At 36.2% G+C, this 120,115-nt stretch overlaps 6 protein-coding genes, 1 non-coding gene and 1 pseudogene across 15 annotated transcripts; 4 read left to right on the top strand and 4 right to left on the bottom strand.

Moving 5' to 3' along the window:
• The first annotated feature begins 4,211 nt into the window (after positions 1-4,211).
• LOC126697136 (uncharacterized) lies at positions 4,212-7,795 on the top strand. Its single transcript, XM_050394001.1, has 3 exons — positions 4,212-4,358; positions 5,658-5,865; positions 6,333-7,795. Exons 2-3 carry the CDS (start codon positions 5,666-5,668, stop codon positions 6,802-6,804), a joined length of 672 nt encoding a protein of 223 aa, XP_050249958.1. The 5' UTR covers positions 4,212-4,358; positions 5,658-5,665; the 3' UTR covers positions 6,805-7,795.
• Positions 7,796-8,247: 452 nt separating this feature from the next.
• LOC126697132 (uncharacterized) lies at positions 8,248-13,915 on the bottom strand. Its single transcript, XM_050393994.1, has 3 exons — positions 12,122-13,915; positions 11,231-11,420; positions 8,248-8,673 (listed from the first exon to the last, which is right to left on the bottom strand). Exons 1-3 carry the CDS (start codon positions 13,790-13,792, stop codon positions 8,546-8,548), a joined length of 1,989 nt encoding a protein of 662 aa, XP_050249951.1. The 5' UTR covers positions 13,793-13,915; the 3' UTR covers positions 8,248-8,545.
• A 281-nt stretch (positions 13,916-14,196) lies between these two features.
• LOC126697130 (putative disease resistance protein RGA3) lies at positions 14,197-60,641 on the bottom strand. Of its 6 annotated transcripts, none has more exons than XM_050393993.1 (4): positions 58,903-60,641; positions 20,270-23,093; positions 19,520-19,603; positions 14,197-14,396 (listed from the first exon to the last, which is right to left on the bottom strand). In XM_050393993.1, exons 1-3 carry the CDS (start codon positions 58,977-58,979, stop codon positions 19,571-19,573), a joined length of 2,934 nt encoding a protein of 977 aa, XP_050249950.1. In that variant the 5' UTR covers positions 58,980-60,641; the 3' UTR covers positions 14,197-14,396; positions 19,520-19,570. The 6 variants fall into 6 exon arrangements, with proteins under 6 accessions (XP_050249950.1, XP_050249948.1, XP_050249946.1 ...); XM_050393991.1 differs by having other exon boundaries at positions 14,197-14,496; positions 20,270-22,402; positions 58,212-60,637; XM_050393989.1 differs by having other exon boundaries at positions 20,270-22,402; positions 58,212-60,636.
• Positions 36,703-44,151, top strand: LOC126697135 (arginase 1, mitochondrial-like). 2 transcript variants are annotated; one of them, XM_050393999.1, is made up of 7 exons: positions 36,703-36,877; positions 38,030-38,169; positions 38,335-38,494; positions 39,411-39,544; positions 40,494-40,703; positions 42,336-42,446; positions 43,611-44,151. In XM_050393999.1, the coding sequence occupies exons 1-7, from the start codon at positions 36,703-36,705 to the stop codon at positions 43,872-43,874; spliced, it is 1,194 nt and encodes a 397-aa protein (XP_050249956.1). In that variant the 3' UTR covers positions 43,875-44,151. The 2 variants fall into 2 exon arrangements, with proteins under 2 accessions (XP_050249956.1, XP_050249957.1); XM_050394000.1 differs by having other exon boundaries at positions 42,336-42,443; positions 43,609-43,964.
• On the top strand, positions 36,742-88,025 carry LOC126697134 (arginase 1, mitochondrial). 3 transcript variants are annotated; one of them, XM_050393996.1, is made up of 8 exons: positions 36,742-36,847; positions 81,196-81,231; positions 82,399-82,541; positions 82,707-82,866; positions 83,205-83,338; positions 84,296-84,505; positions 86,170-86,280; positions 87,480-88,025. In XM_050393996.1, exons 3-8 carry the CDS (start codon positions 82,401-82,403, stop codon positions 87,741-87,743), a joined length of 1,020 nt encoding a protein of 339 aa, XP_050249953.1. In that variant the 5' UTR covers positions 36,742-36,847; positions 81,196-81,231; positions 82,399-82,400; the 3' UTR covers positions 87,744-88,025. The 3 variants fall into 3 exon arrangements, with proteins under 3 accessions (XP_050249953.1, XP_050249954.1, XP_050249955.1); XM_050393998.1 differs by having other exon boundaries at positions 36,749-36,813; positions 81,160-81,231; XM_050393997.1 differs by lacking the exon at positions 81,196-81,231 and having other exon boundaries at positions 36,744-36,877.
• Positions 48,975-58,788, bottom strand: LOC126697133 (uncharacterized; annotated as a pseudogene).
• Positions 88,026-91,627: 3,602 nt separating the features above from the next.
• LOC126697986 (U5 spliceosomal RNA) lies at positions 91,628-91,745 on the bottom strand. The gene has a single exon (XR_007646352.1). It is a non-coding gene; the product is annotated as a U5 spliceosomal RNA (small nuclear RNA).
• Positions 91,746-93,749: 2,004 nt separating this feature from the next.
• LOC126697123 (probable tRNA N6-adenosine threonylcarbamoyltransferase, mitochondrial) lies at positions 93,750-101,879 on the top strand. The gene is made up of 13 exons (XM_050393974.1): positions 93,750-94,031; positions 94,165-94,209; positions 95,750-95,824; positions 96,093-96,189; positions 97,151-97,241; positions 97,629-97,678; positions 98,389-98,579; positions 98,669-98,754; positions 99,674-99,749; positions 99,857-99,940; positions 100,044-100,158; positions 100,672-100,760; positions 101,362-101,879. Exons 1-13 carry the CDS (start codon positions 93,792-93,794, stop codon positions 101,494-101,496), a joined length of 1,374 nt encoding a protein of 457 aa, XP_050249931.1. The 5' UTR covers positions 93,750-93,791; the 3' UTR covers positions 101,497-101,879.
• Positions 101,880-120,115: the final 18,236 nt, after the last annotated feature.

Genomic DNA, 120,115 nt, shown 5'->3' with positions numbered 1-120,115 from the left:
AAATAGTAGTAGAAATAAACTAAATTGTAAAATAAGTTAACAAAAAATAAGCTAGACAAGCGAACACTAAGAGGATATTGTTTACAATGGGTGCTTTTTTATTTTTTTAATAAAAAATAAACAAAAGCACATTTGCTAGCCAATAATGCTAGTTCATCTTGTTAGGATGCTCCTTCAAACTCAAATCATTAAGCTAAACAAACGAAGTATTAGGAACAGTTTAAAACTTACTGATGTTGAAATTGTTTACGAGGAGCCCAAATTTTCAATGGACAAACTTTAGTTGCAATCTTGATTGTAGTTAATGACTGCAATTTCATTTAATATATTTTTATTAGATGTTAATTTTGAGAAATTCACCGTTAGATTATATTTTATCTTTGTTGAAGGGGAAATTGATGCCTCTATCTAAGACGTTGGGAAATCAAGCCGAAACTCGACTATGGGCTCTTGAGATAATACCCAAAGGCTTTCGATGCGATGACAAAGCCTATCCAAACAAGAAACAAAGGTTGCACTTGACAAAACAGCAACAAAAGGCCAATGAAAAACACGTTACAATACTTAATTAGTACATTAGTAGTCCTGGTCTGATAGTTCAAGTGAAATAAGATCTTCAGCGGTAAAGGTAAAATTACACTTAGTCTAGAAAAAACAGATTTAAACAGTCCAATGGTTAATGATTAAATAAGTTTAGAAATATGTTAACTTCTGGGGGTCCTTGCATGTCTTGATCAGGAGAATTCATTATACTTTCAGCCATCATTACATAAATGTGAGGAAAAGTTCAATTGATACATATACATTATATCTTTCAACCGTAAAATAAAAAGTAAAAATTAAAGGTTCCATGGGAAGAGATAGTTTCCAAAATATTATGGCCTTCATCATAATAATACTAAATAAGGATTAAAGGCTTCATTGTTACAAATAAAAGAGGAAAAATAAGATGGAATGAAGGGAGAGAGAGATCCCAGCAAGTATTAAACTAAGATTTTGGTGAGTGTGTGTTCATAAGACATGAATGAGACAATATGGGTTATTTTGAGTGAGTGGGATGAGATTAACTCTGAGATTAAGGCTTTTTGTGAGTAATGGGCTGTTTGTGAGTAGTAGGAGGCATTTATGAGTTGTAATTGTGTAAAAGAGAGAAAAGAATGTCTGAGGTTAGATGAATATGGGCTGAAGGAGATGAGTAGTGAGCTCAAAGAGAGCTAAACTACTAGCAAAATGGCAAATAGACCAGGGGTCTCAGACAGAGTAGCTGTCTTTGTGGGCTGAGGTGCTTATACTTTTATAGTGGAGTTTAGAGAAGCATTAATGAACAATCATCCAAAAAAACGTAGGTTTCATTCAGGGGAGTAAGTCAGCTGAATTAATAACCTGGATTTGACCTAAAAATGAGATATTTGCTTTTGGAGTTGTTTTGCTTCTTTGGGCAAGGTATTATTTAGAGTAATCTTTCATTAAATGCTAAGATTACTAAGATTGTGTTCAGCCAATGGGATTAAGGCAAGTATTAAGGAAGAATCCTAGTGCTGCAACTGAGATTTGGACCCTAAAAAGTAGGATTCAACACCCTAAGTCAAGTGTCAAAGTTTAAGTCAATTTCAAAGGGTTTCGCTAGAGATCCTTTTATGCCCTCCAAACCACATGTTCCCAACTTTTCCCCTTTTGGATTCATAGGCTTGGCATATAAATCACATCTTGAACATTTTTAATATTTATAATATCAATTTATTGAAGTTTGGATAATTTGGTTTCAGCTCCTCTTCCGTTGGAGGTGCAATTTTAAGAAAGATGATGGAGCCCCTTCATCATTTTTACTTCAGCTGATATGACAGCCATTGGGCACTGTTCACGTCAGGTAAAGAGTGGCTGAAAAACTGATGGGACAGGCCCTAGTTCATCCTCAAAGGCTTGGTCCTCTTGTAGGGGGCTTTAGTTGTTTCTTTGGTTAGGGATGAACAAGGGCTAGTTGCCCACTTTCAAGCCTCTTGCTGGTACCTTTTTGGGCTAGAATTTTGCTTCATTTCAGCACCTTTAGTTAGGCCACATGACCCTTTCTTTACTTGGGCTTTTATAAGATGATCGCTATGGGTTTTGAGAGTAGATAATTCATAGATTCCATAAGTTTGTAATATTATAGTAATAGGTTTAAGAATCTAAAGTATTGTTCATTATTGGACTTCTAGGTGAAATAATTATGATATAATATTTTGCCAAGTATTGATAACCTTGGGCTTTCAATAAATAGTGCCAACGTAAGTTGGGCTTTTGATATTGCTAATGAGAATTGGGCTTTTAATGTTGCCAATGAAAATTGGGTTTTGATATCGTTAATGAGAATTGGGCTTTGATGTTGCCAATGAGAATTATGCTTTGATATCGCCAATGAGAATTGGGTTTTAATGTTGCCAATGAGAATTGGGCTTTGATATTGCCAATGTGAATTGGGTTTTGGATAAATAAATCGCCATGGTTTCAAACCATGGGCTTTGATTATGGATTTGAATTCCATTTATAAAATTGTTTTGCCATGAATTTGAGTCATGGGCTTTTCAGATATTGTCAAGTATAAGTATTCTTGGGTTTTAAATAGAATAAGATGTGTGTATTAGATTCATAGGGCCGATTTTGGGTTTAGCTAAATAATGATAATAAAATTGGATAAAATATGAGTTTTTGGGCTTTTTGTGATATTTTATATCATGACCCAATTTAGATAATGAAATATGAAATATTTGGGAAAACCCAATAACTTATTAGTGGTATAAATAGGTGGTACTCAAATAAAATTAGGTGTAAAAAAAAGTACCCTAACAATCTTTATATTCATCGTACTTGCAAAATTTTCAAAAAATTAAAAATAAATAACTATATTATCAATTAAGTGCTTAAATTTCAATTTATTGTACTATAAAAATATGTATAAAAAATAATGTAGGGATGAAATTCCCAAAATCAACAAATGGGCCTGTGGACCCACGCAAAGCCCAGCCATGACCCAACGGGGAATAGGAGCCCGAGTGACTTCCGGCCCAACCCTGTTGAGCCCGGTTTGATCCAAAAGACGTTCGAGGAGGAATGCCTCCTTGGACACGCGAACTTGGGCCCAACGTGTGTCCCCTCCACAATGAAGAACCCATCCAGGTGAACGTGGGTAGGAGAGTGAGCCTCACACAGTAGGAAATAAGAAAATGTAAGGCATCAGGGAGAAACCACAACTGCCGCATTAAATGTAAGAAAACTACTTTTTCAGCCGCATTAATGTGGAGAAGACAGGCGAACAGTATTACATTGGCCAGTGCAACTCACAGAAGGATAAGGAAGATGTCCGATGGGACAGGCACTCAAGTGAAGGTCCGGATGGCTAACAAGTGTAAGGTTCTTATCAATTCAAGGAGGCTATATAAGGGAAGGAGATCCCCTTGAAGTGGGGATCGGGGAATTAAGAAGAAAGAGAGAGAGAAAGGTTAAAGAACTCTTTAGTCTGTAAACGGAGCAAGAGGTGCACGTATACGTCTCCTCGGACCGATATCTTATCAAACGTAAGCGGAATATTCTCACGTTCAATGTATTGCATGGCGTACATCTAACTGACGTTCACTTCGTCTAGTCCTAGCTCTGTAATCCACTCTCTACAAATTCATTGTCTGGGGACTTTTGGGCCAGAACCACCTGCTTGCTGGGCCTGGGCCCCAAAAACCGCCCCTACAAATAAGTTTATAGATCAAATAATAAATAACATCCAATTGACACAAAATTTGACATACTTGTTAAGAACATAATAAACACTCAATTCAAAAGTCAAACTTTCAAAATATATAATCATGTTAAATTTTTTTGTGAGAATTGTAGTCACTAGCTACAATTAAATTTGTCTGTTTCAAAGACCCATAAGAACCCAAGCAGGCTTTCAAAGTCAATAATAAAATTAAGTATAATTCTTAAGTGTACCTTAAGTCTCTCAATTAAATTTAAATAAAATGATTCCTATTTGATTATTATTTTAGTTTTATTTTCTTATAATTAATTATTATTTTAGTTAGTGTTAGATAAGATAAGCTACAACATTTGAGGAACCCTACCCAAGTAAAATGTATTGTCCCTAAACCTAAGTCCCATATTGTATAACTGTACAAGGTAAGTAAACGGTATGTCGTTCAAACGCATAATACAAATATTTCTATTCTCCATGACCATGACAACTCCAAAACGCTTCTGAAAGCCAAGTAATAAGAAAAAACGAAAAACAACCAAAAATAAATAAACAGAGAGAAAGAAGAAACGCAAAGCTGAAGCTCTTCACTGTTAAAATCTGAGTCAGAGTTCGATATACGCAGAGTTTTTCTATTGTAAGTGATTTATTTATTTATCTTTTACATTCTGGTTTTTGCAAATCGAATTGGCTGTAATATACCCAATGTTTTTTCAATGAAAGTTCCACATTTGGCAATCTTTAAGTGGAATTCATTTTTCAGAATGATTTTCAAGAAAACCCAAGAGCTTTTTTTTGTTGAATGAGTCTCTTTATTGGGGTTATTTACTTTTGCTTCTATTTTTTTTTTTTGTTTATGGTTATCATGGGTTAATTTTTTCTAGCTTACTGTGCAAAACCCAGAAAGGAATAGATGTGAACATGTCCCAGAATTCAAAACCGTTAGAGAAATTTACAAGTGGGGATTAAAAAAAAATCAGTGAAACCAGTGGAAAAAAGCAGCTCAACTTTACTTATGTTAGAATTTAAAGAAAGGAAGAACCATGAGACTTTGAGAGTAAAAAGAATGAGAAAGAATACAATAATGTGTGTGCGTGTGTAACATGAGACTTGGAAACTACTAGACCAACCCCTTGATATTGGTATTCTTGTGTGTGTGATTTGAATTTCTTTTGTGGGGTGGGGATATGTGAATGCATAAGGCCTCCCAATCTCCTGTAACATACAAAAGGACGAAGTTTTAGCAGAGAAATAACAATATAGATTTCAAAAAATTTTGTTGGAGGTAATAATTTGTTGAAAGGAAATATGTGAATTTGTGTTGCAATTGTATTTTTAATAATTAAAATCTGTGAGTGTGAAAGTGGTAACACAATACCGCTGCTGTTTTGACAAAAAGGAAACCCAATACAGACCTACCCCATTATAAGATAGATGAGCTCCACATTGGAGGTTATAATTTGTTGAAAGGAAGAATGTGAATTTTGAGTGGCAGTTGTATTTGTAATAAAATCTGTGAGTTTGAAAGCGGTAACACAATGACTATATGGTATCAAAGAGTTACAGTGAAGGTTGTAACTTGTGTTAGCCATTTATTCATCAGGGCTCAAGCTTTTTATATTAATGTTGCTGATCAGGGTGCATAACATTGTTCTTTCTGTAAATACCATTCTTTGCTTTGCTATGATTATATTGTTGGCATGTTATGTAATAGGTGTTTGCATAAATAGAGGACTATCCTTTGCACATATGCAATGAGTGTCAACACTTTGTTTGACATTAATGAAAATTAACAAAAGTTTGAAATAAAATCAGAATAGTTATTCCATATATAGATGTCAAGTTTTCAACTTCTCCAATGTTTTCTAGGTGCCTGCAGTTATATTACTGATTTTCTCAGTGTCTTCTCTATTACCTAATAAACAGTTACTTGCAGGTTATTTCATGTTAATGGCAATTACGTTCACATTGCCTTACTGTCAAAGAAATGCTATGCTTCCATTATCTTCAACACAAATTGTTAGGTCAAGAGTTGACATTGCGTGCATTACATCAAGTTTTCATCAAACTAATGTATTTAGCCAGAAACTCTGCTCTGAGTGCAGTTTCCTTCATGTAGCCCGACTATCTTTAGTCAATTTCAAGTAAGTCTTTACGGCAATTGATGCTCAAATTTAATGCATTAGTATTTTGTGCTGCTAGGATTTGGTGGGATATTTCATGGAGTACTTATATGTCACGTAATATGCTCATTGAAAGATAGTGTAGCATAATGCTATTATACTTCAAAATTGGTGGAATGTTGTATGCATACTAGGCAATTGCTTTGTTTGCTTCAGAATCTAGTTATTTCTCATATACTTGTTGGTTTGGTTTTCTCAACTGACTGCTATATCAAATCCATATTTCCATGTCAAAAATTCTTAGTTCAGTAAAACTATCTATTTTTTTTTCTACTTCTTCTCTCTCACTCGGGTCCTGTTTGTTTTTAAAATTGATAGCATGGTCATGATTCTGCAAGGGAGAAGCTCTTTTTCACTACATGACAGATATTGCAAATTAATTAAAATGTCTCTGTGCGTAACTTTAGCTTTCTGTTTGAACTGTTCAGAAGGATGACTTGGTCCATTAGGAGCAATGTGGATAGCAGCGGATTTGATCCTTCTCCCGCAAATAGCCCCAATGGAAGAACACGTTTAATAAGGGCATTTCAAGCTATTCGCACCAAGGTAAGTGCAAAAATTCAGGAGATACGGAAAGATCTTCCAATGAAATTCTTCTTTTTCTTGGTGGGGTTTTACTGTGCAACTGCCTTTGCTACTGTTATTGGGCAAACAGGTGATTGGGACATTCTATCTGCTGCCTTGGCGGTGGTTGTTGTTGAGGGCATTGGAGCCCTCATGTACAGGGCTTCTCTTCCTTTAGCGAACAAGATGAAAAGCCTGATTACCATGTTTAACTATTGGAAGACTGGGCTTTCCTTAGGTCTCTTCTTGGATTCATTTAAATATGGAATGGATGACTTTTTTGGGTCAGTTAACCCCTTTAATTTTGAAATAGATTTGTTCCACATAATCTTGTAACACTTGGCTCTTCAAATACGTATTTTCTGGCTAAGCATAGTGAAATGATTGGAAAGCATGAGTCAGGACCTGAGTAATATTGCAAACTGAAAGCCATGGAAAGAAAATGAGGGTCATACACATACATATTGCTCATGAGTTGAGGCAGTAAGGATAGGCCTGATGGCATTGAATTTAAATGTGGCATACAATGGGGGAATGGAGATCTTGCAACTAATCTATGAAGAGGGAACTAAACTAAGTTGAGCCTGTGCTTAGGAGTCTGCTCCCTTTTGCCGGCCTTTATGTTCATTTCTGTTGCATTTTTTCTGGGAGTACAAACATTGCTTGGCATCGGTGGAATTCTACAGCTATATGTATCCATTCTGCTGCAACATTGATTATCACATTGCTTTGCTTGGCATGAAACATCTTTCATACAAACATTTGGGTGGGCTGTTGCAGAAATTGTAAGTTTCTAAAATTGATCAAGCTATATGTCCGCCCAGCTCATGATGTTAAATCTCATGATTGACAATATCCATGATGTGATCCGGAAGAACCTGAGATGAGGCGGTGTATTTGTTTGTCCTGGTTTTGTTTTTTAGGGCACTGGCCTTTAGTTGCTACATTACACACACTGACAACTTACAAGAGTTATTAGTTAGAAATGCATATTTGCTCAGTTTAACCCTCAAAAGAAGAACAGATGTCACAGGCCTACAATAATGTATACCACAAGATGTTTGCCGAGGTGGACCCAGTTGAGATCGAGGCCTTATCTTAGCATTGGTGCATATAGAATATCTGAAGTCAAGAATCAAGGCTGCCTCCCAGAAATTTTAGACTTGAAATCAAGAATCTTGAAAATCTGGCTGTTTTCCTCTAACTCCATTTTGTCCTTGGACAAACAGATTTGTGACAAGGTTGTTTTTGGTTTAGTCTTATGCTTGAGCTGTATTGAATCTTGGTTTGATGACATAGTTTTGATGTTGATGAGGATTACTGTTTATTTTAATCTGAATATTTTTTTCCTAACATTGTACATTCTCTCTCTCTCTCTCATGTATGTGTGCACATTTCCTGTGCAGCATCTAGTATTTAAACTTAGGCACCCCCCTACAGAACTATTTAAACCTTGAATCAAATAATAAGTGGAATCCAACACCTTTGTCCATCATCTAGAACTGAGCTTTTCTTTGTATCGTGGGCTCATATCAGTGTTCTTTTTTATTTAAGAAGAAGAAGAAACATATCAGTTTGTAAGTAATGTATGAATTTTCAGGTGCCTATCAGTGAGCATAGTCAATGGAGCAAATGATAGTAAGTGGGCACAGTGTTGGTTTTAATCTGCGCTCTCGTATCACATTCCTCTCATGTTTAAACTCAAACCCAAGTTGCATTCTGTATGCCATCTACAAATTCCATATCTGAATCAACAAATAGCTAGGGTTTTGTTTCCAATTGTCATCAAACAAAAAAGTGAAATGACATTAGCAACATAATTACATTATCAATATTATTTTCAAGTTTAACCTGAATAAGAACAGGGAGGATAGAGCTGATTCAACTTTACATCAAATACATGAAAGACTAAAACAATTTACAGGCATGGTCTCGTACAAAAACCTTAGACAAATGTGAAGTTCTCTATCAAAGTAAAACCTATTTGGCAGGGAATTATTTATTTATATCAATTATAAGGAATGTGCAAGGGTTAAAAAGTCTTGATTGTGATCCAAGCATAAAGGAAAGCCTGCGATCATGTATCAATACTAGGGCCTGGATATGCTGGTAGGCTCATAATCCGCTTGTCCAGGACAGGAGCTCCAACAGTGAAATGATACAGACTCTGAAAGTTTGATCCTTTCAACTTGAGGATCTCATGCACTGCAAAATAAACCAAACAAAAAAAAAAGTTTTTATGATTACAATTCTAGGACCTGTAATATACAAGAGATCATACAGTGAGAGTCCTGTGACAAACAATAACAAGTGGAACTTTTTTAACTTTATATGAGCAAGAATTGGGTCCAATGCCCTCGTACACTGGATCCATTCGTTGAGACGGGGACTTGTGACAAGTGTTTGACATGTGTCCATATCCCAACAGGTCCAGCTCTCCTACTTTGGTTTAAAACAATTTTTTTTTTATAGGTAGATAGTGGGGAGGGGCGACGTGGGGTTCGAACCACAGACACCACAAAGGATACCGACTGGGCTATCACTTGAACCACATGTTTAAAACATAATTTTTCTAGACTAGCATGACAATTATGGAGTTAACTTAAGAACATTTTTCAGATCTTCTAAAATTTTAAATAAATTTCTGTGTAATATTGGTTTTTAACACTCAACTTGAAAGAAATTACACCAGGAAGTATATAATTATTGCAATGGCAATCCAAAAATGGTTCTACTTAGCTCAGATTCTCACTTTTTTTTTGGAGGTTTTTCTCATGCTGCCATTCTTTCTCAAAATTCTCACCAACTTTGATAATTATTTCATCATTTTCCATATTCCTTGAACATCATTTTCATTTCTTAGTTATAATTTCTTGAGGGGAACAAATCTTATGCTTTCTCAACTTTAGGCTCAGTACCCTTTACAGAACTCATAACACTAAATGAAGACAAGCCAAAGCCTTTTACTTCTACAGTTCTTCAAGGTTTATAATCCTGTGCCACCTGCTCGTCCATGAAAATTGTCTCTAGTTCCTATTTGGAATTCCGTAGAGTTATCATGTGGTGTTGGTGTCTCTAAAGGAACATGCAACTTTTCTTAACTCCACAACCTCACCTTCCATCTTACTCTTACAAGGAAAAAAGTGCCATTTGAGATGGAGTTCATTGGCTCAATAGATGTACATACATAAACATGATAACTATAAATGTCTTGAAAGACTTTTGAGTAAAACCAATCTCTCTGTATAATATGAAGCCAACTTAGTTTTAGGTCATTTTTTGTTGCTGTTGTTTGTTGTCGTTTCTGTTGTTGGTAAGTAAAAAAAATTATTTCAAAGATAAGAATGACAGCCATTCGGCTGATATGTGACTGGATAACTGGCCACCAGTATGTTCATCTTTATAAATGTAATATCACATAATACCTAGAATAGATTCATAGTAATCATTAGGAAATGTAGATTTTGAGATTATCATGACTCTTACGTAGACAATAACAGTTACTCTTATACAGGCATGGCCTCCGGCTTTTAGAATTTAAGACTCTGGTTGAAGTAAGCAACAAACAGTTGGGAGTCATTTTTCAGCATGGTCGTTGTGAAAGCCATCTCTTGCACACTTTGGAATAACTCATATGAGAGAAAGACTGTTTAGAACTTGGAAGAAAAATACATGGAGGTAGATTGCTCTGGGACCTGAAATTGCTAATTCACAAAGTCCATATTCCAAAGAATGCTTCCAGGTTCAACTACTTTGAGTCAGGATTTTATAAATCCCAAGTTGTCTTTACACCAGTCATATGAAATTTCAACACATCACCTATGGTGAACCAAAAAATTTCATCTTTTCCTGGTGCAGTCTTTCATTGTGCTAATTTTTCAACCATTTCTTTAATTAGTCCTCACCACATGAACCAGATTCTTGGTTTTCTCACTTGATTTTGGTATTATGAAGTCCTGAGTGATTCAAGGGGGTGTTTCTTTTACCTGGCAAAGCATTTGGGGACCTATGGTGCCTCATAAGGTTGCTATTTCACATGGACATCAACACTGGGTACGATCTCGATACTGATTGTGGATTGGTGTTGCATGTGTGAGAATAGTGGAGAGACTGTGGAGCATCTCTTGTGTTTGCTCTATTTGGAGTATCTTGGATTATACCAAAGATGACGGTTCAAATGCTACCTTTTTGGCAAGGAAGGTTCCATAATCAAAGGGGTGTAAGAGTTGAGTTTGGGGAGCTGCTCCTTTATGTATTTTGTGGACTGTATGGCAAGAAAGGAATAGCAAGAACTTTGATAGTGTTGAACGTCCTATTCACGTCATTGCTGTCCTTATTACAGTCTTTGTACGATTGGATGAATGCCATAGGCAGCGTCCTTATTGTAGCATTCTTTGATTTTCTATATTCCTAGAATTTTAGATTGCAATTGGTTAGGACTAGTTGGTACACACCCAGTGGAATCCACTAGTTCTTTTTTAATAAATTAATTTTATTCATCAAAAGAATCTAGGCATTACTTGATATTTTCTTCCATGTTAAATTGAACATGACTGATTTGTTTTTCAACATCTTCTCAGTCAATGTGGAAAAGCATTTGCCTTAATTCCCACTAGAACTTAGATTTTGGTATAATCAGTCTAAATGTGTAACATTTATCTGTTTTCTGCAAAAATCTTTGCATGAATTCTCAATTACTATGAACAGTTGCAACTAAATTGAGAACCCTCTGCCAAAATAACAGTGAGGAAAAGAAGCTTACCGGGATCATCAAAGTAACAGCCAATTCCAGTTGCAGAGATGCCGACAGCATGAGCTTCAAGGTACAACACCTGTCCAAGAACTCCAGTCTCCCAAAATAATCGAGGATACATCCATGTATTCTTCTCACGCAATGTACTCTCAAAACGAGCCACCATACCAAGACTAAAGCAGCCATGACTAGCAATTTCCTGCATATAGGTACATTATTTTTTAGCTATTGGCAAACATGCAAAAAGGCAAATCTCATTGTCAATTCTACTTCCATTAAGAAATGAGGTTATTCTTCTGCACATAAATGGGAGAATTGAATAACTGATAGGTAAAGGAACAAATAATAATTCAAATTACTCTCTGGTCCATTGAATTCAGATAAAATTTAAACAGTTTTTCATGATATCATTCAAAAACAATCAGTCAAAAATTTCAAGACAAATACTCAAAAAATTAATGTTTCTGCTCAAAGGGTGTAGCACATCTTCTAATCCATAAGAAAATTTTCTAGTTGTTTTCAAATTATTCATGGATTTTTTTTCTTTTTGCCAGGAGAAAATATTGGCAAATTAGTTATGGGGAAAAAGATTCATGTTGATTAGTGTCTTGTAAAGAGCTTTGGTCATTTTGCACGATGCTTCAAAATACAAAATCCAAAAGCAACTACCTTTTTTATTCACTAAAAGGAAAATAAAGAGTATATGAAAGTCCATATCCAATTTCATGTTCATTTCTAAGATCCATACTTTAGTAGTAGCTCCTTCAACTTCATATTCATGACATAGATAAAGTATTGAACATCTATACCCCTTTTACACATGTTTATATTCTAATCTCTGAACAACTCTAATGATAAATTAAACATTCAAAATGATAAAACCATTAAAATGTGACACACCTGATGGCACGATAATTTTTCAGAGAGCCTGTAATACAAAGAATCCTTCAGAGATCCTGAAGATGTATCAAGTCCATACAGAGGGAGATCATCAGGGCACCCATCTGGTTTTGCCCACGCAAAATTAGAACTCGTAGAGTTCTTTAGCTCATGAAAGTGGTCCTCATTCCTCACCAGGAAATACAACCCTGCCGGCAACCCTGTCACCCTATGAACAAACAAAACAGCATGCACCTCAGCATCCCAAGGAAGCGCCCGGAACGGCAATGCCAGCTGTCTTCTTTGCTTCCCTCCACTTCCACAACCCGAAGGAAGGCAATGTAACAGTATCTGATAAAAAGTATCTCTGTGAATTGCAGTAACTCCATCCATATCCACCGCACTTCTACGCTTCCTAACAACTTCCCTAACCGTAAAACCTTTATAAGAACCTTCATTACGAACCCCACTACTCTTAAATGGATCAATTTCAAGCCTATCTCCTATCACTAACGGCTTTTTCACCGCCTCAGCAGTTCGATAAATTATATCCCAACAAACATGCTGTTTACTAAGCAAATTAGGCTTCCCCTTCCACTCCAATTTAGAAAACTCCGAAATTGCAGAACTCAATTCTTTATAATTCACATCAAATTTTTTACCAATTCCATTAGGAAAAACTAATAGCAAGCAATCAGGGTGCTCAAATTCAATCTCCGGAAACTTACCCTTAACAGGCCTAGAGGGGAATTTGAATTCCGGGAAAACTTCAAGCCCGAAAAGCTTCTTCAATTCCACATATCCTAGACCATCCAAAAGCTTCACATCCCAACCAAGGCCCGCTGCAGCCATTGTCACTGCGGCAATAGCATGGCCAACATCATGATTACAGTACCGAAAGGCGCGCTCACCATACTTCCAAGCCTCTCTCCAGAAAATGGAGGAGAGCCCCACTAGAAAAGAGTTCTCAGGAAAGAAATTGGGGAAAAACCCAGATGGGATTTCGGCTCTAAGCTCCAAAGAATGCTCTTTTGGAGCGTAATGCGCAACAAAAGGAGAATTAGACAAGGACTCAATTGGTGGAGCAATAATATAAGCTTCCGTGGGGTGCAAGTTACCACTACTGGGATTCACCCTGAGAGACCAGGTGGAGTATCCAGTGGATTTCCAAGCTGAGAGAGCGAGAGAGTCATAGAAGAATTGAGAAATGGTGGAATGGGAAATGGGTTTTGGAGGAGGGAGAGAAAGGAAGAGAGAGGAATATAGAGGGGCATATGCATCATCGGGGTTTTGCTGTAAAGCTTGGTTTTTTTGGGGTTCGGTTTGAGTTGGGAAGTGAAGGAGAGGGAGGAGAGGAGCAGAGAGGTATCGGCGAAAAGGGTTGGGCTGGTTAGCCCAGTCGAGGCCGTGTGGTCCTCGTGCGTACTTGTCGAAGTTGTGCTTGGTTTGGTTGTGGTATTTGAGGACTTGTATAAGGTTTTCGTTGTGTAAGTCTTCTTTGGGTTGTGAAGAAGAAGAAGAAGAAGAAGAAGAAGAGGTGGAAATTGACATGGTAATGATGGAGGTGGGGATTAAAGTTTTGGTGATGAGGAATTTGAGTGTGGAGGTTGTTGAGGGAAAGAAATGGCAGAAGTGAGAGTTCTGTGAGGTTCGAGAGGGAGAGAATCTGGGACTTGAAAGAAGCGGTGGCATTGCAATGGCATCTATGAGTTTTAAACTTTTCCTTCTTTTACTTTTCTTGTTGTGGGGTTTAAAGGCAACATTTCTAGAATCTTGTTCTAGAGTCTGGAAATGGACCCAAAGTTTTGTGTTTTTTTGTGGATTCTTACAAATTTCCAACAACCTGGGAGGACTGTACTTTTTGTTGTTTTTGGGCTTTCATATTACAAAAGAGAGAAAGGATTGGGCCAGGTAGTGAGTGACAGAAAGAGTAAGGGAGGTCTCATAAAGTGGGCTACTATTGATGAGAGGAGAGGCCTTTTGGTAAACCACAATTTGAGACATGTTGGGCTTTCTTTCTTTTTTTTGGTAGAAAAAGGACTGCATTGCATTAACTTAAACTGGTAGAGTTAAGTTGCTCTCAAAAAAAAAACTGGTAGAGTTAAGGCATAGCCTCTCATATTACAACCCTATCGAATCAAAATACATAAGCATATTAATGTCTGAAGGTGGATCCACATAAATCACAAAATCCTGACTTTGGAAAGCTCCCTTTTTTGCTAGTTTGTATGCGCACTGGTTCGCCGCACAGATGCAGTGCCTAATCTTCATTTCTGGTATCTTCCCCATGAGTTGCCTGCAGTCCCAGATAAAAGAGTAGTGAGCATTGTTACCACACAAGTTGCAAGCCAACCATTCCATCACAACTTTTGGGCTTCTGTACCTATTTAAAAAAACTATAACGACCACCGTTATCTATATCATATCATATACTATATAATAAAAGTTGGGGTCAGTTAGAAATTGTGGTTATGCCAAGTGACTTTACAAAATGCATATACTATTTTTTTTTCTTATATTCTTCTCCTATAATTTCTAAGTTGATAAAAATCTTAATTTGATTACAATTCAAATTCTTCATCTAATCCTTTTATTGTTAATATAATTAACTACACAAAAAAGTTTTTACACTATTAGTATTTTACTAGCAGTAGGTTTCTCTTGACTTCTAAATTCTTTATTTCAATACCTTCTCTTTATTTTATTATTTTTAAATTAATTAAAAATATTAATCTTATTATGATTTAAAATTCTACATTAGTTAATCCTCTTTCAAGTTGATATATCATCTAATTTTTGGAGATGAGACACTCACGCCAATATATAAATCCCCAAGACATAGCTAGTATGTATTTCTCTTTTTTTTTTTAGATAAACTTTTTTAGGGGTTTTACTTATTTTCTTCTGTTTGTCAATCTTCTTGCGGTTTTTAATTATAAAATTCAAACCGTTTGAAAACATAGTTAATTGAAGTTCTAAATATGCAGTTGCAGGTTGGATGAACCATTTTCTATACCTATTAATGCTACGAGTATGTCTTATCAACAGAAATAGATTAATTTATTAGAGTATTCCCAACAATGAATTTCTCAATTATTTCTAAATACTTTGTTAAATGATTATTGCAACATTACATGGTTATTTTGATATTTGTTAAATGCTTGTTGTTATCGACCTCACATGAATAAGTAAAGAATTATTTAGATTAAATTCTTCACAGTTTACATATTTATTGCTAATATATCCATACATCTTAAGTTTAATTAAAAACTAGTCGTTAACCCGTGCGATGCACGGGAAAGCTATTAAGTATGACTTATTATTTTATATGAATGTTTTACAAATATAACTTTTGTAACCTCTTTGGTCACATATTAAGATTCCAATCTTAAAAATTCGATATGAAACATTAAATTACTAACTTTCTTTTTGTTTTAGCATTAATGTTTTCTTGGAAAATATCAATCAAACAAAAAATTAAAAATTAAAAATAGTTTCCAATAATCCAATAAATTTGGTGAAGTAAGTTTTTTTTTTTTTTGAAAATACCAAGTATTTTAACACACACACGGGAAGAGAGGAAGAGGTCTTAAAGCAACTTATAGTGGTGTATATTCAAAATTACTTAACTCTTGGATACACAGCATAATAATCATATATCCAATAGTCATATATATTACTTATATATGACTATTATTAAGCCAAATGATATAGTTTAATGAATTTTATTTATTACAATATTTCAAAAAAGAAAATCAGAATGCTTATTGAGGAAAAAATAATTCACATTTTTGGTTTTCTTGCAAAATAAACAAATATATTAGTATATTTATAATTTTATAAATCATGAAATTTCTCCACTCCCAAGTCCAGTAAACTACCCACGTGATACCACATTCCAATGCTTTTGCCTTTTTATATTTCCAAGTCTCATTTAGTCATCTCACTATACCAGTTTGAAAACTCTACAGACTTACAAAGTACAGATACAAGCCTTCAAGAACCAAGAGGAATGCTTCTTTGTCCATCCCAACCCATGGCTGAATTCTTTCTTCTACTTTTTTTTTTCCTCACAAATCATTTAGTAGGAAATCTGAAGTTTTATGTTTGATCATTGATGTGAGGAAAAATAAACACGGAACAAAATTAAGAACATTGATTTGAAAACACAAAGTGTCTCGCTACTGCCACTACGACATCAAGGTAGAGTTGAGGAAGAAGGAGACAGTAGAGTTTGTGGAGCAAAGGAGTTGAACTTTCTTTTTAAAACAAATTGGAGGAAGTTGATATAGAGAATCGCGTTTGAAGGAAGAGAAGGGTAGAGAAGAGAGAGTAGAGAAGATTTTCAGAATTGAGGAAAAAAATTTCGGGTTTTAGCTTTCTTTTTTTTACTAAAATTTTTGGGTTAGATTTTTTTTTTTTTTTTTTTGGGTATGGTGGGTATGGTAGGTTTTGATTCTTGGAGATCTCTGTTGGTTTGTGGGTATGGTGGGTTTTGATTGAGGAATTTGTGGATATGGTGGGTATGGTGTCTTTGCTGTGGGTTTGAGGAAGGAGATCTAGTAAAAGGAGGAGCGTTAGGTTGGGGGAGCTGGTAAAAGAAGCTTAAGGTTTGCATTTTGGAGAAAGAGAAGGCAGAGCATATATCAGGGTCGGGTTTATGTTTTTTTTTTTTTTTTTTTTTTAATATTGTGCTAATGTGGAAATTTGTGGGAGTTTCATAGGTTTCGGTTATATATATATATATATATATATATATATTGATTATATGTTTTACACTTCTAGAGAGAGGGAGAGAGAGAGAGAGAGAGATTTAGGCATGCTGGACCTTGCCAAAAGTTATCACTTCTTAATTTTCATTATATCTAAATGTTAATGAAGTTATTTTCGATTAGAGATCTCCTTTTATATTAGTTACATAATTATCTACCATCTTCCATTAAATTAATTTTGGACTTATGTATGATTTTTTTAATAGAAAAACTTTACTTTATTTTTATTATCTATTTTGTTATTTACTTTTAATTAAATTAATAAAATATTTTCTTTAGTTTATACAAGATTCTTGATTAAGTTGTGCATCGCATGGACATAATGCTAGTATACTATAAAACTGAAACTTCTAACTTTTATTTGACTCTTTAAAAAAAAAAAAAAAAAAAAAAAAAAAAAAAAAAAAAAAACTTCCTGAGAGCTTTTCACATAAGGGGTCCGTTTGGATTGAGCTTATTGTTGCTGAAACTGAAAACTGAAAATACTGTAGCAAAATAATTTTTAAATATGTGAAAAGTACCGTGAGACCCATTTTTAATATTTTTTAATGCGTGAACAGTATTGCTACAGTACATGAACAGTACTGCTACAATGCAAAACAGTAATTTTTGTCCACCAAAGTCAACATATGCGGGCAAAAGAGAAAAAAAAAAAAGAAAAAAAAAAAAGAAAACGCAGTGATCAAAACGTGGACGCAGAAATCGTGGGATCCAAACGCCCTCAAGATTTGAAGCTCTCACAATTTTCCATATCAGCAATATTTAATTTAACTTCCTAAGAGCTTGCCACATAGGATTTAAAGTTTTCACAATTTTCCACATCAACAATATTTTAAAAAAAATTAATTAAAAATACTCACTTTCTCTCCAAAACAAAACTTGATAAACATCAGCATTGTTTTTAATAAAAAATAAAGTAAAACAGATTGACTCTCTTTCTCCCTTCCAAACAAATTATAACACGCTATTTAAAAAAAAAAAAAAAACTACAAAAAATCGGGGCTATCCCGACGTTTTTAAACCGCCAGGATAGCACCAAAAAGTGCCGCTACACAAAAACCCTAGAACCTGCACCTCTTATTACCTTCCTAAGACATAGTTCCTAAGACACAAAACTCTCTTTCTCTCTCTACGTTTGCGCCTCTTTCATGCTACCCAACTCTCGCCTCTAAATCTTGGTACATAACTTTTTTTTCTTCATCTAGGTTTTTACTTCGTAGAGAGCTATGTCTTATACCTATAACTTTTGCATGTATTTTTTCATGCCCTTTTAGTACGTGTTTGGATAGCACTGAAATGTGAGTTGCGTTTTCTCTTTTTTTTGGTCAGCTACAGCGGGGGACACCGGCTACTGTTCATGAACAGTAGCCGCACTTTTCTTACTTTTTAGTCCCTTTATCACATCAGTGGGTGACCCACAAATATCATTTTTCAGCAACTTTCTCATTAAAAATGAGTCCCACGACACTATTCACATATTTAAAAATTATTTTGCTACAGTGTTTTTAGTTTCAGTTTTCAGTTTCAACAAAAGTAAGCTCAATCCAAACAGATCCTTACTTATCATTGAGCATTCCTAAATTTGCACCTTTGCTTGATACAAGGATAAGGAGATAAATGGCTTCATACCCTTTTAGTTATTCGTTGAGCTGTGTTTTTATTATTGTTATTGTTTATTTCTTTATCTTTCACCTCTTGCCCAGGCCTTTGGAGACTCAATATGTGAAGATCAAGCAAGTACTCCCATGTAGTTTTTTCATATTATAAGGATTAAGAGAGGTTCTCGGCTCTTTGGGAATTCTTTACTCTGGCTTTCTTTCAGCATTTTATTATTTTCATTACTTATTATCATTACTTCAATTGTTTTGTTTATGATTTATTTTGTTCATTGTTTAGAGTTTAGACCCAGTAACACTTGAGATCTATCAACATATTGTGAAATTTCTATCCCTAAGGCTAGATGTAAGAGAGAGCTTGAGAGAGAAGGTAAACAACTTTGGCATAACATTTGGAGTCTTATTTCAAGTACACACAATATATTTTAATTATCATGGTTGTTTTAGAAATCTACTTTATATTGCTTGCATATTGATTTGATCCATTTTATCTTTGACTATTTCTTTGTAGATGCTTATAGGGAGCTCAATTAGTGGGAAATTCAAAAGGTGAGTTTGAAAAATCCTAGAGATCTTATGGTTATTAGGATCAATATGATTCTGGTAACCTCACTAATGATATAGTTTCATAATCAATTTGAGATTTTAGTAAATTATTTGAGTCTAGCACATTAGCATGGGTTTGTGATTTCTATAAAATAAAATTTATAATGTGGGGTGACACTTACTACGGTCTCTTGAAACTAAGAAGCTTGATCCTCTGCCATGTGGCGTCTAAAAGTAACAAACCTAAGTCAATACAGCTAACATGAAATGCATGTACACACACCTAGATGGTAAAGTGCAACCAATACATATTAGAGAATAAGAATTATAAAAAACGCATACCATATTATACTATTACCAACAAGTTGTGCAGATTAGCCACTAATAGTAATGAACATTGAAAAGCCTAATTTCCACAAGAACGGCCACATGAAGCCAAAAAAAAAATATATATAATAATATTTTTCTCAAAATTGATGACTTACTTGAACAAACTGACACCAACGACGAATGTGAAGAGAAGAGACCAATACGTTTCAACCAGGTAAATTCATTGTGGAACTAGAAGACTGCAACATGAATATACATTGCACAGGATCAGAAAAATAACGTTAAGCAAATCAGAAGCTTCCAAAAGAGCATTAATTTCACCAGTAGAAGAAACTAAATCATCATCAAAACGATCAAACATACTCATGATTATCAAGTTGGAAATTTTTGAACTTGTCTTGATTCAAATCCAAGTTTAGTGGAAAACATAAGTTGGCATTAACTGGGCCACAAGACAGTATAGTGCTTCAAAGTTTACATGGTTGAGAATTAGCAATTACAGAAGTATATATATCTGCTTCGAAACCAACAGGTTTATCTTTGTTGATTGTCGACACTAGACAGACAGCACTTCAATCAATTTACAGAGTCACTCAAAAAAATTGAGAAACTAAGATGTAAATGTTATCTTTATATGCAAATTAATGAGTGAAATTTGATGACATTTTCATTTCATCGGTCTAACTAAATTTTCAACCATTTCTAATTATTTGTTAAGTACATTAAATTAAATTGAACCCATCAGGCAATGGATACATGACAATTGACAACATAACCGAATCTAAGCAACAACATGCTATGCTACTTATCCAAATTATTCAGAAATTTAAAAATTTTCCAACCAAAAGTTATTCCTAACTTTGGAAAACAGCAGAAAAATCCCAAGGATAAGAAGAACAAGTTACCTCTGACTCTGAGTTAACTTCTCGACCATCTCTTTGCACATACTTCCCATCAATCTGGATGTTTGGAATGTGGGAAATCTTGGCCCAATCTTCTCCTGATCCTTTTTGGCAACGTTCACTCAAAATTGAACTGTGACGAACCTCCAGTATCTGTAATGGAGCCGTTCGAAGGAAGTCCGGCAGTGACTTTAACTTTGGGCTATAGAGAATTGTCAACTGTTTAAGGTGTGGCATTATAGTAATGCAACGTTTCTCCTCTTCTTCTTGTCCTCCACCTCCCCTCATTTCTCCAATCCCAATCCAATCTTCCCACTCGTTCAAATAATGAAACGAGAGAGATTTCAAATTCGGGAATATTTTTATTTTATCACATTTCTTGATTTCATTTTCTATTCCCAAAAACTCAATACCCACCTTTTTCAAGCTTATAAAGCAAGTTATTTTTAATGATTTGAGAGACGGAAGCTTCCCCAAAGGAGGCAAACAATCTAACTGTGTGAAGCATGTGAGAGTAAGCCTTTTCAAATTGATCAGGGGCATCGTCCAATTAGGAGACATCTTGGTGCCTTGATAATCATTAATGGATAAATTTACCAAGTCTCGAGGTGGCTCTAAGGCATTTAGAACTAATGCATCATTCTCTCCGCCAAAATGTAGATTCAAATCACGAAGGTGTTTCTTCTTCTTAAGTTGTGCATTCTCAGCCTCAGTTACATTTGCAACATTCCCCAACCCTCTTATTTCAAGAGTTCCTTGAAGGTAGTTCAAATTTTTTAATTCTTCAAGTTTACATCCTTTGTTGTCATCCTTACCACTTACAAAGAAATATCTTAATGTTCTAAGAGAAATCAATCTTCCAATTCCTCTTGGAAACTCTAACTGTCTATTTAAAGAAGATACACCCAAAATAAGATGTCTTAAATTAATTAGTTTACCCATCCCCTGCGGCATTTTCTTGAACCCATCACTCCGAATATTGACCTTCAACATTTGTAAATTGCATAGATTGCAGATGGTTTCAGGTAATTTGTCTCCATTGTAATTACCTAAATTGAGGTACCTCAAATGTATGAAATTTTGCACGGTATCTGGAAGTTCCTTTGACTTACCATCTAGACAATCCAAAGTTAACATTCGTAACCTTCTAAAATGTTGGAATAAATTAGATAGGTTATAATCACTTCGATATACAAAATTGAGGGTGCGCAAATTTTTCGCACTATAAATGGACACAAGATTTTGGTCCTCTCTTGTAATTTCTAAACGCAAATGGTGAGCATTTTTACAATCTAATCCCAACTCTTTGTCACTATTGATTGTGAAGCATTCATTTTTTGTCATTAACTGTGCAAAATCATGCACTATGTCATGCATTTTACACCTTATTATCTTGCCACCATAGTCTTTCACAAAATCTTGAAAGAAAGAGAGCATGGCCAAAGATTCAAAGTATTCTCTTGCTTTGATTTCCATCTCCATATCTTCTTTTGAATTGATATATCCTTGTGCCATCCACATAAAGACCAACTCATCACTAGAAAAGAAATAATCTTTTGGAAAGAAAGCACAATATGACAAACATCGTCTCAATGGAGAAGGCAAATCATAATAACTCAATAATAATGGTGCGAAAAGACCCCTCTCAACGTCTTCTAATTCCCACAAACTACTCCATAAAACCATCTCCCATTGTTCTCTGCCTCTCTTGAAGCGCATTAGACTCCCGAGAGTTTTTGCAGCGAGTGGCAAGCCTTTACACTTCTTTGATATTTGCATGCCAAGGTCTTCTAATTGCTTACATTCCTTAGAATTCTTATCAGAAAATGCTATTTTACTAAATACCAACCAACAATCTTCGTCAGACAATACCTCCAAATTGATCGTGCATGCACTACCCATCATCTTTGCAACTACGTTTTTTCGTGTGGTTACTAGAATTCTACTTCCCTGGGCACCATATTTGAGTGAAAGTTTAAATGGCTCCCATAATGTAGAGTCTTCAGTCCACACATTATCCAGGACAAGAAAGAACTTCTTTCCCATGATTAATTCACAAATCTTTTTTAGTAGACTTTGCAATTCAATAATGTTTGGGTCACCACCTCCTAAGGTTTCAATGATTGCTTTGGCAACCTTAGACTGATCAAAAGGTTTAGAAACACAAACCCACATTATGTTTTTCTCAAAGTGGTCTTGCACCTCAGGATCATTATAGGCTAATTGGGCAAGAGTGGTTTTTCCAATTCCACCCATGCCCACTAAAGAGATTACATAAGGGCTTCTTTCTTCTTCATTACCCTTGCCCAATAGAATGCTCACTAGATGACCCCTAACCTCATCACGGCCACATATTTCAGATATATCAACAAAGGCAGTAGTTTTTGGATGCTCAACTACTTCAAGGGTAGGGCCTCTAGTCAACTCAAACCCATACATCACTCTCTCTCTTACAACCTCATCTAATTTTCTATTCAGTTCTTTTATCTTGTGAGCAATGTCGTGACGCAAAACAAGTTTATGAACTTGATAACAACAAGTAGGAGAGGGGATGAAGGGGCATACCTTCTTCTTCTTTTTCTTCACAACAGGATCATTTTCAGCAGCAGTTTCTTCTTCTTCTTTTTCAATTTCTGATTTGATCATTGCAGTGTTCCACTCATCCAGCACGTTGTCCATCTCATAGGATACGTCCTTGAGCTTTTCTAACCAAAGCTTCACAGCATGCTCCTTCATTTGTCTCTTCTCAGCATCATCGAGTACCGCATACACAGTTCGTAAATTGCCTTCAAGCTTTCGGACTTCTTCATCAACGCCAACAACCAGCCTTAACTCTTGTTTCGCCTCTCGAGTAGTGATTGAAGCAAACTGCTCCAAGAGAAAAGAAATAAGAAATTCAGCCATACTCCGATCGGGAGTGAAATTGCGATTCACAATACAAGAATTGGAAGGTGGAGATAGGAAGAAAAGGGTGGTTCACAAAGTAGATACTGAAATTAATAGCAGCTGGTGTGCTTTGTTCTTCTTCTGTTCCCTTATATATTCGAGCTTTTCCCCATCGTCAATGGACTCATTACCCACCCTTATTCCTGATTGGTTGTGAAACTTACTGGGAAAGTATATAGGGACGACTTGTGGACTGGACCAACTGGTGGGATGTCCCACATACATATGTTTCAATGAGCAAATCTGGGGCCAAATCTGGTCAATGAAGTCCACGCGGTACATGATCAGTTCACACTGAATCTTCTCTTCAATCCACCAATGATAAAAATTAATTTCCCCACTATATTACAAAAAACAAAATTCCCCACTTTATTTTTTTTATGGGAAATTCACCACTTTATTAAATAGTCATGAACCTCTTTTATTTTGTATAAAAACAATGATGTCACAAAATAATTAGAGCCACCCACCTGGACCAACCAACGAGTAAAAAAGCAAACACATCTACCAAAAAAAAACCAGAGTAGTGGGTGAAATTTTATTGTTCGTGTTACCATTTAAATTTAAGTCAGAAAAAAAAAAAAAAAATAGGCTGTTCGTTTTTAAAGTTTACTAGAAAAATGTAAATGGGTGGTTAAGAAATTAATTCATAGAGTCCAAATTTTTTATCTTATTTTTTTTACTTTACAATTAAAATTTTATCATGTATTATCTTATTAATTAAATGTTAATTTTATTCCTTTAATATTTCAGTTATCCATAATAAATAAATAAATAAAAACCAAGTACACCCCATCACCTCCATAGGTCCACCTCATCACCTCCACAGGTCCACCTCCTATACCCTCACAGGCGTACCACCTACCTTCATTGGCGCCACTAGCAAGAGGCCTCCAACAAACTCCTCTATTCCATTTCATCCCTCTCAACTCATCCACTATCATCGGCATCTTTATATTGAAGGGTTATTAAGGATTTATTGTGACTATTCAAATCAACCTGCAATAATCTCATTTATTTTCAAATGGGTGTTGATGTTTTTGCTTTAAATAGATGTGATTGTTTTAAAAAAAAAGTTCGATTTGGATATTTGTTGTTTTGGTTGAAATTGGTGGTGGGTAAAAGGGAGATGTGTTCGTTGAGGAGGGTGACTGGCCATGACTGTGTTAATGGCGTTGGAAGCCTCTTGCTAGTGGCGCTTTGTGGTGAATACATATTTTTAAGCCATATCAAATGTTGTATATACAAAATGGATGTTTGAAGTGTAGCTATTGGAAATGGTTGCTGATATTTTAGTTCTTTTAACAGTGATGGTCTATGTGTTTGGTTTGATTGAACATGGATGGCCAAAGAGAATTTTGCAGTTTCTTTTCTAAAAATTGTTGAAACATAGTCATGTGGGTAATTTTGGAATAATCACTAGCAAAATTTTTTTATCTATGTTATTGAACTGTGTCGTTAATACAAAATTCTTTTCTTTTACTTCTTATAAAATGTTCATGATTCATAGTCATGTGGGTAATTTTGGAATAATTACTAGCAAAATTTTTTTATCTACGTTATTGAACTGTTTCGTTAATACAAAATTATTTTCTTTTACTTCTTATAAAATGTTCATGATTATTCTTTCAATGGATTTTATAAAGGCTAATGCACTAAAGTGATTTCATAAGTCATCTATTCAAGATGTCAACTGAGGTAAATATTTATTCACTGTCTCTTTTTTTTTAATTCTTTTAATTTTGACATATTATTAGTTGGTAAGTTTTTTCAATTTGTGGTGTTGATGTCAAGCTTATGATGAGTAGGAAGTAAATACAAACAATCAAGCCTAAATCTTGACATCTTAGATAATTTTCTTTTAGCCTTTTTTGCTTAATACAAATTAGATAGTTTAGATTTTTGCTGTTATTTTTTCTCAAAACTAATGAGCATATTTTTTTATGTTGTTTCTGTTCAGATATTTTGTATGCGAAAATTTGGACTTAACAAATTGTAATTGAGCTAAATGATTACATACACTTCCATTTAATTTAGGAGATACTATTGAACTAATTTATTCTTTTATTACGTTGTATTTAGTAGAATTTCACAGACAAAGATTGTGAATTAATATTGTATATGTAGTATCTAGCAGTGATTTTCAAAATTATATACATAATAGTAATGTAATAAGAAACTTGATGTAGCCAATATCATGAAAATTGAAAGGAAAAATTATTTTAGTATCTTCAAATATTCTGGTCGAACTAATATCCTATATGTTTAATAATCCAAGTTAAATCAATAGCACCACTACAATTCACCATTCTCGTGCATAAGCACAGGTTACATACTAGTTTTTTGTAAAGTCCGATCATCTCAGTCCTAATAAGACCTCTTTTCTTACAAATCTTCTAAATCATAATAAAACATGCCAATTCAAATTTTGGGTCATTTTGATTTTGGTGCCTTGAATTTTAAATTTTAAATTTTAATGTTTAGGCAAAACTTAAGTACAATATCTTAGGTAAAATACAATTAAGTTGGAAAAGATAGCAAAAAGCTATCTACACTCAAATTAGGAGTGAGTAAAAGGAACATGTCATAAGCTATCTACAATTCACCATTCCCGTGCATAAGCACGGGGTTACATACTAGTTTTTTGTAAAGTCCGATCATCTCGGTCCTAATAAGACCTCTTTTCTTACAAATCTTCTAAATCATAATAAAACATGCCAATTCAAATTTTGGGTTATTTTGATTTTGGTGCCTTGACTTTTAAATTTTAGATTTTAATGTTTAGGCAAAACTTAAGTACAATATCTTAGGAAAGATAGCAAAAAGCTATCTACACTCAAATTAGGAGTGAGTAAAAGGAACATGTCATCGGCACATTGGAAATAATTAAACACAACGGGATGATGTTTTATTGTTAAAGGTTTAAGTTTTTTTGTTTAAAGAGCTTGGTCAAAACACAAGGACAAGTGGTTGAGACACATAAAAATATAAGGAGATAAAGTGTCTCCTTGTCGAAGACCAAAAGTAGAGCAGAAAATAGAACCTATTTTTTCCATTCCATAAAATAAACAAAATAATAGTTGTAAGACAATTCATGATGAGTTCAATGAAATGAGCAGAAAATTTGTTTAAAAAAAAAAAAAAGAAGAAGAAGAATTCTCTATAAATGGTCATTCTAATTTATCGTATGCTTTATCAATTTTAGATGCAAAAGAGCCAAGATTAAATCCTGATTTGGCTGGATGAATAAAATGGTATCCATATGGTTTAATTTTTCCAACAAGGACTTTAGAGTTACTAATTGGTCAAAAATGAGTTTCTAGCTAGTTCATGTCCATGGGCATTATTTTTAGAAATAAGAATTGTAAGGACACAAAATCTGTAACAGCCCAGCGACGATGTTGGGCTCGTACACGGAAAGTCCCTCACAATAATATTTGTAGAGAGTGGGGTTAAAAAGCCAGCGTTGGATCACAGGATGGCATTTTGGGCCGGACTTTAGATGAACCAACATGAGATAAAGCTTTGGGCTGGATATTCAGGCCCTTCGATCTTGCATTGAGGAGGATCTGGCTCCTTGGATACTGTCCGAGGAGCGGTGGTGTTGTCCCCGATTGCCCGTCGGCGGGTTTTTTAGGTGATGTCCGGCGTATATTCTTCAGACATTCTCTTTCATCAAGTTCTTTTTCAGGAGCTCCATGGGAGACTCCTTTTCTTGGTCACATAACATTTTCTTTTATACTAGCCTACGTTTGTCGTCCTTCGTCCACGTGTAGGGTCGATCTTTCCAGGGCAGATATCTGTCCCATCAGTCTAATCCCTGAATTGTGGGAGATGGTCCATAAAGCCTAAAAATCCGGCTCTGTCTGGGGCGATGTCATGTCAATGAAGGATATTTAAAGACTATTTCCATGAGATATTTTCTGATCTTTCAAGTCTGCCTGTATCCCATTCTTGTCAATGGGGTTCTGGGCTTTCCGAGGACTGAGCGGTCCTCGGACGTACCTTTGAACCACACCGGGCTCACTATTTTTGGGCTTGGGCCCTGGCCTCCTTTAGTTTGGTGACCTGTGGACTCCCCATAAGCGAGCGCACCGGGCCCATAGACTGTTGGGCCCCACAATAGCCCCTCAAAACCCTGCTGTCCAACGTCTTGGTTGGAAAGGTGGGTTTTGGTAATACCGAGCCTTGACTGCGGCTCATTTAATTCGGCCCTTGATCAACGTTGATGACTCTTCACCTCCACGAGGGATGCGCCGGTCTACGAGCCGTTTTTCCTGGATTTATGTACGTGGCCGTTATGCCGCGTGGTTATCTGCAACGTGCCTTTAATCTCTTACCATTTACGAGACCTTCCAGATGCAACGGTTACTGATGGTGTGGGAGAACGAAACGGCGCGTCATACTCTGGATTTCCTTGAGGATTTGAATGTGTCTCATACCCTCTTCTTCGTCCCCTATATAAAGAGAGAAGACAGAGGGTGACCCTTTCATATCCGAATCCCTCACGTTCTTCCCAGAATCCACTTCCTCCATCCGGTTACTCCCTATCCAATAATACTTATCTCATAATAATCCACCATGAACAAACCCTTCCTTTCCCAGAAACGCCATGTCCCAACAAAACTCGAGATGGCTCGGTCGGGGCAAGGGTGGCGGAGGCTTAAGATTTGCCTCCCCATTCTTCTAGCCAAAATCCGAAGCAGGGACTCGTCACACCCCATTCCTGGTGTGACTGAGTCGAAAACATCCCTTGTCATCTCCATCTGCTCTCTCATGAGCATACCTAATAAGGCTCCCCTTCTCCCTCTTTTGCTCCTTTTACTTTCTTTTCATTGCTTCCATCTTCTTCTCCTCCTTCCCGCTCATGTCTTCCATCTTCTTTTTCCCTTGCATTCTTCAGTGACAAGAGCTTGCTGAAGTGCTTCCATGTCTTCCAATTCTTCTTCCTTCTCCTTCATTATTTTTGTATAAGGATCTTCTCCTGATACGAGCAGTACTGAGGCATAGAGTTCAGAAAGACTTTGAAGGCGAATTCAGAAGACACCTGATGGTTTGCTTACTTGTGTTACGGATGTTGTTACTGTTTTAACAGTTCATTTTTTGTATAGGCTTGTTTTAGCCCTTCCTTGTACGTTGTAACAATTTTTCATATTAATAAAAGTTACTGTTACTCTATTTCGTATGTCTTGTTTATATATTTTAACAAATGTGAAAGCGCTGCTCGGCATAATAGTATAGCACTTCAATCGATAATAAATAAGGCCAAAGTAATCGTTGATAAAAAGATGCCACGATGACTTTAACAAAAATATTATTCAACATGGCAATCCGACCAGTAAGGAATGAGACTTATCTTAAAATTGGCCGTGATGTGTGTTAAATGCTTCGATAAGATGTAAGAAGTAGCTGTCCGAGGACGTGTTACCCACCGGATGAATGGCCTCTTTTGGTTGACGATCATTAGGTTGTTCTGCTGTTTTCATGATACGCGAGACTTAACCCTTTCCAGTATTGAAGCCGAGAAATTTCTTCATTCGGGCAGTTGATCTCCCAATGAGCCTGAGTCCGAGGACTTTGTAAAACCTGGGTTTTGTTCTAGACTTATGCGTTTCATCCTATGTACTTGACATTTTCCCTTTAGGCTTGAGTCCGAGACTTGGGTCTTTATCGGTACTAGGTTTTCTCTTTTTAGCTTGAGTCCGAGGATCATGCAAGCCTTAGGTTCTGTCCAAGACAGATGTCTGCATTAGTACTTGGTTTCCCTTTTAACTTGAGTTCGAGGACCATGCAAGCCTTAGGTTCTATCCAAGACCAATGTCTGCCTTTGTACTTGGTTTTCCCTTTTAGCTTGAGTCCGAGGACCATGCAAGCCTTAGGTTCTGTCCAAGACCAATGTCTGCCTTTGTACTTGGTTTTCCCTTTTAGCTTGAGTCCGAGGACCATGCAAGCCTTAGGTTCTGTCCAAGACCAATGTCTGTCTTAGTACTTGGTTTTCCCTTTTAGCTTGAGTCCGAGGACCATGCAAGCCTTAGGTTCTGTCCAAGACCAATGTCTGCATTAGTACTTGGTTTCCCCTTTTAGCTTGAGTCCGAGGACCATGCAAGTCTTAGGTTCTGTCCAAGACCAATGTCTGCCTTAGTACTTGGTTTTCCCTTTTAGCTTGAGTCCGAGGACCATGCAAGCCTTAGGTTCTGTCCAAGACCAATGTCTGCATTAGTACTTGGTTTCCCCTTTTAGCTTGAGTCCGAGGACCATGCAAGCCTTAGGTTCTGTCCAAGACCAATGTCTGCCTTAGTACTTGGTTTTCCCTTTTAGCTTGAGTCCGAGGACCATGCAAGCCTTAGGTTCTGTCCAAGACCAATGTCTGCATTAGTACTTGGTTTCCCCTTTTAGCTTGAGTCCGAGGACCATGCAAGCCTTAGGTTCTGTCCAAGACTTCGAGTTCGGATTTTCCCTTTCATTGAGTATTTCCCGAGGTGCCAAACAGGGTGTCCGTGGGCCTTCACGCAAAGCGGGCCTGGGTCGCGAATCCAATGAGCCCGCGTATTAAGAGATATTTCTGCAACCTCTGGCCATGCAGTACTTTTCTGACGCCCCAAAGATCGAGGCGCGCCTTAACGAGGCTCCCTCAGTCTTTTGGCTGCAGTTGACGTTGGAAGTTGAGCCAAGACCACTTTGTCTGTAGCGCTCCTTGGGACGCCGCGTGAGTTGACTGCCACTATCTTGTCTTTTCAAATAAATAGGAGGGAGAAAGGGTTGCTTCATATATACGCCCAGTCTTTTAGTTTTCTCCCACATCACGTTTCCATATCCGGAGTTCTCCCTTTTTTGCATAACATGTTGAAAGTGAGGGTTGGGAAGAAGGAAGTGTCTTCGCCGCAGAAGCGCCGTGCCTTCATGAAGCTTATAACAGTAAGGTATGGGCGCAGGAAGCACAAGTTCAGGAGAGTATTCCATCTCCACCGAGGGATAACGGCGTCTCTCCCTCTTTTAGCCAAAATCCGAAGCAGGCTCTGTTCATGCCAGCACTTTGGTATGGCAGAAGAAGGGTTTTCCTCCATCAGCGCCTCTGCTCTGCGGCAGGTGTATATTTAGAGAAAGCCCCATCACCTCCAACTCCCTGCACCTTTTCTTCAACGGTGTCAGGTTCAAGTTGGGTCTTTTTGGCTGCCTGAGTTATGGGCATGTAAGGGTGCGGGGGAAGAATAAGGTCTCGGAGCTGTAGCCAACCTTTCCTCCGACATACCTCTTCGGCTTTCTCCAGCTTTCTTGTATTTTTCTTTTTTTTTTCTTTTTTTTTTTGTGTAGTAAGCTCTGACGTAGGCCGACTCCAGCTTTTCATTTGTACACTGTACTATTTCTTCATCGTAATAAAAATGGAAATTTCTTTACTTGTTTTGAGCACTGTTTCTTTGACAACACTGTTTCTTGAATGGGTGTGCCCTATGTGTGCGTTTCTTCAAGAGTATTTAGAGCCGAATGGCTTGAAGCATAATTCAACTAACTCCAATTTATCGACAATACCAGGCATTACATCGATAATTCATAATAAATGAAACTTAAGAAAACTAACCGAGATATCAGTTGGATATTCTGTGATAAGCACGTGAATATCGTCCAAGGCTGATGATTTCTAAGCAATCCATCTAAGCAATCGACTAGGATATAGGGGGTTCCAGTGATGTCTTCATTGTACTTGGTTTCCCCATAGGCTTGGGTCCGAGGACCATGCAAGGCCTTGGTTCTGTCCATTACTTTTAAGATGTCTTCTTTGTACTTGGTTTCCCCATAGGCTTGGGTCCGAGGACCATGCAAGGCCTTGGTTCTGTCCATTACTTTTAAGATGTCATCTTTGTACTTGGTTTCCCCATAGGCTTGGGTCCGAGGACCATGCAAGGCCTTGGTTCTGTCCATTACTTTTAAGATGTCATCTTTGTACTTAGTTTCCCCATAGGCTTGGGTCCGAGGACCATGCAAGGCCTTGGTTCTGTCCATTACTTTTAAGATGTCATCTTTGTACTTGGTTTCCCCATAGGCTTGGGTCCGAGGACCATGCAAGGCCTTGGTTCTGTCCATTACTTTTAAGATGTCTTCTTTGTACTTGGTTTCCCCATAGGCTTGGGTCCGAGGACCATGCAAGGCCTTGGTTCTGTCCATTACTTGTAAGGTATCTTCTTTGTACTTGGTTTCCCCACAGGCTTGGGTCCGAGGACCATGCAAGGCCTTGGTTCTGTCCATTACTTTTAAGATGTCTTCTTTGTATTTGGTTTCCCCACAGGCTTGGGTCCGAGGACCATGCAAGGCCTTGGTTCTGTCCATTACTTTTAAGATGTCTTCTTTGTACTTGGTTTCCCCATAGGCTTGGGTCCGAGGACCATGCAAGGCCTTGGTTCTGTCCATTACTTTTAAGATGTCATCTTTGTACTTGGTTTCCCCATAGGCTTGGGTCCGAGGACCATGCAAGGCCTTGGTTCTGTCCATTACTTTTAAGATGTCTTCTTTGTACTTGGTTTCCCCATAGGCTTGGGTCCGAGGACCATGCAAGGCCTTGGTTCTGTCAATTACTTTTAAGATGTCTTCTTTGTACTTGGTTTCCCCATAGGCTTGGGTCCGAGGACCATGCAAGGCCTTGGTTCTGTCCATTACTTTTAAGATGTCATCTTTGGCGTCTTTTCTCTATATTGATTTATCTTTCGAAGGTCAGCCCCTAGGCCAGGGAGGGAGGAGCAGGTTCGAGGCCGCAAGCCCCTAGAGCTGTCCGCTCCGTTGGCAGTGTAAGGCGTAGCCCCCAGCAGAGGCTTATGGCGGAGCAGTAACTGTACGTCGCCGGAGATGGGAAAAACTCGTGAATCTCCGGTTATTGGAGAGCTGACTCATGCACCACCCGTGCCAACGCACAAGCCTTCCCACAGACGGCGCCAATTGTAAGGACACAAAATCTGTAACAGCCCAGCGACGATGTTGGGCTCGTACACGGAAAGTCCCTCACAATAATATTTGTAGAGAGTGGGGTTAAAAGGCCAGCGTTGGATCACAGGATGGCATTTTGGGCCGGACTTTAGATGAACCAACATGAGATAAAGCTTTGGGCTGGATATTCAGGCCCTTCGATCTTGCATTGAGGAGGATCTGGCTCCTCGGATACTGTCCGAGGAGCGGTGGTGTTGTCCCCGATTGCCCGTCGGCGGGTTTTTTAGGTGATGTCCGGCGTATATTCTTCAGACATTCTCTTTCATCAAGTTCTTTTTCAGGAGCTCCATGGGAGACTCCTTTTCTTGGTCACATAACATTTTCTTTTATACTAGCCTACGTTTGTCGTCCTTCGTCCACGTGTAGGGTCGATCTTTCCAGGGCAGATATCTGTCCCATCAGTCTAATCCCTGAATTGTGGGAGATGGTCCATAAAGCCTAAAAATCCGGCTCTGTTTGGGGCGATGTCATGTCAATGAAGGATATTTAAAGACTATTTCCGTGAGATATTTTCTGATCTTTCAAGTCTGCCTGTATCCCATTCTTGTCAATGGGGTTCTGGGCTTTCCGAGGACTGAGCGGTCCTCGGACGTACCTTTGAACCACACCGGGCTCACTATTTTTGGGCTTGGGCCCTGGCCTCCTTTAGTTTGGTGACCTGTGGACTCCCCATAAGCGAGCGCGCCGGGCCCATAGACTGTTGGGCCCCACAAGAATAATCTAGGTTTGGTTTAAATCTTTTGGCACTCTACTTGTAACAAATATGGTTTGTATAAACTTAATGACGAAGGTGCCAACTAGGGACTAACACTGTTGATAAAAAGCAGGCATGGAAAGCTATCAGGCCAGGTGCTTTGTACTAAAAATACCAACTACAATCATTTTCCATTTCCAAGGCAGGATTGTAAGTGTAAAAATTAATTATTATAAATTATTTTAAAAAATATATTATAAGAAAAATGATAAAGCAATTAATTATTTTGACATTTTTTTTTTATATTCGTGATGTCAAAACTTTCCTAAAATGGTTTATTAATAATTGCCTTAAAAGTACCGATTAATATGACCATTCTCCAAATTGTTTTGGTCAATGATAATCGGCTAAATGCCAAATTAGAGAAGGCGTATGACAAGCTTGAATGGAGTTTTATTAGGGATTCCCTCATTAGAGCTAACTTACCTACGGATCTCATTGAGCTCATAATGAGCTGCATCTCCATGGTCTCAACTTCGCTTTTGTTTAATGGAGAAGCCCTTGACCCAAAGGGTAATAAGACAAGGGGACCCCTTATCCCCTTATTTATTCATTCTTTGTATGGATTTTCTTGGCCATCTCATTGAAGAAAAATGCAATGGGAATCTCTGGCATCCAGTCAAGGCATCTCAAAGTGGTTCGGCCCTCTCTCACTTGTTCTTCGCAGACGACCTTGTTTTCTTTGCTAGAGCTGATTATGTAAACTGTTCAGCTATCAGGGATGTTCTGGATGATTTTTGTAGTATTTCCGGGCAAACGGTGAGTGAAGCTAAGTCGAGAGTTTATTTCTCGCCTAATGTCGATAGAGACACAAGGGAGTCACTTTGTGATATTCTTGGTTTTGCTTCCACTCCTAATCTTGGTAAGTATCTAGGAATTCCTTTAAAGCATCCTAGATCCTCCTCCCAAGATTATAACTTCATTTTGGATAGAGTGAAGCATAAATTAGCAGGCTGGAAAGCAAATATGCTATCACTGGTTAGTCGCTCTATTTTAATTCAAGCTTCCTTAGCAACTATCCCTGCTTATGTAATGCAGTGTACCCACCTCCCGGGGAAAATTCTTGAAGGAATAGATCGGGTGAATCGCAATTTCCTTTGGGGAACATCCGAAGCTGCGAAGAAGATCCATTGGGTGAGGTGGCAAAAGGTGACAAAACCAAAAGATGAAGGAGGCCTCGGACTGCAAACAGCGAAGGGAAGGAACATCTCCTTGCTTGCCAAGCTTAATTGGAGGCTGTCTACAAAAAAGGAAGCTCTATGGGTTAAAGTCCTGAAGCATAAGTATTGCAACCAGCGGAGAGAAAGGGCTATTAGTGCTGATAGGCTCCCTTGTTCGCAGGTTTGGACAGCGATTAAAAGAGGAAGAGAGGTGTTCACTAAGGGCAGTATGTGGATAGTTGGTAGAGACAACAATTTGAGTTTTTGGCAAGGGAATTGGACGAAGAGAGGGCCTATTCGTAAATTGATACAAGGTCCCTTAACTCAAGAAGCAGCTCATTGTGAAGTCAAGGATGTTCTGGTGGACACGGGTTGGGATTGGTCCAAAATTCCTTTTGATCTTTCTGAAGACATTAGGTTGATGATCCAAGCTACCCCGGTTTCAATAACAGGGAGAGGTAGCGACAGATTTGCATGGGTAGATAATCCAAAAGGTAATTTCGAATTGAAGAGCGCCTATAATCTAGTAGGGGGTTCTGCCCCTAGCCAAACTTTTATTGCCAGTTGGATATGGAAATCAAAAACGCTGCCTCGTATCATAACATTTTTGTGGAGATGTGCTCATGAAAGCATTAGGGTGAAGCATTGCTTGGGGCGAAGGGGTGTGGTGGATGAGGACATTTGTCCAATTTGTCAAAGAGATCCTAAAACAGTTCTGCATGTGCTCAGAGATTGCTTATGAGTTAAGGCTGTTTGGCTTCAACTGGGAGTGAAAATGACGAATCAATGCTTCTGGCTGACTAACCTGCAAGATTGGCTCAATGTGAATGGAAAGACTATCAGTAGCTATAATCCTGGAAATCCCCCATGGAATATGGTTTACCTCTTTGCTCTTTGGAATTTATGGAAATGTAGGAACAATGCTGTTTTCAACAGGAAGAGCCAAAACCCAAGGCTGGCTGCAGAGATAATTCAACAAACTTTGGAGTTTATGTATTGCGTGTCTTCCCCCAGAGGTCCTACTCGAAGTATAATTAAGAGAGTGCGTTGGGAGAGACCACTAGAAGGTTGGTGCAAGCTGAACACTGATGGAGTTGCCTCGGGTAATCCGAGTTTAGCAGGGTGTGGGGGTATTGTGAGGGATGAGCATGGTGGATGGCTTGCAGGTTTTTCTAGGCGGATTGGGATAACTACAAGCTTTGTGGCCAAGTTATGGGGTCTTAGGGACGGGCTAATGATGTGCAACAATTTAAATATATCTACTCTTGTTGTTGAGGTAGATGCAAAGGCCATAGTAGATGCCTTTTAGAATGTCTATCATGAAAATAACATAGTCTCCCCTATTTTGGATGATTGCAAGCACTTAATCTCTAGGTTCAGCCAGATCAAATTCAACCACTGTTATCGTCAATCAAACCGCTATGCTGATGTGCCAGCAAAAGTGGCTGCTAAAAAAAAACTCTGATTTTATCTATTTTGAATGTTCGCCTGTAGACATAAGGAAAGTTTTTGAGGATGACCTCAATGGCTTTGTCCCGAGTCAGTTGTAGTTCCTTAGTTCTTTTTAATATATCATCTTTTAACCCCCCAAAAAAAAAATGTAATCTATCTTTTCTACCATGGCATCAGCTATTGGCTGGATTAGCTAAGAATTTCCCCCCATTATCTATATTCTTGCTTGTACTATTAGAGAAGTTATTGCATGTTTCCAATGCATGTTACTTCTCTCTCACAAGAGAGTAACCATTTAGCTATATTCTTGCTTGTACTATTAGAGAAGTTATTGCATGTTTCCAATGCATGTTACTTCTCTCTCACAAGAGAGTAACCATTTAGCTATATTCATGCTTGTACTATTAGAGAAGTTATTGCATGTGTCCAATGCATGTTACTTCTCTCTCACAAGAGAGTGGCCAATGGTTATTGTGTTGATGTGGCAGTTAGGATAATGTAATCTATCTTTTCTACTGTGGCATCAGCTTATTGGCTGGGACTAGCTAAGAATTTCCTCCCATTATTTATATTCATGCTTATACTATTAGAGAAGTTATTGCACGTTCCAATGCATGTTACTTCTCTTTCACAAGAGAGTGACCAATATTTATATTCATGCTTGTACTATTAGAGAAGTTATTGCACGTTTCCAATGCATGTCACTTCTCTCTCACAAGAGAGTGACCAATGGTTATTGTGTTGATGTGGCAATTAGGATAATGTAATCTATCTTTTCTACTGTGGCATCAGCTTATTGGCTGGGACTAGCTAAGAATTTCCTCCCATTATTTATATTCATGCTTATACTATTAGAGAAGTTATTGCACGTTTCCAATGCATGTTACTTCTCTTTCACAAGAGAGTGACCAATATTTATATTCATGCTTGTACTATTAGAGAAGTTATTGCACGTTTCCAATGCATGTCACTTCTCTCTCACAAGAGAGTGACCAATGGTTATTGTGTTGATGTGACAGTTAGGATAATGTAATCTATCTTTTCTATTGTAGCATGGTATCAGCTTATTGGCTGGGACTAGCTAAGAATTTCCCTCCATTATCTATATTCATGCTTGTACTATTAGAAAAGATATTACACGTTTTCAATGCATGTTACTTTTCTCTCACAAGAGAGTGACCCCCTCACTGCAAAAAGCTGCATGCTTTTTTCTTCCTCTTAAATCCAGCTCCAATACCCAATTGCCACCCACCACTATACAAGTCATTTTCGTTTTGGACTCTCTCTCTCTCTGCATATTCATCTTCATCGCCTCCAAGCTTCAAGGTACGAATGCAATCACTCTTCATCTCAGTTTGTGTTTTTTGTTTTTAAATTCAAAAGTAATGATTTTGTTAGAAGATGGGAATTATCTGGGGTGGTAAAAAAACAGAGAATCAAGAAATCGAATTCGGGTGTAATAATTTTGTCCGAGGAGTAACATGGACGTGATTTACTATGTTGTCAATTTGGAAGGACTAAACACTAGTTCAGCATGTACTATGACATGAACAGTTTAATTGATTATTTTTAATCACTTATGTATATTAAAAAAAAAAAAGGTTTTATACAAAAGGCTCTCGCTTGCACGAGGTCTGAAAGAGATGGTTGGTAGATAACTTTATCCATAGTTTATAAATTTGAAAATTTTAATTTGGGATGTTACCAGTTTGTGTTGAATATGCTGAATCTTGGCACAACTGAGATATTATGATGTTCCATAACGCCCTGTTAGCATGACTTGTGATCAAGATTTATCTTTCTTTCTTTTTTAATTGGTAAGTTACACACGCATCCAATAGGTTTTTACTTCCACGACCTTACCATTTGCTTAGAACTTATAAGACGAGGAGGTGGCAGTTGAGCTAGAGAGCTCGTTGGCTTTATATCTTTTTAAGGTTCTTGTAATTAAGATTGTCCTGTATATATTTGCAACTGTGACTGTGATGGATTTTTGGATTGTTTGGCTACATAATAAAATTGTCCTCTTCAATGTGCTTGCTGCCAGTTCTGATAAAAGATTTAGAAATGAACCACTTCTTTTATCATCCATTATCAGTTTTTGGTTCAACTGTGATATTTCTATCCAAGTGATTTGAAAGTGTTTCTATGCGGAAATCTTTGTATTAGTAGTTCAACTATACTACTATGACATGCTATTAAAGAAATAGTCCCACCTAGATTGTTCTTTGTGACAAATTTTGGGACTCCTCTGTATTTTTTGTGGACATAATGTTGCTTGTTAAATAAGTCACATTCTTTATCAGGTATGAAGTTAAAATAAGTTAACATCTTATGTTATCTTCAAACTATACTTAGGTTCGTCAAATTGTTATCAGTTTTAGCAACTTCTTTGCCTTTTTATTATCTGTATGCATGGGTCTTTGAGTAAATTAGTAGCAAAATAAGTGTTTTTTGTTCTTGATAAATGTTTTACAGACATGTCAAGCCTAGGGCGGACAGGAATTCGTTTCTTTCACAAACTAAGTGCTGCAATCCCTGCTGATTTGCTAGAAAAGGGCCAAAATCGTGTTATTGATGCTTCCCTTACACTTATCCGTGAGAAGGCAAAGCTTAAGGTATATTTTGATGTTTGTTTTGAAAACTTTTATCACGTTGTTGTAGTCATTATTAGTTTGTTGTCTTGTGTAATTCTATGTGCTAGTAATTTGATATAAGATGATCTGAATCGGACCTTTGCAAAAAGGCACAATACTGAAAAACTTATTATTGGTTTTTGTTAGGGAGAGCTTGTTCGTGCTTTAGGAGGTGCTGTTGCAACGACATCTCTTCTTGGAGTACCTTTAGGACATAACTCATCATTTCTTCAGGGGCCTGCATTTGCACCTCCTCCCATTAGAGAGGCGATCTGGTGTGGTAGCACAAACTCAACAACTGAAGAAGGTATGAACAGTAGTCTGCCTCTGGACGGACTGTTGGAAATCTTAAGCATTTAACTATTGTAGGATAAGTTGTGCCTACATGGTCGAGGGAATGGGCAGAGTAGCAGTGCAATGGGCAAGTATGTAGTAAGTTAGGCAACGTTTTAAAGTTTTAAAGAAAATAGCATCTCGAGATCCATATTAAAACCCGAGTCCCAAAGACTCGCTTTGCGAGTGTTTGGCTGAACGATTTGGACTAAAAATGCCACATAGATCTTGAGTTTTTAAGACTTGAGTTCCATGCAAACAAATTTTATCCTATAGTGGCGTTTTTAAGTCCTATAGTGGCGTTTTTAAGTACTATAGCGGCGATTTTCTGCAATTTTTATAACCTGATCATACCAGGTTCTGGGAGCGCTATAGTGGCGTTTTTAAGCCCTATAGTGACGTTTTAAAGCCCTATAGCGGCGTTTTTATGTAATTTATGGAAATCGTGTCTTTAAAACTCTATTTTCACCTGGATTTTTTTCCACAACAGACCCATCCACTTACAAATCGTGACTTAAAAACTCGAGTTTTATCTTGGAACTCGAGATGCTAGTTTTCAGCATTGTTTTGAAACGTAACAACTAACTAAATTTTTTTATATTTATTGTTATTTGGAAAGGGTGTTCCTGCATGGTGCATATGCCTTCAATTGATTGCCGATGGATGTCTCTAATAATATTTTTAGTGTTTTGCGTTGTTGATTCATGTTCTCATGGAGTCTCTATATGGTAGGATCGAATTCAGATCTTAACCTCTCATATAAATTTGAGTTTTGAACATTTTCGTTGCAAAGATGTGTTGATGGATACTAATAATATCTGATCAGTCAGTCACATTTAGCAGTATATGTGTGCACTGTGACATACTGACATTGATGCTGGGAAATGCAGGGAAAGAATTAAAAGACCCACGGGTGCTAAGTGATGTTGGCGATGTCCCTGTCCAAGAAATTAGAGATTGTGGTGTGGATGATGACAGATTGATGAATGTCATAAGTGACTCTGTCAAGCTAGTTATGGAAGAGGTGAGATGTCCTTTTCTGTAAGCTTCCATTTCAAATTATGGGCATTATGTATTGGAATTTCTAAATTACAACCTAAACGGTTTCCTCTGGTCAGATCTTTGAATTAAACCCTGCAGCATTGTCTTGTTTTGGTCTAGTTTAATTAAATATTTTTCCTAGCTAGTTATGTTGGATGTTCTTATTGTTAAAAGCTTTTTGCAATTTTCCTTCGTCATCACTGATATCCTCCTTAGGGTTAATTCTATTTACTTGCTGAATGTTTTGTGCAATACTTATCATTCACTTGATGCTGTCTAGATTGACTTGTTTTTACTTTATATCTTTGGAGCTTCTTGGCAATTCTAGTCAAATAAAAATTATTGACTCCAAGAAGAAACACATCAGTAAGATTATTTCTGTCTTGGATTAATTGTCAAAAATTATCAAGCTAAACATTTGGAGGGTCCCAAATTTTGGGTTGTCACTATGAGATTGCTTAGTAAAATGGCAAGGGTGTGGTTTTGCCGAGAATTCTAGCTTCTCTTCCAATGGTTGTTGGACCAAATGGCATCTCCACATCACTAAAAGAAGAAGTGGAGAATGAGGACACAAGTTCAGTCCTGTATGGCTTAGTGAGAGCTATTTACCTTTCCCTAAAAATTTTGGGTGGAAGGGGGGGGTGGTTAAGATTTTGCCTTTTCTCAATGTCTTGAACAAGTGGAATAAAGTCGGCCACCTTTAACATGTGATAGAATCGAAGTCAGCTAGTCCGTTTGGTATGGTGCTTGTTTTACATGCTTGCTTTGACCAAAGAGATCTGTTCCCTTGAAAGCTTCAGTGATACTGTCTGTTTTATGAAAATGTTTGGACCATTTGGTGTGAGATTTTACTATCCAATAATTGTCTATTGCCAACTACCTTTTGGTTTAAAGTGGTCATTTCGATCCTAATGAGACCCATGCTCTTTCAGGCTCCGTTACGCCCGTTAGTTTTAGGTGGTGATCACTCAATATCGTATCCTGTTGTAAGAGCTGTTTCTGAAAAGCTTGGGGGCCCTGTAGATATTCTTCATCTTGATGCCCATCCAGATATCTATCATTGCTTTGAAGGAAATAAGTATTCTCATGCTTCTTCTTTTGCCCGTATTATGGAGGGTGGTTATGCTCGGCGGCTTTTGCAGGTAGACTTTTATCATGTATTATGATATTAAATGCAGCCTTGTATTTTCTGTTATCTTATATTGACCAAATAATTATTTTAGTGGCTAATTTGATATACTGACCTTTGAGTTCATACCTTTCTTGCACCTCACAAATTGATTCATGAATTTAAATTTTGTGCCTCAAGGCATTTGGCTTGGACCCCCCATCTTCAGTTCAATTTCTGCATTGAAGCTTTTCTCAATAAGAATTTTAGGTTGATTGCTACACTTCTAAAGAGTTCTGTTGTACAAAATTTTGCCACCATGGTAGCCATCTTGAATACTCACTTTGACTTTTCAATGTATTCTAACTAATCTTTTTGCTTGTTATGTATGCTCAAAGTACCCATAGTGAATCCTCAACCATGGATTTGAGAGCGGAGGTTAATCGGTCCAAACACATGAAATGATCAATAATAAGATATACTGACATAACTAACCCCTATACCTCCTCTAGACCACAAATCATATCAGGCTATAAATTGCCATAAAATCACAACAATTTTATTTTAGAAGCAGTTGCTGAACCCTGTTATTAAAAATATCTGAGATGCATTGTAGTTTTAGGAATAACAAATATTCATATAACAAAATTGGTCCCAGTTAAAACATCAAATCTCATGCTTAATTTTCTATCTGGCATGCCATAGATCAGATATTGACCTTGTCAAAAGCTTTGGCATCTGACAGCTGAAAGTTGGGTCAATCAAACCAAACACAGGAACTAATCAATAAGACTGATATGATTAGTCCTTTGCCTCATTGAGATTAAAAATTAAAATCTGGTCTGCAGATTACCAGTTCCAGGCAACCTTAATGTTATTGAAAACCAATAAATGATACAAATGGTCCCATATTAAGAAACCTCTAACTGACATTCCTGATTACCTTATGTGTGCATACTATTGATTTTTTGTTGGCTTAGTGATAAGTACTGGCTTATAACAATCAGCTAAGGAGATTTATCCTGTGGATGTCAGTGACAAGACATTTAAATTGTGGGGAGATGGAGAAAAAAGGAATGGCCTTACTCCCATCTGCCTTTGGCAATAGGTGGAGAGACAACCAGTATGAGAGATGCAGCATGCCTAATCCGCTTTTAGGGCCCCAATCCAAAGTGCCCACAAATGATTGTCTCATTATAAATGATTCTTTTGATTCTGGAAAAATCCTTTTGTTGCTTCAATGTAGCCTCATTGAATTAATACAGCAGCAGAAACATCAAGGGAAAGTAATGATTGAAATTCGAGAGTGATCTGGGTTGGTGATTGTTTGATTTCAATCTGTTGAAACATTTATTCCTTTTATTTTTTTGGCATTTTGACATTATCATTTAGTGTCCTTGGCTGTTGAATTTGAATAAATTTGTAAGATTTTATGGAAATTTTCACCCCATTCATCTGTGAAAAATGTCTATATCTGGAGATAACTTATTGACCTTCCCATGCAATTTACTCTATTATCATACCTTTAATTCTTCTTTTATTATCCCCTTCACTAAACCAGCCCTGTTTTTAATATTTTGATATGTTCTGCATCAAAACTTGCTAATTGTAAGTAATAAACCTGAGTCTGGATTTTAAATATTGAACTTAAATGTCGACTTTTCAGGTTGGTCTTAGATCAATAAATATTGAAGGGCGTGAACAAGGCAAAAGATTTGGAGTGGAGCAATTTGAAATGCGAACCTATTCAAGAGATCGCGAATTTTTGGAAAACCTGGTCTCTCTCTCTTTTTCTGTCTTCTATTCTCCCAACTCTATTTGGTTTTTGCTTGAACTTTTATGCTCCTCATTTAACTAGGTATATCCATGTCACTTTATGTTTATACACAAATATATAGATATGTATTAAGATGCGTGGAAATTCATTTTAGTGGAAGTATATTTAAGTTCTGCAAGTATTAGAAAACCTGTTAATCTGTGAGATACATAAAAAAAAAAAAATCTATGATGTGAAACTGTAAAAATGTTCTTTATAGATAAGTCAGGAAATTTTCTTTGTAACAGTCATATAAGTTTCATGTGCTGTGTATGTGGCCAATCAGTTTGAATTTAGCTATTGAGTAATGAGTTGCACTAACAAGGACATTATCTAATATATAGTCAATTATGGGTTGAAGTGAGTCAATTAAGTCCTACTCTCTCAATAAAGTCCATTACTTGAATCTTGCTAAAGCCTTGAATTGTATTATACCTGGATCTGTTTTAATTTTGATACTATTGGTGATATTTCTGAGGTTAAAATATTATTTTGGTCCCTAAACTTTACTAAAAGTTTGTTTCTTCATCCCTAAACTATTGAAAATATTTCAATTTATGTCCTTAAACTTTAAACAATATATATTTTCATCCTGAACTATTAAAAAAAATTCTTTTTCATCCTTATTTTTGTCTCTAAATTATTGAAAAAAACTCTTTACAAAGTTTAGGAACGAAATAATAACTTTTTAAAGTTTAGGGGCCAAAATAATATTTTAGCCTATTTTTGATTATTGGTGAAATGAATTTTTCATGGGATGGTGTACTCTAAAATAATTTGTATGCATTTATTATATATGCTAAAAATTAGTGATCTAAATCTCATGTTAAACTGCCAATGACCTTTGGGTCAAATGGCATTTCCTGGTCTTTCCAATGAGATTTTCAGGTTCAAATTCCCCTTCCCCCACTTAAATGTTCAAAAAGATTCTCATGCTAGACTTTCCATTTATCCTTAACATCCACCCTTCCCCCCACCCCCCGGTTTTCTTGGCTGTGTGTGTGTCTGATTATCTTCTTAAAACCAAATTTAAAATATAGGAGAATAATTTTGGTCAAACAGGTGCACATGTTAGAAGTGGAATCTGTAAACTTCATTTTGATTATCTAAAATGTCCTTTGACAGAAACTTGGGGATGGTGTAAAAGGCGTGTATATCTCAATAGATGTGGACTGTCTTGATCCTGCTTTTGCTCCTGGAGTGTCTCACCTTGAGCCAGGAGGTCTCTCTTTTCGTGATGTTCTCAACATCGTCCACAACCTCCAAGGTAACGTTGTTGCTGCAGATGTGGTTGAGTTCAACCCACAACGTGACACTTTTAGTGGTATGACTGCAATGGTAGCTGCTAAGCTGGTGAGAGAACTGGCTGCAAAGATGTCAAAATTATAGACCCTGTGGCTTCCCCTCAAGATTTTCAAATTGTTCACTGATGTACCAGCAATAATCAATGCTTCCAGCATACCAAATATTAGTTCATCCTTTGGTTTCATAAAAGGATATGGACTTAAGAAATATGCTTCTTGTTAGTTCCCGAGAAAACTTATTTTCGGGATTTATGTATTTGGGTTTCCATAAAAACTTGTCATGATAATGTTACGACTGTTACAGTCGATACATTGTTGTACTTAATCTCCTGTCAAACAGATAAGTAAACAACTATTATCTAGTTCGATGTTGTGTTTCTATGTTTTAGAGTTGAAGGTTGAACTAGAACTAATGCTTCCCATGTTTTGATCACAACATTAACTAAATTGCTTATGGTGTTGTAACAAAAATAAACTTATGAATTTTTTGCCAGGTACTCTGCTAGATTCTTTCTTCTACTGAACTTTTTGTAGTTCTTTAATGTAATACAACGTACTACATTAGTCATACAATTTACCTATATAGTTAAGAGCCTTCTGGCTTAGTGAAATTGTCCAATCTTTTCCATGGGAACTACCTAAATTCAAATAGCCCTCTTCCCAGTTCCCACTGCTGTTAGTGCCTATATATGTATTTATCAACATATGATATTACATATATTTTCCACATTCATTTTTCCACAAGCATCCATTAGGAATAGACCATTGTCTGAAGAAAAGAAAAAAAAAAGTGGTTGGAATAGATCATCCAAACTCTTGGCAAGCTTCCAGAAAAGCATCAGTGTGAAGAGATGAAAAAAGAAGAGAGAGAAAGAAAGAAGAAGCAATAGATGTGAAGAAAGGAAGAAAAAATGAAGAAAGAAGCACTGAACCTGCGACGGGTGGAAAGAAAGGAGGAGCAAATGTGAAAAAAGAAAGAAAGAGAAATGAAAAAACTTTTGGTGTTTGATGTGACAACACAAAGCATTGGGTCTCACAAGTTCCATTTAATTATCAAATTGCCATATAACTCATAACTCAAGTATCTCAAAGCACCTAAAACTTGTTTCCATTTTTAGTTACTCCAGATTTGTATAATTAATTACTCTCATCCCTTGGATGTCTCCATATTGCTGCTGGATTTTCACATTTACTAGCTTGTCCAAATTTGTAACCAATGTTCAAAAGCATCACATTTTTAGCCAAGTGTGTGTGGCTAATATATATGAGTAATACCAACAGCGCATAGCGCCATACTCACCCAATAGATAATCGACAATGGCACTTGGGCAAATCATACAGTAATAATTGAAAATAGAATCATATGTTTTCTGCTTTCTCCATTCCTATCCTAGTAAATAGACGTTTATCACCATAAAGTTTACATTCTCATAAGGACCATATAGGTAATGAGCGCATAAATTTATTTGGCAAAAACATATTTTTGATTCTCGTTGAGGACAATGGATATCTTTATTTTGAGTTTTTGACTCTTATGTTTTGAAAATTTTTAATTTGATTTTTTATTATTATTTTTATTAAAAACTTTCATTTTGGTCTTAAGTGTCTGGTGACGAACTTGCTGAATAAAATATATATAAAAAAAATTAACATTAAAGAAAGAAAAAGTACTAATATTGGTTCTAATTTAAACTTATAATTACTTTTTTTTTTTTTTGGCCCATCTCACTTAAAAGTATTGTGAGCATATCATTTCTCATGTTAATAAACAATAAAAATGAATAGTGTTACATTCACAACAAAGAGCTTGGTCAAAACACAAGGACGAGTGGTTGAGACATAAAAATATAAGGAGATAAAGTGTCTCCTTGTCGAAGACCAAAAGTAGGGCAGAAAATAGAACCTATTTTTTTCATTCCATAAAATAAACAAAATAATAGTTGTAAGACAATTCATGATGAGTTCAATGAAATGAGCAGAAAATTAAAAAAAAAAAAAAAAAAAATCTCTATAAATGGTCATTCCAATTTATCTTATGCTTTATCTAGATAAATTTTAGATGCAAAAGAGCCAAGATTAAATCCTGATTTGGCTGGATGAATAAAATAGTATACATATGGTTTAATTTAGCTAACAAGGACTTTAGAGTTACTAATTGGTCAAAAATGAGTTTCTAGTTCATGTCCATGGGCATTATTTTTAGAAATAAGAATAAACTAGGTTTGGTTTAAATCTTTTGGCACTCTACTTGTAACAAACATGGTTTGTATAAACTTAGTGACAAATGTGCCAACTAGGGACTAACATTGTTGATAAAAAGTAGGCATGAAAAGCTATCAGGCCAGGAGCTTTGTACTAAAAATGCCAATTACAATCATTTTCCATTTCCGAGTCAAGATTGTAAGTATAAAAATTTATTATTATAAATTATTTTTAAAAATGTTTTATAAAAAAAATGATAAAGTAATTAATTATTTTGACATTTTTTTTATATATTTCTCATAAAAGTGGCATCAAATTTTCCTAAAATGATTTATTAACAATTGCCTAAAGGTGCCAATTAACATGACCCTTCTCCAAATTGTTTTGGTCGATGATAATAGAAGTTGGCTAACTGCTAAATTAGAGAAAGTGTTTGATATCAAATGATATCATGTCAGCGGTACCAAAATCCAATAAGTGTGTGACATGTCAAGTAAAAAATAACTACCCCGCTAACATATTAAAGACATGTATTAGTGGATAGTTATTTTTATACATATATCTTTGGTTTTGATACGAATGACGTGGTATTATTTGATACAAAATAATTGATGCCCAAAAACAAAGACCAATTGCCAGAACCCCCAATCCCTTTCTCTAATAGTCATAGGGTAATAAAAACATTGAATTTACAAAGCCCAAATGCCCAATCCCCAAAGGTTATATAGTTGTAGGATATGTTGTTTTCACCAACAACACAATTTTGGAGTACCAACTTGATGGACAAGACAAGCACGTGACGATTCGTTTGTTTTTCACCGTTTGACGTTTATATATAGAGTTTAGTTGGTCAAGATTTTGGCATGTGAGACTCAGCAAATGACATTGCTAAACCTTGATGTTGACAATGTTGGAATCATCATTATCATTCTCTTTCTCTTCCCTTTTCTCTAATCTCTAAGGCCCATGCCCTTTTTAATCACGATTGGCTCCTCTTATGCTGCTACATGGACAAAATTGCCCTTGTAAACAAAATTGCCCTTGGTATTGGTGGTGGTGGTGTTAAAAAACTATATTGCTATTTTTAGCACTACTAAATAAAAATTCATGGCTACATTGGTGAAGCCAAAAGCCAAATAATTTGGCTCCATAGCTATAATGCACAGCTAAAAGTGGTTGTGCACTGTAGCTCATAGGTAATTGTGTGTTTATATTGTTTTATATTAAATATATTATTTTATTCATGTGTTTATATTGTAAGACTAATTACAATTTTTTTAAAATAATATATTGATAATTGTTTAGAATTCTGATAACTCATTTTGAAAAATATATCAAATTTATGATATAGGATATTAGCTTATACTTAATGAATATTTTATAATAATTGATGAGCTATTAAACTTAGGTAGGTATGATAAATAAAAATAAAATACGTATTGTATAATTCTCCTAATATTAGTTATTGAGGCGTCTTTATGTAAGATTAACATAAAGTGAGCCCAATAAGATTATATTTTTTTAATAAGTTTTTTATGCCTCACAATTTTATACATTAGTATTTTAATATATATTTTTAATTGAGTTTAATTTAATTATATTTTATATTTAAAACTTCAACTAAAATATTGTGACATTATTTTTCATTAAATAATAATAAGATTATTTTATATACAAACATAATCATAATAAATATATATTAATAATTACCATAATTATATATTTCAATGCCTGATGAACACCCCTTCAAACGTTTAAGAATTCAATCTGAAGAGATAGATCGTGATCCAGGATCACGTAAACAAATATGTGAATTCCCTATCAGCAAACAAGATGAAATCCGACGAGCTTATCTCAAAGAAGGTCCATATCAACCTAAAAATATAGACTATCTATACATTAATGATACTCATCGTCGTCGATTTCAACCTTTGAATTGGCCCCTCCATGTACAAATTCCTGGCTACGTCCCTAGTTGTGAAAGCCATCTCTTGCACACTTCGGAATAACTCATATGAGAGAAAGACTGTTTAGAACTTGGAAGAAAAATACATGGAAGGTAGATTGCTCTGGGACCTGAAATTGCTAATTCACAAAGTCCATATTCCAAAGAATGCTTCCAGGTTCAACTACTTTGAGTCAGGATTTTATAAATCCCAAGTTGTCTTTACACCAGTCATATGAAATTACAACACATCACCAATGGTGAACCAAAAAATTTCATCTTTTTCTGGTGCAGTCTTTCATTGTGCTAATATTTCAACCATTTCTTTTATTAGTCCTCACCACATGAACCAGATTCTTGGTTTTCTCACTTGATTTTCGTATTATGAGGTCCTGAGGGATTCAAGGGGGTGTTTCTTTTACCTGGTGAAGCATTTGGGGACCTATGGTGCCTCATAAGGTTGCTTTTTCACATGGACATCAACACTGGGTAAGACCTCGATACTGATTGCGGATTGGTGTTGCATGTGTGAGAATAGTGGAGAGACTGTGGAGCATCTCTTGTGTTTGCTCTATTTGGAGTATCTTGGATTATACCAAAGATGACAGTTCAAATGCTACCTTTTTGGCAAGGAAGGTTCCATAATCAAAGGGGTGTAAGAGTTGAGTTTGGGGAGCTGCTCCTTTATGTATTTTGTGGACTGTATGGCAAGAAAGGAATAGCAAGAACTTTGATAGTGTTGAACGTCCTATTCACGTGATTACTGTCCTTATTACAGTCTTTGTACGATTGGATGAATGCCTTAGGCAGCGTCCTTATTGTAGCATTCTTTGATTTTCTATATTCCTAGAATTTTAGATTGTAATTGGTTAGGACTAGTTGGTACACACCCAGTGGAATCCACTAGTTCTTTTTTAATAAATTATTTTTATTCATCAAAAGAATCTAGGCATTACTTGATATTTTCTTCCATGTTAAATTGAACATGACCGATTTGTTTTTCAACATCTTCTCAGTCAATGTGGAAAAGCATTTGCCTTAATTCCCACTAGAACTTAAATTTTGGTATAATCAGTCTAAATGCGTAACATTTATCTGTTCTCTGCAAAATCTTTGCATGAATTCTCGATTACTATGAACAGTTGCAACTAAATTGAGAACCTCTGCCAAAATAACAGTGAGGAAAAGAAGCTTACCAGGATCATCAAAGTAACAACCAATTCCGGTTGCAGAGATGCCGACAGCATGAGCTTCAAGGTACAACACCTGTCCAAGAACTCCAGTCTCCCAAAATAATCGAGGATACATCCATGTATTCTTCTCACGCAATGTACTCTCAAAACGAGCCACCATACCAAGACTAAAGCAGCCATGACTAGCAATTTCCTGCATATAGGTGCATTATTTTTTAGCTATTGGCAAACATGCAAAAAGGCAAATCTCATTGTCAATTCTACTTCCATTAAGAAATAAGGTTATTCTTCTGCACATAAATGGGAGAATTGAATAACTGATGGGTAAAGGAACAAATAAGAATTCAAATTACTCTCTGGTCCATTGAATTCAGATAAAATTTAAACAGTTTTTCATGATATCATTCAAGAACAACAACCACCAAACCTTAATCCCAAAATATCATTCAAAAACAATCAGTCAAAAATTTCAAGACAAATACTCAAAAAATTAATGTTTCTGCTCAAAGGGTGCAGCACATCTTCTAATCCATAAGAAAATTTTCTAGTTGTTTTCAAATTATTCACGGATTTTTTTTTTCTTTTTGCCGGGAGAAAATATTGGCAAATTAGTTATGGGGAAAAAGATTCATGTTGCTTAGTGTCTTGTAAAGAGCTTTGGTCATTTTGCATGGTGCTTCAAAATACAAAATCCAAAAGCAACTACCTTTTTTATTCACTAAAAGGAAAATAAAGAGTATATGAAAGTCCATATCCAATTTCATGTTCATTTCTAAGATCCATACTTTAGTAGAAGCTCTTTCAACCTCATATTCATGACATAGATAAAGTATTGAACATCTATACCCCTTTTACACATGTTTATATTCTAGTCTCTGAACAACTCTAATGATAAATGAAACATTCAAAATGATAAAAACCATTAAAATGTGACACACCTGATGGCACGATAGTTTTTCAGAGAGCCTGTAATACAAAGAATCCTTCAGAGATCCTGAAGATGTATCAAGTCCATACAGAGGGAGATCATCAGGGCACCCATCTGGTTTTGCCCACGCAAAATTAGAATTCGTAGAGTTCTTACGCTCATGAAAGTGGTCCTCATTCCTCACCAGGAAATACAACCCTGCTGGCAACCCTGTCACCCTATGAACAAACAAAACAGCATGCACCTCAGCATCCCAAGGAAGCGCCCGGAACGGCAATGCCAGCTGTCTTCTTTGCTTCCCTCCACTTCCACAACCCGAAGGAAGGCAATGTAACAGTATCTGATAAAAAGTATCTCGGTGAATTGCAGTAACTCCATCCATATCCACCGCACTTCTACGCTTCCTAACAACTTCCCTAACCGTAAAACCTTTATAAGAACCTTCATTACGAACACCACTACTCTTAAATGGATCAATTTCAAGCCAATCTCCTATCACTAACGGCTTTTTCACCGCCTCCGCAGTTCGATAAATTATATCCCAACAAACATGCTGTTTACTAAGCAAATTAGGCTTCCCCTTCCACTCCAATTTAGAAAACTCCGAAATTGCAGAACTCAATTCTTTATAATTCACATCAAATTTTTACCAATTCCATTAGGAAAAACTAATAGCAAGCAATCAGGGTGTTCAAATTCAATCTCCGGAAACTTACCCTTAACAGGCCTAGAGGGGAATTTGAATTCCGGGAAAACTTCAAGCCCGAAAAGCTTCTTCAATTCCACGTATCCTAGACCATCCAAAAGCTTCATCCCAACCAAGGCCCGCCGCAGCCATTGTCACCGCGGCAATAGCATGGCCAACATCGTGATTACAGTACCGAAAGGCGCGCTCACCATACTTCCAAGCCTCTCTCCAGAAAATGGAGGAGAGCCCCACGAGCAAAGAGTTCTCAGGAAAGAAATTGGGGAAAAAGCCAGATGGGATTTCGGCTCTAAGCTCCAAAGAATGCTCTTTTGGAGCGTAATGGGTTTTGGAGGAGGGAGAGAAAGGAAGAGGGAGGAATATAGAGGAGCATATGCATCATCAGGGTTTTGCTGTAAAGTTTGGTTTTTTTGGGGTTCGGTTTGAGTTGGGAAGTGAAGGAGAGGAGCAGAGAGGTATCGGCGAAAAGGGTTGGGCTGGTTAGCCCAGTCGAGGCCGTGTGGTCCTCGTGCGTACTTGTCGAAGTTGTGCTTAGTTTGGTTGTGGTATTTGAGGACTTGTATAAGGTTTCGTTGTGTAAGTCTTCTTTGGGTTGTGATGAAGAAGAAGAGGTGGAAATTGACATGGTAATAATGGAGGTGGGGATTAAAGTTTTGGTTTTGGTGGTGAGGAATTTGAGCGTGGAGGTTGTTGAGGGAAAGAAATGGCAGAAGTGAGAGTTCTGTGAGGTTAGAGAGGGAGAGAATCTGGGACTAGAAAGAAGCGGTGGCATTGCAATGGCATCTATGAGTTTTAAACTTTTTCTTCTTTTACTTTTCTTGTTGTGGGGTTTAAAGCCAACATTTCTAGAATCCTGTTCGAGAGTCTAGAAATGGACCCAAAGTTTTGTGTTTTTTGTGGATTCTTATATTTTTAGGCAAAAGGGAACTTACAAATATCCAACAACCTGGGAGGACTGTACTTTTTGTTGTTTTTGGGCTTTCATATTACAAAAGAGAGAAATGTATGAATTCATTTGTTTCTGGATTATCAGTCATGTCACACTAGCAATCAGAAGGAAAGGATTGGGCCAAGTAGTGAGTGGCAGAAAGAGTTAGGGAGGTCTCATAAAGTGGGCTACTATAGATGAGAGGAGAGGCCTATTGGTAAACCACAATTTGAGACATGTTGAGCTTTCTTTTCTTTTTTGGTGGAAAAAGGACTGCATTGCATTAACTTAAACTGGTAGAGTTAAGGCATAGCCTCTCATATTACAACCCTATCGAATCAAAATACATAAGCATATTAATGTCTGAAGGTGGATCCACATAAATCACAAAATCCTGACTTTGGAAAGCTCCCTTTTTTGCTAGTTTGTCTGCGCACTGGTTCGCCTCACGGAAGCAGTGCCTAATCTTCACTTGTATCTTCCCTATGAGTTGCCTGCAGTCCCAGATAAGAGAGTAGTGAGCATTGTTACTACATAAGTTGCAAGCCAACCATTCCATCACCACTTTTAGGCTTTCTGTACCTATTTAAAAAAACTATAACGACCACCTTTATCTATATCATTTCATATACTATATAATAAAAGTTAGGGTTGGTTAGAATATATGGTTACACTAAGTGACTTTACCAAATTACAGAAACTTTTGTAGATTTTTAAAAAAAAAAAAGATATATATATATATATATATATTTTCTTATCTTCTTCTCCTATAATTTCTAAATTGATAAAAATCTTAATTTGATTACAATTCAAATTCTTCATCTAATCCTTTTATTATTAATATAATTAACTACAGAAAATTTTTTTTACACTATTAGTATTTTACTAGCCGTAGGTTTCTCTTGACTTCTAAATTCTTTATTATACCTTCTCTTTATTTTATTATTTTTAAATTAATTAAAAATCTTAATTCTATTATAATTTAAAATTCTACATTAGTTAATCCTCTTTCGAGTTGAAATATCATCTATTTTTTGGAGATGAGAAACTCACGCCAATACATAAATCCCCAAGACATAGCCAGTATGTATTTCTCTTTTTTCTTTTTCTTTTTAGATAAACTTTTTTAGGGGTTTTACTTATTTTCTTCCGTTTGTCCATCTTCTTGAGATTTTAAATTATAAAATTCAAACCGTTTGATAACATAGTTAATTGAAGTTCTAAATATGCACTTGCAGGTTGGATGAACCATTGTCTATACCTATTAATGCTACAAGTATGTCTTATCAATAGAAATAGATTAATTTATTAGAGTATTCCTAACAATGAATTTCTCGATTATTCCTAAATACTTTGTTAAATGATTGTTGCAACATTACATGGTTATTTTGATACTTTGTTAAATGATTGTTGTTGTCGACCTCACATGAATAAGTAAAGAATTATTTAGATTAAATTCTTCACAGTTTACATATTTATTGCTAATATATCCATACATCTCAAGTTTAATTAAAAATTATATGTTCTACACTTAAGAGAGAGAGAGAGAGATTTGGGCATTTAGGACCTTGCCAAAAGTTATCACTTCTTAATTTTCATCATATCTAAATGTCAATGAAGTTATTTTCGATTAGAGATCTCCTTTTATATTAGTTACATAATTATCTACCATCTTCCATTAAATTAATTTTGGACTTATATATGATTTTTTTAATAGAAAAACTTTACTTCATTTTTATTATTTATTTTGTTATTTACTTTTAATTAAATTAATAAAATATTTTCTTTAGTTTATACAGGGTTCTTGATTAAGTCGTGCATCGCACGGACATAATACTAGTAAGTATACTATAAAACCGAAACTTCTAACTTTTATTTGACTCTTTTTTTTTTCTTTTTTCTTTTTTTAACTTCCTAAGAGCTCACCACATTATATTTGAAGCTCTCACAATTTTCCACATCAATAATATTTAATTTTACTTCCTAAGAGCTTGCTACATAGGATTTAAAGCTCTCACAATTTTCCACATCAACAATATTTTGTTTTAAAAGTTAATTAAAAAAACTCACTTTCTCCCCAAAACAAAACCTGATAAACATTAGCATTATTTTTAATAAAAAATAAAATTAAACAGATTGACTTTCTTTCTCCCTTCCGAACAAATTACAACACACCATTGAAAAAAAAAAAAAAAACCGGGGAGGATGGCACCAAAAAGTGCTGGGATAGCACCAAAAGGTGCCACTACACAAAAACCCTAGAACCTGTACCTCTTATTACCTTCCTAAGACACAGTTCCTAAGACACAAATCTCTCTTTCTCTCTCTACGTTTGCGCCTCTTTCATGCTACACAACTCTCGCCTCTAAATCTTGGTACTATACTTTTTTTCTTCATCTAGGTTTTTAGTTCGTAGAGAGCTAAATTTTATACCTATAACTTTTGCATGTATTTTTTCATCATGCCCTTTTAGTTATCGTTGAGCATTCCTAAATTTGCATCTTTGCTTGATACAAGGATGAGAAGATAAATGGCTTCATGCCCTTTTAGTTATTCGTTGAGCTGTGTTTTTATTATTGTTATTGTTTATTTCTTTATCTTTCACCTCTTGCCCAGGCCTTTGGAGACTCAATATGTGAAGATCAAGCAAGTACTCCCATGTAGTTTTTTCATATTATAAGGATTAAGAAAGGTTCTCGGCCTTTTTTGGGAATTCTTTACTCTTGGCTTTCTTTCAGCATTTTATTATTTTCATTACTTATTATCATTACTTCAATGGTTTTGTTTATGATTTATTTTATTTTGTTCATTGTTTAGAGTTTAGACCCAGTAACACTTAAGATCTATCAACATATTGTGAAATTTCTATCCCTAAGGCTAGATGTAAGAGAGAGCTTGAGAGAGAAAGTAAACAACTTTGACATAACATTTGGAGTCTTATTTCAAGTACACACAATATATTTCAATTATCATAGTTGTTTTAGAAATCTACTTTATATTGCTTGCATATTGATTTGATCCATTTTATCTTTGACTATTTCTTTGTAGATGCTTATAGGGAGCTCAATTAGTGGGAAATTCAAAAGGTGAGTTTGAAAATCCTAGAGATCTTATGGTTATTAGGATCAATATGATTAAGGCAATCTCACTAATGGTATAGTTTCATAATCAATTTAATATTTTAGTAAATTATTTGAGTCTACCACAAAAACAGGTAAGTTTTCATGCGTAGCACATTAGCACGGGTTTGTGATTTATATATAAAAAAAATTTTAAAAAAAAATTACAATGTGGGGTGACACGTACTACGCTCTTTTGAAACTAAGAAGCTTGATCCTCTGCCATGTGGCATCTAAAAGTAACAAACCTAAGTCAATACAGCTAACATGAAATGCATGTACACACACCAAGATGGTAAAGTGCAACCAATACATATTGGAAAATAAAGATTATAAAAAACGCATACCATATTATACTATTACCAACAAGTTGTGCAGATTAGCCACTAATAGTAATGAACATTGAAAAGCCTAATTTCCACAAGAACGGCCACACAAATGAAGCCAAAAAAAAAAAAAAAAAAAGCAATATAATAATATTTTTCTCAAAATTGATGACTTACTTGAACAAACTGACACCAATCACGAATGTGAAGAGAAGAGACCAATACGTTTCAACCAGGTAAATTCATTGTGGAACTAGAAGACTGCAACATGAATATGCATTGCACAGGATCAGAAAAATAACGTTAAGCAAATCAGAAGCTGCCAAAAGAGCATTAATTTCACCAGTAGAAGAAACTAAATCATCATCAAAACGATCAGACATACTCATGATTATCAAGTTGGAATTTTTTGAACTTGTCTCGATTCAAATCCAAATTTAGTGGAAAACATAAGTTGGCATTAACTGGGCCACAAGACAGTATAGTGCTTCAAAGTTTACATGGTTGAGAATTAGCAATTACAGAAGTATATATATCTGCTTCGAAACCAACAGGTTTATCGTTGTTGAAGTCGGAATCATTGTTGACACTAGACAGACAGACAGCACTTCAATCAATTTACAGAGTCACTCAAAAAATTTGAGAAACTAAGATGTAAATGTTATCTTTATATGCAAATTAATGAGTGAAATTTGATGACATGTTCATTTCATCGGTCTAACCAAATTTTCAACCATTTCTAATTATTTGTTAAGTACATTAAATTAAATTGAACCCATCAGGCAATGGATACATGACAATTGACAACATAACCGAATCTAAGCAACAACATGCTATGCTAGTTATCCAAATTATTCAGAAATTTAAAAATTTTCCAACCAAAAGTTATTCCTAACTTTGGAAAACAGCAGAAAAATCCCAAGGATAAGAAGAACAAGTTACCTCTGACTCTGAGTTAACTTCTCGACCATCTCTTCGCACATACTTCCCATCAATCTGGATGTTTGGAATGTGGGAAATCTTGGCCCAATCTTCTCCTGATCCTTTTTGGCAACGTTCACTCAAAATTGAACTGTGACGAACCTCCAGTATCTGTAGTGGAGCCGTTCGAAGGAAGTCCGGCAGCGACTTTAACTTTGGGCTATAGAGAATTGTCAACTGTTTAAGGTGTGGCATTATAGTAATGCAACGTTTCTCCTCTTCTTCTTGTCCTCCACCTCCCCTCATTTCTCCAATCCCAATCCAATCTTCCCACTCGTTCAAATAATGAAACGAGAGAGATTTTAAATTCGGGAATATTTTTATTTTATCACATTTCTTGATTTCATTTTCTATTCCCAAAAACTCAATACCCACCTTTTTCAAGCTTATAAAGCAAGTTATTTTTAATGATTTGAGAGACGGAAGCTTCCCCAAAGGAGGCAAACAATCTAACTGTGTGAAGCATGTGAGAGTAAGCCTTTTCAAATTGATCAGGGGCATCGTCCAATTAGGAGACATCTTGGTGCCTTGATAATCATTAATGGATAAATTTACCAAGTCTCGAGGTGGCTCTAAGGCATTTAGAACTAATGCATCATTCTCTCCGCCAAAATGTAGATTCAAATCACGAAGGTGTTTCTTCTTCTTAAGTTGTGCATTCTCAGCCTCAGTTACATTTGCAACATTCCCCAACCCTCTTATTTCAAGAGTTCCTTGAAGGTAGTTCAAATTTTTTAATTCTTCAAGTTTACATCCTTTGTTGTCATCCTTACCACTTACAAAGAAATATCTTAATGTTCTAAGAGCAATCAATCTTCCAATTCCTCTTGGAAACTCTAACTGTCTATTTAAAGAAGATACACCCAAAATAAGATGTCTTAAATTAATTAGTTTACCCATCCCCTGCGGCATTTTCTTGAACCCATCACTCCGAATATTGACCTTCAACATTTGTAAATTGCATAGATTGCAGATGGTTTCAGGTAATTTGTCTCCATTGTAATTACCTAAATTGAGGTACCTCAAATGTATGAAATTTTGCACGGTATCTGGAAGTTCCTTTGACTTACCATCTAGACAATCCAAAGTTAACATTCGTAACCTTCTAAAATGTTGGAATAAATTAGATAGGTTATAATCACTTCGATATACAAAACTGAGGGTGCGCAAATTTTTCGCACTATAAATGGACACAAGATTTTGGTCCTCTCTTGCAATTTCTAAACGCAAATGGTGAGCATTTTTACAATCTAATCCCAACTCTTTGTCACTATTGATTGTGAAGCATTCATTTTTTGTCATTAACTGTGCAAAATCATGCACTATGTCATGCATTTTACACCTTATTATCTTGCCACCATAGTCTTTCACAAAATCTTGAAAGAAAGAGAGCATGGCCAAAGATTCAAAGTATTCTCTTGCTTTGATTTCCATCTCCATATCTTCTTTTGAATTGATATATCCTTGTGCCATCCACATAAAGACCAACTCATCACTAGAAAAGAAATAATCTTTTGGAAAGAAAGCACAATATGACAAACATCGTCTCAATGGAGAAGGCAAATCATAATAACTCAATAATAATGGTGCGAAAAGACCCCTCTCAACGTCTTCTAATTCCCACAAACTACTCCATAAAACCATCTCCCATTGTTCTCTGCTTCTCTTGAAGCGCATTAGACTCCCGAGAGTTTTTGCAGCGAGTGGCAAGCCTTTACACTTCTTTGATATTTGCATGCCAAGGTCTTCTAATTGCTTACATTCCTTAGAATCCTTATCAGAAAATGCTATTTTACTAAATACCAACCAACAATCTTCGTCAGACAATACCTCCAAATTGATCGTGCATGCACTACCCATCATCTTTGCAACTACGTTTTTTCGTGTGGTTACTAGAATTCTACTTCCCTGGGCACCATATTTGAGTGAAAGTTTAAATGGCTCCCATAATGTAGAGTCTTCAGTCCACACATTATCCAGGACAAGAAAGAACTTCTTTCCCATGATTAATTCACAAATTTTTTTTAGTAGACTTTGCAATTCAATAATGTTTGGGTCACCACCTCCTAAGGTTTCAATGATTGCTTTAGCAACCTTACACTGATCAAAAGGTTTAGAAACACAAACCCACATTATGTTTTTCTCAAAGTGGTCTTGCACCTCAGGATCATTATAGGCTAATTGGGCAAGAGTGGTTTTTCCAATTCCACCCATGCCCACTAAAGAGATTACATAAGGGCTTCTTTCTTCTTCATTACCCTTGCCCAATAGAATGCTCACTAGATGACCCCTAACCTCATCACGGCCACATATTTCAGATATATCAACAAAGGCAGTAGTTTTTGGATGCTCAACTACTTCAAGGGTAGGGCCTCTAGTCAACTCAAACACATACAACACTCTCTCTCTTACAACCTCATCTAATTTTCTATTCAGTTCTTTTATCTTGTGAGCAATGTCGTGACGCAAAACAAGTTTATGAACTTGATAACAACAAGTAGGAGAGGGGATGAAGGGGCATACCTTCTTCTTCTTTTTCTTCACAATAGGATCATTTTCAGCAGCAGTTTCTTCTTCTTCTTTTTCAATTTCTGATTTGATCATTGCAGTGTTCCACTCATCCAGCACGTTGTCCATCTCATAGGATACGTCCTTGAGCTTTTCTAACCAAAGCTTCACAGCATGCTCCTTCATTTGTCTCTTCTCAGCATCATCGAGCACCGCATTCACAGTTCGTAGATTGCCTTCAAGCTTTCGGACTTCTTCATCAACGCCAACAACCAACCTTAACTCTTGTTTCGCCTCTCGAGTAGTGATTGAAGCAAACTGCTCCAAGAGAACAGAAATAAGAAATTCAGCCATACTCCGATCGAGAGTGAAATTGCGATTCACAATACAAGAAATGGAAGGTGGAGATAGGAAGAAAAGGTTGTTCACAAAGTAGAAACTGAAATTAATAGCAGCTGGTGTGCCTTGTTCTTCTTCTATTCTCCTATATATTGCTTTTCCACATCGTCAATGGACTCATTATGCACCCATATTCCTGATTGGTTGTGTAACTTACTGGGAAAGTATATAGGGACGACTTGTGGACTGGTGGGATGTCCCACATACAAATGTTTCAATGAGCAAAGCACGGCATCCACTTAATCCTAACTCAAAAACTTGGGGCCAAATCTGGTCAATGAAGTCCACGCGGTACATGGTTGGTTCACACTGAATCTTCTCTTCAATTTACCAATGATAAAAATTAATTGGGTAAATTCCAGAAACCTCTCCTGAGGTTTGAAGAAATACCAAACACGTCCAACAGTTGGTGAAAATGACCAATTTACTCCTAAAAAAGCAGACGGTGTGTACTGCCGTTACTCTCTCCAAACGATTTTTTTTCCATGTTCTCTGTTCACTTTCTTCTTCGCGCCATAACATAAACGCTTCTCTCTGAAAGCTCAAACCACATGTATTTTGAGAAAGATTACAGAAAAAAATCACTAAGCCAGTACCCATTTTTCAAATCAAAACCATACATTTTCAAATCAAAGCCATACATTCTCATTTGGAAAAATAAAAATTTACATTACATTCTAAAAACAAAAATCCTTCCTCCATCAAACCAAGATCAACCCAATTAGATCCAGTATCACACAAGGCAATCAAACATAGATCGGCTCAACCAATCAACCATCCAACATCTCAACTCAAATAGATCCGTTTACATCACACCTCAAACAGATCCAAAAAAATAAAATAAAATTCAAAACAAAAACCGGACCCATTGGTGAGCATCGTGTGACCCAACAACCGCCCGCACCACGGCACCACCCATCACTACCCACCCATCGATTTCAAACCCAAACCACTCCCACCATCAAACATCACATTATTCACACCTCAAACCCAAACAAACCACAAATTATTTAAAAAAAAAAACCCCACCGTCGAGCATCGTGTGACCCAACAACCACTGTCCACCACGGCACCACCCATCACTACCCACACATCTTCCTCAAACCCAAACCGTTCCAACTATCAAACATCACACCTCAGACCCAAACAAAACCCAAATCAAAAAATTAAAAAAAAAAATACCCATACCCACAACGGCAGCTCCACCGAACTGACCTTGCAACCGCCATCTCCACTCATCGTGACCCAGCAATCGCCATCTACAATTCATCATGATTCGCAACCCAACCACAAAGCTTTTAACGGCGGATTATAGTGTGAGATTTGTGGTTAAACCGGCTTTGAAACCATTGCGGTGGAGGAGTTGGTGGTCCCGAGTCTGAAATTTCAGACTTGAGCTTGAGAGAGAGATATTTTTTGACGTGAAGAAAAAGAGAGAGAGATTTTCTGCGTGATTCGTGAAGAAGAGAGAATTACAGAACATAGTTTGATATATGGTGCTTAAACGGCGTTACACGCCATTTGCTTTTTAGGAGCAAATCGGTCATTTTCAACAACTGTTGGACGTGTTTGGTATTTCCTCAAACCTCCGGGGAGGTTTCTGAAATTTACCCAAATTAATTTCCCCACTATATTACAAAAAAACAAAATTCCCCACGTTATTAAATAGTCATGAGCCTCTTTTATTTTGTACAAAAACAATGATGTCACAAAATAATTAGAGCCACCCACCTGGACCCAACCAATGAGTGAAAAAGCAAACACATCTACCAAAAAAAAAAAAAAAAAAGTAAAAACCCATAGTAATGGGTAAAATTTATTGTTCGTGTTACCATTTAAATTTAAGTCAGAAAAAAAAAATCAAAATAAACTGTTTGTATTTAAAGTTTACTAGAAAAATGTAAATGAGTGATTAAGAAATTGATTCCTAATATGGAATCCAAATCTTTTATTTTTTCTACATCACACATAAAAATTTATCATGTATAACTATATTAATTAAATTCTAATTTTATTCCTTTAATATTTCAATTATCCATAATAAATAAATAAAACCCAGTACGCCCAATCACCTCCACAAGTCCACCTCCTACCCTCACGCGTACCACCTACCTTCATTGGCGTTGCTAGCAAGAGGCCTCCAACAAACTCGTCTCTATTCCATTTCATCCCTCTCAACTCATCCACCACCATCGTCATCTTTACATTGAAGGGTTATTAAGGATTTATTGTGACTATTCAAATCAACCTGCAATAATCTCATTTATTTTCAAATGTGTGTTGATCTTTTTGCTTTAAATGGATGTGATTGTTTTAACAAAAGGTTCGGTTTGGGTATTTGTTCTTTTGGTTGAAATTGGTGGTGGGTAAAAGGGAGATGGGTTCGTTGAGGAGGGTGATTGGCCATAACTATGTTAAGTTGGAAGCCTCTTGCTAGTAGCGCTTTGTGGTGAATATATATTTTTAAGCCATATCAAATGTTGTATATACAAAATGGATATTTGAAATGTAGCTATTGGAAATGGTTGCTGATCTTTTAGTTCTTTTAATAGTGATGGTCTATGTGTGTTGGTTTGATTGAACATAGATGGCCAAAGAAAATTTTGCCCTTTCTTTTCCAAAAATTGTTGAAACATAGTCATGTGGGTAATTTTGGAATAATTACTAGCAAAAATTTTTTATCTATGTTATTGAATTATTTCATTAATACAAAATTCTTTTCTTTTACTTCTTATAAAATGTTCATGATTATTCTTTCAATGGATTTTATAAAGGCTAATGGACTTAACTGACTTCATAAGTCATCTATTCAAGATGTCAACTGAGGCAAATATTTATTCACTGTCTCTTTTTTTTTTATTCTTTTAATTTTGACATATTATTATGGTAAGTTTTTTCAATTTGTGGTGTTGATGTCAAGCTTATGATGAGTAGGTGGTAAATACAAACAATCAAGCCTATATCTTGACATCTTAGATAATTTTCTTTTTAGTCTTTTCTGCTTAATACAAATTAGATAGTTTAGATTTTTGCTATTATTTTTTCTCATAACTAATGAGTATATTTTTTATGTTGTTTCTATTTAGATATTTTGTATGCAAAAATTTGGACTTAACAAACTGTAATTGAGCTAAATGATCACATGCACTTTCATTCAATTTAGGAGATACTATTGAACTAATTTATTCTTTTATTATGTTGTATTTAGAAGAATTTTGTTGAGGTACAAATTTTCGGGCTTTAATTTCATTAGCCCACTCACAAAATACTCACATGAGCCCACACATTATATTAAACTCACATAAATATTCCCCATATATATATATATATATATATATTACCCAAATATTCTCCATGTTATTGGGCTCTCACAAATATTCCATACACAAACTCATAAATTGTCTTGAGCCCTCTCACAAATATTCCATACATGAGTCCATAAATTGCCTTGGGTCCTCTCACAAATATTACCCATTATAGCCTACATATTATCCAACTTGGGTTTTCACAAAAATACTCACTATATTGCTACCATATTGAACCACAAAATTATACCATCTCTATAAAAAGCCCAAAAGCACTTACCTTGTGGGAAAATCCAAAAAGCCCAACAAAACCCTTAAAAAACTCGTTGCTATACGGCACCCTAAAGCCCATTGCTACATGGCACTTTTACAAAGCCCGTTGCTACGCGGCATCTTTACAAAACTCGTTGCTACACGGCACCTTTAAAGCCTGCTACAATGTGGCATCTTCAAAGCTCGCTACAATGCAGCATCTCTAAAACCCGCTACGATGCGGCACCTCTAAAACCCGCTACGATGCAGCACCTCTAAAGCTCATTGCTACACGGCATCTTTACAAAGTCCGTTGCTACACGGCACCTCTAAAGCCTGCTATGATACGGCATATTCAAAACCTGCTACAATGTGGCATCTTTAAAGCCCGCTACAATGCGGCATCTTCAAAGCCTACTACGATGCGGCACCTCTAAAACCCGCTACGATGCGGCATCTCTAAAACTCACTATGATGCGACACCTCTAAAGCCTATTACGATACGGCACCTTTAAAACCCGTTACGATATTGCACTTCTACTAAGTCTAGTTGCTACACGGAAATATTTTTGCAAAATCCTACAAAGTCCAAATGTTAATTTGGCACTATTTTTACAAAACTCAAATGCTAATTTGACACTATTTTTACAAAGCCCAAATGCTAATTTAACACTATTTTCATAAAACTCAAATGCTAATTTGGTTCCTATTTTACAAAGCCCAAATGCTAATTTGACACTATTTTCATAAAACCCAAATGCTAATTTGGCTCCTATCTTACAAAACCTAAATACTAATTTGGCAACTATAGGGTCTTGATTTACAGTCCAAGCCCAAAATGTACGGGATGTTGGCCCAATGAGCCCAGTACAATAAATTTGTAGAGAGTGAGTTGAAGAACTAGGCCTTAATGAATTAAACAACGGATAAATTTAATTTGAATGACTGTCAAACACAAATAAGAGATTTGATCTTAATATATTTTCAGTCCAAGGAGGTCCCCCTTTTATAATTTAATCACAAATGGATACAAAGATAATTTAGATTGCTACAGTCTTTTTACTCTATTTTTCCTGATCTTCTCTTCATGAAGAGCCTTTCACATTATATATCCTCCTTTGGATCATCTTCATCCTACACTTGTTGATCATCCGAGCCTTTACTTGAGTACCTGTCCCATCAAACACCCTTTCTGGTTTGCTGTGAGTTGTGGTAGCCAAGGTAGCATTGTTCGGAGGTTTTCTCCACATAAATGCGGCCAGAAAAGTAGTTGCAGTGCATTTAATGCGGTGGTGACAACTTTCCATTAGAAATTTTTAGGTTTCCTTCTTTTTTGTATGTTCATGAGGCATGTTCCTATCATTGGAGCTTCTTGGAGGATCATTCTAATTGCTGGAGTACGTACTTTAAACTATATTCATCATATCCGAAGAAGAGTTTCTCATCGGATCACCTTTCATTCATTCCCTACTTATGGGACTTTAATGGGGAACATGCAACAATTATTTGCTCCTCATCGGACCTATCAATGTCCTCGAACAAAGTCCAAGACCCAACATATGGTTTTTGGCACTTTATCCTTACTGCAACTATCTCTAAAAGCCCAAATAATAATTTGACACTATTTTCATAAAGCTCAAATATTAATTTGGCACTATTTTCATAAAGCTCAAATAATAATTTGGCACTATTTTATAAACCCAAATAATAATTTGGCAACTATTCCTACAAAAGCCCAAATCTATTTTGGCAACTATTTTACAAAAACCAAAGCACTATTTTGGCAAAAACAATTACTTTATGCTCAAAACCCAAATGCTAATTTGACACTATTTTACAAAGTCCAAATGCTAATTTGACACTATTTCACAAAAGCCTAAATACTAATTTGACACTATTTTCATAAAACCCAAATAATAATTTGGCACTATTTCACAAAAGCTCAAATACTAATTTGACTCTATTTTCATAAAGCCCAAATAATAATTTGGTACTATTTTACAAAACCCAATTGCTAATTTGGCAACTATTTTACAAAACCCAAATGCTATTTTGGCACATATTTACAAAATTCAAATATTATTTTGACACTTGTTTTACATATACTAAATCCCACACTCATGGGAAATATAATTATTCATCCCTCAAGAAATACCTCTCTTACAAGATTTATAAAAGCCCATGAATATCACCCATGACAAAACTATTCATTTTGTAGGGACAACCAAGCCCAAAGGAGCTTAACTACAAAGCCCAACTGGACCAGCCTAGCTCACACATAAATTCTAGCAGCAAGAGGTCACGTGAGCTTACCAGCCAAAATCTAACACGACTAAACAGTTGGAGCCCATTCCCATCAAGTCCCAACTTGTCTAATCAGATCAAAAGAGGACATGTGTCCATCAGGGGTTAAACCCTTCCTTTACAAGTTGAAATCTCATAATTTCTCAAGCGACATAAAGTTGAAAGAGATGTGACAGAAAGCTAGGAAGCTTCAGCTAGCTGTCACTTCTTTCTTCTCCACCCATCCAGTCAAGAACCAAAAGCAGCCATGATCAGACCATCAAAGCTCCTGAAACAATTTGAAATCAATTCATTTTCATATTAAAAACGTGTATTCTTTGGTTCATGGACCAAACACATGAACCCCAAATGGGAAAACTTAGAGAAATATGGTTTGAAGGGCGTCAAAGGGATCCCAGCAGAGTTCCTAGCAAGGGTTCCAAGGTTGACACTTGGCTTAGGGTGATCCAATCTGCCCTAAGGAGTTCTGATTTTAGCTGCAGCATAACCAAAATCATTAGCCTAAAGCATGCTCTAATCCCATCAGCCAAGGCCAATCAACATTCAATGACAAGTTAGAATCCCAACTATTATTACCCAAAACAGTAAGAACCTTCTAAAAGCTAAGCTTACCACTATTAGCTAAAATCCCAACACACTAGAGGAGACCAAGATATACTAAGACATACACCAGGAAAGATTTTTCCTTAACCTCTCTGTTTAAACCTTCTCTAAGCTCTAAAAAAAGCATTGAGTTCTTAGTTTCAAGCCTAGAAACTAAGTCCCCAGCTCCTATCTTAAAAACACTTCTCATAGCTCTACCCATCAGCCAAGGCCAATCAACATCCAATGCTAAGTCAGAATCCCAACTATTATTACCCAAAACAGCAAGAACCTTTTAAAAGCTAAGCTTACCACTATTAGCTAAAATCCCAATAATAATTTTCTAAGAATTTTCTTAGGATTGGGAAAGATTTAGCAGAGATTATTTGCTAATTACCCCCTAAAAACCCAAATATAAATGGAACTCTCCATTAATGCTTCACCAACACACTAGAGGAGACCAAGATATACTAAGACATACACCAGGAAAGATTTTTCCTTAACCTCTCTGTTTAAACCTTCTCTAAGCTCTGAAAAAAGCATTGAGTTCTTAGTTTCAAGCCTAGAAACTAAGTCCCCAGCTCCTATCTCAAAAACACTTCTCATAACTCTACTCATAAACACTTATCTACCCCCAACAAAAAGTTCCAGCAGCCTTACTATATACTCTCATTCATTACTCATACTACTCACAAATGACTCTCTCTACTCATTACTCACTATATTCACGAGCATGTCTTGGTATCATAATGATCTTACTGCTCTAGTTGGGATTTCTCTCTCTCCCTTCATCTCACACTAAGTTTTCCTCATTATTTGTCATAATGGAACCCATGATATTTACTTATTCATTTACTATTGATGGTTATGATGTAATTGTTACTATAGAATTATTCCCTCATATTGTTGTATTAGAAGACTCCTCTCTAAAGCTAACGGATGATGAGTTTGAAAGTGTAGATATTTTCCTTAATTTGTGAAGTAGCTAACAGCTGGAGGTTTATCATGTTTTATCTTTCTTTACAGCTTAGTTATTTTCTATAGAAACACCTTACCGTTGGGTCATTTTCTGCAGAAACAGTTTGCTACTGGGTTCTTTCTTACAGTATATTTTTTAACCGTGCTGACATGTTCGCTGTAGGGATTGTTTATGGGTTATTTGTGTCAGTTCCAATCTAGGCCCAAGGCATAAAATATAGTGGATTCCTTGGACCTTCATCGATAGCCTTTGGGCTGTGCTTCAAGCCCATCGTTGAGTTTCGATTTAGACCCCCCAACCCAACATAAATCTCATTTGTCGGAAAGGAAACTTTTTCGTCATAACTATTGATGGTTATGATGTAACTGTTACTATATAATTTTTCCCTCATATTGTTGTATTAGAAGACTCCTCTCTAGAGTTAACGAATGATGAGTCTGAAAGTGTAGATATTTTCCTTAATTTGTGAAGTAGCTAACAGCTGGAGGTTTATCCTGTTTTATCTTTCTTTACCGCTGGGCTATTTTCTACAGAAACACCTTATCGCTGGGTCATTTTCTGCAGAAACAGTTTACTGCTGGGTTATTTCTTGCAGTATGCTTTTTAACAGTACTGACATGTTCGCTGTAGGGATTGTTTATGGGCTACTTTTGTCGGTCCCAATCTAGGCCCAAGGCATAAAATACAGTGGATTCCTTGGACCTTCACTAATAGCCTTTGGGTCGTACATTAAGCCCATCGTTGAGTTTCGGTTTAGACCCCCCAACCCAACATAAATCTCATTTGTTGGAAAGGAAACTTTTTCGCCCCCAACAAATTTCACAGACAAAGATTGTGAATTGATTTTGTATATGTAGTATCTAGCATTGATTTTCAAAATTATATACATAATAGTAATGTAATGAGAAACTTGACGTAGCCAATATCATGAAAATTGAAAGGAAAAATTATTTTAGTATCTCCAAATATTCTGGTTGAACTAATATTCTATATGTTTAATAATCCAAGCTAAAATCAATAGCATGACTACAATTCACCATTCTTGTGCATAAGCACGAGTTACATACTAGTTTTTTTGTAAAGTCCAATCATCTCAGTCCTAATAAGACCTCTTTTCTTACAAATCTTCTAAATCATAATAAAACATGCCAATTCAAATTTTGGGTAATTTTGATTTTGGTGCCTCAAATTTTAAATTTTATATTTTAATGTTTAGGCAAAATTTAAGTACAATATCTTAGGTAAAATACAATTAAGTTGGAAAATATAGCAAAAAGCTATCTATACTCAAATTAGGAGTGAGTAAAAGGAACATGTCATCGGCACACTGGAAATAATTAAACACAATGGGATGACATTTTATTGTTAAAGGTTTAAGTTTTTTGGTGTAAAGAGCTTGGTCAAAACACAAGGACGAGTTGTACATAAAAATATAAGGAGATAAAGTGTCTCCTTGTCGAAGACCAAAAGTAGGGTAGAAAATAGAATCTATTTTTCCCATTCCATAAAATAAACAAAATAATAGTTGTAAGACAATTCGTGACAAGTTCAATGAAAAAAAAAAAAAAAAAAAAAAAAAAAAAAAAAAAAAAAAAAAAAAAAAAAAACTCTATAAATGGTCATTCTAATTTATCGTATGCTTTATCTAGAAAAATTTTAGATGCAAAAGAGCCAGGATTAAATCCTGATTTGGCTGGATGAATAAAATGGTATACATATGGTTTAATTTAGCTAACAAGGACTTTAGAGTTACTAATTGGTCAAAAATGAGTTTCTAGTTCATGTCCATGGGCATTATTTTTAGAAATAAGAATAATCTAGGTTTGGTTTAAATCTTTGGGCACTCTACTTGTAACAAACGTGGTTTGTATAAACTTAATGACAATGGTGCCAACTACGGACTAACATTGTTGATAAAAAGTAGGCATGAAAAGCTATCAGGCCAGGAACTTTGTACTAAAAATGCCAACTACAATCATTTTCCATTTCCAAGGCAAGATTGTAAGGGTAAAAATTAATTATTATAAATTATTTTTAAAATTATTTTATAAAAATAATAAAAACAATTAATTATTTTGACACTTTATTTATATATATATATTTCTCATAAAAATAACGTCAAAATTTTTTTAAAATGATTTATTAATAATTGTAAAGGTACCGATTAACATGACCATTCTCCAAATTGTTTTGGTCGATGATAATAGAAGTTGGCTAACTGCCAAATTGGAAAAGGTGTTTGGTATCAAATGATACCATTTCAGTAGTACTAAAATTCAATAAGCGTAAGACATGTCAACAAAAAATAACTACACCACTAACAAATAAAGGACATGAATTAATGAATAGTTATTTTTACACGCATATCTCTTATTTATTAGGTTTTTATATAAATAATATAATATTATTTGATACAAAATATTTTCCCCCAAATTGATACCCAAAAACAAAGACCTACTGCCAGAACCCTCAATGCCTTTCTCTAATAGTCATAGGGTAATAAAAACATGGAATTTACAATGCCCAATCCCCAAAGGTTATAGTTGTAGGGTATGTACTATGTTGTTTACACCAACAACACAATTTTGTAGTTTCTCAAAAAAAAAAAAAAAAAAACAACACAATTTTGTACTGCCAGGTCAATGGACAAGACAAGCACGTGACGATACGTTTGTTTTTCACCATTTGACGTTTGTATATAGAGTTGAGCTGGTTAAGATTTTGGCATGTGAGACTGAGCAAATGACATTGCTAAACCTCGATGTTCACAATGTCGGTATCATCATTATCATTCTCTTTTCTCTGATCTCTAAGGCCCATGCCCTTTTTAATCACGATCGGCCCTCCTTATGCTGCCACATGGACAAAACTGCCCTTGGTAAACAAAACAATTTATAGCTAGTTTTATCTTAATTTACTTTTTACCTTCCATAGAATAGATCACTATTTTAAACTAATGGACCACATTTAGACTTGTAAGACTAATTACAATTTAAAAATATATATATATATATATATATGATGATGCCGAAAATATCACCAATAGGTCACACAGTACTCGCGACTCAAAGTGAACCTGCACAATAAAATAACCGAAGACCTTAGAGAGCACCGGTGTGGTACCGGCCAAATACTCTCCGAAGGTCAAGTTAGAATTATTCTCACAACTCTAGAGTGCTAGAGAGGGTAAAATTATGCATACCTTCTTTTGCAAGGGTATTGGGGATTTTATAGTAGTAAATGATCGACTATTCCTCCTTGGTGTGGAAGTCTTTTCCTTATAGAACTCTACTTGAATCTTTCCGAGCGTGGTGAGCAAGGCTTTTCCTTGTAGAGGAGATCTATTTTCAGTGTGCGTATCTTCTAGAATCACCCTTGTGCTCGTATTCCCATATTGGGATTCTAGGGCGTTTTAGGCAATGAACGATAAAGACCTTAGATCAAGGGCCCTTACTGTGTCCTTCAGCGATGGGCCTTCAATGAGCGTTGGATCATCTCTATATCGGCCCAACAATTCCAATTCAGCAGGCCCATTTACCACAGGCCTGTCAAGCTTATATTTTATCCTCTTCAGTTACCCCCTTCACCCCAAGGATCCGTCAGTTTAGAACAAAGGAACCATGGGGTGATGATCCTAAGGTAAGGGCGTGACGGATAATTTTTTATGACGGAATGAGACCAATGAGATTTAAAGAAGAGGTTTTAAGGTTACAGTTAAAATGGTTTGACGGATTGATGCAAGCTAGGATGACGGTGCAAACGAGGAAACCGTCGACCATACCAACTACTGACAGGTTGTAAGAAAGTCATTAATGATAATGACACGTGTCGTAATTTGATTGGGTTTTATCTCGGATCGAAGCGTCGCTTCGACTTCCGTGCATCTCCCTTATAAATAAGGGAGTCTTCCTTCTCATTTCTCCAATTTCAGCAAAAATTAACCTGTCAGAGCTCACCCGTCACACCTGTCAGAACTTATCCGTCATATTTTTTCAGAGGCTGAATCGTCTAGTTGCTTCAATCGTCAGCGCTATACTTCCTCGTTTTACTCATAAAATTGGTAAGTGTTCTTTTCAAGGCCAATCTTGTTTTAATTTACCTTACTATCCACACCTGTTATGAACATATAGACCCGTCAGAGTCTTAGGTTCTTGTCGTTTCGTGTAGGAAATGTCTAGTGCGTCCAGTAATTAGTCGGTTGTTCGTGACGGGCTGGATTACGAGGAAGTATATCCGTCCGATCATAGAGAACAAGATAGTCCTGGTGATGATAGGAGTCCGTCCTCCTCCTCCTCGTCCTCAACATATGAGGATACGGAGGTGGTTGAACAAGACGAGGGCTTTGATGACGGTGAGGAACAGATGGTTAGATACGTCGTCGGTGCTGATGGGCTCAGGGAGTTCATCATGCTACCAGAGTGGACGGTGAATTACTTCTCGTCTGTTATAAAAGAAAAGCACTTCAAAACATTTAGGGATAACTATCAAATTCCAGACAATATTTCCATCCGTCTACCCCATAAATCAGAGAGATGTTATTATGAAGGGGTAGAGGATGTCGGGGTATATAAGCAAATGTTGAAGGCCGGACTCAGGTTCCCATTGAGTTCGCTTCATCGTGAGCTCCTCCGATATTTGGGATTATCCGTGAACCAAATTTCCCCTAATGCCTGGAGGGTCTTCATAGCAATGGAGATCCTGTATTGTGACGGACCAGAACCAACACCAGCTGCCGTCAAGTACGAGGCACAGATTAGAAGGCGTAAGTCCGTCACCCTATTCTTGATAAGTTACGTATCTTATTTTGATAACTAATATTCCCGTCCACGTTTCAGAAATGGACGACGCCAAGAGGAGAGCTTTGATTAGATCCAAAGCCGCAAAGAAGACCGACGATGTTGCTCCCCCTGTGACAGGCCCAAGCAATCTATCCGTCAAGAGGAAAATACAGCCCAAAGGGGATCGTCAGGCCAAGAAGGCCAAAGTGTCCTTGGAACCCGTCGTAGGACTTATGGCGGAGCCTTCGAAGACGGCCACTCCAATCAAGCACAGGGTCGGCAAGGGCCTCATGAAGGGGCCATCGAAGGATCAAGAGAAGCCACCCGTCCTTCTTCGGGAGGATTCTAAGCACGCCTTAGAACAGATTTCCTCCATCATGTCGGTGGAAGATTATGAAGACCTAGGCAACCATTCGACGGAGGCCATGGGTGAGACGGGCCTTTTTGCTATTACACAGGTAAGACAGCCCGTCTACTTTACCAATGCTAATTACATTTTTTTTTTTTTTTTACCCACACTTCGCTTCATAACTACCATTATTATTATTTTTTAGGCAATGGTCATGATGAAGGGGCTGATGGGACGGTGCCTCGGCCATGGGACGGCCCTGGATCGTGCACGGGCGAAAGCGGAGCAGACGGAGGACGAGCTTAACCAGTTGCGAAATTGGAAACCCAAGATGGAGAGGAAGCTTGAGCTTTCAGAGAAGGCAAGGAAAAATCTTGAACAAGTGACGGAAGAGGCAAAGAAGACTCTTGAGAGCAAGGACAAGGAGAGAGAAGAACTGAAAAATGAAGTCCGTCAGGCTAAGGATGTCGCGGTTCGTGAGTACTGTGACTCTGACGCCCTGATTACTGAACTAAGTGACTCCTTCCATCAAGGTTTCGTGGATGCCATCCGTCAGGTCAAGCAAGCTTATCCGGATTTGGACGTTTCAAAGTTCAAGGTCGAAGACCCAGCTCAGACATTCGTCATACGTGCTGCTTCAGAGGATACAGATGACCTCTTTGCTGATAACGATGCCCTTGGTGACGGGGAATCAGCACCAGCAAAAGTTGCACAAGCTCAGCCTGATACAGAATCGGTCCCTCAGTCCGTCATTAATGAGGACAAAGTTCAGTAGCTAGATTTTTTTTTTTTTTTTTTTTTTTTTATGTACTTGGAGAACAATTTTCATCTGTTGCTGATGATATGTAAACATTGCCTTTTAAGGGCCCATTTTTTGTCGAATGCATCTGTTCACTCCGTTTTATATGCTGAATGTTTAAATTTTTTGAACTTTTTAATTTTGTATTTGAATTCTGTCATTGTAGGACCTATTTACACCCGTCCACTTATTTGTTACTATTGGGTCCGGCATGTATGGGGGTTGTCTAAAGAATTCATTTTTTGGAAACCCATCCACCCCGTGGGATAGTTTTAAGTCCGTCCAAGTTGAACATTAAATTTTCATCCGTCCATTTTTTGGACTAAACTTTTATCCTCTTAGGACGATCCGTCCGCTTTGTGGACATGTTTTGTCTACGTCCATTTTGGGCTTTAAGTCGTCATCCTTTTGTGATGATCCGTCCACTTTGTGGACTTGTTTTGGACTTCAAATCGTCATCCTCGTGGGATGATTCGTCCACTTTGTGGACTTGTTTTGTATCCATCCATTATGTACTTCAAATCGTCATCCTTGTAGGATGATCCATCCACTTTGTGGACTTGTTTTGTATCCGTCCATTTTGGACTTCAAATCGTCATCCTCGTGGGATGATCCGTCCACTTTGTGGACTTGTTTTGGATCCGTCCATTTTGGACTTCAAATTGTCATCCTCGTGGGATGATCCGTCCACTTTGTGGACTTGTTTTGTATCCGTCCATTTTGGACTTCAAATCGTCATCCTCGTGGGATGATCCGTCCACTTTGTGGACTTGTTTTGGATCCGTCCATTTTGGACTTCAAATTGTCATCCTCGTAGGATGATCCGTCCACTTTGTGGACTTTATTTTGTATCCGTCCATTTTGGACTTCAAATCATCATCCTCGTGGGATGATCCGTCCACTTTGTGGACTTGTTTTGGATCCGTCCATTTTGGACTTCAAATTGTCATCCTCGTAGGATAATCCGTCCACTTTTTGGACTTTATTTTGTATCCGTCCATTTGGGACTTTAAGTTGTCATCCTTATAGGATGATCTGTCCACTTTGTGGACACAATAATAATAATAAAAAATCCATGTAGAAAATCAAAATTGCGTCTGATTATTCTTCTTAATAGAAATGCGTAAGGGAAAAGTACCTGCCCCCTTGGGCTTAAAAAGGCACGAGTAGATTGTAGCAAAAATAGTTGAAGAAAAACTAATAATTAAAAAGCTTAAAATAAACTGGTCAATTGGGGGATTGTTGCTATTCGCCGTGTTACTACTACTGGTAGTACTTTCTCAAGTGCTCGGCATTCCATGGATGTGGCAGCTTCTTTCCGTCTATCGTCTCTAGGTGGTAGGTTCTTTTCCTTTGCCATGACGTAACTCAGTAAGGTCATTCCCAATTGGGGTCGAGCTTTCCCTGTGTAGGGTCTCTAGTTGCACCCATGACCTTCCTGAGTACGAGGTCTCCTACTTGGAAGTCTCTGTGTCGGACCCGAGAATTGTAGTGTTTGGCCATGCGATCCTGGTATCTAGCGAGCCTTTGTTCCGCCACCAACCTAATCTCGTCTATCAGGTCTAGCTGTAGCCGCATTGTTTCGTCATTCCTGCTCTCGTCATGGTTGTGAACCCTGTAACTTGTGAGCCCAACTTCGGCCGGGATGACCGCCTTGCTCCCGTACGTTAGTCGGAATGGTGTCTCTCCTGTTGGGGTCCTCGCCGTTATCTTGTATGCCCATAGTATGCTCGGCAATTCTTCAGGCCATATGCCCTTTGCCCCCTCGAGTCGAGTCTTGATAATTTTAAGCAGAGATCGGTTCGTGACTTCAACCTGTCCATTAGCCTGAGGATGGGCGGGGGATGAGTAGTGGTTCTTTATCCCTAGCTGTGAGCAAAAATCCCGGAAGTAGTCGTTGTCAAACTGCCTCCCGTTATCCGAGATAAGGACTCTAGGAATACCAAACCTGCATATGATGCACCTCCAGACAAAACTTCTAATGTTCTTCTCCGTAATGGTGGCCAAAGCTTCCGCTTCAACCCATTTTGTAAAGTAGTCAATACCCACTACCAGGAACTTCAGCTGTCGTACCGCTGTTGGGAAAGGTCACATAATGTCAAGTCCCCACTGAGCGAATGACCATGGAGCCATCATCGGGGTCAGCTCTTCGGTTGGCTGTCTGATAATATTGCTGAATCTTTGGCATTTGTCACAGCTTTTAACTTAAGCCTCGGCATCCTTCTGCATGGTTGGCCAGTAATACCCAGCTCGTACCAGTTTGTGCACCAACGACCTCGATCCAGAATGGTTCCCGCAGATCCCTTCGTGTACCTCCCTCATTACGTAGTCTGCCTCTTCGGCACCCAGACATCTTAGATATGGACGGGAGAAACTTTTTTTGTACAGGATGTCTTTTATCAAGATGAACCTTGCCGCCTGGACCTTCAGTTTTCTTGCTGCCTCCTTTTCCTTTAGCAGTACCCCGTTTTTCAAGTATGAAACTATCGGTGTGGTCCAGGTACTTTCAGAGCATATCTCCTGCATGTTGCCGGGATCTATTAGTGGAGAAAGTTGAACAAAAGAAAGTACATTACCCGGGGTTATCATATGATCTACTGAAGCGGTTTTGGCTAGGTGGTCGGCAAGCTGATTTTCTCCCCTGGGGATTTGGATGATCTTGGCTTCTAGGTCATCGATTCTTGCCCTTACTTGATCAAGGTATCTCTTCATCCTTTCCCCCTTGCATTCATAATCTCCATTCACTTGATTGGTCACGACCTGAGAGTCGCAGTAAATGACTACGCTCGCGGCTCCTGCGGCTTTGGCTAGGTCGAGGCCTGCTACCACTGCTTCGTATTCCGCTTCATTGTTGGTGGTGGGGAAGTCAAGACGGACCATACATTCAATCCTGTCTCCTTCAGGTGACAGCAGTACGATGTCGGCTCCCTCGGCTCGTCTATTGGATGATCCGTCGGTATATATGCTCCACTGAGGGGACTCTTCTGCCCCCTTGTCTTCGTCAAGAGTAAATTCTGCTATGAAGTCGGCTACGATCTGTCCTTTAATGGCTGTACGTGGGCGGTACTTGATATCAAATTCGCTCAACTTTATTGCCCACAACGTCAGTCGACCTGCAGCTTCAGGATTGCTCAATGCCCTTCTCAAGGGCTTGTCGGTCATTACGTTCACCGTATGGGCTTGAAAGTAAGGCTTGAGCTTGCGAGCCGCCGTGACTAATGCAAAGGCGAGTTTCTCCATAGGTGGGTATCTTTCTTCGGCACCGCGGAGCGCCCGGCTAGTGTAGTATACGGGCTTCTGTACCCCGTCCTCTTCTCTGATTAAGGCCGCGCTAACTGCGACAGGGGAGACAGCCAAGTAGAGGAAGAGTTCTTCACCTGGCTGCGAGGGGCTCAGTAGAGGTGGTGAAGATAGATAGGCTTTTAACTCCTCGAATGCTCGCTGACACTCGTCCGTCCACTCGAAAGACTTCTTTAACGTGTGAAAGAAGGGCAAACACTTGTCCGTGGCTCTCGACACGAATCTATTTAATGCCGCTACCTTGCCGTTAAGGCTTTGTACTTCCTTCACATTTCTCGGGGGAGCCATCTCTATTATGGCTCAGATTTTGTCCGGGTTAGCCTCAATCCCCCTTTGAGATACCATGAATCCTAGGAATTTTCCTGCTGTTACACCGAAGGCGCACTTTCCCGAATTGAGCTTCATGTTATAGGATCAAAGCGTGCTGAATGTTTCTCTAAGATCTTCCAGGTGGTCTTCCTCCTTTCGGCTCTTCACTAGCATGTCATCGACATAGACTTGGACATTCCTCCCGATTTGCTACGCGAACATCTTGTTCATCAGCCTTTGGAATGTTGCGCCCGCATTTTTTAGGCCGAATGGCATTACTTTGTAGCAGAAGAGGCCTTGACTGGTCATGAACGAAGTCTTCTCTGTTGGTTCTGTCACCGTTCGGTGCTCTTCTATGTTTAAGGTCTGGATTTGGTCTTCCATCTCCATCATGGCCACATAGCATTCCCGTGCAGCCATTTGACTTCTGCGCAGCTCTCCTACTCCATAATCCGTAGGAAATTTGATCATCAGGTGGTAAGTTGAGGTTACTGCCTTCCACGAATTGAGCGTGGGTCGTCCGAGGATAGCATTGTAGGCAGACGAGCAATCGACCACTAGGAATGTTATGTTCCTGATGATTTGTTGGGGGTAATCGCCTACCGTCACCGATAACGTGACCGCGCCCAAAGGGAATACCAGGCTTCCTCCGAAACCAACGAGTGGGGCGTTCGTTGGCATTAATCGCTCCTTGTCCACCCTCATTTGCTGGAACGCTGGATAATACAAGATGTCGGCTGAGTTGTCGTTGTCGACCAACACCCGGTGCATGTTGTAGTCTCCTACCCGCATGCTGACGACGAGAGCATCGTCATGTGGATGGTGCAAGCATCGTGCATCTTCTTCTGAGAACCCGATAATGGGGCCTTCTCTCGTTGCTATCTTCGGCACGGTGCCCGTCAGCTGAACGCTCTGTATCATCCGGAGGTACGTTTTGCGAGCCTTTTTTGAATACCCGGCTGCAGCTGTTCCTTCAACTATCATCCTTATGTCCCCTATGGGGGGTCTTGGTCGCTTGTTCTCTCGCCGGGGGTGCTGTTCTTGTGGGGGTGGATCTGTTCTCTCCTTATTGACGAACTTTTGCAGCTTCCCTTGTCGGATAAGGGTTTCGATCTGCTGTTTCAAGTCGTAACAATCGGCTGTGTCGTGACCATGGTTACGGTGGAAGCGGCAATATTTGTCCCTAGATCATTTGTTAGGATCACTCTTCAGCTTTCCAGGGAACGTCAGGGCCCCTTCGTCCTTAATTTGCATTAGGACTTGGTCTAACGGGGTGAAACTTGTGAATCTTCCTCCCATGGGTTTAGGGCGTCTCTCCTCCCTTCGGTCTCCTACCTTGCCTTTCTTCCGCCCCTGGTTCTGTCGGGTGTCTTCTTGTCTCTCTCTTTTCTTGGGCCTCTCTTCTCGGGCTAACAGCGCGTCTTCAGCGTTCATATATTTGGTGGCCCTGTAAAGCACTTCTGACATGGTCTTTGGGTCGTTTTTGTATAGGGAGAACAAAAACTTACCCCCCTTCAGCCCATTCGTGAATGCTGCTACAAGTATCTTGTCGTCGATTTCGTCGATCGAGAGCGCCTCTTTATTGAAGCGTGATATGTAGGCCCTTAACAACGTCTCCTCTTTTCGCTGCTTGATATTCATTAAACAAGCTGTGGACTTCTTATACCAATGTCCTCCGATGAAGTGCGTAGTAAATTGAACGCTTAGCTCCTTGAAGGTGCTGATGGAGTTGGGTGCTAGCCGGCTGAACCAAATCCTTGCTGCGTCCTTTAGGGTTGTAGGAAAGGCCCTGCACATAATCGCGTCTGCCACTCCCTGAAGGTGCATCAGGGTCTTGAAGGTCTCTAAGTGATCTAGAGGGTCCTTGACCCCGTCATAACTATCCATATGTGGCATGCGGAACTTACTTGGCAGGGGGAAGGAGTTGACGGTGGTTGTAAATGGCGAGTCAAGATCACTGGACACTCGTCCCTTGAGAGCGTTCATCATCACTTCCATCTGTTCCTTTATCGCCTGCATCTCCACGATGATGAGGGGCGGAGCCGTATCTGCAAGAGATGGAAGCCTCGTGTCCTGTCGTTCTGGTCTGCTTGGGGCGTTGCTAGCCTGTGGTCCTTCTTGATTCCTCCTTTCAGCGCTGGTCCCTTCTTGATTTGCTCCTTGGTTATTGGGAGCCGCATTTTTCTGGTTCAACTGCTCTTCCAGGTCGTGGTTTTGTTTGGTGAGGCGCTCCACGGCTGTGGCGAGCGTCCTGACCTGTCTCTTAAGAGCAGTCATGGGGGCTTCTTCTTCTTCTTGAACGTCGTTAGTGGTTGCCATTGAGCGAGTGAGTACCATGCAACTCTTTTGTCTAGGAAGCGATAATGTGCTACATTTCCCACAGACGGCGTCAACTGATGATGTCGAAAATATCACCAATAGGTCACACAGCACTCGCGACTCAAAGTGAACCTGCACAACAAAATAACCGAAGACCTTAGAAAGCACCGGTGTGGTGCCGGCCAAATACTCTCCGAAGGTCAAGTTAGAATTATTCTCACAACTCTAGAGTGCTAGAGAGGGTAAAATTATGCGTACCTTCTTTTGCGAGGGTATTGGGGATTTTATAGTAGTAGATGATCGGCTATTCCTCCTTGGTGTGGAAGTCTTTTCCTTATAGAACTCTACTTGAATCTTTCCGAGCATGGTGAGCAAGGTTTTCCTTGTAGAGGAGATCTACTTTCAGTGTGCGTATCTTCTAGAATCACCCTTGTGCTCGGATTCCCATATTGGGATTCTAGGGCGTTTTAGGCAATGAGCGATAAAGACCTTAGATCAAGGGCCCTTACTATGTCCTTCAACGATGGGCCTTCCATGAGCGTTGGATCATCTCTATATCAGCCCAACAATTCCAATCCGACAGGCCCATTTACCACAGGCCCGTCAGGCTTATATTTTATCCTCTTCAGTATATATATATATTGATCATTTTTAAGTATTCTGATAACTCATTTTGAAAAATATATATAAATTTATAACATAGGATATTATCTTATATTTAATGAATATTTTATAATAATTGATGAGCTATTATAATAATTGATGATCTATTAAACTTAGGTAGGTATGATAAATAAAAATAAGGTATGTATTGTAAAACTCTCCTAGTATTAATTATTAAGGTGTATTTATGTAAGATTAACATAAAGTGAGCCCAATAAGATTGTATATATTTTTATATAAAATAAGAGTATAATTTAATCTGTAGGGTCTCGGTTTGGGGCCCAAGCCCAACAAGTATGGAGTCTTGGTCCAAAGGGCCTTGAAACAACGAATTTGTAGAGAATGGGTTACAGAATCGGGCCTTAGCGAAGTAGATAGAGGCCAAGGTTGGGCTACACAACGCTTGGACACAAGAGGATCTTGTTAATGTCCAAATATTCTCAATCCAAGGGGATGAGGTAGATATTTGGAGGTTCTTCCTTTAAATTTTTCCAATTCAAAGGGATGAGGTAGATATTTGGAGGTTAGCCCAATCTTGGCCTTTATCTACTTCGTTAAGGCCCGGTTTTGTAACTCACTCTCTATAAATTCATTGTTTCAGGGCCCTTTGGACCGAGACTCCATCTTGTTGGGCTTGGGCCCCAAACTGAGACCCTACATAATCCATTTCAAATCTATTGACTTTTGATTGATCTCATAATATTTTTTTAATAAATTTTTTATGCCTCACAATTTTATACATCAGTGTTTTAATATATATTTTTAATTGAGTTTAATTATATTTTATATATAAAAATTCAATTAAAATAATGTGACATTATTTTTCTTTAAATAATAAAAAGATAATTTTATAGAAAAACACAATCATAATATATATATATATATATATACATGAATAATTACCATGATTACATATATATTTTGATACAAGATAGAATTTCGACTCTAACTTAATCTAAGTGTATATGTGTGTGAAATTCCCTCTTGGAAACTTGAACCTCGGCTCTTACCCCAACACCCACAAGCATTTATACTTGTGGAGTGACCACCGCACAAAGGGTGCGCAATGGTACCATAATTATATATTAGTTTCATAGAAAAACACACCCATAATAAATATTTATTAATAGTTACTATAATTATCAAATTTTACATTTTACACTTAATATTTCACCAATCATAATAAAAAAAATTATTAATAGCTAATAAAATTATTAAATTTCATATTTATATATAGTAATAAAAGAGAGAAGATCATTTTTTAGATAAAATTAGAGGCATAGCACTTGCATTTTTTTTTTTTTTAGAAACATATCACCCCAAATTATTAACATGCCATTTTTGCAATGTAGATGAATTGGACCAATAAAAATTTGTCATGTCAAATAAAAAGCCAACTCAACTTCAAGTAAGCAATCACACTAATGAAACTCCTAACATTATCTCTTGTCATTAATTTTCTTTATCTCCGACAATAATTGTTGCCGTCACATTCACCACATCCCTACTACTTTATAGAGGTTAGTAACTGGTTTATATTTTATTATGCGTAACACTTAAGTACCTTAGATGTAGTACACTGAGTTTTCCAATTAAATTTAAATATTTGTTTTCATTAACCAATATAGCACAAAACAATGTTATGTGTTTGCAACTTTGCACTTAATCGGAAACTTTGCATATAATATAAGGTATTATATCTAAATTTTATTTATATTTTATTGAATTTTTTCATGCATTGCTCAGACTAATGACTAGTTTATTAAATTAAAGAGTGATCGAAACAGTACTATAAAATTCAAAATGCAAACTATTTTTAGGAAAAAAAAAGTAAAAAAGTAATTTGAAGCACATAAAAGAAATCGAAACAGTACTAGGATAAAATCCGCCGAGATTAAAAACGGTCTGATTGGAACAATGGTTTCAAACTTTCAAGGTAAAATTATCAGCAAGGACAAACTCGTCGTTTCATCATCCAGTGCCAACTCCCAAGGCAAGCTCACTGTCCCCATTATCTATATTCATGCTTGTACTATTACTATATATATATGTATATATATATATATATATATTCATATTATGGGTTGCTGTATATTTATAATTCTACCTAAATTCGAAGTCACTGCAAAAAGCTGCATGCTTTTTTCTTCCTCTTAAACACTCTCCAGTACCCAATTGCCACCCACCACTTTACAGGTCATTTTCGTTTTGGACTCTCTCTCTCTCTCTGCAAATTCATCTTCATCTTCATCTCCTCCAAGCTTCAAGGTACGAATGCAATCACTCCTCATCTCAGTTTTTGTTTTTGTGTTTTGTTTTTAAATTTAAAAATAATGATTTTATTTGAAGAATGGGATTATCTTGGGTGGTGAAAAACAGAGAATCAAGAATTCGAATTGGGGTGTAATCATTTTGTCCGAGGAGTAACATGGACGTGATTTACTATGTTGTCAATTTGGAAGGACGGAATACTTGTTCACTTGTACCATGACATGAACAATTAGATGATTATTTTTAATCACTTATATATATATTTTTTAAAAATGGTTTTATAGTTTATACAAAAAGGCTCTCGCTTTCACGAGGTCTGAGAGAGGAGGGTTGGTAGGTAACTTTATCTATAGTTTATAAATTTGAAAATTTTTATTTGGGATGTTACCAGTTTGTGTTGAATATGCTGAATCTTGGCACAACTGAGAGACTATGATGTTCCATAATGCCCTGTTAGCATGACTTGTCATCAAGACTTATCTTCTTTTTTATTTTTTATTTTTTTAATTGGTAATTTACACACGCACCCAATAGGTTTTTATGTGTAAGACCTCACCATTTGCTTAGAATTATAAGACAAGGAGGTGCCAGTTGCGCTAGAAAGCTCGATGGTTTTATATCTTTTTAAGGTTCTTGTAAATAAGATTGTCCTGTTAATATTTGCAACTGTGATTGTGATGGATTTGGATTGTTTGGTTATATAATACAATTGTCCTCTTCAATGTGCTTGCTACCAGTTCTGAAAAAAGATTTAATAATGAACCACATCTTTTATCATCCATTGTCAGTTTTTGGTTCAACTGTGATATTTCTATCCAAGTGATTTGAAAGTGTTTCTATGCGGATATCTTAGTATTAGTAGTTCAGCTATACTACTATGACATGCTATTAAAGAAATAGTCCCACCTAGATTGTTCTTTGTGACAAATTTTGGGACTCCTGTATTTTTTGTGGACATTATGTTGCTTGTTATATAAGTCACATTCTTTACCAGGTATAAGTTAAAATAAGTTAACATCTTATGTTATCTTCAAACTATACTTAGGTTCATCATATTGTTATCAGTTTAGCAACTTCTTTGCCTTTTTATTATCTATATGCATGGGTCTTTGAGTAAATTAGTAGCAAAATAAGTGTTTTTTGTTCTTGATAAATGTTTTACAGACATGTCAAGCCTGGGGCGGAGAGGAATTCATTTCTTTCACAAACTAAATGCTGCAAATGTCCCTACTGATTTGCTAGAAAAGGGCCAAAATCGTGTTATTGATGCTTCCCTTACACTTATCCGTGAGAGGGCAAAGCTTAAGGTATATGTTGATGTTTGTTTTGAAAACTTTTATCATGTTGTTGTAGTCATTATTAGTTTGTTGTCTTGTGTAATTCTATGTGCTAGTAATTTGATATAAGATGATCTGAATAGGAGCTTCGCAAAAAGGCACAATACTGAAAAACTTATTATTGGTTTTTGTTAGGGAGAGCTTGTCCGTGCTTTAGGAGGTGCTATTGCAACAACATCTCTTCTTGGAGTACCTTTAGGACATAACTCATCATTTCTTCAGGGGCCTGCATTTGCACCTCCTCGCATTAGAGAGGCTATCTGGTGTGGTAGCACAAACTCAGCAACTGAAGAAGGTATGAACAGTAGTTTGCCTCTGGACTGACAGTTGGAAATCTTAAGCATTTAACTATTGTAGGATAAGTTGTGTCTGCATGGTGCATATGCCTTCAATTGATTGCTGATGGATGTCTCTAATAATATTTTTAGTGTTTTGCGTTGTTGATTCATGTTCTCATGGAGTCTCTATATGGTAGGATCGAATTCAGATCTTAACTTCTCATATAAATTTGAGTTCTGAACATTTTCATTGCAAAGATGTGTTGATGGATACTAATAATACCTGATCAGTCAGTCACATTTAGCAGTATATGTTTGCACTGTGACATACTGACATTGATGCTGGGAAATGCAGGGAAAGAATTAAAAGACCCACGGGTGCTAACTGATGTTGGCGATGTCCCTGTCCAAGAAATTAGAGATTGTGATGTGGATGATGACAGATTGATGAATGTCATAAGTGACTCTGTCAAGCTAGTTATGGAAGAGGTGAGATGTCCTTTTCTGTAAGCTTCCATTTCAAATTATGGGCATTATTTATTGGAATTTCTAAATTACAACCTAAGCAGTTTCCTCTGGTAAGATCTTTGAATTAAACCCTGCAGCATTGTCCTGTTTTGGTCTAGTTTAATTAAATATTTTTCCTAGCTAGTTATGTTGGATGTTCTTATTGTTAAAAGCTCTTTGCAATTTTCCTTCTTCATCACTGATATCCTCCTTAGGGTTAATTCTATTTACTTGCTGAATGTTATGTGCAATACTTGTTATTCACTTGATGCTGTCTAGATTGACTTGTTTTTACTTTATATCTTTGGAGCTTCTTGGCAATTCTAGTCAAATAAAAATTCTTAACTCCAAGAAGAAACACATCAGTGAGATTATTTCTGTCTTGGATTAATTGTCAAAAATTAATCAAGCTAAACATTTGGAGGGTCCCAAATTTTGGGTTGTCACTATGAGATAGCTTAGTAAATGGCAAGGGTATGGTTGTGCCGAGAATTCTAGCTTCTCTTCCAATGGATGTTGGACCAAATGGCATCTCCACATCACTAAAAGAAGAAGTGGAGAATGAGGACACAAGTTCAGTCCTGTATGGCTTAGTGAGAGGTATTTACCTTTCCCAAAAAATTTGGGGGGGGGGGGGGGTGGGGGGGGGGGGTTAAGATTTTGCCTTTTCTCAGTGTCTTAAACAAGTGGAATAAAGTCAGCCTCCTTTAACATGTAATAGAATGGAAGTCAGCTAGTCCGTTTGGTATGGTGCTTGTTTTACATGCTTGCTTTGACCAAAGAGATCTGTTCCCTTGAAAGCTTCAGTGATATTGTCTGTTTTATGAAAATGTTTGGAGCATTTGGTGTGAGATTTTACTATCCAATAATTGTCTATTGCCAACTACCTTTTGGTTCAAAGTGGTCATTCCAATCCTAATGAGACCCATGCTCTTTCAGGCTCCATTACGCCCATTAGTTTTGGGTGGTGATCACTCAATATCGTATCCTGTTGTAAGAGCTGTTTCTGAAAAGCTTGGGGGCCCTGTAGATATTCTTCATCTTGATGCCCATCCGGATATCTATCATTCCTTTGAAGGAAATAAGTATTCTCATGCTTCTTCTTTTGCCCGTATTATGGAGGGTGGTTATGCTCGGCGGCTTTTGCAGGTAGACTTTTATCATGTATTATGATATTAAATGCAGCCTTGTATTTTCTGTTAACTTACATTGACCGAATAATTATTTTAGTGGCTAATTTGATATACTTAACTTTGAAGTTCATACCTTTCTTGCACCTCACAAATTGATTCATGAATTTAAATTTTGTGCCTCAAGGGATTTGGCTTGGACCCCCCCATCTTCAGTTCAATTTCTGCATTGAAGCTTTTCTCAATAAGAATTTTAGGTTGATTGCTACACTTCTAAAGAGTTCTGTTATACAAAATTTTGCCACTATGGTAGCCATCTTGAATACTCACTTTGACTTTTCAATGTATTCTAATTTCTAACTCATCTTTTTGCTTGTTATGTATGCTCAAAGTACCCATAGTGAATCCTCAACCATGTATTTGAGAGTGGAGGTTAATCGGTCCAAACACATGAAATGATCAATAAATATACTGACATAACTAACCACTATACCTCCTATAGACCACAAATCATATCAGGCTATAATTTGCCATAAAATCACAACAATTTTATTTTAAAAGTAGTTGCTGAACCCTGTTATTAAAAATATCTGAGATGCAATTTAGTTTAGGAATAACAAATATTCATATAACAAAATTGCTCCTAGTTAAAGCATCAAATCTCATGCTTAATTTTCTATCTGGCATACCATAGATCAGATATTGACCTTGTCAAAAGCTTTGGCATCTGACAGCTGAAAGTTGGGTCAATCAAACCAAACACAGGAACTAATCAATAAGACTGATATAATTAGTCCCTTTGCCTCATTGAGACTATAAAAATTAAAATCTGGTCTGCAGATTCCCAGTTCCAGACAACCTTAATGTTATTGAAAACCAATAAATGATGCAAATGGTCCCATATTAAGAAACCTCTAACTGACATTCCTGATTACCTTATGTGTGCATACTATTGATTTGTTGTTGGCTGAGTGATAAGTACTGGCTTATAACAATCAGCTAAGGAGATTTATCCTGTGGATGTCAGTGACAAGGCATTTAAATTGTGGGGAGATGGAGGAAAAAGGAATGGCCTTACTCCCATCTGGCTGCTATGCTCATAATGAAACATAAATTTTGGCAATAGGTGGAGAGACAACCAGTATGAGAGATGCAGCATGCCTAATCTGCTTTTAGGGCCCCAATCCAAAGTGCCCACAAATGATTGTCTCATTGTAAATAATTCTTTTGATTATGGCATAATCCTTTTGTTACTTCAATGTAGCCTCATTGAATTAATACAGCAGCAGAAACATCAAGAGAAAGTAATGATTGAAATTCGAGATTGATCTGGGTTGGTGACTGTTTGATTTCAATCTGCTGAAACATTTATTCCTTTTATTTTTTTGGCATTTTGACATTATCATTTAGTGTCCTTGGCTGTTGAATTTGAATAAATTTGTAAGATTTTAGGGAAATTTCACCCCATTCATCTGTGAAAAATGTCTATATCTGGAGATAACTTATTGACCTTCCCATGCAATTTACTCTGTTATCATACCTTTAATTCTTCTTTTCTTATCCCCTTCACTAAACCAGCCCTGTTTTTAATATTTTGATAGGTTCTGCATCAAAACTTGCTAATTGTAAGTAATAAACCTGAGTCTGGATTTTAAATTTTGAACTAAAATGTTGACTTTTCAGGTTGGTCTTAGATCAATAACAACTGAAGGGCGTGAACAAGGCAAAAGATTTGGAGTGGAGCAATTTGAAATGCGAACCTTTTCAAGAGATCGTGAATTTTTGGAAAACCTGGTCTCTCTCTCTCTTCTTCTGTCTTCTATTCTCCTAACTCTTTTTGGTTTTTGCTTGAACTTTTATGCTCCTCATTTAACTAGGTATATCCATGTCACTCTATGTTTATATGCAAATATATAGATATGTATTAAGATGCGTGGAAATTCATTTTAGTGGAAGTATATTTAAGTTCTGCAAGTATTAGAAAACCTGTTAATCTGTGAAATACATTAAAAAAAATAAATAAAAAATAAAAAATCTATGATGTGAAACTGTTAAAATGTTCTTTATAGATAAGTCAGGAAATTTGCTTTGTAACAATCATATAAGTTTCATTTGCTGTGTATGTGGCCAATCAGTTTGAATTTAGCTATGGAGTAATGAGTTGCACTAACAAGGACATTATCTAATATATATAGTCAAGGACATTATCTAATATATAGTCAATTAAGTCCTACACTCCTACTCTCTCTCAATAAAGTCCATTACTTGAATCTTGTTAAAGCCTTGAATTGTATTATACCTGGATCTGTTTTAATTTTGATACTATTGGAGATATTTCTAAGGCTAAAATATTATTTTGGTCCCTAAACTTGACTAAAAGTTTGTTTTTTCATCCCTAAACTATTGAAAATATTTCAATTTATGTCCTTAAAATTTAAACAATATATTTTTTCATCCCTGAACCATTAAAAAAGTTCTTTTTCGTTCTTATTTTTGTCTCTAAACTATTGAAAAAAAAAACTCTTTACCAAGTTTAGGAATGAAATAAGAACTTTTTAAAGTTTAGGGACCAAAATAATATTTTAGCCTATTTTTGATTATTGGTGAAATGAATTTTACATGGGATGGTGTACTCTGAAATAATCTGTATGCATTTATTATATATGCTAAAAATTAGTAATCTAAATCTCATGTTAAACTGCCAATGACCTTTGGGTCAAATGGCATTTGCTGGTCTTTCCAATGAGACTTTCGGGTTCAAATCCCCCTTCCCCCACTTAAATGTTCAAAAAGAATCTCATGCTAGACTTTCCATTTATCCTTAACATCCACCCTTCCCCCCACCCCCCCTGTTTTCTTGGCTGTGTGTGTGTCTGATTAACTTCTTAAAACCAAATTTAGAATATAGGATAATAATTTTGGTCAAACAGGTGCACATGTTAGTAGTGGAATCTGTAAACTTCATTTTGATTATCTAAAATGTCCTTTGACAGAAACTTGGGGAGGGTGTAAAAGGCGTGTATATCTCAATAGATGTGGATAGTCTTGATCCTGCTTTTGCTCCTGGAGTGTCTCACATTGAGCCAGGAGGTCTCTCTTTTCGTGATGTTCTCAACATCCTCCACAACCTCCAAGGTAATGTTGTTGCTGCAGATGTGGTTGAGTTCAACCCACAACGTGACACTGTTGATGGTATGACTGCAATGGTAGCTGCTAAGCTGGTGAGAGAACTGACTGCAAAGATATCAAAATTATAGACCCTGTGGCTTCCCCTCAAGACTTTCATATTCTTCACTGATGTACCAGCAATAATCAATGCTTCCAGCATACCAAATATTAGTTCATCCTTTGGTTTCATAAAAGGATATGGACTTAGAAATATACTTCTTGTCAGTTACTGAGAAAACTTTTTTTCGGGATTTATGTATTTGGGTTTACATAAAAACTAGTCATGATAATGTTACAACTGTTACAGTCGGTACATTGTTGTACTTAATCTCCTGCCAAACAGATAAGTAAACAACTATTACCTAGTTCAATGTTATGTTTCTATGTTTTGGAGTTGAGGGTTGAACTAGAACTAATGCTTCCCATGTTTTGATCACAACATTAACTAAATTGCTTATGGTGTTGTAACAAATATAAACTAATGAATTTTTTGCCAAGGTCCTCTGCTTGATTCTTTCTTTTACTGAACTTTTTGTAGTTCTTTCATGTAATACAACGTACTATATTAGTCATACAGTTTACCTATATAGTTAAGAGCCTTCTGACTTAGTGACATTGTCCAATCTTTTCCATGTGAACAACCTATATTCAAATAGCCCTCTTCCCAGTTCCCACTGCTGTTAGTGCCTATATATGTATTTATCAACGTATGATATTACATATATGGTAAATGATTCCTGATCATTTTCTAAGTGGTGGTAAATGATATTACATATATGTGATTTCCTCTAACCCCCCCCCCCCCCCCCCCCACACGAACATGGAATGAGAAAAGGCAATACAACTATTCTTGAAAACTTAGATACGATTTGGTGAGGATAAAACAAATAATTAAATAATATGTTTGGGTTCATTTTATTTATTTTTAAATATTTTCTATATTTATCTTAAGTTTTCAAAATAAATAACAACTTTTAAAATACTAAAAAATATTTTGAAAATTAAATGGATTTGTTTATATATATATATATATATATATATATCCTTGTCAAAGTTAGACAAAGACATTGTAGGGTCACGTTTTTCAGGCCCGGCCCAAGATGCTTGGGACCTTAGACCAGTGAGCCTGGTACAATGAATTTGTAGAGAGTGGGCCAAAGAGCTAGACCTTAGTGTATGGACAACGGTAATCGCGGTGTTCTTCATGCATCGTGTTTGTCGGATAACGATCGTCATAGTGTTCTTTACGATCAAGTTGAGATGAACTGGGCTCATCTGAGAGGATTGGTCCTCAACACGGCCTAGGGAGCCTTTTTCGATGCCTCTGGTGTGTTGGGGGTCTCCGCGCCCTCCCTTTTTGTCTCTCTTTACTCCATTTTTCCCGATCCCCCATTCTTGGAGGGTCTCTCACATTATATACTTCTTTCCAATCAATCTTGACCCTCCATCTGTTGATTGTGCAGGTCATTACTCGAGTGCTCGTCCCATCAGCCACTTTCCCAAGCCCTCTGTGAGTTGCGGCAACCAAGGCCGCACTGTTCAGGGGTCCTTTCCCCATTAATGCGGCCAGAACGTTAGTTGGATGCATTCAATGTGAAGGTGACAGTTTTTCCTGGAACTGCTCCTACACCATACCCCCGTGTGCGTCCTACTGTACTCGTCCTTTCTTCGGGGAGCGCTCTGGGAGGCTGCCTTTGAGGGCGTGCCGTTCTTTCCCTCTGGATTTCGGAATGCCGTGGACAGAATCGTCCTCGGATTCTGTCCTCAGCAACATCTCTAGGCCATTTGGACTTTCATTGTACGTCCTCGGACATTTTCCTCTCCTCGGCGCGGGCCTTGGGCCCAGTACGAAGTGGGCCGAGGTTGCTAAGTTCTTTGGCCCCACAGACATGTTGATATTTATCACTGTGAAAATTGTCTAAATAATAATTTAACACTTAGCAAAAAAGTATTCTCTAACTCTAGATACTCGATCTCACCACATTCTATATCAAAAAAAAAAAAAAATCTCACCACATTTAAACTATAATACATAAAGGAGTTCTCAATAAAAGAGTGTTATTGATACTTATCTATATAATATCTATAAGTTGAAACGTAGTATTTATTGTTATTATACTCCTATTGAGCCATATCAGTATAGCATTCGATACAATTTAATCCATTTCAATATAGTTTGGTCTAGTTCAGTCAATTTCGACCCATTTTGAATGTGAAAGACAACCATCTACCAACTTAAGCTATCATCCCTACCTTATTTTCAAGACATTAAAAACACACATGCAACATGCTAATTCATTATTGACTCTTACAAGACACTAGAGATTTTGAAGTGTTTGAGCTTCTTAGGCCTTGTTTGGATGGTGGAAACACTATCACTCATCACTCAATAACTCATCACTTATCATTTAAAAATCTCAAGTTACACGTTAGCAAGCATCAGTGTGAAGAGATGAAAAAAGTAGAGAAAGAAAGAAAGAAGAAGCAATAGATGTGAAGAAAGGAAGAAAAAATAAAGAAAGAAAATAAAAAAGAAGCACTGAACCTACAACAGGTGGAAAGAAAGGAGGAGCAAATGTGAAAAAAGAAAGAAAGAGAAATGAAAAAGCTTTTGGCGTTTGATGTGACAACACAAAGTATTAGGTTTCACAAGTTCCATTTAATTACCAAATTGCTATGTAACTCATAATTCAAGTATCTGAAAACATCTAAAACTTGTTTCCATTTTCAGTCACTCATTACTCACTTTGGTGAGAATTGAGTGATGAAAATAGAGTTGAGTAATGGAAACAAGCAAATCCAAACAACCCCTTATATTTGTATAATTAATTACTCTCATCCCCTGGATGTCTCCATATTGCTGCCGGATTTTCACTTTTTTTTTTTTTTTTTTAATTATTTTAGATAACATTGGATTTTCACATTTACTAGCTTGTCCAAATTTGTAACCAATGTTCAAAAGGTGGTAAGAGATGCAAGTTGGGTTTAAATTGGCTTACAAGAACCTGGGGGGAAGGTGTTTTTGACAACATTATTGGAATCATAGAGGAAGCAGTTTGGTTGTTAGGATAATAATGATTAGTTTTCCTATCAACCAAGATAGCTATCTTGGATAAAGAGGTCTCTGATTTATGTTTCTGCCAAGTGTGTGGCTAATATATATGAGTAATACCAACAACGCATAGCCCCATACTCACCCAATAGATAATCGACAATGGTACTTGGGCAAATCATACAGTAATAATTGAAAATAGAATCATATGTTTTCTGCTTTCTCCATTCCTATCCTAGTAAATAGACGTTTATCACCATAAAGTTTACATCCTCACAAGGACCATGTAGGTAATGAGCGCATAAATTTATTTGGCAAAAACATATTTTTGATTCTCGTAAGGACAATGGTGGATATCTTTATTTTGAGTTTTTTGACTCTTTATGTTTTGAAAATTTTTAATTTGATTTTTATTAAAAACTTTCATTTTGGTCTTAAGTGTCTGGTGACGAACTTGCTGAATAAAATATATATAAAAAATTAACATTAAAGAAAGAAAAAATACTAGTATTGGCTCTAATTTAAACTTATAATCACTTATTTTTGCCCATCTCACTTAAAATAGTTCTAAGCACATCATTTCTCTTTAAAAAAAATCCACATTAGTGCTTGGTTCAATCCTAACACATTACCTTAACAATAACAACCTACCTACGATTTTTGTTTTCCTTCTTTTGCTTTTTAGTAACCAATAAAATCGGCTCTCACCTCCCGATTAACTTCGATTTTTGCCGCTCGAATATAATTCTTAGATTCTCAAGAAATGTAATTAGATTCAATAATAAGCTTTTAAAATCGCTACAGATGTAAAACAACTCGATAATAAACCCACACTCCTTCACAACCAGTTGCAACTAGCTAAGAAATAGAGTTGCTTACTCCTTCGGAGTTATTAAATGAAAATTGTACTCGGATTTTAGGAGCTTCCCCGAGGGAGAAACTCCTCCAAAAATAGGCGTATGCCACTATTTGCGGCGTGCACACGGTATTCTTTAGTAAAAGGCGAAAGAATAGTTCGCTCTGTGCTCACCGCGTGGCTGCGTGAATTCTAGCGGAACTAGGAATGCCTCTTTTATAAGATCTTTCTGCCACAACATTGTCAAATGTATCCGATGTGGGACAACTATGTCAGTTTGAGAGTGCACCTCCAAATAACGCTACATAAAAACAAACATTGCCAATTGCCATACATGTAGTTTGTGCTTCTGAGTCCCCCAAAAAACACAACTGACCAATGAAAAGAAGAATCAATGAAGATTGAGGACATTGCCCATTTCCTAGGCTAAGCAACTACTGAGCAAATACAAGGGTCTCATTGGAGAAGCCAAAAAAACCAAGTGAATTGTAAGTCTATATTTCACCTCCATGTATAACTTCCATTTCGCTCGGTTCTTCTCCCTTCTCCAATGATATATCCTTGTACTGCTTGGCACACACGACAAATAAAGCTAAATTAAGCATGGTCAAAGCAGCTGATAGAAAGAAAAGCCTATCCAAATGACCATAATTTAAATTAGGAGGAACCCATCCTGACTTGCCATGCTTAGATGTTATTTTTGTCACCACTGTCAACATGATTGTTGCTACATAGCTACCTATTGCTGATGAAGACATAGACAAACTCTCATCCCCAAACTTTTCAATCCGTTTGGTGCTTCTGAAGCAAAAAGCTCCATTTGTGCCACATAAACAAATGCTTCAGACGCTCCTAGAAATATGTATTGTGGAGGCTGCCAAAAAATACTCTATGTTGCCAAAGTTTCCTGCATGTTTTAGTCTTTGTTGCAGTAAGCATTTCACAGCGTAAGTAAGCATTTCATTTCTTCAATCTGTGTAACAGTGCAAAGTTGCCATGGATTCATGTCCTCTGATGGGAATTTTGTGCATCATCATCCTCCTAGGTAGTAAAGGCTGCTCGATCAAAAAAAGATGAACGCAGGTATTAGCATCCACTCTTTTTTTTTTTTTTTTGGTATAATCTTAGCTTCCACTCTTTTTAAAATGAATCCACTCCACTTTATGCAGATGTTAGTCTCCCTCTTGGACTTCACTGCTAATAATCCTTTTATTTTGCAATTATAGGCTTATTTTATTGGATAAACTAAACATACATGCCAAACATAACCAAACTTTATTAGGTAAAATCTAAATTTCGAAACTTTAAGATGTAAAATTTAAATACCTCCAAAATTTGGGGATATAATTTGCAATTTAGCCAGTTTATTTTTTAATCAAATTGAAAGAAGGGTAAAATCATCATTTTACAATTCCAATGGCTAAAATTCAACTTACATTTGATTTTTTTTTTATAACAACTTAACATTTGAATTGGTTGTTACCTACAAAAATTTGTAATTGCACGGAATATGGGACTGTTACCACTTACAAGTATTTATTGTCTTTTTGTATTAGTTTTTCTCATTTACACCAGGACAGAAACTTTGTAACTCACAGCTTTGTTATACATGCAAGTCATGTCACATGTTTTATTGTCTAAATGGAAGATGTCCCACTCCCACCACATATCTTAGTTATATTTCAGGCCAACTTGGCTTTTATTTCTTAATACTAATATTTACAGGTTCCTTCTCCAAAAAAAAAAAAAAAAAAAGAACCCAATAATCTGAGTGGCTTTAGTTATGGTGAAAAGAAAAGTGTTTATTTTCCCTCATAATATAATAAATAATTTAAACTAATATTTATATTTTTCTTAAAATCGCTTCATCCAATTCCATGATAAGTAGAGATTTTGAAATTCTTCGAGAAACAATACAATTAAAATAATTTTATTAAATTAAAAAAAAATTGGTTAAAATAAATTCAAAAAAAAAAATAACAACAACAACTGAACTCTAAAAGGTACAACTTTAAAATATTTGTTTTTATTTAGCATTTTTTTCCCATCCTATTTCCTTGTGGCTGATTATTTTATATTTTTCTTATAATAGCAATAAATGATTTCGACTTAACAAACTAATAGGTGGTCGCCGCTACAACCAAAAGTAATCCACTTTCTCTATATGTGCCCCATAGTTCAGTTCAAGTGCTCCACTCTGCGTGTCAGTGCGTGTGTGTGCGTGTGAAAATGGCACTTTCTTCAACGCTTTCCCGCCTAAACCTCATTCCCAGACCATGGCTTCCCTACACAGTAACCACTCTCAGAGCTCTAAAACTAAAACCCCATAAACCACAACTCCTCCGACCCATGTGGGCACCTCTCACTCTCTCTTCCTTCTCAGTCTCAGCCCAAATTCATAGACCCCAAGATGATAATTTAGTCGTTCTGGGCATCGAAACCAGCTGCGACGACACTGCTGCCGCCGTTGTATGTCACCCAAATTTCGTTTCTTTTACTTTGGCTCTCTGATGGGTGTTTCACTGTTTCTGATTTTGTGCTGTCTTTAATGGGTTTTGGCTGTTTTTGTGTGTTTCTATGTTTTTTGGTGGTGGGGTTTTAGGTGAGGAGCAGTGGTGAGATTCTCAGCCAAGTTGTGTCTTCTCAGGTATATTACTTTTGATGTCTTCTGGATTTAGTTTGATAATTTCTGCTGTAAAAACTTTTTTTTTTGTTCATTGTAGAGAATAGCATTTATGATTTTTATTTTGCAGTCAATCGTATTTTGGTACTTTCAAGGTTTTTTTTTTTTTTTTTTAATTTAATTTTTCTTTCACTGCCTCATTTGAATGGCTAAAATTCTGAATTTAAGTTGAATATGTTACATTAAATTATTCCAATAGCTAGACTACTTATTCATAAGATGATGAGGGAAAAGTTTTCTTTTTATTTTTTTAATTGAAGTTCTTGTAGGGAGAGCTTCTAAGTTAAACCATCAATATAAAAGGAAGCTGAATAATTTATAGGCCAAGGCTGTGAACGCAGCAGCGGTCAACTTAACTCCCATAAGGCCTACAAAGAATGTGTTTAACAATCTTCAATAAACTAATCGAGGTTGGCCACATATTTTTCTCTGCATTCTATCCTAATACCATACTCTCTGTTACCTCCTTAATTAACATGTCATTTTTGTTACTGCTCATACCAACGTTATATTTGGTATTTTTTTAGTTCCTTCAACTTGAATCAAGTGAGTCACTCATTCTCACAACTTTAATCTCCCTCTTTTTTACTTGATCAAACCATGTTAAACAACTCTCTCTAATCTTATTATCAATAAGAGTCACCCCTATCTTTAAACAAATTTCCGCGTTTCGCAAAATCCTATATTCCTTTTATTTCTAATTATCTACCTTAATATTTTTATTTCAACTAAGTTCATTTCATACACATTGTTTCTTAATAACCTAATATTCAGTATCGTAAAGCATAGAGCAATTGATTTTTTTTTTTTTTTTTTTTTTTTTTTTTTTTTTTTTTTCTGTTTTAACAGAGTAGGTAGTCTATAATTGCACAATAACATTGTGTGCTTCTCCACTTTATCCATCATGCTGTTGTCTTTTGATACACACCATCTTCATTTGCTTCATCCTTTTAAATGATTGACCCAACATCTCGACAGCACTCACCCTTGGGCATTTCATGCTTATCAAGTTTTACAACCTGTTAACTTTTGTTCTACTTTTTCACTAAACTTACACTACATGTATTTTCGAAAATGGAATTTAAGAAGGTCTATAAAGATCCCTATAGTTTCTTCAATTGTAAGAATATTGTTATATAAATCTGCTACATGATATATAATTATGTAATAAATGGAAGTTATCTCTCTCTCTTAAAATTCTCTTTGTTTTAAAATTTTTTTTTTTTAATTAAAGAAAATTTAAAGTTTCCTTCTCATGAAGTATAGAAATTGACTAATATCCTGTATGCTGCTAAAGCATCCTAAAATATGAAGAAATGGGCAGACCGGAGAGCTTCTTCAGAGTTGCTATACAATAGACTACTCACAGGAAACAAGTTGTCTGTTGAAGTGGTTTTTGCCCATTCACTATGATTTCTAATGTTTTCTGGTTGGTATGCATGATAAATTTATGTTCTACTTGTATGGTTTGCCATTGTCTAATTTTGACTCTTAATTGATCAAGGCAGACCTGCTTGTTCGATATGGAGGTGTCGCTCCTAAAATGGCAGAAGAAGCACACTCGCAAGTGATTGATCAGGTGTCTTATCTGCATAACAAGTTTCCCTAGTAGTCTACATCTCTTTTCATGCTGATATTTTTGTTCACGTCACACTTATGTTTATTTTGCAAAACCCACTTTGACAGTGACGGAGACAACATATGCTACCCTAAAATCATGACACTCACCTTTGAAGTTTTGCAGGAAGAAATAAATTCAGATGCTTGGAACCTAGGCTATTAGGCTTATCAGCATTATAAAAGTTTCAATGCTGATGTGGGCCTAAATTTGTGCTTATTGATTTCAGGTTGTGCAAGAGGCACTTAATCAAGCTAATTTAAGTGAGACAGATCTATCAGCAGTAGCTGTTACTATTGGTCCCGGTTTAAGCCTTTGTCTTCGCGGTAATTTGAGTGATATCTCTCTTTGTTGTGGTATCTCCTCCAAAATTATCTATTGCTTTTGATGCCAAATAGTTGGGTATTGGCACTGCTATCCAATTTAGAGGTGGGAAATGTCGTTGCAAGTGGTAATGATTGCGAGATAGTATATAAATAGTAATTTCAATAGAAAAAGGATGAATGAATACTACAAACATGCATTGGTCTGTGTTACTTTTGTTATCTTACATGTGTGCATTTGGCAAAGGATTTATTTATTCTTAGCTTATTTGCTTTATGTATAGATTTTTAAAACCTCAATTTTTCTAGGTACAACTATACTTTAACCCACTTTTAGCAAAAAGTTGCATCCAAATGGACACTAAGTGAGTGTTTGGATACGTCAGTGTCTGCGTTTTTGCTGGCGTTTGGCATTTTGTGTGGGTCTCGTGCACTGTTCACAGGACCCACAAACCTCTTTTTTCAGCAAAACTTTCATTAAAAATGGATCTTACGATATTATTCACACATTTAAAAAATATTTCGCTACAGTGTTTTCAGTTTTCAGTAATAAGCGGTATTCAAACCGACCCTAACTGTAGAACATTGTTAGGAGGCTGTTAAATACAGTTAGAATGATTTGCCAGTCCAATTTAAAGGCTGGTTTGTCCAGTTTGTCATTTCAATTTATCAGTTTGTCAATTTATTAGTCAAAATTGTAAATAAATGGAAATACACGATTAGAAGGGAAAAAAAGTGCTACTCATATGATTAATGTTGGTTTGGTAGGTTGTAGGCCCTTGTTTCAAGTACAAGTTTTTGTTGTAAAGAATGTTACAGTACTTGCTCAGGATTAATTGCGGGGAATTTTCCAAAAATTTAGAAATTACTGCAGAATTATGAATCTTGCATCCATGAAGGATTCTTCCTTCCCCAATTATTTCAGGTGGATTTTTTGTTTGCTTAGAATTATTTCTTCATGCAGTTGGAGTGCAGAAAGCGAGGAAAACTGCTGGTAGCTTTAATCTACCAATAATTGGAGTACATCACATGGAGGCTCATGCTCTAGTGGCCAGGTAGAATGGTAAAATCTAGACAATGCAGAATAGGTTGCAATTGAAATAAATTAGCATGCACATGATACTTTTAAAACACAAATTGAGTGTTATGTATTTTTGCGCTCTTAAAAAATTGAAGAAAAAATGCTCCCCGGCATGAGCATAAACTACTTAGCCTGTCAAGGATGAATGCCCCTAGATTACCTGGCTAGGAGGTGAGGTTAGTTGCTCGTAGGTTTTATTGGCTAGAGGCGAGTCCAAAGGGCTCTTTTGTACAAAGGTTCCCTACGTTATCCAAAATAATAATAAAGAAAAAAAAGACTGTTGTGCATGTGCCTTAAGTTGCATTCAAAATTGTAAGCTAAGGTGCATTTCTGCATCTGAAATATGTTTTTTCTGTTCTAGGTTAGTGGAAAGAGAGCTGCAATTTCCTTTCATGGCCTTGCTTATTTCAGGTCAGAATCTCTACTCCTCTCTTTCTTTAGGTTTATATTAATGACTTTCTTATATGTCTAAATTCTAGCTTGTTTCTCATTTGATATTGTTTAAATGCTCGTTCTTATCAAATCAGCCCAATTTCATGCCGTAGAAAGCATTGAATTGTGAGCACACTTCACCATGCTAGACATCATATATAAGTCCTATTTCTTCCAGATCACAAGTCAAACTGTAGTGCATCAAAAAGGATTGCAAACTGTTTAGATGAATGGGCAATTTCCTAGAAACCAGAAAAAAGGGAAAACATGTCATTCTAGCTGCCTCCATTCCTAAAAAAACGGAACACTCACTAAAGATAAAATCTATTACAATAAATAAATAAACTAATTTAGTTGGGGCACTGATGTGATGATAATTCATTGTGTAAGTGTTGACTTGCTTTTTGTCCTTGTTGGCTCCCTTAGTTCTCTGTGGTACGTTGTGTCAAAAATCCTGCTTATTACTTATAAGTACGTTTGTTTACAAGTTGATGAATTGTTCAATTGTTCCTTCACTGCACTTAAACAATAAGTTTTGGCATCTTACTACGATTTCAAAACTCCCAGTCATTCATTACCATGGACTGTATTTTAAGTTTGCTTCTTCTATTTCATTTGGTTATAATGGCCTTGAGCATTAATGCATTATCTAATTGTTGTATGCACTTTTTTTTTCTTTTGTTTTTTAGGAGGACACAATCTACTTATTCTTGCTCAAGGCCTTGGCCAATACACACAACTTGGGACCTCAATAGATGATGCAATTGGTGAGGCATATGACAAGACAGCAAAGTGGCTTGGTCTTGATATGAGGAGGAGTGGTGGGCCAGCTATAGAGGAGCTTGCTCGAGAGGGTGATGCAGAATCAATCAAGTTCTCTGTAAGTTATTTTCTGGGACTTCTTAACCTCATTCTGGTAATTTTTGGCTGGATGTGTATCCTAAGTTTTTGCACTGCATTAATTTTTAGATTCCAATGAAACAACATAAAGATTGCAACTTCTCATATTCTGGTCTGAAGACTCAAGTGAGGATGGCAATTGAATCCAGAAATATGTATGTAGCAAATGTCAAAATATGTATTTCTACCTGGTGAATTCAATTCAATTTACATTCTTTGATGAATTCTACATGACTCTTCCTCTTGAACTGTAAAGAGTACTATAATTTTGGGTAACAAGATTCTGGCTATTTACAGGTGGTCATATTTAGGATTAGGATAGAAGACAAAGATAGTAAGATTAAGAATTGAAGCATAAAAATCTTGAATACTTCCCATGTACTTGGGAAGCACCCCTTTGCACTTTTTGAATGAATCATTGCATGTCAAAAACAATTGAAGCAAAAAAAAGAACAAAGATAGTTACTTTTTTGTAGGATGCGTAGTAGCCCTAAGTCCATAGATCTGGTTCAGGATGCGGAATTTGAGCTGCAGGGTGAGAGAGAGAGATGGCTATTGCCATCAAGAGCAAATTAAGTGCCTCTATTGAACTCTATCTTTGCTTTTGGTCTTTTGATTTAAATATTTCTTTTTTGATTGGTAAATTATGTACCCTGCGGGTTTTGAACCCATGAACTTACCCTCTAGCCTTTCTTTTGGGAGGAGGAATTGTCATTTGAATCAAAGGTAGTATGGGTTTTAAAAGTAGAATCCCAGGAAGAACCAAGGAGCTAGCATGGAAGTGAATTAAATCATTACCAAAGTAATATAAATATTGGTAAAAGGACTGGCCTAAGTTCACATTCTGTTCGGTGTTATATTTGGTTAGTGTATTCATGTCAGCTCAGTTCTTTTATCAGTGATTTTGATTAGTATAATTCCTGAGCTACAGATATATTGAAGTTGCTACTTAAAAAAATAAGTATGGTTACCATGAAGTAACAAACTATGAAAGCAGCATGCAATTTAAATTTTAATATTCTTTCCCTTTCAATCTACTGTCCACTTTTTGATGTGTGTACGGGCTATGTGCAGTAATGCTGAAATTCCCATTTCTTGTGCAAGTAGCCAAGATAGACGTTCTCGAGCTGATATTGCTGCTTCTTTTCAGGTTAATTTATTTATATTATACTTAATTTGGTGAATAAAGCATTCCTGAGGCCTTCAATAAATTCTTTCTATATTTTTATTGCTCCCCCTGATATTGTTTCCATCCAGCGAGTTGCAGTATTACATCTAGAGGAAAAGTGTCAACGAGCAATTGAATGGGCATTGAAGATTGAACCTTCTATAAAACATTTGGTGATTTGAACTGCATTTTTTTCAAATCAATGCTGCCTCTCTCTGTTAATTATCCATACATATAGAGGATCACAACATTCATCTTATAATCTGCGGCCTGCAGGTAGTCTCTGGAGGTGTTGCATCAAATCAGTACGTTAGGGCTCGCCTTGATCAGGTTGTGAAGAAAAACAGTTTGCAACTTGTGTGCCCTCCCCCCAGTCTTTGCACGGACAATGGTAAGTCATATTTCTGTAGTTGCTTGCCTTGTGGATGAGGTTATTCACCTGTAGTAAAACAGGGACCTTAGGATGTTAACCTAGAGTAGCTGACAACACTGGAATCTGCAAAACCGAAAGCAAATTTAGCAGGAATTAGCTACTTGTCTGTTTTCATAATCATAGAGAAGGTATTTTATTTCTGTATGTGATGGTTTCACAATCTTCCTATTGGTCCTCAATCCCCTTATTATATCCGTAAAAATTCTTGCTGCCCACTGTTTTGTTGAAGAGATGAAGCAACATAAAGTTCCATTACTATCCAGATGTTTATTATATTCCAATCCAATTCTTTAGCAGTGAAAAGATAAGTTCAGCATATATTACTTTCCATGCAGTACTAAACAGGTTTAAAAGTTATATATAAGGAAGAGTTCCTACATGTGCAAAGTTATGATTAATGTTGCTTGTCAGATAGTCTGGAATTCCGAATTCCTGTCATTCAAGATTAATGCTTTATTTTCATTTGACTAGGTGTAATGGTGGCTTGGACTGGCATTGAACACTTTCGCATGGGCAGATTTGATCCTCCACCACCTGCAGTTGAATCTGAAGATTTTGTGGTTGGCTTCAAACTCTTAAACACCAATAACTGTCTTCCATTTGTCTTATTGCCCATCATTTATCACTGTCTAGACAGCCCTTTACACGCTCCCTTTCCACCCAACCCCCACCCCCCCCCCCCCCCCCCCTTCCTTAAAAATGGGAATATAGAAGAAGGAATAGTGGTGGTCTGGAGGGAAAAAAGAGGGCAAAGCCTTCTTTTGGTACATGAGATTTATTTTTTTGGATATGAAAAGTTTATTGTCATTATCATGGTCATTATAATTACAACTAGCAAACTTCTTCACCCCGCTGCACAATTGTCTCCCTTTATGACACCATGAATGTCATAAGAAATTTGAAATGGTATAGTCCACTGTTTTATTGTTTGTCCAACAAAATGATTCATTCTCACTGTGACATAGGTTTTAGGCACATGGAATTTAGTTACTTCAATTTTAGATATGCAATTGGCTTCTGGATTAACTATGCCATGGAGAGTAAACTAAGTTATAGATGTTGATATCTTTTTCAGTTGGATTTTTTAATGACTTGTACAAGTTGATAGAAGTTAATATTTCTTTCAACAATTAATTTGTATGTGTTTGCTATATGAATCAGTATGATTTGCGGCCAAGGTGGCCTTTGGGGGAGGAATATGCTGAAGGAAGAAGTGAAGCTCGCTCCTTGAGGAAGGCCCGGATCCATCCATCTCTTACATCTATCATTCAAGCATCACTGCAACAGCAACATTAGTGTGCATCTCCATTCTGTTTACTCCGTTTATACAGCTCGATGAGTGGAACCATGTCCTTGGATTCATGATATTTACATGGTCCTAATGGCTGCGCTTACGTCGCTGAACCTTACGTCGCTGAACTGAGTTTATGATGGTGAATAGAGATGTTTTGCAACTTGCAAGCATGGCATCAATTTGGAAATTGACAATCAGTATCAAGCATTGTTTTGATGACATTGAGGAGGCAGTTGATTAAGAAAGGCAATTGCAGCATTTGAACTTGAAATTTATAGGAGAGCTTGTAAAATTTGCTACATCTGTTCACTATTGTTGTATTAAACTGTACATATCATTTGTATAGATGGTTCCAACCACAATAATTTATACAATATATTCCTCATGAGATTGCCTCTGATGTATAACTATGCATTTTTGCATGTGGTTCTAAAATGGTGGCTCTGTAAGGCTAAAACCATTTTTAACCCAAAGATACTAGTTCGAAGAGAAACTTTTGTAGTCTCTTAAAAGGTTCTCTTTAAACAGCCATATATGATATATGACACTCATCTTCATGAACAATTCTAGCTAACTCTCAATTAAACTTTATTTCCGTCATAATATCAATATTAATATGCATTTCATCATCTTCTCCCAAGGCAAGGGACTTCACTATGGGTACAAGGTAGGTTAACTTACATAAAAGACTAGAAGATCAAGACTTTTTAATGAGGCCAAAGGCTATAACATGTCTTATTTGCACGAAATAATCAAGAAAGGGTTGTTATGTATTAGTTGGTTGGTTAGACAATTTGTTGTAGGCACTTATAACTAAATCTATATAAATACTTGTCCCAAGTGTAAATCATTCTCTTAGATGGTGACTACCTCAAATCATCGTAGATTCATCATCTCAATCTGCCGTCCTTTGAAAACTTGATATTACGCCCTTTAAGTTGATTAGGGTAATCTAACTTTTTGCTCTCCCCTCATTATACTAACTATAAATACCCTCCCAAACCAACCCCCACCCCCCAAAAATAATTGGATATGTTTTTTTTTTTAAGTATATTTTAAGCGGAAGAAGATGATTTGAATCATGGAGATTTTTGTTGAAAATACTAGGAGATACCACTTATCCTAAACATCATTAACAACACAACAGAATTTGTTTGTTATATATATTCTAATAACTTTTGTAAATACCATCAATAATTTTAAGAACTTGGTTTGTTATATATATTCTAATCATCACACTTCTAACTAAATTTTGCATTCTATGATTATATCAATATTAACAAGACATATTACTCATTCCAACTCAAATTTTTTTTTTAAGTCACATTTAAAAAAAATTATGATTACAATGGGGCCAGTTGAGCTCTTTTCACAATCCATGTTATATGTTAACTTTTTGTCAGTCGCCCAACTTTATGTCGGTATTTTGTCAAGTTTATAGGCTTTAGGACCAGCTTTATATAATTTAACCTTAATAAGCAACCTTTGCCAGTAAATAAAGAATCTTGATAATAGTGGGTTCAGTTAGTTTAATCGAAAAAGTTTCTGATGGTTAAATAAAACAACTAGGATTCAATCTCCAATTATACCTGTGGGGTCAGAGAACTTACGATTCGGCCCACTTTCCACTAGGGCCCAGGGCTCGTGCCGAGGAAGGTAGTTGCCGAGGACGAGTAAGGAAAGACCAAATAGCCTAGAGACGCAGCCGATGATGACCCTTTCCTCGGCATCCCAAGACTTCGAAGGGAAGAGCGATATGTCATCAAAGGCAGCCTCCAAAAGGCCCCCAGAAGAAGAGGCGAGTAGAATGGGACCCACGTGGGGGTATGGAGTGGAGGTGGTTCAAGGTAAATACGTCCCCTCCGCATTGAATGCGTCCACGAACGTCCTAACCATATTAATGAGAAAAGACGCCTGAACAGTGTGGTTTCGGTTATTGCAACTAACAAAAAGCAGGGGGAGGCGGCTGATGGGACAGGTATTTGAATAGGCACCTGCCTGATCAATAGGTGGAGGGCCAGGATCAGCCAAGAAGGGTAATATAATGTGAAGACTTATGCGCCAAAAAAAGGGGGCTTCCAGACCATAGAGTCCTAAAAAAGGGGAGAATAGTAAGGACATGAAGTTCCTTGGGCGAGGTCTAAGGACCGAAGCCACTCATGACGTACCGGAATAGATTATTATTAAACACGTCAGGTTCATCCTTGTGCAAGTCACTATGAAAACCCCAATTAACTACCGTCCGGTGACCAAGGCCTAGCCTTTTAAACCCACGCTCTACAAATTATATTGTTTGGACCTTTTAACGCACGAACCCAATATTATTTTGGAGTCGTTACGAATTGCGTCCTTACAATACCAAAAACTAATTGATATCTTGCTGCATATCTATTGGTCAAGATTGTAGGATAAAACTATATTGTGAACGCCGTACGATAAAACTATAGAAAGAATCTCGATACTGAGCCAACTCTCAAAGCTGGAGTGCGTACTTTGGTACAAGGAGCAATCATATTTTATTGAAGAAGGGCTGGAATTACTTACATCAACAACAAACAAAATCCAAAGGCTGAAAACACTACACACTCACCAATTGCAATTGACGCTGACGCTTTGATCTCCCGCCGTTCCACTTGACAACTACAGCGACACCCAACAAATCGGTACTCTCTCTCTCTCTCTCTCTCAAATATACATAAACGAGGTAATATGATTTTTTTGGGGTTTAATATAATGTTTATTTTCATTCAACCTTATGTCTGTTGATTGCAAAATCAGCTAAACAATATAGTTCAATCTTTTATTTTTGTCTTTTTTATTATTAGTTATTCATAACAATAGAGGAGAGCAATCTTGTTTCTTCTTCATTGTTTGATTCTTCATAGTTTATTTTTTGTTTTTCTTTACTTTTGCATGCAAGTTTTAGGATTTTATACCAAAGTTTTAGGAACCAATTTAAGGTAGAAAATCAATAAATTAAATATAACTTGCTTGTGTCTATGCTTAGTATCATATATTTTGTTCACAGTTAGGTTCAAACCCAGAAAAAAGGAGGAGGGTGGCTGTAGGTTGATGATGGCCAATCTAAAATTTAGTCACCAGGGGCGGCCCTAGACATTTTGGGGCCTAAGACGAAAACTAAAAAAATATGTGTATGTGTATGTGTATGTGTATGAGTGTGTATGTGTATGTGTATGTGTATGTGTATGTTTATGTATATGTACATGTGTATTTATATTTATGTTCATTTATATTTATGTATGTGTATGTATGTGTATTTGTGTATGTGTATGTGTATGTGTGTGTATGTGTATGTGTATGTTTATGTGCATGTGCATGTGTGTTTATGTTTATGTTCATTTATATTTATGCATGTTTATGTATGTGTGTATGTTTATGTATATTTATATTTATAAACATAAACACACATACACATAAACATACATGAACACGAACACGAACACAAACACAAACAAACATACACAAAAACAAACAAACATAAACACACATACACATAAACACGCATAAACAAACATAAACAAAAACAAACAAATATAAACACACATACATATAAACACACACACATAAACATAAACATAAACATACATAAACATAAACAAACATACAGACTGAGAAAAATTAAACCCTCATATAGACTGGAAAAAATTGTAAACTAACACCAATCCTCAAACAATTTTGTTAGTTACTTTGGTGTGTTAGATCGAGCCTTTATGTGTGTTTATGTTTATATTTAAGTTTATGTGTGTGTATGTTTACGTTTATGTGAGTTTATACGTGTTTCTGTGGATGTGTGTTTATGTTTATGTATATATATATTTATGTGTATGTGTATGTATGTTTATGTGTATTTGTATGTGTATGTGTATGTTTATGTATGTGTGTGTATGTGTGCTTATATATGTGTATGTGTATGTGTGCTTATGTATTTGTATGTGTATGTGTATGTGTTTATGCGTGCTTATATTTATATATGTTTATGTGTATGTATATGTGTTTATGTGTATGTATATGTGTTTATGCGTGCTTATGTATGTGTATGTATATATATATATGTGTGCTTATGTATGTGTATGTGTATGTGTATGTGTATGTGTATGTGTATTTGTATGTGTATGTGTAGGAGCCCGTTTGGTTTGTCAACTGAAAACACAGACACTGAACACTGGTGTCCAAAATTTGAAACAATATGTTTGGTGACAGAGTTTAAAATAGGGCTGTTTGGAAATGGTTGCTCAAAAACCCCTGTTTGAAATATATTTTTTAAAACATGCTCGGCTCACATTTTAAACAATGAACAGACGTTTCTGATGGCACAACGGTAATAAAAATTGAATTCAGTTTTCACTGTGCCCGGACCCACTGATCAGCTTTTTTCTAATGTTTGTCTCCTCTCCTCTCTACTCTCATCTCTTCAGTCTTCACGCCCCAAAGAATATCATCAGTCTTCACACCCCAAAGAATATCATCTCATCTCTCCTCTCTACTCTCATCTCTACAAAGAATATCACAGTCCGAACTCCATTACTCCTCTCACCCACCTCCATTACTGCTCTGACCCAGCGGCATTCCACCTCACCCCTCACGGATCCGACGCCATTACTCCTATCAGTAGCTTCATCAACGCGTCAAAATCCCACACACACATCATTTGGAAGAAACCCCTATGAATCACAGTAATCCTTTTCTCCCAATTAATTCCTCACCAACAACGCTCTGTTGCTAAGGAAAAGGCAACTCACACAGTCTGAAGGGGTCGGTCAGGTAAGGTTTTTAATTTTGTTAATTACTTGTTTCAGCTTTCTTTCACATCCCAACAGATCATTTCACATTAATTCATGTTAGGGCTTCTTTTAATCCCATATATTCTTTCAGATGGACGTCTCACTCCCTTCCTCATCCACCTCTCGAGTGCATTACAGAGCATCTGCTTCCTCCTCTGCTTCCTCTTCTGACCTGATTCCCTTACTGGTACGTCTGTGTAATATATAGTGAATCATGCTTCTAAGTTCTGTTTTAATCTTCTAAGCACCCAAACCCTCTTGCTAAGACCGTTGATACTCAGTCTGTTTTAGATTTGGGTTTGTCAAAAATTTGGGTTTTTCTTTATTTTTTTTGTGACTTTTCTTTAATTATATGTTGATGATTATTGAATGTATGTAGAGAAGATGTTTGTTGAAAGGTTTCTTAGAGGATAAATGGGTTGTTTTGGGGTCTGGGTTTATCTATTTGTTATGAGTTATTGAGTTCTTGTGTTGGATTTTTTTTTTTTGAGTTTGTATGGATATTGGGTTCATGATCTGCACCTTCTGTTAGATGGGATTTTTTAGTGTATTGGGTTTTTGGGGGCATGCCTTCACTAATTCAAAATGGCTGAATGATGTACTTGAGACAACAGTCACATCCCTACCCATCACAATTTCAGATCACTCACCACTTTTGTTAGATACTAAGACTATCATAGTTGTTTTTTTATTTAAATTTTAAAAAGGCCGTTTCATTTTGAAGCAATGTGGTTGCTAAATTAACCCTATGTAAAAATGTAGTGCAAGATGCTTGAAAAATAAAAGTAAATGATTCCCCTACATTAACTTAATACCGTGTCCATAAAAATAAAAGTTACAAAGGCTGCACTCAAAGAATGAAACAATAATGTCATAGAGAATTATAAGGATAACTCAGAGACTGTTGTCAAATAATCAAAAACTCAATCTGACCATGGGCTAAATAAATGAGTGTGCCCTTGGCATAGATGTGTGTCACTCCCAAGTCCAAATTAATTAAATTCCATCTAAACAGTATCATGTTAGAATTAAAAACACAAATTTGAGCTTTTAACTACTGGAATTAGTGAAGTAACCTCAATATATAAATTTAAATCGAAATAGAGTTTCTTATCATTAAACAAGCATCTTGCTTATCATATAACCTAGAGGGCAGTAGTATACTTACATTAATAAGAATCAAGATTTATTGGATAGAGATTTTGAGCAAATGTACAAGAAAACTATATACGAAACAGATTTTTTTTGGAGTTGAAATTATATTCTTCAGTTTGTGAAAAATATATAAGGTCAAGATAAAGATATTTAAGGTCATATGTAGTCATTGAGACGAAACAATTCTTCAGTTTATGAAAAATATATTCAATTTCCTCTTACAAATTTTGGAGTTGAAAATTGAAAACACATAGCTGATCTTTTTTTTTTCTTTTTTCTTTTTTAATATTTCTTTTTCGATATATCTATATCGTTTATACATGTTCCCTTACTGGTACGTAGCTGATTGAAAAAATCTCTTCATTTTGTGGCTTGCTGATGTATGCTTGTTCTGTGTTATGGTTTAATGTTTTCGTTGAAGTAGAAAGGGAGTATGTATAAACGGTTGTGTGAGAGAGAGACTCCAACTATTATATAGGGTTCCCATCCCCTGCAAATGTCTCCAAACATTTTAAAATCCAGTACATGAAAATAACTTATACAATACATTGTTGGTCTATTTTAGTTGCCAAAAAGTGGAAGATTCCTAAAACTACCATTTTAATCCCAGATAGCTACAAGCTCCCTCAGGAAATAAATGAAGCATAAGTCAAATGTGGGTAATCACAAACTGTGAAAAAAACCTGTATATACAAAAAATTAAGTGAGAACTTCTTAAATGGTAGTTCTATTCTTAAATTAAGTTATTATCAAATTTTTCTTCAAGACAAATATGCTTTGCTTCGTAAGATGAAAGGTCTATTACAACATTTCCTTACTCGGAAAGAAATGCTAGAAGGCCTGTAATAAAATCCACACAGACAGTATTTATGGTATTTTCAATATTTATGGTATTTTAAAACTTATTTAAGAAGAAAAAAAAGCCATGTATATTGTAGTCAACCATTTATGTTGTAATCACTAATGAGGTAGTGACAATATATATACATCATGTCCATCTCCCATGTAGTACATTGATTTCAACATAATTCTTTGCAACTTAGTAGATTCATCATCTGGTTCCATCAGATTAGCAATTCGGCCTACTTGGTCCATTTCGGTCCATTTGGTACATTTCTAGACAATTTAGTCTATTCAGTCCACTGGTTACACTTCGGTCTGTTACGGTCCATTTCAATCTATTCAGTCCATTAGGCATAATTCAGTCAAATGGGTATGTTTCAGTCCATTTTCAATACCATGAAGCTACATGCTTTAAAAGCAGTTTAATGATATTTTCCATGCACTCTCACAATCGGCTTTTCTTCTTGAGTTTTTGAAAAGGAATTAATGAATGTGAGTCAAATTATGAGCAATAATGAAGATACGTATTTATTTTTAGGAATATGAAAGTTAGTAATGAATGAGAATTGAATTGATGGCATAGGACAGGGTAAATGCCAACATCGTGGGTAAAAGCTAGTGAACATACCATAGGACAGGGTACCTTACTTGGTTGCACGTGCATGATTGGTTCGAAAACTTCAAAATGTACATTAATGACCACTTGGCAAATAAAACCCTACAAATAAAAAAGAGAGTGGCAGCAATTCAATATGAGTGAAAGTCATAGCTAAATACTCCCTCCGTCTCACTTTGTTTGTCCTCTATTCCATTTTGGGATGTCCCAAAATATTGTCCTATTTCTAAAAATAAAAGTCAATAATTTACTAATGTTCCTATTATACCCCTATTAATTTACTAATTCAATTTTTTGATAAATTTATTTAAGGGTAATTTTGGAAACTTGTACATTTTTAAAAGGTAGACAAAACAATAAATGATATTCCCTTAAAAAGTTTGACTTTTCAAACAGGACAAACAAAGTGGGACGGAGGGAGTATTAGATTGGTATATTTTCAGCTCATATTGATCCATTCAATATTTCACTTTGACATTCTTTCACCCATGTAAAACGCAAGGGCAATGCAGTAGCTGATAAATTAACTAAATTAGCAAAGATCTTTCTCGAACCTTCAATTTTGGTTAGAAGACATCCATTGTGATGCTGCCAATCTTGTAATGTTTGATAGAAGTTTCTATTAATTCAATAAAGGACTAGTCTTATTTCTCAACCAAAAAAAAAAAAAAAAATCCGTTTAGAGATTTTTTTTTTTTTTTGGAAAAAAAAAAATTATTACAAAAAATCATTACATTTTATGCTTTTTAATAGGTTAAGGAGGAAGTCAGGTGAACTCATACTTAATCTTGTCTATAGTAACTTGTCAATTGTATCCATAGAGTATTCCATGTATAGTAGTTAATTACTGTGGAGGCTCCTTCAACTAATTAAACCATAACAAACTAATGGAATCCATTTACTTTTTTGAAAAGGTAATACTATTTTGTTCATATGTTGTATTTGGGTATAAGCCAATAATAATAATAATAATAATAATAATAATAATATCATTTTGAAGAAAATATATTAAATGAAATCATTTTAAATTTTCAAAATTTTTTAAAAAAACTAAACCAAAGATAATATGTAAAATTATCAATGTCATAATAATCTCTTACAAATATTTCTTTGCTATTCCTTAAATTAGGTCTTCTTGTGTTTGACAAACCATATTTGTCTTGAAGTTGTAAAGGTTTAATATTGTTTGGATTATATGGTGAGATGAATTTATCAAACACTTGCCTCCAAGGTTGGCCACATATCCACTTGATGGACTTACATATTTTTGCCATTAGAAAGGGGTTAACTCACAATTTTTATTTTATTAAAATATTAACATCATTAAAAGAAAAGGAAAAAAAAATCATAGTGTACTCTACGAAGTAAAGCAATTTGTTCAATGTTTAGTAAGTCCAGAATGTAGAATTAGCGAAGGCGCCTACATTTTTTTAGGTTGCAAGGTTCATGTGATTGTAGGATCTATCATAAAAAATCCCTTGAGAAGCAGGTTTCTATACATAGAGCAATATAGATATATATACATAAAGCGATATATATATATATATATATGTACTTCTTTATAGTGGCTGATGTGAACTTAATGGCTGCCCACAAGTGTGATTCAGTTATGGCCGACACCGATTCAGATTGTGATTCAGGAATGGCTGAGTCCGATTCAGATCGTGATTCAGGCATGGCTGAGTTCGATTTAGATGAGTACGGTAATGAGGTGGAGCTCGAGATTGCCACAACCTACGTTCAGCTGTGTATAGAGCACGTGCAAAAGTACTACATGAAGCGACCTATGTGCACTAGTATCCTGAGTGGGAGGTCATATTTGATTGAAGTATTAGAAGGAAATCCGCAAGTGTGTTATGACATATTCCGCATGGACAAGACCATTTTTAGACACTTGTGTAATGAGTTGAAGCGGTTGCACTTATTAGAGGAGGACACTGGTTGGGTTTCAGTTGAGGAGTCCGTTGGGACAGTTCTATTTATTGTCGGACACAACGCTGACTACCGGGTAGCTGCCAACCGCTTCCAACATTCTCTCGAGACCATTCAAAGGCGGTTCCGGCGTACCTTGCGTGCTATCCATGCTTTGGGATGTATCATCATCCGACCCGACGTTGATGCAGCTGAGCTCCCTCAATCACTTCGAGGGAATGGGAAATATTATCCATGGTTTGAGGTATGCTTTGATTTTTTTTTTTTTTTGGTGCTATCCATGCTTACTTATTCACACTATATTGCACATAAGTGTAATTTATTAATTACAGCTACCTATTTTTTTTACAAAAATGTGTGGGGGCTATCAATGGGACGCACATAAGTGCTTCTGCCCCATCCAGTAGGAACACCGCATTTAGAGATAGACGGAGTGATATCACCCAAAACGTGATGTGTGCATGCAACTTTAACATGCGGTTTACGTATGTGCATTCGGGATGGAAAGGGAGTGCAAATGATTCACGAGTCATGCAGGACGCACTTGGACATGCCGAGTATGAGTTCCCTTGGCCGCCTAAAGGTCAAAAAAAAAAAAAAAAAAAAAATTATCGCATTTGGTTTTCGATTTGGTCATTATTGCATCTGACTTCGCATTTCCAAAGTATTTTGTAGCATATTACAGATGTGAAAAACTATTCAAAATGGGATTATGGAGTAGCAGGATGAAATTCTTGTCTATGATAATTCTCAAAAAGGGTGTGAATTTTTGTGGGTTGTGTGGTTTATATATCATATTTTTTTAAATCTCATGTCACATATTTTATTCATGAATGTCTTTTAATGGGTTTGTTTAAATTTGGATATTTATGTTAGATCACTTAGAAATCTAAACTGAGGTCAATGAGTTTGTAACTACTTTATATTTTGTCCTTTCTGTAAAAAAAAAAAAAAAAAAAAAAAAAAAAAAAAAAAAAAAAAAAAAAAAAAGCTTCTATACACTGCACTTGATTGGTAGCTAGGTAATTTCATTATATCTAAACTAATTCTCTCAATACATGAACTGTGTGATTCATATTTAGCACTCTATATCATGGATAAAAGGCCGTGTAAAAGTTTGTCATCTCACTAGGGAAAGTTGCTTTCATGGAGTAGTAAGTTAAAGTCAGTCACTACATGGTCACTCATTGTTTAAGCTGACATCAAAAAACTGTAGTGCATGCTTCGTATACATACATGTATAGATACACTTTGGTAGTAAGGAACTAGCAAGAATAGTTGTGTTGGGTAACATTAATTGGCAATGGTTATCACTCGTATTGCAGGATCGTACTACCTCGTTGACTCGGGGTACCAATAGGCAGTGCATTTCTCCCCCCACACAAGTCTACACGCTACCATGCCCAAGAGTTTCGAGGTGCAAACCGGCAGCCTAGTACCCCACAAGAGTTGTTCAATCATAGGCATTCCTCATTGCGGATGGTGATTGAACGATGCTTTGGCGTCTTGAAGGCGAGGTTCCCGATCTTGACTGGAATGCACTCCTTCTCTATCTCTAGACAACGGGTGATTGTGACTGCTTGCTGTGCACTGCACAATTTTATTCGCATGTATAACCGGGCGGATGAAATGTTCCATGTGTGGGAAGGATCATTTGTGCATAACAGCAACGGAAACTTAGCAGGAGTTGCACGCGTAGGCAGTGGGGGCACTGAAGAAGCTTTTAATTCTCGGGCACAACGAGCAATGTCGAAGTATCGTGATGTGATAACTGCTGCTATGTGGGCAGATTACATTATTCAATGATTGAGCTTTTTGGGCATTATTTTATTAAAATGTGGATGACATGGAACTTTGTATAAGTCTAGATGAAGATTACTGTGTTTTGTTGTTGTTATAGGTTTGTATAACGGGGTAGTGAGCCTCTTTAATTTGGACTGTAGCAGCTCTTACTGTTGTTTTTGGTGAACTTAATGGCTGCCCATGAAGCTGGATTGTCAACATATATTAGTCACTTTTTGAATGGCTTTCACACAATTACACTACTCTCCCTCTTTTTGAAAAGCTAGATTCTATTTTGTCCCAAATACATATATCCTTTATAGGATTTTAGTGATAATACTTGTTACATTTGTTTATGTTCAAAGAAAATTTACAAAAAAAAAAAAAAATCCTACTTAATTATGATCAATATTTTTGTCACAAAAACATTGAGTACATTATTATCAATTAAAAAAATTGTTTGCAAAAAATTAATTAGTTATTTTGCATCATCACCAAAAGTAAGAAGAATGATTTTCAAATGAAAAGATAAAATATCAAATAATAGAAACTTAAAAACAAATATGCATTAATTGATATTTAAACATAAGAAATACCTCACTTATATTAATTGACTTAGGCGAATATTGAGCCAGTTTTGCTAATAAGAGGGGAGGGCTGCTTAATTGGTTTGCCGAGGGTTGCAAAGGGACTGGTGTGTTTTGTGTGTGTATGTGAAAATGTATTATGCCTGACCCCAGTGGTAAAGAATTGTAACTGAATACATGCTTTGTGTTTATGACATCTTTTTCGTTTTTCTCCTTTTTGTAGGTATCACTGCTCCATGAATCAAAGTTAATGCTTTGTTGGCTCTCTTTTCTGGTTACTATAAAAATATGATTAGCTATTGTCAATGTGGTTGGAGAGAGGATGGGTAGCCTTGGATCAACAGATAATAATGGATTATTATTATTAATAAGAACTTCTTGGGTTATTTCCCAGCCTCATGATTGATGATTATGTAATGTACTGTTCTTTAATTTCTATGAATTAAACTTATTTATTATACTAAAGAATATATTGCGGGCTTAGTTACATTTTTTTCATTCCTTCGGATATCTCAGCATCATCATTTGCGAGTACGACAGAGAAGCTAAGCGTAAGTGGATATAGAGGTAATATCCTGACAATGAATGACCTATATTCAAGTATATATACTTACTATCATCAATAATAACTTTGTCAAATAATTACTATCATCAATAGAAGAGAATTGTAACTTACAATTCTCCTATGTTCCAATAAATTATCAGTACTATAAAAGTACCATTAAGCCAATAACATACTATTGTAAGAATCAAGAGTCAGCCCGATACATATTGTATACACTAGCAAAATGGATGACTCAAGATTGTCTAAAAATATTACACAGTGCATCAAGTTCAAAAGGAGTTAGTAGTACATAATAAGATAATATGATTACATAGTAGGAATTAACACATCATCATAACAGTTTGGTTTACAACATCGTCATAGTTAGCAGTAGTGCAAGCGCGGTGAAAAACAAACACCAAGCAATGAACCTAATCTTCACCATTTTCTTTGGTTGGTCTAAGGGGTGGACCTTGTCATGTATGACCCTCAATTCCTCTCGCAATACACATAGCTCTTCTTGTAGTTGCTGGAAATCCTCCGCATATGACAATGGCGTCTTCAAGGGAATACACCATTGAAAAAACCGACATGTGTCCTTTGGGCAACATTGGAAAAGCCTGTACCGGTTCTCATTTCGCTTATCCGAAATCTTCACACTTGCTTTCAAGCCACAAAAACAGTTGCAATTTCGGAACCGAAGGCCATCGTCAATATCGTCATGCATTGTGTCTGACATCTGCAAGAAGAAGCCACAAGCCTACTCATTTACACATTACAAAACGTAATCAACACTATTAAACAACCATTTGAACATGCTATCCATTCATGCAACAAACACTATAGTAACATATCCAAGCAGCCCAATTGAGGAATCCATGTCGTTACTACTGATTAGTCCGATTTTTTTTTTTGTTACTTAATAAACATTGTAGCTAAGACCTAATTGAACCCATTCTACATTTTAGCACCTTTTATATATATATATATATATATATAGACAACGCAATCACAGGAAGGTTAATTTTTTTTTTCCCTAATCAACAACATTATCATTCAACAAGCGAAACAAAGGCTGTCAGCTTTACAAGCATCAGCAATCACTGCTGGGATACAATACATATTGAAACAACATGCTCCACAACATCTAAATGCAAACTTTGCAGCCACATGGGCAGCAGTATTGCAACATCTCCTAACACAACTAAACTTACAATTCAGAAACAGTTTACGCAGATCAAGTATATTACTAATAGTAGTAGCAATGGACCAATCAGGCTGCATTGCCTGTGTGGTTAGGGAATGAAAACAGTACTTAGCATCAGCTCACAGGAAGGTTATTCAAAGAGATTCCCTTATTATACACACCTGACTCGGGAATGTGGGGGCAACTAAGAATTAAGATGGATATAATTACTCTAATATTTTGGTAAACAGAAGCTATTATGGCTACAAACTTTCAAAATTTTTTCTAGCACAACCACTGTTCACAGAACCCAAACAGAGAAAACCGACAGTACTGAAATCTACAAATCAGCCTCAAAGAGACATCATATCAAGTTGAACGTGTATACTATATTAAATGAAAAACCAAAAACAGTAGATTTTGTGCATTATTCATTAATTCTATATGCAGGTATTAGCCAAACATTGAGAGTACCAATTACCAACAATAAAAAGCTACAATCTTGATACATTATAATGAGGAAATCAACATTGGCAATAAATAAAAACAGGTTGTTTTGTATATGACAAAGTAAGGAGAAACGAATCATGAGGTAAAATCCGTGCAAAAAGTAGATGTTGTGCATCTTTGTATGTGCAGCCATCGCTAAGCAGTATTCTATATGCTGAGCATTAGCTAAACAAAAGAACACTAGATGCTGAGCATTATTCTATATGCAGCAAACAGCCAAACAAGGAGTCCTAACTATAAAAAGCTACAATTAACATGAAGTTTTGAATACAGCATATGACATAAAGAATCAAAACAATTAACACAGAGAGAGCTATAAAGGAAAACCAACCAAACAGGCTCCAAACCTCACAAAACCTTTGTTTTGCTCACTATAATTGAGGAACACATTATATCCATCATATCCAAATTGAATTCAACATAATTCAGTAAAACCTGTCACAAATTCATGAGTAATTAAACTACACCCAATCAACTAAAACTAACAGTACAAATTCACAAATGAAACTAATAATCAGCTACGGAGAATTTCATATTAGCTTAAAAATCACACTCAAAAGACTCTCAAATTTCAAACAGCAAGCAAGTAACATTGGAGTTTGGTTGCTGTGAAGCCCTACGAAAAACCACAACAAATTATTAATATATAGAGTTCTCAAATTTGTTAGAATTTTTATTTTTTATTTTTTGTTTAATCTTCCGACGCTTTCTTGGCAACCAAACAAAGTGTTAAGAAAAATGGAAAATCGACTGGGTTGTAAATCAAAAATTGTTTCAACAGCAAAAGATTTTGAGAAAACCCTTCTACATTTCGAGAATGTATGGCGTGTATATTTGGATTGTAAATCAACTATTCTCTCAACAGCAAACAAAGAACTGGAAAAATGGGTTTTCCCGATTGGTGAGGAAAAACAAGGAAAAAAAACAAAAAACAAAAAACACAAACAAGTGGAGACATCTGAGTGAAGAAGGAAATGTTCAATCTTTACACAAAAACCCATTGACAAGCAAGGTGAAAGTGAGATTCGAACCTGGATCTTCGAGTGATGGGTCGGCGGCGACAAAAGCTCAATCTCGGGCTCGATCTTCGAATGTTGACGGTGGAGATGAGATATGACGACCGTGAAGCCCAGCCGTGGATCTTCTTTGGCGTCAATGGAGATGAAGACGGCGTGGGTTTGGCTTTTTGGTGGATCTTCTTTGGCGTCAATGGAGATGAGGACGGCGTGGGTTTGGCTTTTTGGTGGAGATAAGATACGACGACCGTGAAGCCTAGCCGTGGATCTTCTTTGGCGTCAATGGAGATGAGGACGGCGTGGGTTTGGCTTTTTGGGTTTCTGCTCTGAGGGAAGACTGAAGAGAAAGGGATAAAGATGGAAAGAAATGGGATAAAGAAGGGATAAAAAAGGGATTACAAATTTGTTATTTAATACGGGTCAGCTTTTTTTATCAAACAAAACATACATACCAAACACATATTTTACATTTTTTGAACACTGAAAAATATTGTTTAAACTATGATACCAAACACATTTTTTTGTTTTATTCACACTAAAAACACGATGTTCAACAACACTTTTTAAACCACAATTTTCACATATTTTTAAACAACAATTTTTGAAAACTATAACCAAACGGGCCCTAGGTCTTTTTGTGTTTTTCAGATTCAAGTGTGGTACCTTGATGCAATTGTAATTAATGGCTGAGATTAAAAGTTGAAAAAACAACTTTCAATCTCAACCATTAAATAAAATATATTAAAAGAGAGTTAAAAAGTTAAAAAAAAAAGAGTAAAAAATGTAAAAAAAATACATACGACAGTACACCTGATCTCAGTTTGTCTTTCTTCTCTCACCATTTTTCTTTTCTTCTTTTTTATGTGGTGCTTTGTTTTTCTTCCTTTTATTTTTCTTTATACGTCGCCTAAGCTGATAGGAGAGGAGCAAGCGAAAGCCACATCAAGAAAGGAAATCGAAGATTGTGTTGCCGAGCTAAAGACTATGAAAATCTCTTCTTCTTAACTCAGACAATCATCTTAGGTGAAATTGTGGCTCATGAGACTTCACCAGATTATGGTGTGTGATTTTTTATTATTTATTTATTTATTTGAGATTATGAAGCAAATAGTTTTTATATTTTGCTTACCCTTTCTATTTTCTAAAAACACTTTTCTGGGAAATACAATTTTTTTTGCTTTGCTTTCAGTCTATCATTCTTGCTTGTGGTATGTGTTTTATTAATTTGGATCTAAAATTAGTTCAACAAGATGATTCTTCTTCTAAAATATAATAACAAAACCAATATTTTTTTTTTTAACGGTGGGTTCACTTTTAGTATTTTCATTTTGTGATTTTGGTTGTTTTGTATTTTGATTTCGGTGGGTGTGATTTGATTTGTGATTTGGTAGGCTTCTAGGTTTTTGTTGCGAATTGATTTTGGCTGGGTTTTGGCCGTGGTGGTCGTCGTGATTTGATTTTGGCTGGGTTTCGGCAGTGGTGCGTGGTTGGAGGTGATGAGCTTGAAAAGCTCCGGCTATGGAGGTTTAGAAGGAGAGCTTGGTGGTCAGCCATGGAGCACGGCGTGACGTGGGTTAAGGCAGAGAGAGGATGAGAGGGAAACAAGGTCGGCCCTAGACATTTTGGGGCCTAAAGTGAGAACTAAAAATGGGGTCTTTTTTATACTTATATATTAATTAAATTAATGTTTATTTAATATTTTTATATTATGTTTTTCATCATTATTTTCATTTTCTTCTAAATTATTTTGAAATTCATTATCAAGATTTGTTGTATTGCAAAATTGAACACCATTTTCTTCTAAATTATTTTGGTGAATTTCTTGCTCATTTGTGATATTTTCATCTAAATTTTGTGTTATATTTTGTTTATTACTAATAACAAATTTATCCATTGATCATTTTTTAGACTCAATTAATTTTTATTCTTTTTTTTTTCTTTTTTAAGTTTTTCATATCCAAATGCATATTTTCTAGTAGACATTTCTAATCAAACAATATATTTATAAAGACTAAAAATAAAAAAATAAATAACTTTCAAGTGTAGAGTAAATGAGAAATAAAACCCGATTTATCTATACTACAATTTAAGGGGTTACACTTGTTTGGACTATATTTTTTTTTTGTTCCAAAATACCTCTACAGCCTATGTTTAAGTAGAGACAAAAGTAAAGGATAGTCCGGTAAAAATATATGTTTAACTTGTACTAAAACATTGCCTACAAAATAGGACCACTTTTTTTATGGTTTTCAAATCCATTTATAAAAAAAAAATAAATAAATAAAACAAACACACGTTTGTTTGTAAATATATCTGCCATTATAATTGATAAAAATAAAAAATAAAAAACACACACATCTGCCGTTATTGCAAAAAAAAAAAAAAAATTCAATTACCTTTATTAAAAAAAAGAGAGTCTATTATTCAAACTTCTCTATTTCCCATGTTTCACGTTTTCACGTTCTTTTTCAGGTGTTTTTTTTTTTTTTTTTTTAACTCTCATTACCATCTCCATTCTAATTGCATCGTTTAAATTGTTAATGATGTTGATTTCAAGAGTCTGTCATTTCCTCCGTCAATTTGCGAAATCTCTTATACTTTCAAGAGTGCTGGCAAGTTTGATCTCATTCCTATTTCCTATGATATTTGCTTTTGTTCCTTCTACTTTTATGAAATAATTTTATGGAGTCTAATTTGATCTAATACGTTTTGCATGCCATTTTGAATGAAAGGATTTTGGCTTCAAATTGGTGGATGAGGATGAATGGGCATTATCACTATTGGGAAACATGTACTAAAAGGTATGTTTGCACGGTTCAATCTATTCAAATTTTCTGTCAAAAATTTTCTTTTACTTTGTTTGGACCAAAAACTCTTGAGAAAGATAATAACATCCTTATTCCATTCACATTGTGGTTTGTAGATATGTGTTTCAACTGAAAGCACTATAAAGCGCCCTTGATAGATCGATGACTGATGCCAATCTAGGATTTTAGATTATAGCCAAACGAAAGTGTTAAGATTGCATGAACCCCAAGATTTTATGAAAAAGTTACCAAACTTTTACATTTCCTTTTCTTACTCATGTTTCACATTTGAGCCACTTAATTTTGAATGTGTAATTACATTTGAATCATGGAAAGCAACAATCAAATAATTGAATTATTTTTTGAATGTGTAATTACAATGTACCTATGGTGTTCCCTTCTTTCATTTTTATTTTATTTTATTTTTCAAATGAAAAGGGAAATTATTTATTTGTCAATTCCTAATCTTATATCTTTGCTTCTGTTTACCTTTGCATGTTTATTTTGGAAATTTTGACTTCTGCATATGTATGGTGGGTGATTTTTTTTTTAATTAAAAAAAAAAAAAAAAAAAACAAGATTTTATGCTACCGATGTTCTTTAACAAGTTAACTAGGACCCCTCATTCTTCAGGATTCTCCATATGTTACAGGGTAATTTTTGTTAGGAAGTTGGGCCACTTTAACAGAGAGATCTAAAAATGAAGTACGTGACAATATTGAACTGTTGCTTTATATTTTTCAATCACAAACCCAATTTGAACAATCTTCTACATTTTCAAATTCTAATTATATTAAGGTTTTCAAAATTTATCTATTAACATTCACATTAGAAGCAACAC

The sequence above is a fragment of the Quercus robur genome, chromosome 8, assembly GCF_932294415.1.
Source record: "Quercus robur chromosome 8, dhQueRobu3.1, whole genome shotgun sequence".
NCBI lineage: Eukaryota > Viridiplantae > Streptophyta > Magnoliopsida > Fagales > Fagaceae > Quercus > Quercus robur.
Note: the sequence above shows the minus strand (reverse complement) of the source record. Positions and strands in the feature narration are given on the sequence as shown.

Excerpts from the sequence above, each read along its gene's own strand:
- LOC126697136 (XM_050394001.1), top strand. The coding sequence starts at position 5,666 with ATGTTAATGGCAATTACGTTCACATTGCCTTACTGTCAAAGAAATGCT. Across the intron at positions 5,866-6,332 it reads CTATCTTTAGTCAATTTCAA|AAGGATGACTTGGTCCATTA; the intron begins GTAAGTCTTTAC and ends TGAACTGTTCAG.
- LOC126697132 (XM_050393994.1), bottom strand. The coding sequence starts at position 13,792 with ATGCCACCGCTTCTTTCAAGTCCCAGATTCTCTCCCTCTCGAACCTCA. Across the intron at positions 11,421-12,121 it reads AAAAATTATCGTGCCATCAG|GAAATTGCTAGTCATGGCTG; the intron begins GTGTGTCACATT and ends ACCTATATGCAG. Across the intron at positions 8,674-11,230 it reads CTGTTACTTTGATGATCCCG|TGCATGAGATCCTCAAGTTG; the intron begins GTAAGCTTCTTT and ends TTTATTTTGCAG.
- LOC126697135 (XM_050393999.1), top strand. The coding sequence starts at position 36,703 with ATGTTACTTTTCTCTCACAAGAGAGTGACCCCCTCACTGCAAAAAGCT. Across the intron at positions 38,170-38,334 it reads GTGAGAAGGCAAAGCTTAAG|GGAGAGCTTGTTCGTGCTTT; the intron begins GTATATTTTGAT and ends GGTTTTTGTTAG. Across the intron at positions 39,545-40,493 it reads TCAAGCTAGTTATGGAAGAG|GCTCCGTTACGCCCGTTAGT; the intron begins GTGAGATGTCCT and ends ATGCTCTTTCAG.
- LOC126697130 (XM_050393993.1), bottom strand. The coding sequence starts at position 58,979 with ATGGCTGAATTTCTTATTTCTGTTCTCTTGGAGCAGTTTGCTTCAATC. Across the intron at positions 23,094-58,902 it reads GAGGCGAAACAAGAGTTAAG|GCTGGTTGTTGGCGTTGATG; the intron begins GTTGGTTGTTGG and ends ACAAGAGTTAAG. Across the intron at positions 19,604-20,269 it reads AAGTTAACTCAGAGTCAGAG|TCTTCTAGTTCCACAATGAA; the intron begins GTAACTTGTTCT and ends TTCATGTTGCAG.
- LOC126697134 (XM_050393996.1), top strand. The coding sequence starts at position 82,401 with ATGTCAAGCCTGGGGCGGAGAGGAATTCATTTCTTTCACAAACTAAAT. Across the intron at positions 82,542-82,706 it reads GTGAGAGGGCAAAGCTTAAG|GGAGAGCTTGTCCGTGCTTT; the intron begins GTATATGTTGAT and ends GGTTTTTGTTAG. Across the intron at positions 86,281-87,479 it reads GTGAATTTTTGGAAAACCTG|AAACTTGGGGAGGGTGTAAA; the intron begins GTCTCTCTCTCT and ends GTCCTTTGACAG.
- LOC126697123 (XM_050393974.1), top strand. The coding sequence starts at position 93,792 with ATGGCACTTTCTTCAACGCTTTCCCGCCTAAACCTCATTCCCAGACCA. Across the intron at positions 96,190-97,150 it reads TTTAAGCCTTTGTCTTCGCG|TTGGAGTGCAGAAAGCGAGG; the intron begins GTAATTTGAGTG and ends TTCTTCATGCAG. Across the intron at positions 99,941-100,043 it reads AACCTTCTATAAAACATTTG|GTAGTCTCTGGAGGTGTTGC; the intron begins GTGATTTGAACT and ends TGCGGCCTGCAG.